At 35.6% G+C, this 144,179-nt stretch overlaps 7 protein-coding genes, 1 non-coding gene and 2 pseudogenes across 17 annotated transcripts; all 10 read right to left on the bottom strand.

Annotated features, from left to right (window-relative positions):
• Window positions 1–303: 303 nt before the first annotated feature.
• LOC120074011 (postsynaptic protein-like protein) lies at window positions 304–2,091 on the bottom strand. Its single transcript, XM_039026973.2, has 4 exons — window positions 1,766–2,091; window positions 1,505–1,622; window positions 691–782; window positions 304–587 (listed from the first exon to the last, which is right to left on the bottom strand). Exons 1-4 carry the CDS (start codon window positions 1,779–1,781, stop codon window positions 523–525), a joined length of 291 nt encoding a protein of 96 aa, XP_038882901.1. The 5' UTR covers window positions 1,782–2,091; the 3' UTR covers window positions 304–522.
• Window positions 2,092–45,727: 43,636 nt separating this feature from the next.
• On the bottom strand, window positions 45,728–47,328 carry LOC120073024 (polyubiquitin). The gene is made up of 2 exons (XM_039025591.2): window positions 47,277–47,328; window positions 45,728–47,013 (listed from the first exon to the last, which is right to left on the bottom strand). The coding sequence occupies exon 2, from the start codon at window positions 47,011–47,013 to the stop codon at window positions 45,868–45,870; it is 1,146 nt and encodes a 381-aa protein (XP_038881519.1). The 5' UTR covers window positions 47,277–47,328; the 3' UTR covers window positions 45,728–45,867.
• Window positions 47,329–52,972: 5,644 nt separating this feature from the next.
• On the bottom strand, window positions 52,973–56,784 carry LOC150037035 (uncharacterized; annotated as a pseudogene).
• An 18,572-nt stretch (window positions 56,785–75,356) lies between these two features.
• Window positions 75,357–76,519, bottom strand: LOC120073001 (ubiquitin domain-containing protein 7SL RNA1-like). The gene has a single exon (XM_039025551.2). The coding sequence runs from the start codon at window positions 76,216–76,218 to the stop codon at window positions 75,574–75,576; it is 645 nt and encodes a 214-aa protein (XP_038881479.1). The 5' UTR covers window positions 76,219–76,519; the 3' UTR covers window positions 75,357–75,573.
• A 1,112-nt stretch (window positions 76,520–77,631) lies between these two features.
• Window positions 77,632–85,836, bottom strand: TDP1 (tyrosyl-DNA phosphodiesterase-like protein). 3 transcript variants are annotated; one of them, XM_039025549.2, is made up of 17 exons: window positions 85,438–85,836; window positions 85,157–85,336; window positions 84,827–85,051; window positions 84,494–84,688; window positions 84,203–84,263; window positions 83,745–83,821; window positions 83,413–83,670; window positions 83,170–83,259; window positions 82,924–83,058; window positions 82,641–82,790; window positions 79,240–79,343; window positions 78,958–79,011; window positions 78,756–78,846; window positions 78,461–78,535; window positions 78,205–78,352; window positions 78,010–78,126; window positions 77,632–77,897 (listed from the first exon to the last, which is right to left on the bottom strand). In XM_039025549.2, exons 1-16 carry the CDS (start codon window positions 85,450–85,452, stop codon window positions 78,038–78,040), a joined length of 1,947 nt encoding a protein of 648 aa, XP_038881477.1. In that variant the 5' UTR covers window positions 85,453–85,836; the 3' UTR covers window positions 77,632–77,897; window positions 78,010–78,037. The 3 variants fall into 3 exon arrangements, with proteins under 3 accessions (XP_038881477.1, XP_038881476.1, XP_038881478.1); XM_039025548.2 differs by having other exon boundaries at window positions 77,992–78,126; window positions 85,438–85,824; XM_039025550.2 differs by lacking the exons at window positions 78,010–78,126; window positions 78,205–78,352; window positions 78,461–78,535 and having other exon boundaries at window positions 85,438–85,824.
• Window positions 85,451–88,870, bottom strand: LOC120073002 (uncharacterized). 2 transcript variants are annotated; one of them, XM_039025553.2, is made up of 5 exons: window positions 88,468–88,813; window positions 88,130–88,273; window positions 87,906–88,002; window positions 87,487–87,718; window positions 85,451–85,933 (listed from the first exon to the last, which is right to left on the bottom strand). In XM_039025553.2, the coding sequence occupies exons 1-5, from the start codon at window positions 88,492–88,494 to the stop codon at window positions 85,903–85,905; spliced, it is 531 nt and encodes a 176-aa protein (XP_038881481.1). In that variant the 5' UTR covers window positions 88,495–88,813; the 3' UTR covers window positions 85,451–85,902. The 2 variants fall into 2 exon arrangements, with proteins under 2 accessions (XP_038881481.1, XP_038881480.1); XM_039025552.2 differs by lacking the exon at window positions 85,451–85,933 and adding an exon at window positions 86,757–87,141 and having other exon boundaries at window positions 88,468–88,870.
• Window positions 88,871–93,465: 4,595 nt separating this feature from the next.
• Window positions 93,466–99,271, bottom strand: LOC120074079 (putative UDP-3-O-acylglucosamine N-acyltransferase 2, mitochondrial). Of its 7 annotated transcripts, XM_090312369.1 has the most exons (12): window positions 98,807–99,260; window positions 98,438–98,648; window positions 98,239–98,315; window positions 97,719–97,768; window positions 97,300–97,364; window positions 97,153–97,204; window positions 96,976–97,046; window positions 96,772–96,838; window positions 96,612–96,683; window positions 96,297–96,441; window positions 95,435–95,513; window positions 93,677–93,938 (listed from the first exon to the last, which is right to left on the bottom strand). In XM_090312369.1, exons 1-10 carry the CDS (start codon window positions 98,952–98,954, stop codon window positions 96,379–96,381), a joined length of 876 nt encoding a protein of 291 aa, XP_090168495.1. In that variant the 5' UTR covers window positions 98,955–99,260; the 3' UTR covers window positions 93,677–93,938; window positions 95,435–95,513; window positions 96,297–96,378. The 7 variants fall into 7 exon arrangements, with proteins under 7 accessions (XP_038882999.1, XP_038883000.1, XP_038882995.1 ...); XM_039027071.2 differs by lacking the exon at window positions 95,435–95,513 and having other exon boundaries at window positions 93,466–93,938; window positions 98,438–98,645; window positions 98,807–99,271; XM_039027072.2 differs by lacking the exon at window positions 95,435–95,513 and having other exon boundaries at window positions 93,466–93,938; window positions 96,948–97,046.
• A 7,728-nt stretch (window positions 99,272–106,999) lies between these two features.
• Window positions 107,000–110,151, bottom strand: LOC120072716 (cysteine-rich receptor-like protein kinase 26). Its single transcript, XM_039025180.2, has 7 exons — window positions 109,196–110,151; window positions 108,936–109,070; window positions 108,666–108,805; window positions 108,356–108,566; window positions 108,043–108,280; window positions 107,818–107,968; window positions 107,000–107,492 (listed from the first exon to the last, which is right to left on the bottom strand). The coding sequence occupies exons 1-7, from the start codon at window positions 110,004–110,006 to the stop codon at window positions 107,169–107,171; spliced, it is 2,010 nt and encodes a 669-aa protein (XP_038881108.1). The 5' UTR covers window positions 110,007–110,151; the 3' UTR covers window positions 107,000–107,168.
• Window positions 110,152–123,655: 13,504 nt separating this feature from the next.
• On the bottom strand, window positions 123,656–124,482 carry LOC150037034 (uncharacterized; annotated as a pseudogene).
• Window positions 124,483–126,057: 1,575 nt separating this feature from the next.
• Window positions 126,058–126,161, bottom strand: LOC120074800 (small nucleolar RNA R71). Its single transcript, XR_005481082.1, has one exon. It is a non-coding gene; the product is annotated as a small nucleolar RNA R71 (small nucleolar RNA).
• Between the last annotated feature and the right edge of the window lie 18,018 nt (window positions 126,162–144,179).

Raw genomic sequence — 144,179 nt, 5'->3', positions numbered from 1 at the left:
TTTTATAGACTCTACCACTACTTTTGAGAGATTTTTGGATACGGATCTTACTTGTGCTTATAATGGGTGTAAATCTGAACCTCCTTTTATTTCCTATTCTTTTATCCTTTTTCCTTTCCAATTTGAAAGATTTTTTGTAATCACCTTTAGGTGCTAGGTTTTCCCATTTCATTCTATCAATGAAATGTTTCTTTATCAAAAAAGAAAAAAGAATAGAAAGAAAAAAGATATATAGGCACTACTTATCTTTATTCAAGGAAAGAACAACAATCATATCAGGTGAAAAATTAGGGCATAACTGCATTGACAAGGAAAAGAAGTAGACCTTTATAATACGTAATTTATAAAACAAGCAAATGTTAATTCTGAGTAGAATTACACTTCAAGTCAGATCAGGAAATAGAAGGAACTATCAAGTCATTTACTATAGATCAATACCAGGACGAAAATTACATCAGGATCAAAGTACATGTTATTAACCCTTGATGAAGTTACAAATCGAATATCAATTCTGGCTTCTAATTACACATTGCTCTGTTTGTAAAACTTGGTGTCAAGTACTTGCTTCCCACACATAGCACAAACCCCTGCCAAAGATGACGCAGCAATGTCACACATAATTGCGTTGTAATAAAGTAACCGCGCATGCAGATATAAAAACAAAAATGAACTTCCATTTCCAATTCATACCTTTGCTGTAAGCACATGTGTGACAATACTTGGCATCCTGGTGTACCTGCTGTTTACAAATTATGCACTTGGTGTTTCCATAAGGAGTCCACCTACAGACAACAACATTCAGAATACTAAATACACTCGCAACCTTTACAAATATGAACTTAGTTGAGGGCTACGTTATTGCAAATAAATCATCACATAATGCAGGTTAGTTCAATGTATAGATGTCAGATGGTTTTTAATTTGAAACTCAATGAAAGTGATAGAGGAGAGATGGGTTGATCAGCTTGACATCAGTGATCTATTAGTCATATGGACGCTAAGAACAATATCATATATATAAGTTAATCTCTTTGATACAGGGATCTCATTCAATTAAGAACTAGGGACTATAATGTGTATGGTATGCATTACACAACATCCACTGGTTAGTTGACATCAAGGATTGATTAGTCATTCATATGCAAAGGATAATAATGTCATATATCTAGGTTAATCTCTTTGATACAAGATCACATTCAATTAGCACGTACAATAAGTAGACATTAATGCTCTTATCTCCAGAATTTATACAATCACATGAATGCGCTCCTATACAAAACATTCACTTAGTGCCTAGATTGAAGCCAGAGCATATTCCATTGTGTACACGAACTATGTAATATAAACCCTAATTCATAGTTCTGGGTTAATGTTTACACTGAAGCGTAAAACAGAACAAAAGGATTAACGTGAATCAGCGAAGAAAAAAAACCCTAGATATTGAAAAGAAAATGTCAACTTCATTGGTAAACTCATACGGAAGAAATTATTGAAAAGAACAAACCTTTTCTTCTTGGAGAGGAGCTTGTTTTCGTTAATTTTACGGCCACCGCTTTCTTGTGTGTTGCTTGCACCTTCTTTCCACTTGTCCGGCACTATCACCTTCGATAGCTTCTTTTCACCTACATCCTCAACACCCAACAACTCGGTCAAGAAAAAAAAATCAATAGAAGCCGCGAACTAATCGCGAAACTTCTCGATTGTAGTCGCAATTTGTAGTAAATCAGCAAAAGCTAATGATGCAAGAGGAGAGAGAGAGGCTTACACTTCTCGCAGACCATGGCTGAACTGCTCGGTTAGGCGATACTGAAACCGGATATACCAACGAATGAGATCAGAGCCCTAACTAGAGATCTATGGAGGAAGAGGAAGAGGAAGAGGAAGAGGAAGAGGATTCGACCAGAATTTCGTCAAAATTGTAAAAAGAAAATGGAAGGGTCGCAAATGGCAAGTCACAGATTCATAACCCCTTTCTTTGATCGCTTAAGCAAATCATCATCTTCATTTATTATCCGCTAATGTGGAGAAAGAAAAAAAGACAAAAAAAAAAAAGACAAAAAAATTAAGCCAACAAAAATGTAACTCAATGGCAAAGTGTTTGTACTAAATGTATCAAATATATTATATTAATTATATCATATATGATTAATTTAATTTAATTATATCACATATAATTAATTTCCTCAATTAATTTGAACAATTCAAATTAATCCAAAATGTTGAGTTACAAAATAACCAATCAACGCTATTCATTTCATTTTACAAGAATTGTAACATTTACAAAACGAGTCGTATTCGTAGTGTCACCAAGATAAGGTATCCAACCTTATCCATCTAGTACAAACCATTTAGGTTATCACTTAAACATGATCCACTTATATGTTTCTAAATACATGTTTAAGCTACAGAAGATAACATTGGATGTAAGTTTATTGGTTTTATGGGTCAATATTACTAAATTTCTAATAAAATATCTCAGATTTTATTAATAAATAAATCATTTGTATATTACAATTACAAACTATAGGACCCACAAAATTTAGGGCATCAACCCCAACACACATACAAGCATATAGTCCCTTGTTCTTTGTAGATACTTGAGGATTGTCTTGACTATCGTTCAGTGATCTAATCTTGGATTGAGTTGATATCTACTAACAATCTCTATTGTAAAGCAAATTTTAGGTCTGGTACATAACATTGCATACATAAGGCTGCCAACAGCCAATGCATTAAGAATCCATCTCATTTCTTTAACCTCTTGAAGAGTTTTAAGACACTGTTCCCTAGATAAGACAATTCTATACCTAAAAGGTAATAAACTCTTATTGGAATTGTGCATCAAATGTCTGACAAACATCTTGTCAATATACAATGTCTGGGACAAGACCAACATTTTATTCTTACGATCCCTAATAATTTGGATCCCTAGAACAAACTGCGTCTCATCCAAATCTTTCATTTGGAATTGGACGACTAACCATTTCTTTACATTTGTCAGTAGACCTATATCATTCCCAATGAGTAGAGTATCATCTACATACAACACAAGGAAAACTACCGAACTGTTGATGATTTTCTTGCAAATACAAGGTTGATCAACATTTTGATCAAAGCCATAAGATTTGTTTACAACATCAAATCTTATATTTCAAGATCGAGATGTTTGTTTCAATCCATAAATGGACCAATTAAGCTTGCAAACTTTTTGCTCTTGACCTTGCTCAATGAATCCCTCTGGTTGATTCATGTAGATGGTCTCTTCAAGATTACCATTCAAAAAGGTAGCCTTGACGTCCATTTGCTATGTGGATATAGACAAGAGAATTCAAATAGACTTTAACATGACAATAGATGAGAAAGTTCCTTCATAGTCCATTCTCTCAAATTGGTATAACTATTTGCCACTAGTCTAGCTTAAAAGTCTGTCTATCTACACCCATTTTTCTCTTATAGATCCATATGCAACCTATAGGTTTTACCCCATCAGGTTGATCTACGAGCTCCCATAAAAAATTAAGTACATAGACTCTATTTCTTACTTCATGGTCTTAATCCATTCATCCTTGTCAACATTTTCCATTGCTTTCTTATAAGACAATGGATCATTAACCTCACCATCAGATGTGATGTCTTGGGCTTCTGTTAAACCCATGTAGCAAATAGGTGGGTTCATAACCCTCCCACTACATTGAGGCAATCTCAACTCTTGAGATGAATGTGATTGACATCGACAACTCTTGTTAATGCACTAGCCTCTTCAACAACTCTTGTTGAAATCTTAGTAGTCTCATTAAAATTCTCACGTAATACTATTTTGCTTCGTGGTTTATGGTCCCTCATGTTGTATTCTTCCAAAATGGTGGCATTTATCGATACAAACACCTTATTCTCATTTAGATCAAAGATGTACCCACCTCTCATTTCCTTGGGGGTAGACTATAAATAGACATACTCTTGAACGAGGTTCCAACTTCTTGGGATTTGTCATTAGCCCGTGTCGGACATCCCCAAATCCTGAAGCGGCGTAAAGTACCTTTACAACATCTCCAAAGCTCAAAAGGTGTTTCAAAACCACCATTTGAGTGAACATTGTTCAAGATATAAACTGCAGTCTCCATTACATATCCCCAGAACGAGTTAGGAAATTGAGCATAGCTCATCATAAACCGAACCATGTCCAACAGGGTTCTATTTCTTCTTTTCCATACACCATTTTACTGATGTGTACCAAGAGCTGAGAGCTGAGACGTTATTTCATGTTCTATCATATAATCCTATAAGCTTAAGTCCATATACTCTCCACAACGATCAGATAGAAGTGTTTTTATCTTTTTACCTAACAAGTTTTCAACCTTAGTCCTATACTTCTTGAACTTTTCAAGTGTTTTGGACTTATGTTGCATTAGGTAAAGATATCCATATCTTGAATAGTCATCTATGAAAGAGATGAATATTCATACCTCCTCTTACTTTTACATTCATCAGACTATAAAGATCTGAATATATAAGCTCCAAGGTCTCTTTAGTTCTATAATCTTTTCTAGTAAAAGGTCGTTCCATCATTTTGCCTTCAAGACATGACTCACATATAGGTAAAGAGTTTTTTTCTAAGCCATTTAGAAGTCCACTTTTAACCAATCTTTCAATCTTATTGAGATTAAGTGACATAATTTTAGATGTCAAATGTGGGCTTTCTCTTTAGAAGAAATCCTTGGTCTCTTAGTAGTTGTTACTATTATGAAGATTTCAGTATTTAGGACATCCTTAGTAACTAATGACCTTAGTACATACAAGTTACTTTTCATTAAAATGAAGTCCATCTCCATTCCATTCTTAAAAATAAACACTTTATTTTCAAAGAATGAAAGAGAATACTTTTGTTCAATCAAATAAGAAACAAAAATTAAATTCCTTTTGATATTAGGAATAACATATACGTCATCTAATAACATATATTGTTTCTTGTTAAAAATAACTTGAGCTTACCTACGGCAACAACAAAAATGACCTCTCTAGGAATTAAATCCCTGATAGGAAGAATAGGCGTGGTTTTTGGCCCCTAAAATCAATTATCTAGATAGAATCATCATTCTCCACTAAACACATTTCCAAGACAAACACATCAAATTTACTGTTATCGGATTTCTTCTTTTTCTGGAGTGTAGTGGGATCAACTTCAGAACCTTTTCCATAAACTCCAAGCTTTATCTCATAAGCCAAACCTTTTTGATAAACTTCACTAGAGTTGGCAACAATTGCCTCTTTTATTAGTTCCTTGACATTCAATATGGACTGAAATTCATTTAGACAGCTGATATTACTGGTTTCGTTAAAATCAACCTCATTCTGCTTGAATTGTGAGGACTCTCGCTCAAACAATTCTTGCACTGATTGCATGATTTGAAGTGCAGTGACCATGCTCTCAAATCTTTTGGCTAAGGTATCAGGTGTGCTTACCAAAATTTAAACTCGGGCCTTATCATTGGCCTTTCTCCATTTTTCATATGCATCACGAATACTTCGTGTTGCTTAAGGGTTGGGACTGAAGGACATTCCTCAGTCAGGATGAAATCAAGGTCGTCAACCATAAAAATAATTTTAAGTGAATCTTTCCATGTCATATAATTAGTTTTGGTCAAATTTAAAGAGACTAACAATGAAAGAACTGAACTTGACATATTATTGAAATACAACAAATTGATTTATATTAGATTTTAGCACAACTCCTATAAATCCAATCAATTTAGCAAAACCTTAATGAACACCATTTAACATATAAATTTTGCAATGATACTTCAGTGATTCAGGACAAAAGCCACCGAGAGGTGGTTAGTCACCCCTTCACTATACTGCGACACTCTCAACCAATCATTACACCACAATATCTCTTATTCTTATAACAATTAGTCATCATTGATTTGGTCAAGAAATCATTGACTTGCCAATTTCTTGTAAGTGTAACCCTCCATTTTAGACCTAGTTCCACCCCAATGAGCCAACCAAAGGAAAAAGCCGATTGAGGCAAAAATTAAAGCGATCCTATCCATTTCTAAAGTTCGCCCTGATATTGACCTAATGAACAAATCATCCGAAGAGAAACACTCCCAGGGTGCTTTGAGACCGTGAAAGAAGGTTTCACGATGCAAACCAATGAAGGAAATCGTAGGACATATTGACACACATCCTTCTCCCATTTACTATAAATACTCTCTCCATTCACCTTGATATTGACTCATGCAAACACCATCCATAGGGGATCGCTCCTAGGGCACCTCAAGCCAAGCATGAGGCTCACGATGTGAACTTTAAGAGAGAACGTGAGTGGAAAAATGATGTATCATATACATTTTTTTCCTCCTACTGAGTATTTTAAAACCTAGGGTTTATTACTTAGGTAAATTCGACAAATTAATTTATCTAAATGAATTGTTAAATTGGCCCAATATAAATCTTATATTGAATAGTTAAACAATAATGATTCTTGTTTATTAAATACTTTAATAAACCTTAATCATTCATCGCATGCTTACAATATACTTGTCTAATTCACTTTTCAGGTCGGATCCTAGGTAGGGCTATTCCATTTCCGTAAACTTAAATACCCCAGCCTAGACAGAACCTTCCTTAGAGAAAGGTCCCTTATAGACAATTATGTTATAAGTTTAATCTTTTATTGATTCAATTTAATCTTGTTAAAAATAAAATAAAAGATTAAACATATTTTTAATCATATTAGAAATATTATTAACATAAGTCTAAGTGTAATCAATTTTAAACCATTTAAAATTAATTTGACCTATGTTTACATGCAACTCTAGATTGTAGATTTTAATTCTGATTTCATTAACCTATTACACTTATAATGATTAATGAAACAATTAAAACCTAAGTCATGCATCTAATGACATGAATAAATAATATAATAATTATGTTTCTAAAGTAGTGCCATGCTTCATGCATTTCCATTTTCAATACATAATATCACACTTATATTACAACTAATGAAAATAAATAACACATCTACCATATAATATAACGCTTATATTATACATCATACAAATATAGCTTTTATAATAAAGTATGATGTATGAACATACTACTATGCATGCAATCATACAATATAACTCTTATATTGAATATATGCATGAGCATGCTTAATTAAATCATGCAACTATATATTATAACTTTTATATTAAATATGTATGATTTTTTGTTTATCCTGTAGTAGGATTTTAATCTATGTGGTGTAGGTTATGTTATATAAGTAATTAAATCATACATTACATGCATAAAATAATAAATAACAACAATAGACCAAAATTGGCATCCTAAATAATTATTAAATTAATAAACTATTATATTAATTTAATTAAAAAATAATTAATAATAAATTCAAATAAATTCGAAGGAAAAAAAAACTGCAAGCAAAACTACCTCAGCCACAACTCGAACGCACGAACACAAATTGCCCGGCGCACATGGATGAACTTCAAAGTGTAACAACGCTCCACAACAGTGTCGTTACGCTGACTTTTTACTTGCCGCAGCATAACACTACGCTACCAGGAGCATAGTTATGTTGGGCTAAAAGTTAACAGAGTAACGTTACCCTCTTGACAGTGTAACTATTTTGAGGATTCTATGTTCCAATGTAAAAAGCAATGTAATTACACTGCCCATTACGCTCTAACACATAAGCAAAATTTTGCTTCGATCATCAGCTCGTTCTTGCTCCAATGGCCACCAAACTCTTCAGCAACTCAAAAACAACAAAGGACATGGACTTACAGCCTCGATATCAAAATTTAAATGCCCAAATTACTGGGCAATTATGACTTTAAACACTTTAAATCGGTAAATCTATGTCAATTTTGAAACATCCATGTGCAATAAACATGCATTCACAATGTAGTATACAAAATCCCACCAAAACTCTGCAATTAAGTTAGAAAAACGAAATTCAAAGACGATATGGCTCTGATACCAATTGAAGGGATTTTGGAATTCTCGCACAACGGAAGCAAACGAACACTTGTGCCTTTGCAATTTATTTTACAGAACTTAAGAAACAGAGCAAACGAAAACCACGGAATAAACATTCACTCTCAGCATGCTTCCGCAAATACAGAGAGGAAAAGGGAAGAAATTATATTAACCCTTGAAGATCTAATCTTCTTGCTTCCTCTCTCTGGTGAGATCATGATCAGTGAAAACTTCTCTGCTTCTCCTAAACTCAGTAACACAACAATACAACTTTGCTTCAAGAACACCATCACAAGGAGTCTTCCTTATTATCCTCAAAGAGAGAATCGAGAGGATTGAGCTTCCTTGTTAATTTTGGTGAGGGAATTTTGTGTTATTTTTAGAGAATTTTCTAGATGATTCAATTGAAAAAGATGAGAGGAAGAAGGTGATAATAAAGATGCAACCTCTGTGTTTCGAAAAAACACATTTTGTTCAAATAACCAACTATGTTGGTTATTAATATGTGAGATAGGGGAGTTATTAATTTTGAATTCAAAATTTAAAATTAAATTATATTAAACCAATTTAATATAATTAAATCCAAATTATATGTTATATCCCATAAACATTAACCTATAGTTTATTATATCACATGTAATATAATATATAGTTTATTTTCTCTCATGTAACCTATAGTATTAGTATGAATCATATCCATATCAATTTTAACTTATAGTTTCTATATATATGAATCGTATTCATATAGTTTAATATTTGAATTATATTCAAACCTCTCTCATCCAAGTATATACTTTTAATATAAATCATATTCATATTAATTTTAACCTATAGTTTTTATATGAATCATATTCATATCATCAATATTTGAATTATATTCAAATATTTAATTCTCTCAATAAAAATTTATATTATAATGTATCACATATATTATACTTTATGATAATGTATCAACATACATTATATTAACCGTATCTCATAAAATTAATTCTCTTTTAATTAATTTGAACAATTTCAATTAAACCAAAATTAGTTTGATTCTCATTAATCCTTGTTGAGCTAATAAGGGACCTTATGAACCTATAGACTGAAGCTCCAATGATATGAGATTGATTGATTAAACTCTTTAATTAAATTAATCAACATTCATTAACTGTCGGTCACTCCACTAAATACCTGAAGGAAATTAGACATGAGGATTTCTGTGAGCAGCGGAAGGATCGTTCTAAATTTCATTCGTATATGAACATCCATAATTACAATCAAGAAACAGAAACAACATGCTATGCAAACAACAAAAATTACATCATGCTTTTCTACAGATCAAGGGATAGAAATAACATACCTTTGAAGACTCATATTCAAGATCCCTTGATCACGAATGCTTGATAGCAACACAGCAATCACAAATGCTTGAACACTTCGACCGCTATACTGTACGATTGATAACTTGTAGAAATACAAGTTATTTATGTTGCCTTATCTAGATATTGTGGCCAAAAGAGAGAAAATATGCATCGATTATATTAAAATTAGCTAAGAAATACAATAATTATAAATTATCACAAATACGCCCATTAACACCATCAATATGGTAGAAAAGGATATTTCTATTCTTTTTTTTCAGGAAATCAAGTCACCGCTTGCGATCAAGGCTCAAAGAGAAACTGAACAACGCATATCCATCACATTATGCCCGTTAATCAATAATGAAGAGACGATTAATGCAATGATGGCGTATGCGACAGTCGATCCAGAGCTGAACTTCAACCGCACGTGGTAATAAAAACAACACCGCATGCAGACACACGATCGAAAGATGCAAATGAGCAACGCAAATGCGGAGGATTGCGACACGTGTATAACAAACCGTTGTGCACATTTGACGGACTGATTACATAACAGAAGGAATATTTATTCCATCATTTTCAGAATTTCCATAACAATAAAGTGAAATCCACAAGTCAGAGAGTCAAAGCTTTTCGCCTATAAATACCCTCGTAGAATTCAATGAAAATATATACTTGACATCGGGGATATTTGATACGAGTCTATTGAGAGAGAGGCTGAGCTGAGTGCTGATCGGAGAAGATCCAAGAAGAAAAGAGACAAGGCCAAGAGGTAAGTCTCAGTGCAAATCTGCCAAATCCCTGCCGTGAAGCTCTGTACTTAAATCCCTTCTATCGGTCGAGAAAGCCTGAGAGGGAAGCTCTTCCTTCCACATGATCCACATGCCGGCAAGAGATTTCTCCATCTAGATCTGTGTCAAGATGTTGGCACTCATCTGTATTTGTTTCTAACTCTTATTCATCAATTGTATTTCATTTTCTTAATCTCTTCATTCATAATCATGTATCAGAAGCGTGATTATATAGTTAAATGTCTTGATCATTTTCATCTCCATCTTTCTGTTTACCTTCGTTCCTCCACGAATCGTTTTCTCCACGATGTTTTCTTAATCCCTTGGTGATTAATATGAATTAAGCAAGTAATTTAATCTGTGCTAAAGGAATAAAGATGTTTAGCTAAAGCATGCTAGACGACATCTTCACCTGTGAGAGCAGAAGTGAAGATGCCATTTTGATCTGTTGAGAGAAGGTTGGAAGACTGCGTTAACTAAAGCGAGAAGTACTTCCAAAGATGGGAGCAACCTTACGTTCATTTCTGTTTCACCACAGAGATGTGGGAACGCGACCGATCACCGAAAGGTGTACGCCAAGGGAAAGTGGAACCGTCATTATATCTTTAACGCAATTAAAGAACTTGCGATGTTTATATTAATTAACCTTTCTCTTTCTGCTTCGCACATAAGCCTTGCCACCGCATAACACGCCCTTTGTATAATCTTCACAGTCAGCCTCAACTTCGATATCATGTATCATGTAACTTGTATCTTGTATCATCATAGCTTAGGTTTATTTTATCGCATTTTTATCGCTTATCTTTACTTTATCACATTTTTAAATACCTGTACACACAACTTTTACTAAATTGAAAAACCCCTGGTTGCATATATCACAAATGTAATGCATTTAACCTAAAATAATCCCTGTGTTCAACCTCAGATCACACCAAGAAACTTGCGGTAGAATTATACTTGGTTCCAACGCAAGGAAACTTGTGACAACACACAACATACTACAAGAACATACATTAATAACGCATATCTAGACGTAGTATCGCATAAAGTAAATAAAGTCATCATTCATCCATGCGTTGTATGACATAAGATCATAAGATTACAATACATTTTATGCCTAACAAGTTTATAGCTAAAAGATATATCATCTTTATGTCTTTACAAGTTTATGGCGTTGTTGTCGAGGAACTGACAACGGGGACATGGACATGTATCTTGCATTCTCTTGTATATCTTTATGTCTTTACAACGATCACAGAGACCACAAACTCAACGATCACCCAGATCACGAACACAATGAATGGCCTCCACAAAACCTCGACTAATGTCGAGTTGAGTATGACACCACTACAATGGCTACCTTGGTATTCTCGATGTGAGAATCCATAAGTGTAGGCTCTATGTGGACTTGGTTAGAGACATAGACTGGAGGAGAACAATCGTGTAAATGATTAAACAAGTGGGAGATGGTAGAGGTCTATCATATAGACGATGCTCAATCGTTTAATAAAAGCCATGTGATCGTTTAGCTAAAGCTGCACGATCGTTTAATGATGACATGCAGAAATGCATGTCATCATAGGCCTTTTACTTAGAATTATGAAGGTTGTTAGGTAGAATATGCGTCAATCATGATAGGAATTCACAAGAATATAAGTTTGCATCGATCAGCATAACGAATCTCAGCTAACCCGTTATTTTGCATTAATTGTGCGTTCGATGTTCCATTTTTGTAGCTAATGTAGGAAATGAATGCAAACGCGAAAACCGGACTATCGTATAGACGACCGCATGCGGAGAAACACTCTATCATTGATCAACGCTGGATGTTGCGGTAATCATCCGTATGCATCCATCACATGGGAGTTGCGCTCGTCAAGCGATTGCAGTCATCATGTAGAGTTGCGGTATTAAGTGAATGCGGCCATTGAATGATTGCGGCTACACAACAACGCATACTAATGGGATCAATGCAAGGTTGGTGGAACGGATGCATCAACGCATCTACCTCGAGAAAACCAAAGCTGATGCTGATATTTCACCTAACACGTCGTTAGTGGCAGAGGTTCAGAAAGGACTAACGCGCCGAACGTCAGATTCAAAGCAGTCCAATTAATGTTGTCGGCAACCCAAGCTCTATAAATAGAGGTCGATGAGCTGAAATTCAAATCATCCGGAGATTATCCCTCCATCTAGGGATTTTCCCTGTGATCCAGACAAACTACGTGAGAAGATGGCTGAGAGTTCTTCACCTCCTTCTTCCATTCCGAGTGACGACCGAAGCCTTCGACCGGAGCTAGATCTCGAGAGAGTCAGTTCCTCCGCCCATCCATGGCACCATTGGCAGCCTTGACACACATCCGCTGGAAACAAATCTCTGCTTCCAGCCGGTCATTTCCTTTTCCTTTCTTTTTTATATTGTATTGTATGACATCTTGGAATTAAAGAATTAATACAATGTGTTTTCAATGCATTTCTCTGTTTCCTTCAATTCCATCTCCATCTTCTTTGCTTAGCATCTTTACTTTCATTGCAACACTTAATGGGATTGCTTGGGTATTGCATACTTAGTCATATGGATTAAGGATATGAAGCATGTAGCAACCCACTGAGAAGTGTGCGTTGCGCGAGTATGTAAGTGATCTTATTTGCTTAGTGTGAAGCTGCTGCAACACCTGTCTATAGGCTAATGCATTGCTTGTCTATGAGTAAAGTCAACAACAATCAACTGCCCGAGAGGGTAAGTGGTTGGACGCATTAAGCAATGTATGCATTGTTCATTAGGGATAGTAACAATCTTGCATCAACCAAGTTCATGCGATTGTCTTGTATTATGTATGCTTCATTCGTCCATTAGGGATACTCGAGAGGGTAGTCTAAGGACAGGATCTAGGCTTGGGAAGGTGGTCAGAATCTAGGCTCAGGAGAGTCAGATTAGAACACATAATACAAGAGATAGGAGCTTAGGAATAAGCACTGTTTACTATTAACCCATTGCATGCATCCTAGAGATAGGATATGATTGTGTGTGGTCACCGTAGCGTTGTATGCAGTTTGCATCATCGCATAGAAAAAGAGTAGAGACTTAGGAATAAGATCTATGGACACTTTTGAATTCAACACATGAGCCCTAGACTTAGGAGCACTACATTTGCATTGAAAAATGATTTATCGTGCATGAGTGTAGCATGATCGCATTGACTTGCGTTGACTAGGGTTGCCCTTGCAATCATTCTTAAGAGTTGGAAAATGATTTGTCGTGCATGAATGTAGCATGATCGATTTGTCGTGCATGAGTGTAGCATGATCGCATTGATTTGTCATATCTCTATCTTTAAAGGTGGTCCTTGAAGGTGGTCATTCTTAAGAGCTGCCTTTGACTAGGGTTGCCCTTGTCGTATCTCTACCTTTCATGCATATTTTCATTGCGTTGTCTATTAGATAGGAGTAGAAGTAGGATTAACTTAGCAACACCCCTTCCATTCTTTTATTTGAACCGCTGCATGCACATCACTGCATTCATTTTGCTACAAGTCTCTGTGTTCAACCTTGGATTATCCGAGAAACTTGCACTCGTGTTATACTTAGCGTGAGTGTAAGAAAACTTATTGCAGGACGCATGGTCATCGCATACATTCGTTAACGCATTATCATTCCAACGCATGACCATCGACGCATGACTATCATCACATATTTTAGGAACATGCATTGCATATCGCGTCCAAGGGATTTTAGTTGTTAAATAAATTGACTTCTAATTTTCCATTACCTAATGGCCAGTTAAGTGTCTATCGTATAGAAACACTTCACGATCGTCTAGTCTCTTTTCATCTATCTTTAGTAAGTCTGATTTACTTGACAACAACCATGAGCAACTTTTGCAAATCATGCATTACTAAATTTAGGAAAACATTTTTTCTTTTATCTCATAGTTACCATGAAACCACCAATAACCTCCCATTTAATTGGTTATTAGAGAAAAAGAGATAATTATCCAATAATTATTATTATTATAAATACACATGATAACCAACTTACCCTAGTATATTTATAACCTATAGTTTTAACATTTCATCTCATGAAACATATAAGCCATAGCTCTTTTTCTATTTCATGGTCCTCAATATAAATCTCATTTACATTAACCCTCCACTTGATGTATCTCACACATCATACCGATCATATCATATATAATTGAATTACCTCTTGTCAATTTGAACATTTCAAATCAACACCAAGAACTGATCCTCATCTTGAATCCATTGAGCTACTAAGGGGACCTTATGGACCTGTAGCTTGAAGCTCCAATGGTACGTGAATAACTAACTAAACTCCTTAGTCACGGGATCCACCATCCATTAACTGCCAGGCACTTCGCTAAAGACCGACAATTAAACTCTCCTTACTACAGATATATTATGTGTCCATATCAACCAATCAACAATGCAATAACCCTTCACAGATCGCTCATAAGTACAGTTGGGCCAATAACCGTTATGCTCCTGTAGTTATATCTAACTTCTTAAGTACCACTGATCTCTCTAATGAACATAAGTCATAATCCTACTATAACTGAGTTGTTTCTTCCAAAGAGAAGTTGTGGTCACTATGTTCAAGCCCCAGAATCAGCCCTTAAGGGAGCAATCTATCTGCTTACCCCTGTTTTGGGAAGTAGTGATTTCATCTTGTGTAACTGAGTTCCCAAATCCCAAAAAAGGCAGGCATGTTGAGTTGCAATCTGGCCACTCTCACCCATACTAATTAAAGGACCACCTTCAAAGGCAGGAGTTCCCAAAACACTAAGGATTGAGGTCATGTCACCTATGGTCGTTTAGGTAAGATGTAAATCTCCAGTATCAACGACGTTATATATAGAGACTAATCATCTCGTGGTCTGGTCTTATACAAACTCTTTGTATAGGACACCCTCACTCGCATGACTCCATATGAATGGTCAGGATCTACCACCTGTAGTAGTTTACAACACTTGCAAACCTTTACAAAGCGGGTCGTATCCGTAGTGTCACCAGGATCAAGAATCCCTCCTTAATCCTTATACTACATACCTATTTAGGTTATCACTTAAGGCATGATCCATTTGTATATCTCATATACATGCTTAAGTTTACATATGATAACCATGGAGCTTTGTTTATTGGATATGAGTAAATGCTAGATAAAATAACTCTTATTTTATTCATAACAATGTGTATATATTACAAACTACAAGACTCCGGGAGAATTAGGACACCAATCCCAACAATCTCCCACTTGTTCTAATGCCTTGGGAGACTAATGTACAATTCAAGAGAAAAACATGTACAATATACAATAAACTAGGGTATACCCCAGTATCATCTCACACTTGCCTTAGACAAGATGTCGCATGTCCCGTAGACCCAAACTCTCCAGGTGACCCTCGAACAGTATAGCCGTGAGAGTCTTTGTAAAGGGATCAGCAAAGTTGTGCTCCAACGCGATCTTCGTGACTATCACATCACCGCAATACACAATCTCCCTGATCAAGTGGTATTTTCGCTCGATATGCTTGCTTCGACGATGACTTCAAGGTTCCTTCGAATTTTCCACAGCCCCACTGTTATCACAATAGAGAGTGATCGACAAATCCATATTTGGAACAACTTCCAAATCTGTAAGGAATTTTATCAGCCAAACAACCTTCGTAGCTGCTTCACAACTGGCTACATATTTGGCTTCCACAGTGGAGTCTGCGATGCATCCTTGTTTGATGCTTCAACACACTACAGCCCCTCCATTTAGAGTGAACACTGACCCCGATGTCAATTTGCGAGAATCTCTATCGGTCTGAAAGCCAGAGTCTGTGTTGAAGGATTGTATCAACAGTAGCGGAAGCACAAGGATCGTCTAAGCATTCAAATTCAGTAATTTTGGCAAAATATAAAGCATGCTCTTGTTGCAAACAAGTAAGTTTCAAGACATACCTCTTGTAGAACTTCTTCAAAGCTCTTTCACCAGCTGCTATCTTCTCCAAATCTTGTTGTAGACTACCTCAAGGTCTGCCCCACTATTCTCTTGGTGATCTAAATTGAGTTATGGGACTCAAAACAAGCTTGAATTAAGGGAAGAATGAGATATGCTCATTGTAGAAAACTAGCTGAAAAACCATTTCTTCAAACCAAAATTTCTCTCAAAATCTCTATAGATTGCATGCTCGATTTTCACTCCAATCTCTTCATTATATTACAGATCAAAATGTAAAGAAAAGAGTTGTGAGTTGCAGCTCATGCTTGGAGAAGTCAAGGCCAAGATAATGCCATTTATGTGAGCTACTTAGGTGATGGATAATGGAAAAACTTCTTATCCCATTTTGTATGTTTTGTTTTCTAATTTTCCAATTTTATCTAAAAATCAAAATTTGATTTTATAAAACCTATTTTGATTTTTAATGAAAATTTTAGTTAATCTCATAAATTAATTATTAAATAAAACTTAATTAATTTAATATTAAATATTAAATTAATTTTAACACATATCCATCTTTATATATTTAAATCATATTTAAATATATAAATTATCCTATTCTGTTTAGTACTCAAATTAAACATGTAATTATATCTCATATAATTACTAATTTCCTTAATTCTAATTTGAACGATTCAAATTAACTTATTATGCTATTCTAGAGCTAGTCCGTTACGAGCTAGCAGGGGGACCTCGCAGACCTATAGATCATGGGCTCCAACGATCTGAGATAAATTGGCTAAACTCATTAGACAAAATTAATCTCTATTTGTTAATTAATGGGTCACTCCACTAAAGCCCATAGTTGCACTCCCCTCACTGTAGATATATTATGTCCACATGATTTAACCATAATCAGCAAGTCGACCCTTCATGGGTTGTTCGTAATAACAACTGGATCAAATATCTGTTTTACCCCCGAGATTACGTCTTATTCCTCAAATCCCTACTGATCCTCTAATGAGGAACTAGTTTGTGATCCAATCACTAAACCAAACTCTTTCAGCCTAGTGAGAGAGTGGGGCCCCTTGTTCAAGACCTAGATTCAGTATTTGAGAGAACAACTTTTCTTCTATCCCTAAATTTGTTAGGCATGAACTTCGTCTTGCACCCTATGTCCCCCAGCTATCTATCCGGTCTTACCCCTAAAATGGGAGTCTTATTGAGCCGACACTGTTGAGCAATCCTCAACTATGCAAATCTAAGGGCAATCCCAAATAAACAAGAGTTCATAGTTAGCTCAGGATTAAGATCGAGTTATCTAGGTCATCTAGGTAAAATAGTCAGTCTTAAACAGTAAACAGCGTTATAATGTAAGAGTGACTTATTTCTTGGTCATGATTTTATACAAACTCATTGCATAGGATGCCCCCACTCCTCATGTCATAACATGTACGAATTAGGATCACATCGTGTGTAGCACTTTACAACTCTTTGTAACAACTACAGAGTAGGCCGCATCCAATGGTGTTACAAGAATAAGGTACCCAACCTTATTCATGTACCATAGATCATTTTGACTATTTACTTGAACCTGATCCACTCTTATATCTCTATATAAAGTTCAAGTACTCATACAATAATCATGGGTCTTAGTTTATTGGATTTAGACTTTCGTACAATTTATGAAATCAATAACAAGTATATCAATAACAAGTATATCTTCGGAGAATGAGGGACTACATGCATGTGTATCCTGTAAGGATCAAATTCTTATCTCCATACACGAGCATGTAGTCCCTCATTCTCCGAAGATACTTGAGGATCGTCTTGATAGTCGTCCAGTGATCAAATCCTAGATTGGACTGATACTGACTGACAATCCCTACTGCATAGCAAATATCAGGTCTGATACACAACGTTGAAGCTTCATATAGCTGAAGCATAGGGAATTCGTCTCATCTCCTCAACTTCTTGAGGTGTCTTAGGACATTGATCCTTAGAAAAAACGATTCCATGCCTGAAGGGTAACAAACCCCTCTTGGAATCCTACATCCTGTACCTGATCAACATTTGGTCGATGTACGATGCCTGAGACAAGGCTAACCACTTGTTCTTATGATCCGGAAGGATCTAGATCTCTAGAACATACTGTGCCTCACCCAAATCTTTCATTTGGAACTGGGCAGCTAGCCATTTCTTAATATCAGTCAGATACCCTAAATCATTCCCAATAAGTAGGATATCATCTGATGTAGGGTATCATCCACATATAGTATCAGGAAAACTACTGAGCTATTAATGATCTTCTTGTAGACACAAGGCTCATCAACGTTCTGATCATAGCCAAACGACTTGACCGCGGTGTCAAATCTAATTTCCATAATCGAGATGCTTGTTTTAACCCATAAATGGACCTATTAAGCTTGTAAACTCTTTGCTCTTGATCTGGAACTACGAACCCCTTTGGTTGAACCATGTAGATAGTCTCCTCAAGATTACCATTAAGAAAAGCGGTCTTGACGTCCATTTGCCATATCTCATAATCATAAAATGTGGCTATGGACGGGAGTATCCTAATAGACTTGAGCATGACAATAGGTGAGAAAGTTTCCTCATAGTCAACTAGTCAACTCTCTCGACCTGTGTATAACCCTTTGCCACGAGTCGAGCCTTAAAGGTTTGTACCTTTCCATCTACACCTCTTTTTCGCTTATAGATCCACTTACATCCTATAGGTCTTACCCCATTAGGTGGATCCACAAGCTCCTAGACGTTATTGAAGTACATAGACTCCATCTCCTGATTCATGGCTTTAATACATTCATCCTTGTCAATATCCTCCATTGCTTTCTTAAAAGACAATGGATCCTCAACCCCATCATTAGAAATGACGTTCTGGGCTTCAGTCAAACCCATGTAGCGATCCGATAAGTTTATAATGCTCCCATTATGTCGAGGCAGTCTCAACTCTTGAGTTGGTTGACTAGATGCACCAACCTCAACAACCCTTGTTGATCTGTTGGCCTATTCAAAAACTCTTGTTGAACCCTTAATAGTCTTAGTCTCACTAGAAATCTCATGTAAAACAACGCTTATGATCCCTTATGCAGTCTTCTTCCAAGAAGATAGCATTTGTGGAAACAAACACTTTGTTCCCACTTGGATAATAGAAGTATCCACCCCTCGTTTCCCCTGGGGTAGCCTACAAAGAGGCAAACTTTCGTACGCAGTTCCAACTTCTTCGAGTTAGTCATAAGCACATGTGTCGGACACCTCCAAATTCTGAAGTGGTGTAAACTACCTTTATGGCCTCTCCACAGCTTAAAAGGTGTTTCAGAAACACTTTTTGAGGGAACATTATTCAGAATATAGCATGCATCTCCATGCAAAACCCCAAAACGAGTCTGGAAGATGAGCATAACTCATCATCAACCAAACCATGTCCAACAAAGTCATGTTTCTCCTTTCTGATACATCATTCTGGTGAGGTGTACTTGGGGCCGAGAGTTGGGACGCAATCCCATGTTCTATCATATAGTTCTAGAATTGGAGGTTCATATACTCTCCATCACGATCAGATCATAGTGTTTTTATCTTCTTACCTAACAAGTTTTCAACTTCAGCCTTATACTCCTTGAACTTGTCAAGGGTTCAGACTTACGTTGCATTAGGTAAAGATACCCGTAACTTGAATAATCATCTATGAAAGAGATGAAATATTCATGTCCACCTCGAGCTATAACATTCATCGGACCACAGAGTTCTAAATGTACAATCTCCAAGGCTTCCTTGGCTCTGTAACCTTTTCCAGTAAAAGACCGTTTGGTCATCTTCCTTTCGAGGCATGATTCACACACTGACAATGAGTTTTCTTCTAAACTCTTTAGAAGTCCACTTTTCACCAACTGCTCAATCCTATTGAGGTTGATGTAACCTAACCTTAGATGCCAAAGATGAGCGTTTTCCTTAGGAGAAACCTTTGGTCTTTTAGTTGTTGTCATTGTACTGAACATTTTAGTATTAAATAAGGCTTTTATGACTAACGGCCTTAGTACATACAAGTTACTTTCCATTGAACCAAAACCAATCTCCATTCCATTCTTGAAAATAAACACTTTATTCTCAGAAAAAGAGATGACATACCCTTGTTCAATGAGACAAGAAACCGAGATTAAGTTCCTCTTAATATGAGGAACTACGAAAACATTATTCAGTAACAGATAACATTTCTTATCCAAAAATAACTTCAGTCTGCCTACAGCAACAGCTGAAACAACCTCACTAGTACCAACTCTAAGAGTCATCTCTCCCCATGGCAACGTTTGCCAGGAACTAAATCCTTGGTAAGAGGAACTGACGTGATTAGTAGCACCTGAATCCAGGATCCATGTAGAATCATCATTCTCTACCAAACATGTCTCCAAGACCAATAAATCATATTGACTGTCTTTAGACATCCTCCTCTTTTGGAGAGTAGAGGGATCAGTATCAGAACCTAAAGAAGCTCCAAGTTCCATATCAGAGAACACTTCTCTTTTATGAACTTCAACAGAGTTAACAACACTTGCTTCCTCTTCCTTGAGTTTAACTTGGGAACTGACACTACTGATTTTTTCATCCATCCCTTTGTGCTCAAAAAGTAAGAATTGACGTTCAGACAAATCTTGCAAAGAGTCTATGATCTCTCGTGCAATAACCATGTTCTTAACCCTTTTGGCCAAAACATCAGGTATGTTAGCCAATATATGAAGTCGGGCCAATAAATTAGCCTTCATCCACACCTCATATGTATTATGAACACTCCGCGATGCATCAAGGGTCGAGACTTGAGAACATTCCTCAACCATGAAAAATTCGAGGTCGTTTGCCACAAAATACATTTTACAAGACTCTTTCCATTGTATGTAATCGGTCAAACTACGGGCATTAAACAGAAATACAAACAAGTTGCTGAAAACAAAAACACATTTACCAATGTTAGGTTTTAAGTAAATATCTGTTGAAAAACAAACAACATCCAATAAGGTTTAACAAAACTAACATGAACCCTATGTGACATCTAGTTTCGCAATGACGCTTCAAAGGAAGACAAAAGCCGCCGAAGAGAGGTCAATTATCCCTCCTCTGAATTAAGAAATTCTCAACCAAACATTAATATTAGAACAACTTTTGCTCCTATAACGACTAGCCATCATTGATTTGGTCAAGAGATCATTAATTTACTTAACAATCTCCCGTAAGTGTGACCCGCCATTTTAGGCCCTAGAGATCCGCCACAAGCAGCTAATACGAAGGGAAAAAATCCGATTGGGGCAAAACCTAAAGCGATCCTATCCATTTTTGGAGTTTACCTTGATCTTGACCAACTGCACAAAACCCATCTGAAGAGGGATGCTCCTAGGGCGCCATCGAAGGACTACAGAATGATCTCACGGTGTGAACCAATGACAGAGACCGTAGGACGTGTTGGCACATACCCTTCACCCACTTACTATAAACACTCTCTTTGTCTACTTTGATATTGACTCATGCAAACACCATCCGAAGGGGGATGCTCCCAGGGCACCGCGAGGCCAAGCATGAATCTCACGACGTGAACATTCAGGAAGAAATGTGAGTGGAATCATTGACGTATCAGATACATCTCTTCCTCCCACTGAGTATTTTATAACCTGGGGTTTAGTTTACTTCGAAAAACACGGCTAAGGATTTTAACTAAGTGACTTTTTAGGTTTGCCCAAGAATAAATTTTACCTTGGATAGTTGAAACAACTTTTGATCATCATCCATTAAACTCTTTAACGAAATCTTTGACCAACTGTTGCATGCTTACAGAAAATATATCTAATTCACCTTTTCAGGTAGGTTCCCAGGTAGGGGTGTTCCGTTTCCGTCAGCTTAAGAACCTCAGCTAGACAGAACCCACCTTAGACAAAAGTTCCCTTATAGATATATTAAATACAATTTTAATCTTTTGTGCCAATCAATTTAATCCTATTAAACCGATTTAAAAAGATTAAACTAGGTTACTAATCCCATTAGAATCTTGAACTTAGGTATATCTCAATCCAATTTTAAAACCCTTTTAAAACATGAGTTCATCCTAAGTAAACATGCAACTATTTTTTATCGATTTTAGTTCTAATTTTTATTATAACACTTACAACAGAAAGAACTAAAACCAATTGCAATGCATAGCAAACACATACGAGACATTCATAACTTTAGCCTAAGTGTTGATGCGTTGTTTTATGAGGTGGAATTATGGATGAAATGTGATGATGAAAATGCGTTGAGCACTTAAGTTTCCTGGTAAATCTAGGGTCGAACTCAGGGACTTGGGAAAACAATATGCGGTAGTAATTTCCCAGAAAACTTTGTGGTAACTCAAATAGTTGTTTAGTGTTGTTGTTGCGATAATGAAAATAAACAAATGCGGCGAATTTGAGAAAAGTTTGATTATGTGATAGACTCACTGAGTATGCGGAAGAACGGGTTGAGAAGGTCTTTAGCTAGCGTTACCTGGAAATGCGTCAGACTATGCGATCATGCTACACTCATGCAACAACCAATCATTTTTCAATGCCAATGCGGTGCTTCTAAATCTACGACACATGTGTTGAATGCAAAAGTGTCCATAGAGTTTATTCCTAAGTCTCTACTCTTTTCCTATGCGATGATGCAAGATGCACACAAAGACAAGGTGACAACACACAATCATATTCTATCTCTAGGATGCATGCGATGTGTTAATAGCAGACAGTGCTTATTCCTAAGCTCCGCCTAGATTCTATCCTGACTTTTATAAGCCTAGATCCTATCCTTAGACTATGTAACCACCCGACCCCATAGGACTTAGGTAAGGCTGTTACTAAAATAAATGCATGCATAGAATTTAAAAACGGCGCTCAGTTATTTGAAATAAATGCTAATTAAATAAGAGAAGTTCAAAAGACGTTTATTAAATGCAATTGTTAAAACAGTTAATAAGGTACCTAAAATTCTTAAAGGCTAATCAAAGGCATATAAAAGAAATAATCCTTAGTAATAAATTTTAAACAGTAAAACCAAATAACAGATTTCAAGATGCGGAAGCGAAAAGGTCTAGTCCTAGTGACACGATCACGAATTCCGCTGCGCCATCATCGGTACATCTTTACCTTTTTCTGAAACATCAACATAAGAAAGAATGAGTATGAAATACTCAATAAGTAGCCCCACCACTGGGGTCAGGCTAGGCATCTATGTCCTCTAGATACCCGCATATGGCACATAAACACATGAAACAGACAAGAGACTGAGTCCTATCCTATTGTAGTTAAGTATACCCACAAAACTGGTGAATCTCGAAGAAAACACAAAACTGGTGAATCTCGGAGGAAACACAAAACTGGTGAAAGGAAACACGAAATGGTGAATTCTGAAGGAAAAACAAACTGGTGAATCTCGAAGGAAACACAAAACTGGTGAGCATCTAACTAATCAATGAGGATATTCACACAATCTCAACGTTCAAAGAATCAACACCGTACAATTCTAAAACATACATGAAATCCTTAGTACCATGGCTCCATCACATATACATAATCCTCAACAACATATTATACGACATTCATGTAAACCTTACATCATAATTCTACAACATACAAGTATGCCTCAACACCAGTAGATCAGACGTCGACATATGAAAACACACACCATCACATACTAACGATCAAGTGCTTAGGTGTGTATTTAAACAATTCAGAACTCATGCCAAAACATACTTTGATTCAGGTCATACTATCAATCAACATGCTAACAATTTACCATAACATGCACTCACCATGCTAGCATACAACTAAAGCCTGGCCCGTGGGCAGTTCCAATGGTAATATTACTTATATCAAATAAAGTCCAAAAGTTAAGTCAAGCGAACAAACTCCTTTCTAGCTTTCCACAACTTTTGAATGAGATCCTAGAACATGGACAAAAATTGATCTTAACCTTTAAGCCCAATTTTTAAACATTAAATCATTCCCAAATTACCAGCACAACTTACCCAAAAGTGGTTTGACCAAGATCATCTCAAAGTTCTAACACCAAAATTTTGTTGGAATCAAACTCAAGTCGTTCGCGTCTAAATTTAAAACTTCTCCAAAACTTGAATCTAAAGCCTAAAGTGTAGTTTGTTCCAAATTGTCTTCAGTCTCTCAAATAAATGCCTTAATCTAAGTAATTCAATAATAACGGTTAGAACCTCAAACAAATTCCAGCAACAATATTTTAATTCAATCCTTCCAAGGCTTAATATACTTACTAAAATGTTGCTTGGTCCAAAATTAGTTTCAAACTCAAATCCATTTACGAACCCAACTTAATCCTACGCAATGCCTGACAACACACTTCGACCTTAAAATTCCTTCAATTCTTGAATCTATGGCCCAAACATAATGGGTGTTAACAATTTTAGCCAAAACCAACTAAGTAACCAAAATATTCAAGAAAATTCTAAAAGACTCATATCTTACCCAAAACTTCACCACAAGCCAAAATCTGACAAATGGCAGTGAAGGGAGGTAGTGACCGATGGAGATCGACGGCTGGGCTGGTGGCGTGCGAATGGTCAGCAGCGAAACTAGACGAATCGAGCGGCGTGAGGACGAATCAGACAGTGGCGACTCAGATGGCTCCTTCGACTGGCGATATTGGTGCGGCACGCGGCGGTCAAAAGCTAGAGCGATAGTGGTGCGGGCGACTGGCTTGGCTCATGCGGTCTACGACCTTCGACGGCTGGTGGAGGCAGTTTGAACTGACGGTCTTCGACGGCTCAGACTGGCAGTGGCGAAACTCTCGTGGCTAGAGGCGACGAGCTGAAGGGCGCGTGAACGGTAGGAAAAGGGGGAAAGGGTTTCGGTGTGCGTGAGGAAGAAGACAAGTTTCCTTTTTATTTTATAAAATAATAATAATAATAATAATAACAACAACTAAAAAGAAAATAGTATAATTATATTTAAATCATTTCCTTATTCCACTTTATACTATTTAATTCCTTTCATTTTCAAAAGAAAATTAATTCCTGCCATTAATTTTCAAATTGAATTTCAAAATTGAATAATTTTCACGCAAACACTTAAATTTTCGCACTTATACTTGAAGTCCAAAATTAAAAAAAAAAAAAAACCCTCCAACTAATGAAAATTACTGAAATTCCAAATAATAAAGTTGTTGAAATTACATTATTACTAAAAAAATGTGTGGGGTGTTACATTCTTCCCTCCTCAAAGAACTTTTGTCCTCGAAAGTTCATTCTTAAAAAAAAAAAAAAAAAAAAAAACTCTGGGGGGTGTTACTTTCCCTCCTCAAGGAACTTTCGTCTTCAAAAGTTCATTCTTGAAAAAACTCCGAGTACTGGGCCTTCATCTCATCCTCTCGCTCCCAGGTAGCTTCCTTGAATTGGTGATTCTGCCACAAGACTTTCACAAAAGAAATTTCCCAGCGGCGCAATATTTTTACCTCTCTGGCGAGGATCTCTATAGCCTTCTCCTCGTAGCTCAAGTTGTCATTCAACTGTAAGGGCTCATAGTCAACTACATGGGACGGGTCTATCACATACTTCCTTAGCATCGGAACATGTAAGACATTATGAACTGAAGACAGTGCTGGGAGCAATGCCAAACGGTAAGCTACGGGGCCAACTTGCTCCAAGACCTCGAAAGGTCCAATGAATCTCGGACTCAACCTCCCCTTCCTGCCAAACCTCAGAATACCTTTCATGGGTGCCACTTTTAAGAACACTTTCACACCAGTCTCAAATTTCATGCCCTTACGTCTTACATCGGCATAGCTCTTCTGTCTGCTAGCTGTTTGCATACGAGCCCTAATCTTCTGTATTGCCTCATTTTTGGTCTGTACCAAATCAGATCCTAACAATTTCCTCTCTCCTACCTCATCCCAACACATAGGGGACCTACAACTCTTCCCATATAGGGCCTTAAATGGCAAAGTGCCAGTGGCAGTCTGATAGCTATTATTATATGCGAATTCCATTAAATGTAAGTAAGAATCCCAACTCCCTGAAAACTCTAGTGCACAAGCGCAGAACATATCTTTCAATATCTGGTTCAGACATTCTATTTGACCATCAGTCTATGGATGAAAATTATACCAAAATCCAATCGAGTACCCAATGCTAAATGGAGACTCATAAAAAAAAACTAGATGCAAAATGAGGGCCATCGTTTGACATAGCTAAAACTAGTACCAAAAGAGGTGTAACAACCCCTTCCATAAATAACTTTGAAACTTAAGATGTTGAAAATCAGCAACACTTCTACACGCCAGAGTTGAGAACTGTGAAAACGGTCATGAAGTTAAGAAAGTATTATATACTAAAAACATATATCTGAGCCTACCATGTCGCAGGGAAAACTTCATATGTGCAGTGAACAAACTGGTCATACTATATCATGTGTCATCTGAAGATATGTACTAGAACAAATCTAGTCAATTGAAAACTGCTTCTACTCTAGAAGCACCAACTATGATGCCTTTCCTAGGGTCTACATGTCTGAGAATAACTCTTTCTAATTAAGTCTCAATTCATGAGGCTCTATGCTGTCATGGGCTATAAAACTTGCTTGAGCCAATCCTCATATTATTCTTTAGCCTTAAAACAATCACATATCATTAGTTAGACCCTGTTGCGGATGAGTCTAAAATTCCCTCTGAAAAAATAAGGTTTTGAAGTCCTTAGATGCTAAAGCGTTAGTCAATTGATATGTATTTCCATAACCTCATAATAACCGTAATTGATCCTTGAAGTCATTTTTTTTAACGATAAAACCTTCTTGATTCATAAGTCCTAGCTTGGATTACTTGTACTCCCTAAAACTAGTTAACTCATTGCCCATGCAAAAGAATACATACTATCTAGTAATGCTCCAAACACACTTTTAGTAACTTCTTACTATTGCCAAGTCTATCCCTTATACTAATGCTTATATCGGAAGATCCAAGTTACTTACTTTTGTGCATATACCATTATTGTCTACCTCAAGTTGGATTATTTTCTTTTCTCAATCAACTTGATGGTCTTTCTAGTTCATGTTTCCAACTAACACACAAACTCAAAATCCCTTAAATCTTACTAATGTTCTCAATGATTTACCTCTTAACTAATGAAGCCTTAACATACCATGTCAATAGTTCTCGATCATCTACTGCTACTAGTAACTCCATTTTAGCTTATCCCTTCTCGACCTTCTATTTCGACAATAGATTCTTGTGTTAAAACAAAGTTCCATACCAAATCATCTATGTAAGCTATCTTTCCATCTAATACATATTGTCCCAAAGTCCCACATGATCATTAGATAGTTTTCTTTTACACAAAAACAAATACCTTGTAACCCTTCTTATCAAGCCTTCAAACCATACTTAACTAGGAGTTTCAAACACATTAAATTTCTTTCTCTTTCCAAAAGAGTAAACTTTCATGGATACTGTTCTCTCATTCACACTTATCTCTGATAAAACCACTAAACTCAAGACACCTCCTTTTTTTTCCACTTTCCATGTGGAACATAATCTCTTTACTAAGTTATATTTTACTTAACTCCTCCATAAATCTTATCTCTCTCACTAAGAATTTCCATCTTGTAGAATTCCTCTTTGCCAATTTGCATACATTTAAACTCCAAAAGACTTTTGTTTCTTCAAATCTTTCTAACTTGGATCTCCTTAACATAATAAGGCTCTGGGTTTAGTCTAGGTATACTAAAATAATCTTTCAACTTAAACAAATAACACCTTGCTTTAACCCCTTTAAGTCCAAGGTCATGTCCAACTATTTTAGCTTCCTTTAATGACATCTACCTAGCTAGATATTCCAAAAGAATTCTTTATATCATTACACATACTTTACCTAGTTCATCAAGTTGTAGTATTACCCAAATGATTATGACTTATGAATCCTTTCTAAAATTCTTCTCGAAATGTTGGGTTTTTAATATCTCAGAACCTTTAATAAATCCATACTCTTATTTTTCTCATTCTTATCCATAAAACAACTTTTAACCTTATATCTAAGTATGTGGCCTGTGAAGAAATTTATACTACCACCGATTGCACTATCCAACACAAAACATAACACTAGTCCTTGATCAATTCTTGTCTCGATAATTTTATCCTTTGGCATAAACATTTAAATATCTTCATTCCTAAATTGTCATAACTCTACATAGTTTCATCAATCTTAAGCATTGTTGAACTGAGGTATATATTTGTTCGTTTCTAACATAATTTCCATGAGATGAACTAGTGCCAAGTCACCCCATAATTTACTCTATTTTATTTTTCTCCTTTTGTAGTGCATACCTGATAATCCTCTTATAATAACTTCTAACGAGTCACTGACCGAGCATTAGAACATAACTGGTGCATTTAAGCTAAACAAATATTTTAATGCACAACTATCATAAAACTTGTAATTGATAAGACGTACCTGGCGATGACGAGGAATCCATTCATGGTCCACAGGGACAATCTAAACTTACATAGTAAGTAAGTCTATAGAACCCAAAACATGGGCTCTGATACCAAATGTAACGACATAACCCCCTAGGACTTAGGTAAGGCCGTTACTAAAATAAATGCATGCACAGAATTTAAAAAAGACGTTCAGTTATTTGAAATAAATGCTAATTAAATAAGAAAAGTTCAAAAGTCGTAAAACAGTTAATAGGGTACCTAAAATTCTTAAAGGCTAATCAAAGGCATATAAAAGAAATCATCCTTAGTAATAAATTTTAAACAGTAAAACCAAATAACAGATTTCAAGATACAGAAGCGAAAAGGTCTAGTCCCAGTGACACGACCACGAATTCCGTTGCGCCATCGCCAGTACATCTTTACCTATTCCAGAAACATCAACATAAGAAAGAATGAGTATGAAATACTCAGTAAGTAGTCCCACCACTGGGGTCAGGCTAGGCATTAATGTCCTCTAGATACCCGCATATGGCACATAAACACATGAAATAGACAAAAGATTGAGTTCTATCCTATTGTAGTTAAGTATGCCCACAAAACTGGTGAATCCCGAAGGAAACACAAAACTGGTGAATTCCGGAGGAAAGACAAAACTGGTGAATCCTGAAGGAAACACAAACTGGTGAATCCCAAAGGAAACACAAACTGGTGAATCCCGAAGGAAACACAAAACTTGTGAATCCCGAAGGAAACACAAAACGGGTGAATCCCGAAGGAAACACAAACGGGTGAATCCCGAAGGAAACACAAAACTGGTGAATCCCGAAGGAAACACAAAACTGGTGAGCATCTAACTAATCAATGAGGATATTCACACAGTCTTAACGTTCAAAGAATCAACATCGTTCAATTCTAAAACATACATGAAATCCTTGGTACCATGGCTCCATCACATACACATAATCCTCAACAACATATTATACAACATTCATGTAGATCTTACATCAAAATTCTACAACATACAAGTATGCCTCAACACCAGCAGATCAGACGTCGACATAAGAAAACACATACCATCACATACTAACGATCACGTGCTTAGGTGTGTATTTAAACAATTCAGTACTCGTGCCAGAACATACTTTGATTCAGGTCATATTATCAATCAACATGCTAACAATTTACCATAACATACACTCACCATGCTAGCATACAACTAAAGTCTGGCCCGTGGGTAGTTTCAGTGGTAAGATTACTTACCTCAAATAAAATCCAAAAGTTAAGTCAAGCGAACTTTCTAGCTTTCCACAACTTTGAATGAGATCCTAGAACATGGACAAAAATCGTTCTTAACCTTTAAGCCCAATTTTTAAACACTAAATCATTCCCAAATTACCAGCACAACTTACCCAAAAGTGGTTTGACCAAGATCATCTCAAAGTTCTAACACCAAAATTTTGTTGGAATCAAACTCAAGTCGTTCGCGTCTAAATTCAAAACTTCTCCAAAACTTGAATCTAAAGCCTAAAGTGTAGTTTGTTCCAAATTGTCTTCAGTCTCTCAAATAAATGCCTTAATCTAAGTAATTCAATAATAACGGTTAGAACCTCAAACAAATTCCAGCAACAATATTTTAATTCAATCCTTCCAAGGCTTAATATACTTACTAAAATGTTGCTTGGTCCAAAATTAGTTTCAAACTCAAATCCATTTGCGAACCCAACTTAATCCTGCGCAATGCCTGACAACACACTTCGACCTTAAAATTCCTTCAATGCTTGAATCTATGGCCCAAACATAATGGGTGTTAACAATTTTAGCCAAAACCAACTGAGTAACCAAAATCTTCAAGAAAATTCTAAAAGACTCATATCTTACCCAAAACTTCACCACAAGCCAAAATCCGACAAACAGCAGCGAAGGGAGGTAGTGACCGACGGAGATCGGCGACTGGGCTGGCAGCGTGCGAACGGCCAATAGCGAAACTAGATGGATCGAGCGGCGTGAGGGCGAAGCAGGCGGTGGCAACTCAGATGGCTCCTCCGGTTGGCGAGATTGGTGTGGCACGCGGCGGTCAAAAGCTGGAGCGGCGGCGGTGCGGGCGATTGGCTTGGCTCATGTGGTCTACGACTTTCGACAGCTGGTGGAGGCAGTTTGAACCGACAGTCTTCGACGACTCGAACTAGCAGCGGCGAAACTCTCATGGCTAGAGGCGGTGAGCTGAAGGGCGTGTGAACGGTAGGAAAAATTTGGGGGAAAGAGTTTCGATGTGCGTGAGGAAGAAGACAAGTTTCCTTTTTATTTTATAAAATAATAATAATAATAATAATAACAACAACTAAAAAGAAAATAGTATAATTATATTTAAATCATTTCCTTATTCCACTTTATACTATTTAATTCCTTTCATTTTCAAAAGAAAATTAATTCCTGCCATTAATTTTCAAATTGAATTTCAAAATTGAATAATTTTCACGCAAACACTTAAATTTTCGCACTTATACTTGAAGTCCAAAATTAAAAAAAAAAAAAAACCCTCCAACTAATGAAAATTACTGAAATTCCAAATAATAAAGTTGTTGAAATTACATTATTACTAAAAAAATGTGTGGGGTGTTACATTCTTCCCTCCTCAAAGAACTTTTGTCCTCGAAAGTTCATTTTTTAAAAAAAAAAAAAAAAAAAAAAAAACTCTGGGGGTGTTACTTCCCTCCTCAAAGAACTTTTGTCCTCGAAAGTTCATTCTTGAAAAAAGCTCCGAGTACTGGGCCTTCATCTCATCCTCTCGCTCCCAGGTAGCTTCCTTGAATTGGTGATTCTGCCACAGGACTTTTACAAAAGCAATTTCCCGGCAGCGCAATATTTTTTACCTCTCTGGCGAGGATCTCTATAGCCTTCTCCTCGTAGCTCAAGTTGTCATTCAACTGTAAGGGCTCGTAGTCAACTACATGGGATGGGTCTATCACATACTTCCTTAGCATCGAAACATGGAAGACATTATGAACTGAAGACAGTGCTGGGAGCAATGCCAAACGGTAAGCTACAGGGCCAACTCGCTCCAAGACCTTGAAAGGTCCAATGAATCTTGAACTCAACCTCCCCTTCCTGCCAAACCTCATAATACCTTTCATGGGTGCCACTTTTAAGAACACTTTCACACTAGTCTCAAATTTCAGGTCCTTACGTCTTACATCGGCATAACTCTTCTGTCTGCTCTGAGCTGTTTGCATCCGAGCCCTAATCTTCCGTATTGCCTCATTCGTAGTCTGCACCAAATCAGGTCTTAACAATTTCCTCTCTCCTACCTCATCCCAACACACAGGGGACCTGCAACTCTTCCCATATAGGGCCTCAAATGGCAAAGTGCCAGTGGCAGTCTGATAGCTATTATTATATGCGAATTCCATTAAATGTAAGTAAGAGTCCCAACTCCCTGAAAACTCTAGTGCACAAGCGCACAACATATCTTCCAATATATGGTTCAGACATTCTATTTGACCATCAGCCTATGGGTGAAAATTGTACCAAAATCCAATCGAGTACCTAATGCTAAATGGAGACTCATAAAAAAACTAGATGCAAAACGAGGGTCATCGTTTGACATAGTTAAAACTAGTACCAGAAGAGGTGTAACAACCCCTTCCATAAATAACTTTGAAACTTAAGATGTTGAAAATCAACAACACTTCTACACATCAGAGCTAAGAACTGTGAAAACGATCATGAAGTTAAAAAAGTATTATATACTAAAAACATATATCTGAACCTACCATGTCACAGGAAAAACTTCATATGTGCAGTGAAGAAACTTGTCATACTATATAATGCGTCATCTAAAGATACGTACCAGAATAAATCTAGTCAATTGAAAAATGCTTCTACTCTAGAAATGCTAACTATGATGTCTTTCTTAGGGTCTACATGTCTGAGAATAACTCTGTCTAATTAAGTCTCACATTCATGAGAAACTCATCATGAGGCTCTATGCTGTCATGGGCTATAAAACTTGCTTGAACCAATCCTCATATTATTCTTTAGCCTTAAAACAATCACATATCATTAGTTAGACCCTATTGCGGATGAGTCTAAAATTCCCTCTAAAAAATAAGGTTTTGAAGTCCTTAGATGCTAAAGCGTCAGTCAATTGATAACACATTTCCATAACCTCATAATAACCGTAATTGATCCTTGAAGTCATTTTTTTTAACGATAAAACCTTCTTGATTCATAAGTCCTAGCTTGGATTATTCGTACTCCTTAAAACTAGTTAACTCATTACCCATGCAAGAGAATACATACTATCTAGTAATGCTCCAAACCCACTTTTAGTAACTTCTTACTATCAACTCAACTTTATTGCCAAGTCTATCCCTTATACTAATGCTTATATCGGAAGATCCAAGTTACTTACTTTTGTGCATATACCATTATTGTCTACCTCCAGTTGGATTATTTTCTTTTCTCAATCAACTTGATGGTCTATCTAGTTCATGTTTCCAACTAACACACAAACTCAAAATCCCTTAAATCTTACTAATGCCCTCAATGATTTACCTCTTAACTAATGAAGCCTCAACATACCATGTCAATAGTTCTCGATCATCTACTGCTACGAGTAACTCCATTTTAGCTTATACCTTCTGACCTTCTATTTCGACAACAGATTCTTGTGTTAAAACAAAGTTCCATACCAAATCATCTATGTAAGCTATCTTTCCATCTAATACATATTGTCCCAAAGTCCCACATGATCATTAGATATTTTTCTTTTACACCAAAACAAATACCTTGTAACACCTCTTATCAAACCTTCAAACCATACTTAACTAGGGGTTTCGAACACATTAAATTTCTTTCTCTTTCCAAAAGAGTAAACTTTCTTGGATACTTTTCTCTCACTCACACTTCTCTCTGATAAAACCACTAAATTCAAGACACCTCCTTTTTTTTCACTTTCCATGTGGAACATAATCTCTTTACTAAATTATATTTTACTTAACTCCTCCATAAATCTTATCTCTCTTACTAAGAATTTCCATCTTGTAGAATTCCTCTTTGCCAATTTGCATACATTTAAACTCCAAAGGACTTTTGTTTCTTCAAATCTGTCTATCTTGGATCTCCTTAACACAATAAGGCTCTGGGTTTAGTCTAGGTATACTAAAATAATCCTTCAACCTAAACAAATAACACCTTGCTTTAACCCCTTTAAGTCCAAGGTCATGTCCAACTATTTTAGCTTCCTTTAATGACATCTACCTAGCTAGATATTCCAAAAGAATTCTTTATATTATTACACATACTTTACCTAGTTCATCAAGTTGTAGTATTACCCAAATGATTATGACTTATGAATTCTTTCTAAAATTCTTCTCGAAATGTTGGGTTTTTAATATCTCAGAACCTTTAATAAATCCATAGTCTCTTCTTTTTCTCATTCTTATCCATAAAACAACTTTTAACCTTATACTTAAGTATGTGGCCTGTGAAGAAATTTATATTACCACCGATTGCACTATCCAACACAAAACATAACACTAGTCCTTGATCAATTCTTGTCTCGATAATTTTATTCTTTGGCATAAACATTTAAATATCTTCATTCCTAAATTATCATAACTCTACATAGTTTCATCAATCTTAAGCATTGCTGAACTGAGGTATATATTTGTTCGTTTCTAACATAATTTCCATGAGATTAACTAGCGCCAAGTGACCCTATAATTTACTCTATTTTATTTTTCTCCTTTTGTAGTGTCGTACCTAATAATCCTCTTATAATAACTTCTAACGAGTTACTGACCAAGCATTAGAACATAACTGGTGCATTTAAGCTAAACAAATATTTTAATGCACAACTATCATAAAACTTGTAATTGATAAGGCGTAACTGGCGATGACGAGGAATCCGTTCATGGGCCACAGGGACAATCTAGACTTCCATAGTAAGTCAGTCTACAGAACCCAAAACATGGGCTCTGATACCAACTGTAATGACCCGACCCCCTAGGACTTAGGTAAGGCCTTTACTAAAATAAATGCATGTGCAGAATTTAAAAATGACGCTCAGTTATTTGAAATAAATGCTAATTAAATAAGAGATGTTCAAAAGACGTTTATTAAATGCAATTGTTAAAACAGTTAATAGGGTACCCAAAATTCTTAAAGGCTAATCAAAGGTATCTAAAAGAAATAATCCTTAATAAATTTTAAACAGTAAAACCAAACAACAGATTTCAAGATGCGGAAACGAAAAGGTCTAGTCCCAGTGACACGATCATGAATTCCGCTGTGCCATTGCCGGTACATCTTTACCTTTTCCTGAAACATCAACATAAGAAAGAATGAGTATGAAATACTCAGTAAGTAGCCCCACCACTGGGGTCAGGCTAGGCATCTATATGTCCTCTAGATACCCGCATATGGCACATAAACACATGAAACAGACAAGAGACTGAGTCCTATCCTATTGTAGTTAAGTATGCCCACAAAATTGGTGAATCCCGAAGGAAACACAAAATTGGTGAATCCTGGAGGAAACACAAAACTGGTGAATCCCGAAGGAAACACAAACTGGTGAATCCCAAAGAAAACACAAACTAGTGAATCCCGAAGGAAACACAAACTGGTGAATCCCGAAGGAAACACAAACTGGTGAATCCCGAAGGAAACACAAACTGGTGAATCCCGAAGGAAACACAAAACTGGTGAATCCCGAAGGAAACACAAACTGGTGAATCTCGAAGGAAACACAAAACTGATGAGCATCTAACTAATCAATGAGGATATTCACACAGTCTCAACGTTCAAAGAATCAACACCGTACAATTCTAAAACATACATGAAATCCTTGGTTCCATGGCTCCCCACATACACATAATCCTTAACAACATATTATACAACATTCATGTAAACCTTACATCATAATTCTACAACATACAAGTATGCCTCAACACCAGCAGATCAGACGTCGATATATGAAAACACACACCATCACATACTACGATCAAGTGCTTAAGTGTGTATTTAAACAATTCAGAACTCATGCCAGAACATACTTTGATTCGGGTCATACTATCAATCAACATGCTAACAATTTACCATAACATACACTCACCATGCTAGCATACAACTAAAGCCTGGCCCGTGGGCAGTTCCAGTGGTAAGATTACTTATATCAAATAAAGTCCAAAAGTTAAGTCAAGCGAACAAACTCCTTTCTAGCTTTCCACAACTTTTGAATGAGATCCTAGAACATGGAAAAAAATCAATCTTAACCTTTAAGCCCAATTTTTAAACATTAAATCATTCCCAAATTACCAGCACAACTTACCCAAAAGTGGTTTGACCAAGATCATCTCAAAGTTCTAACACCAAAATTTTGTTGGAATCAAACTCAAGTTGTTCGCGTCTAAATTCAAAATTTCTCCAAAACTTGAATCTAAAGCCTAAAGTGTAGTTTGTTCCAAATTGTCTTCAGTCTCTCAAATAAATGCCTTACTCTGAGTAATTCAATAATAACGGTTAGAACCTCAAACAAATTCTAGCAACAATATTTTAATTCAATCCTTCCAAGGCTTAATATACTTACTAAAATGTTGCTTGGTCCAAAATTAGTTTCAAACTCAAATCCGTTTGCGAACCCAACTTAATCCTGCGTAATGCCTGACAACACACTTCGATCTTAAAATTCCTTCAATGCTTGAATCTATGGCCCAAACATAATGGGTGTTAACAATTTTAGCCAAAACCAACTGAGTAACCAAAATCTTCAAGAAAATTCTAAAAGACTCATATCTTACCCAAAACTTCACCACAAGCCAAAATCCGACAAACAGCAGCGAAGGGAGGTAGTGACCGACGGAGATCGGCGACTGGGCTGGCAGCGTGCGAACGGCCAATAGCGAAACTAGATGGATCGAGCGGCGTGAGGGCGAAGCAGGCGGTGGCAACTCAGATGGCTCCTCCGGTTGGCGAGATTGGTGTGGCACGCGGCGGTCAAAAGCTGGAGCGGCGGCGGTGCGGGCGATTGGCTTGGCTCATGTGGTCTACGACTTTCGACAGCTGGTGGAGGCAGTTTGAACCGACAGTCTTCGACGACTCGAACTAGCAGCGGCGAAACTCTCATGGCTAGAGGCGGTGAGCTGAAGGGCGTGTGAACGGTAGGAAAAATTTGGGGGAAAGAGTTTCGATGTGCGTGAGGAAGAAGACAAGTTTCCTTTTTATTTTATAAAATAATAATAATAATAATAATAACTAAAAAGGAAATAGTATAATTATATTTAAATCATTTCCTTATTCCACTTTATACTATTTAATTCCTTTCCTTTTCAAAAGAAAATTAATTCCTGCCATTAATTTTCAAATTGAATTTCAAAATTGAATAATTTTTAACTTCTCATTATATTTCGTTACTTAACTTCTCATTTTATTTGACAGAGTCACCTTAATGTTCGTGGCGGGATATTTAAATGAATAAAGAATAAGACACTTCTGGAGGCTGCCCCAACGTGAGAGGATGAAGACACGTATAAGGAATACGTCGCCGATAAATTCGATGTCAAATGGGCAGATGTGGATTTCGTTTATACGGCGATGAATATAAGTGAGCACTAGATGGTCCTTGCAATGGACATTAACAGAGGCCACATATTCGTGTTCGATTCACTTCTGTCATACACATCAATGACAAAGCTGGTGAATTGGCTAGAGTCATTGACTGTCACAGTACCATCCCTACTTCATTACTATGATGTGGATTGTTCAAAGCCGGACCTATCCGCAGCCCGTTTGAAAATCTCGCGACCTATGAACATCGACATACAACACGGGTCACTTGATTGTGACATCTTTGCAATAAAATTACTAGAACACCTGGTGACTAGTGCTGATCCATCCATAATCACTCAGGAGAAGATGAGTGAATATAGGATGCAGTTAGCGTGTCAATTATGGGCGAACACTCCATATTTTTTTATGTGTATAGAACATGTATTTTTTATGTATGTAAAAACATTTGTTTTTTTATGTATGTAAAACATGTATTTTTTATGTACGTAAAACATGTATAATTGAACTACTGCTCTTTTCATTGTATCATTGTATCAATGGTATACATGTATAATTGAACATGTATTTTTTTATGTAAGTTCAAAGTTCAAAGTTCAATATCATAATTTTATCAGAACATGTATAATTGAGCTACTGCTCTTTTCATTGTATCAATGGTATGTAGAACATTATATCAAAGTTCAAGGTTCAAAGTTCAAACATTGAGAGAACAAGATTTTGAGAGAAAGCGAGATTGAGAGAGTATGAAGTTATTGTTTTTTGTTACAAGTATGAAGATTGAGAGAGTATGAAGATTGCTATTATAGAAATACTCCAACTTGTTATTGTTTTTTGTTTACAAGATGAAAGTACGAAGTATGAAGTATGAAGTGTTACAAGTATGCAGTATGATAAAGTATGAAGTATGTTACAAGTATGAAAAAGTATGAAGTATGTTATAAGTATGATGTATGAAAAACTGATCAATGGTATTTATAACAAATGAAATGTTATAAGTTAGTTATAAACTAAACTAGATGAGGGGTGCTTGTGTCACGGTCTCTGGCATTTTCAGCACGTCGCATGGTTGTAAGTGGTTCACTATAATTTTGACGGTTATGCCCATAATTCCCACATTGACCACATTTCATTTGTCTGCAAAATTCTCCTCTGGATGGTATTCTTCTCACTCTCTATCGCTCAACTTGTGCCACAAACTTCGGAGGAAGGATAATCTTTTCTACATATCCAGGAGGTCTCTTCCATTCAGATATGTGGCCAAGTGGATTTATAGGCCCCGCATACACAGTCATTAGAGAGTCCACTGTATAAAATCGACTGCAAAGACTTTGGATGGGTATATTTCGTTCCTTGGCAGCAACAATTGCATGCAAACACGGGATACCAAGTGAGTCGAATTCCTTACATGTGCATTCCTTCATGTGAAGATTGACAATACCGTCCAATCGATTATCTCACACGTGGAACCGATAACAATCAATAGGTTCAACCCGATATCGTCTGCCTTTATCGGCCTCACTTGCCAATCGAGTTTCACAGTAGTCAGAGTGCAATGTTGTTCGAGATGTCCAGTAAATCTTCCATTCATAGAACCATGATTGGAGCATTTCTCTAACATGTTCAATCAAGCATACTATGTGCAATAGGCGATACTCTTTAGTTAACGAATTGAAACACTATGCATTGTTGGATGTCATGTTATCATATCTTCGTTCTATTTGGTAAACCCGTGCCCACCTTTGAAGATCGATGTCTTCCAGATATTTTGTGATAGCACCATCTCGAAAATTAAGGAGTTCGTCCCATTTTGTTTGGAACTCTGTCATGCGAAATGCCCTTGCTGCATCTCTAAATATCCCAACAACTGTGCTATCCTTAAAGTTTGTAACAAGATTTTGTTCTATATGCCATGTGCACAATCCATGAAATGTCGTGGAAAAAATGCACGAATAGCATTGCTGATAGATACCGTCCGATCATAGACAAATACCAGATTATCGGGTTCTCCGATACTGCATTTCAAGTTTGACATAAACCATTTCCATGATCGATCGGTGTCATTGTCCACTATTACATATGATAGTGGGTATAATTGATTGTTCCCATCCATAGAAATCGTAACCAACATGGTGCCTTTGTATTTTCCTTTCAAGTGCGACTCATCAACAATAATACAAGGCCAACAGCTTACGAAACCTCTAATACAAGGCCTTAATGCCATAAGCATGTAATATGGAGTATGAGTATTCTAGAGTACCTCTAGCGAGATCATACGCTGCTTTCCTTCCACACCATGCTTTATCATAACTTATGTTCACGCCATAATCGCTCCTCATATCCTCAACGATATGACAAGGTTTATAAATATGTCTTATTCTCGTGAACTTATCTTTAATGAGCTGACTAACAACCATAGCAGTTGCTTGTCTATGGTCGTGATTCAGAATTCCAATGGAACATGTGTGCGAACTACAGTACTTTGTGATCTTGAATATATCAGACTCTTCCATTTTGACTACACGAAGACTCCACTTACACAATATATTTGACCGTAAACAGAGATTTGGTTAACTTTCTGACCTTAAATTCAAAAAAAAAATTGTTAATGGACAGAATAGATAATCTCATTTTCAAGTCCTTTTTGCTCAAAAATAGTTTACCATCTTCAACGTCCTCTGTCCCATATGAAGAGGTGCCAGACATAATCAACTTTTCCCTATGACTTGAAGACACAGATGGTGGAACCACTGAAGCTGCTGTAGAACGACGCACATCTCCATGATCACGATCCATTTCATTCAATCCTGTCGGTTGCTCATTCACATCCACTGAAGGATCACAACTGTGCTCTAGTTATCACAATCCATATATCGAATCTAGATGGTCTCTCATTACCAACAACTGAAGTACCGCCCAATTCTGAATTCAATCTTGCTCGATTAGTGCGGTCGTTGTCTAGTGATAATGTTGATGGTACAGGTTGGTAGACAATGGAATATCATCCTCTTCCTGACGAAACTGATATGATTCCTCGTATTGTCTGTCCACAGTCGTATCATCATAACTCACATTTCCAAACCCCATTCCAATATTTTCTTCCTGATTCGATTTCAACATTACAGCTAACTGAAGTTTACTAAGCTCTTCTCGCAAAAGAAGGAAGCGAACATCATCATCATTCCTTGTGTATTATGGAAGGGCTTCAAATTCAAGCTTATATTTAACTTTCAATAAAAGATCAAACTCTGAAGAACTGACATTTGTAATCCTATAAATGTGAGATTTAAGTTCTTCATACTTCAATGTATGAGGCAAAATGATTCATGTCAACTGTCCCCTAATATACGAACTTTCATTCTTATCCCAATCACCTCCATATCGAATAAGTAGCCACTTCTCTGTCATCCTACAAAGCAAGAGAACATTTTTCATAAGTTGTACAAGCAATTGAAGTATACTCTCGCTCTCTCTCTTAATCTCGCTCTTTCAATCTCACTCTCTCTCAAAATCTCGCTCTCGCTCTCTATCAAAATCTCGCTCTCTCTTGTAATTTCGCCCTCTCTTTATCTCACTCTTTCTTAATCTCGCTCTCTCTCTTACTCTTACTCTCTCTCTTACTCTTGCTCTTTCTTACTCTCTCCCAATACAAAATTTCGTAATGTTATCTTTCTAGAAATAACACAACAAAAATAATTAAATACACTCACAATAATGAAACACCTTTCTGAAAAACTTGTTCCGTTCTGAAAAAGTCTCGTCTTGGAAATCCTCGTTCAAAAAATCTCCGTTCAACAAAACACCGTCGAAAACCAGACAAGCAATCACCTTTGAAATGGAGTTTAGAGTTTAAAGAAATCATCATTGTATTGTGTTTAGGTATTATTGATTTGATTTGAAGTTTCTGTCGTGAAAATTGTCAAATCATTCGTACACTGACGAGCAATCACATCAAATTAGGAAATTTCAAGTGAGAGCAAGAGCGTTTAATCAGACGAGAGCGAGATTTATCTCGTAAGGCTAGTGTAAGGGCAATTTACGTAATTTTGTATGGTGATGATATAGCCAATTGACATTATTTTTTAAAAATTGGTCATTTGACATTTTGGACCCAAAAATTGGGTCATCCGTACAAATTTTCCAATTATAAAGCTTGTGCTTACATTTCTCAACAAGTTGCCAAAAAGTCAAAGGCTTCGGATTTTCACCTAAAGGGAGACCCAAGTAAGTAGACGGCCAACATGGCCTCTTACAACCAAAAGTGGTTAGCATCCACTCTAAATCATCATCAGCAATATTAATGCCAAACAACTTATTTTTAGAAATATTAACTTTAATCCAGAAGCCCTTTCAAATATACTAACGAGGTCAAAAAGATTCTGTGAAGCAATGCAGTCCACGATGGAAAAAAGTAAAGTATCATTGGCAAATTGAAGATGGTTCAAAGAGAAAGATGACAAACCAATGGGGTGTATAGCAATAAGTCCCCTGGAGAAGCTATGGTGCATAAGATGTCTTAGACAATCTGCAACCAAAATGAAGAGGAAAGATGAGAGAGGATCCCCTTATCGAATACCACGAGTAGGAATGACCTTACCACAAAGACGCCCATTAATAATTAGCATTAGAGATGCACTTTCTGATCCACTATCTCTAAAGAGAGGACCAAAGCCTTTGGCCTATAACACAACATGCAGAAACATCAAATCCACAGTATCAAAAGTCTTTTCAAGATCCAACCTAAGGATCACTTGTGTGAAGAGAACTAATCATCATTGAGCTCATTATCCATCAAGGAAGCATCCAAAATTTGTCTATTAGTTACAAAGGCAAGCTGATTTGCAACAATGGTATAAGGAAGGACAAACTTCAAGCGGTTCGATAACACCGGAGCAACAATTTTGTAAGCACAAGAGATAAGGCTAATAGGGTGATAATCAAAAATTGATTTTGAATAAACCTTTTTAGGGATTAAACATATGAAGATACGTTAAAAGAACTTGAAGAATTCAGTTGTAAAGCCATCAAGACCCAGAGATTTAGAAAAAACCAGAGAGGAAACAACACAAAAAATTTCCTCTCAGTGAAAGGTCGCTCTAGCTTGTGTATTGGAGATGGGAGACCAATCCACATTACTGAAGAGGTTCGAATAAAAATCCAAAAACTCGGACTCAATGTCCGTTGCAGATAACAAACTATGCCCATCTCTGGAAAGAATTTCAGCAATGGAATTTTTTCGCTTTCGAGCAACAATAATACGAATGAAAAAAACGAGTGTTCTCATCCCCTCTTTAAGCCATTTCGATTTATATCATTCATGCCAGTAAACATGCTCTTATGTGGTGAAGAGCTCAATTTGTTCACGGAGCTTGCACCTAGAAGAAACTTGTTCCAAAGTCAAGGGGTCGTGGTCCTCTAGGTTGTCAAGTTCCTTTAATTGAGACATAAGGGGAGGAACAATCGAAGCCTTTGGGCGTTCTGTCCTGTTCCAACGTCACAGAAAAAACTTTAGTACTTTTAATTTCAACATCAAACCATGGCCAAGGTGGGCAACACAGGGGTTATTGGACCACCAGTCCTCCACTATGGTTTTAAAGGAAGGAATCTGTAACCAAGTATTTTCAAAGCAGAATGGACATGGACCCCAAACAATATTACCTGAAGACAGGAGAAGAGAAAAATGGTAGTTCTGTCCAACCGTTTCAAAGACAAGGGACCAAACTTTTCAATACAACGATCAGTAGTTGGGAACCTATCCAATAGAGAGAGATACCAAGTACGACCCGAGCTGGACCAAGTAAACCGGCCATTACTAAGGGGAATATCATGCAACTGATAGTCCATTTTCCACTGGTCGAAAGCTCACATACTTGAGGAAACATAGTGGTCATGAGATTTTTCCCAAGTCCATGTAGTCATATTAAAATCACCAGCAATAACCCAACTATCGCCTCCTAAACTAACTAAGTTATCAAGCTATTGCCAGTAATCAGGTTTAAAAACACCATCAAAAGGACCATAAACAGAAGTAAGCCAAAAAGAAAATCCGTCGGCCAAGGAAAGATGCATAGATACAGTAAAAAGGCCATGGATAACCTCAAGAACAATGTAATCAGGTTCACTCCATAAAATAAGAATGTTTCAGATAAATCTAGGTGTTTTCCAGCCAATGAAAGAGGAGCTCCAAATAGATTTAATGAAAAAATAGTCAATTTTGTTAAGAACTTATTTGACAATTAGCTATTGTTTAGAGCTTTTCTGCTCTAGCAAATATAATGGATAAACCAGATCTGCTTGAAGACTTCTGGTGGCTTTGTTTTGGATGTGATGTGTGCCTTTCAGTTCTACAAGATTTCCTGGTTGTTTGAGTGTAGAAGTCATAAGCTTGTAAATGGCGACGTTCTATCAAAATCAGTGTGTTTAAAAAATTACGTGTTCTTCAACAGCTCATGTTTGCTAGGTGGAGTTATAGCCAAAGGAAGTTCTTTTGTAACTACTCTTTGTCTATGATCTTTTGCCATTGATAAGCTATTATAACCTTTTTGGGGATGTTTTCAACCTCTTGTCCTTAAGTTCTGCTTACTGTCTTCTCATTTTAATGGATCCTTGTTTCTTATCTTTAAAAAAAGGTATTTGCACAAATAACATAATATGAACTATATTTTTTCAAATTTGGCAAGAAGTTTAAAGTTGTAAAATAATGGCAACATCAAAACATCACTCCAATATAAAACATAATAAGAAAAACCTATTCCTTATTTACTTTAGGAAATAAAAAAGTTATTCCATTTTTAAAAGTACTTAACATGTTTCTGCTATACACTACAAATTTCTGTACAGAATTGTTACTTTTCACAAGATAAATTATTTTTACTTTATTTTTCTTTTCCAGAATGTTTTTCCTCTATGCAAAATGTGGAAATATTAGAAAAGAAACATTGCTTGATAATTTTTTTAGAAATAAACAATAGAGTGGTTATCGAATAAGCAAGATTTTAAAATGAGTAGGAGATGAACAAAGATGACAAAATCCTTCTTCAACGTAAAAACATTTCGTAAAGTTTGTTGTATATTAAATTATTTAATGGACATCATGTGTGTTTCCTTAACGATGTTTGTATGTACAAGATTGAAGATATTTTAATTGTTTTAAAATCGTTCTCAAACATGTACCCGTCACTCAAATTAGATAAACTAAGTAAATATTAAATTTGATTTTCACCTCGGCTGAACCAAAAGATTTTCTACCAAATAAAACCTCGTGATTTGAATAGGCATCCTTTATTTACTATTCGAAAGGGTCACAATCTTCCCACACACTTAACAAAAACAACTACAGAACACGGTGCAAACAACCCATATGAAAAGAACAATATAACCAACAGAGAGCAGCTATAACTATTAACACCCCAACACAATACAAAATACAAACATAATAACTGATATCAATCACCACAAAAAGAACAACTACTTATCCTTGCTGCCTGAAATGAATTTCTTTTCTGCACCTTCTACCATAAACATGGAGGTTTAACAGATTCCAGATTGGCCAACTCCTGAGATTATCTGGCTTTCTTCTACCGTACCTGCTGCATCAACAGTGCTTATGCCTTAAATTATTTATATTCAACTGATATTTTTTCGTAGATTTAAATTCTTAAATCATCACTCATTTCCCTCTGTTCTTTTTTGTCAACCAAACAAAACGGATACGAAAGTTCATAGTGAAGGAAGCATAATATAATTCATCAATCTCAGTCCACCCAATGCAGAAACAATATTTTCTGTCTCACCCAATGCAGAAACAATATAAGCTAACCGTTTGGATACCGTAATGTGTTTATATACTGTAATGTAATAAAAAAAAACCCATGTTTAAATTGAACGTTTGGAACCGATTCCTTAATTACTCACACATCCTAACACCCCTTATCCCACTTCTCAAACAACCCCTAAAAGTGAGCTCCTATCACAGTTAAGTGTAGAAAAAGATCTAATGGCTCTATAAAGTCAATAATATGCAACTGTTCCAAAAAAACCTCACACAAAGAAACGGAAGGGGCAAGGGGGCAAGGAATGTTAACCCTCAACATCAATTACAATTTCACTGATCAATTACAATTTTCACTGACCACCTTATAATAATGAGACTATCAAGCCAATCTGGAAATCTTAGGTTTCTATCAGTTCGTATAAAAATCATCCTTAGAAATTCCCATTATTGCATTTTTGTGTTGCAGCTTAAAATGTTACAGCACACTTTCATCTTCATCCCTCACAACAGTTAATCTTAGTCGTCAATAGTGCTGAAATACCAGTTCAATTACTCACCATCACTTCAGTTAGAAACGACTTAACGTCTTCAGAATTTGATATACAAGGAATTACCAGCATGAGCAGTTAAAAGGCATCCTCAGATTATGGAAACAGAGCATGCATGAAGTAGAACAAGAGTCGAGCCGAAAACTCAAAACTCAAAAGCATCAAACCGTCCCACATGAACACAAAGACAAACTGGAATGATCAGAAAGCCATGAAGACACACAATGCAATACACCATTCGGATGTTCATTACACTAGAAAGTAAAGTACAGATTCACATAAACAAAAACAACATTTCGAGAAATCAATTTTTATTTAACAGCAATAATAGGGCCTACAGGCCGCTGTTTCCAAGTACAGATCTTCAACCCATTAACATTCAGAAAGCATTCAAAGAAAGACAATCATCAAGACCCAACAACATCCACCACCATCTAGAAACCACCACGGAGACGCAGGACGAGGTGAAGGGTAGACTCCTTCTGAATGTTGTAATCAGCGAGAGTCCTTCCATCCTCTAGCTGCTTCCCAGCGAAGATCAGCCTCTGCTGATCCGGAGGAATGCCTTCCTTGTCCTGAATTTTAGCTTTCACATTATCAATCGTGTCAGAACTCTCCACCTCCAAGGTGATGGTCTTTCCGGTCAAGGTCTTCACAAAGATCTGCATCCCACCCCTAAGACGAAGCACCAAGTGCAAGGTTGACTCCTTCTGGATGTTATAATCAGCCAAAGTCCTTCCGTCTTCCAGCTGCTTTCCGGCGAAGATCAGCCTCTGCTGGTCAGGTGGGATTCCCTCCTTGTCTTGGATCTTAGCCTTGACGTTGTCAATGGTGTCCGAACTCTCAACCTCTAGGGTGATGGTCTTTCCGGTCAACGTCTTAACGAAAATCTGCATACCACCACGAAGACGCAACACAAGGTGGAGGGTGGATTCCTTCTGGATGTTATAATCGGCAAGGGTACGACCATCTTCTAGTTGCTTCCCGGCGAAGATAAGTCTTTGTTGGTCTGGGGGAATTCCCTCCTTGTCCTGGATCTTTGCCTTGACGTTATCGATGGTATCAGATGATTCAACCTCGAGGGTGATGGTTTTACCGGTCAGGGTCTTAACGAAAATTTGCATGCCACCACGAAGACGTAGGACAAGGTGAAGGGTAGACTCCTTCTGGATGTTATAGTCGGCCAAGGTACGCCCATCCTCGAGTTGCTTTCCGGCGAAGATTAGACGCTGCTGGTCTGGGGGAATGCCTTCTTTGTCCTGGATCTTGGCCTTTACGTTGTCGATGGTATCAGATGACTCGACCTCAAGGGTGATAGTCTTCCCGGTCAGGGTCTTCACAAAAATTTGCATGCCACCCCGAAGACGGAGGACCAGGTGGAGGGTTGACTCCTTCTGGATGTTATAGTCGGCCAAGGTACGACCATCCTCGAGCTGCTTTCCGGCGAAGATGAGACGCTGCTGATCCGGAGGAATTCCTTCCTTGTCCTGGATCTTGGCCTTGACGTTGTCGATCGTATCAGACGACTCAACCTCGAGGGTGATGGTCTTGCCGGTTAGGGTTTTAACGAAGATTTGCATCTGCAAGAGAAGGAAAACATAAAATTAAAACCTCCTTTCACGAAAATCACAAGAACCCTACAGTAGATCTAAACCAAAAACCCTAAATCAGAAGCCTCAAACATCCCAATCCTTATCCAACAAATATCATATCATTCAAACACTCAAATCGGGAGATAGGAAACATAAACGAAGAACCGTGATAAGAACAAAGATCCAGAAAACGCATCTAAATCACAACAAGTGCAGACTGAAAAAACGAAGAAAGAAAATCAAAGACGAACCTTGAAAGAATTGAATTTGATCGATACAAAGAACAATTAACGAAAACTGAATGAAAGGAAATGGAGCCGAAGAGCTGTATTTATAGCTGGACGAGAAGGGCAATTTCGCCAGTGCGGTAAAAATATAGTATGACGAAGGTCCAGTAGATGGATGACACGTGTAATGTAGGTGTCAAACAATTTAGGTAGGCTACAAAACAAGTTGGAAATAGTGGTGGAGGTAAACGGCCCTCTATGGGAAGCGATAAGAACGATGCCAAAGGGCAAAGACCATGCAATCTCTCCAATAATGCATTTCGAATATTTACTTCTTTTTTTTTTCCCTTTTTTTATTCAAAGGCGGGGTAGTTGAAAATATATATATAGATATTTATTGAATTGTAATTTATATCATTGATTTTATTTTAGGAAAAATTGAAATATGGAGTTTTTGTTTTAGAATATGTGATATTATTATACAACAACAAAGGGATCTCACAGCTCGAGATCAAGGCATCAAAGAAATAAAGTCATGACAACAAAACCAAACAAAGCTAACAAGATAAGACTAAAACTCCCAAACCACTAAGGAGAAAGCCAGAGAGAAGAAACCAAAACCCTATAAACTAGGGACAACAGCAAAACAAAAAACAACAGCAAGTTCATAAAGAAGAAACAACCATAAATGCACTAGATAAGACCAAGAAGATCAACTTGCCAAAAAGCAGCTTGAGCACGAACCATAGAGACCATAAGGTGAAACATAGTAGACACGGGCCTCGATTGACCTCCATGCAGCCGCCAATTATTACGCACCCCTTACTCGACCCCACTCGGTACAACCAACTCAACTCGACATCTCAACCCGCAACCCGACAAGACGAACTCAATTGACACAACACCAGACCACACTTCTCTCCCAAACCCACACTCAAAAAATAAATGATCCCGCGACTCCACACCTCCTCCACACAGAAGACACCCCCTGACAACACACCCCAACTCCTCAACCAATATCGCATACCCAGTCTGTCCCTCATAACTAACCACGCACAGAAGGAGTGACGTGGAATACCATCCCCGTCCACAAAATACCAGCCTAAGACACTTTAGGACAACGATGACGCAAACTCTCCCACACACTATCGATAGAAACCGACCACTAGCATCCGGCACCCAAACTCAATAATCCTCCCCCTCACCCTAGGCCCCACTGCCTGAATAAGATCTCAAATCTTAAGCAACTCCCAAGACACTGTAGGCCACCTCCAACCTCCCTCACCATCCATGAACTCCGACAACCGCACCTTCAAACTACTCCCTGCATCATAAACTACCGTAGACCCATATGAATCCAAAATCGCACCCTCCGGCAGCTAAGGATCCCACCAAACAAAACAAAATCGTCCATCGTCGACCATCAAAAGAACTAGATGCTTGAATCTATCTCTACTTCGCAAGATAACCCTCAAGCACCAAGACCTCTCAACCTCACTCTAAACAACCCACAAAGACTGCCCCATGCGAAATATAGAGTTTTTTTACCATTGCACTATCATATGATAATTTAATCCATCATTTCTTAATTCTTGTTTGTCCATTACAATTTACACTTCAAAACTTTTAATTTGATCCATGATGTATTTGTAAACTTGCGATTTTGATATTAATATCGATATTTAATTTTAAATGATAAACCAAAAACTTAAGTTATCATAATATTTTAATCATTTAATTCATATCAAAACTTCGTCGTGATTTCTAAATATTTTTAATTGTAATTAAAAATTTTCAATTTAATTTAAAATGTTCTTTTTAAACTTTTATTAATGTCACTTCAATAATAATAACAATAATATGTTTCTAATTTACAAATAAATATAAATATAAAATTTTAAAAAGTTAGAACTCATCAATTGAATTAAAATTCATGAGTGTAAAATTGTAACAAATCACATAATTGATTAAACTAAGAAACAAATCTATCATAATTTATCAATTTTTATAAATATTGAGAATTTATATAACATTCTTTTAAGGTTTCATTTGTTTTGTATTTGTTTGTAGTACAATAATTACAAAATCTATCCCTAAAATATGGTGAGAGTCGCAATTTATACCATTAAACTTTTTATTTTCAAAATTAAGCCCTCAAACTTATATGAATATTAAAATTAGTTAAATTGAATATGACTCACATAATCAAATAAATTATAACATTTGTATAAGTTTGAGGGTTCAAATATTATCATGTGTGGGTTCAATTTCTACTATTATGTCTAATTTCACGTAGAAATTTAGGAGCTTAATTTTTACAATTGAAAGTTTAATGGTATAATTGCAACTACTATTCCACTTTAAAGGTGGATTTTGTAATTTATAAAAAAAAATTATAAGATTTTTTGAACAACTATTTGGAAAAAAACAAAAAAACAAAAAAGCAAAAACAAAATGAAACATATTTGACACGGCTTTCACTTGATTCTTGACGCGGGCCCTAACACGCAGTGTTTCTATGGGCGGCTAATGACGTTCATTTGCAATTATCTTTTTTCGAAAATATTAGTACATCTTTAATTAACTTTCTCAACAGATTAATTAATTTTTTTTAATAAAACAAAATAATTAGCTAAGATTTTTTTTTTCTCTCAATCTTCAAATTTTATCGTGCCTCTTGGCATACCACAATATTAACACTATTTACCATTATATAAGTCTATTTAGTTGTTTGAAATTAATTGGAAAAACTTTTTTTTAGTTCTAAATTTGAGTAATGGATGCATTTGATTTGGTCCATAAATTTTCAATTTGTTCATTTTAGTCTCTATTTTATATGGACATATTGATAGATAAATAATCAGAAGACGTTCGAATTCTCCAATCTTATGCTACAAAAAAAAAAAAAAAAATATCAACCCCTTTAAAGAAAAAAAAATGTTTGCAAAACAACCAAGTTTCTTTAATTTGATTAAATTTAATAAAATAAAAGCAAGTGGTGTTTACTTCTTTGCAAACCTATGTTGAGGCCTTATCTTCTGGCAGACCACAGATTTGGACATACAATGAAGAGGCGGCGCGTGCGTGAATACAATTATTGATTAGACGTGTTACTTTCCTTTTTAATTAAGTTACATAATTGACACGTAATCTGATGCAATCATATTATTAAATAATGTAGGTCTCGTCTCATATAAAAATTACTTTTTATCAATTATGGAAAAGATTATTATAGGTAGGGATAATTAAACAATAATTCTATTTTGAGAGGATAAAGGGCTTGGTTGGGTTGTCCAACTACTCTACATATTTGGCGGTCCTTGTGTTGGTTTTACCCAACGTTCGAGATATTCGAGTAAAATATTGATCTCTCGATTGTATGAAAATATCGATGACTTTGATTGTTGATGAAAATTTTGAGAAAGATTATGAAAATTATTAGAGGTTGATGGAAATTATTATAACTAGTTAATGAAATTTTGATTGTGACTTAAGTAGATTATAATTAACTATTTTTAATCATATATTTTTTTTAAAGTAAGACAACATTTAGATATCTATTGTAAATGTTTGTGTAAATCACTACAAGAAAATAGCTTTTAGTGACGAATAAAATGTGTTGCTAAAAGCGAAAAAACACCACTAAAAGTATTAGCAACGCGTACAGGCGTGTCGTTGTGAATGTCGTAGTAGTTGCGTACTTAAAAATTTTAGTGACGTATTTTAGTACGCACCACTAAAACACGACTTTTACAGACGCTAAAGTGTTACTAAAAGCGTACTTTTAGTAACGCAACGCACAATTTGTTTCTATTTATTTTATATAGTGACGTGAAGAGTTTGTCTCTAAAAGTTAAGTTTTAGCGACGTATAAGACTACTGGTAAATGTGAATTTCTGGTTCTCTCATTACAAGCATCTTTTGCGACAGTGACAAGCGTCAGTAAAAAAACACGCTAAAAGTATTTTATTGAATAAAAAAATAATGCTCAATTTAATATGTGAACCTGTTACAAAATCTAAAATGTAATAATCTTTTAAACATTTTAAGAATTGATTAGTCATTTTAAATTAAAACAAAAAATTATAAATGAAGATGCACTCATTCCCAAACATCAAAACCCAACTTGATCACAAGTTTGGATGACAAAAATCCCAATGTAATATCAACCTATTTCAATCATTTCCTAAATAAGCTCAAAGTTATATCAATCAAAATTAGTGCCAACACTAGCTATCACAAGTTTACATAACATAAATCGCAATATAAAGTATATTTGAAGCACAAAAGATCAATTTGAAACAAAAATATAAAATATCCCCAAATTCATTGCATTTTCATTTAGATTGAACTTTGTGAAATCTCGTACTAGCTTGTCACCATCAAGACATAAAATCTGGCATATAAAAATTGAAATTTGTGAGCACATTAGAATAACAAATTGAAGTAGGGGGACATAATTACATTCAAAAAATATAATTTATTACAAATTATATGAAAACTTGCTCAATATTGCAAAAGTAAACAAACCTCATTAACATAGAAACTATTATAAAATGACCAGCAAAATAACTAGGGGAGGGGGGTTGAGTTGCCAACCTTATTAAGATTTCTTCAATTACGACTTGTTGTGATTCAACTACACTTTGCAAATGTGCAACTTGAGCATTTGTTTCTTTAGCATGCTGATAACTTGCATCATTCCTAGCATTTCTTGGTTTGGTCCCCAACCTTTTCCCTTCACATGCCCCGACCGTTTACCCAACACTTGTTCACAGATTTCTCTATCTTCAATCGGTGCATCTGCTTCTTCTGGAGTTGTTTTTAATGCCATCATATTATTTATAAGATAAATATGCCATAGCATTATTATGGTCTAAAATAAGAAAGAAAATATATAAACACAAATGTTTACTTACTTATTTATTTTTTGCCGCATTATTCACCCATCTCTTCTTTGCATTAGAATGACCGTACTTAACTAATTTAATATCACTTAACTCCTTACCAACTTCTAAGTGCCACCTCTACGAGTGAATGCAAGAGCAACTCAGGCTTTAGTATTTGCCTCAGAGATGCGCTTAAAGTCTTCTCTTTCCCATCGATCACATAAACGATTCCAATCTAAATCTCTTGCCACTCGTTTTTCGCAGTATTTTCGTACTTCAGCTAGAGAGTTATACTGTTTGTATGTTTTGTGTAAAGAATAATGGAACTCTCTATGTAGTACATTCATCTCATGTTCAAGATAATCTTGTACTACGAGGTAATCCAAATCCAAAATGAAGTAATTCTAACATTGAAGAACAAATCCTGTTAGTTTCCAATTTATCTAAAAGAAGTATTTTGTATTTTAAAAAATACAATTAACTAATTGACTTACCGAAAGTCCGTCTATTATCTCCCTCTTTACCTCTCTAGAGACATATGATCATTTATCATATTGAAGAGGTACTATTCCATGTACCTCTTTTCCAATGGTAAAATTCAACTTGGATGAGTCCTTACAAATAGGTTTCTAATCTTCAAGTTCAATTTTGATTGAAATGCGACCATTTTTTTTGACATACTTCTCAATAGCAACCCCTCTAGTTGCTCCTTAGCCTTTTGTTTGAGTCCCAAATCCTTCATAAGAAATATGAAATATTAGTATATTTAAGGTTATAAGAAATTTGAATATTTATGCATAGAAATTAACATACCTTGAACATTTGAATTTATCAAACCAACTTCTTGTTCGCTAATAGAATCTCATTATTGTTGTTTACTTGTGAGACATTTGAGGTGGACCTACTATGATTTCCAGGTTCAATACTTCTCGACGACATCCTGTAACATAACAATAAAAGAAAAAATAATCCAAGGTTCATATACATATAATGTAAGTTTAAGTAGTTATGTAAAACCTTACAAATAGTTTTCTGTGTCACTGTCATAATCTTCATCACATAGTGATGTGTTTGAATGTGTGCTCATTGACTCATCGCTAGAATGATTGAAATCAAAATCTTCTTCATTACTTTGTACAAGTAAATCTACTTGATCTTCAATAGTCAAAGGCTCAACATCTTCTCTATTAAATGTTTGTGAATCAAGATTATCTTCGACTCGAGGATAACATGTAGGTATGGTTACATCTACAGTTACCTTTATTTCATCACTTTCAAGTTTTGAAATATCCCACACATTTTTCTATTGAAATTATTGAACAACTTTCTAGTCTTTACCAAGTTTGTAATTATCTAAGTAGAATACTTGTACAACTTGACTTACAAGGATGAATGGCTCATCTTTGTACCATCGGTAATGAGTATTTATCGATGTAAAGCTATCAGCTATCTTAATTCGACCTTTTCGTGAACTGGTATCATACCATTCACACTTAAAAAAGTTAATTGCCTTCATACAAATGTATTGTAGACTTATTATTTCATGTAATTCACCATAGAAAATGATTTTTCGAGATTCATCATCACCAGTCACCGTAACTCCACTATTTTGCGTGGTCTAATGAATCAAACTACATTTTCTATATACCCATTATAAGATCGAGCAAAATCATTTGGACCACAAGCAAGAGCATACAAATCATCGGATATCATTTTATCACGATGTAACCTTTGGGCCTAATCATAAAAGACAATGTTTAGGTAAAATAGAGTTATCTAGCTTAGAGGTATTATCACGCTCAAGAGCGTATCTTTGTTTTGAACCATGTAGGGAATTGTAGTTATTGCCTCTTATGCAAATCAACATGTCCATTATTTAATTCAAGTACTCTCATATGCTCCCTATACTTTGTAAGTTAGTTTAATTTTTCCATTTATATTACAGATATAAAAATGAGTGTTATAAGCGTCATGTACTGAAGATAAGGTTCCACTTCATCACATTTGTTTAGAGTATACCAATGTGATTTCTCTAACTCATCAGAAGTTAATTGTCAAAATTGGCCACCACCTAACCATCGTATATGTCCAGCAAAAACTGATAATCCACTATTGCTCTTATCATCATCAATGTTATCATTATTCCGATCACTTCTATTAAACCTTGTTTCAATTCCATGTAAAGACATAGAACAAATGTTTAAAGATCCATTTATGATGTAAGTCTCAGCAATTGAACCTCCTGGTCGAGCTCTATTTCTAACATATTGTTTCAAATATCACAAACTCCTAATACATAATATCGAAAGCATATGTATTAAAAGCCTATAATTTAAACGTGAGATTTAAAGAATATAAGAGAATTTACATACTTTTCAATTGGATACATCCAACTATATCCAACAAGGCTAATAATTTTTGCTTCCTATGGCAAATGGACAACTAAATGGACCATTACGTCAAAAAATGCTGGTGGAAATATCTTTTCTAACTTACATAGGATGAGTATTATATTAGCTTGCATTTTTTCTAATTTTGGTATGCTCAAAGTTTTTTTACATAGACCATGGAAGAAATTAGACAACTCTGATATAGTTGTATAAATATCCTTGCATAGATATGACCGAATGCCAAGTGGGAGAAGTCTTTGTAATAAAACATGATGATAACGGTTAGAAATGCACGTTATTACAGCACAAATAAGTAAAACAATGAGGGAATGTGACAGTAAAAATATATAATATCATGTCCAAAAGCGTTAAACTGAGAAAATTGAGATCGCATGCGTCCATCACATAAAAGTAGCTAATTTACTTATTTTGTGCAGGAAAAATGCGTTGGCACAAATGAAATTGCGATCTAAGGAATTAGGCGCCGCGCGCATCGAAAGATTGCAATCGCAAAGTCATGCGATTGTATGCGATCGGAGAAGTTGCTCAAGAAGGTGGTCGCATAAAGACTGCGCATCAAGGTGACAGCATAATAAATCATGATGGGACGGAAAGCTGATGACGATCGAATCCAAATTTAGTTGACAAGTTGTTAACACCACACTGTAGCAAGTACACTAAACTTTCGGTGACCTTTAATCGGTGCATCAGAGCAGGAGATTTAATGACTGTTCATCATTACAATCATTAGAGATAAAAGCTGTTTCACCTTGAGTTCTATAAATATCGGAAGCCACCATTGTAAAAGGGGTTAACAAGTAGATGATATAGAAGATAAATAGCGTTAGTCTGTTCATAATCATTCTTATACTTAGAAGACAGAGACGGGCGAAAAGAAGAGGACGCCAAGAGATCATTCCCGGACAAGTCGAAAGACTGTCGGGAAGCGTTACAAAAGGAGAGAGGACCAACACATGTGAAAGCAAGGATATTCATCTGGGCAGAGTTGGAGTGAAAAGACAGTGTAAAAGGCCACGGGAAGCAAGACATTGCTACCGGGCTTCTTATCTTTACATTCTATTGTTATTCTGTATTCTGCATTTAATTTATAAACAATGGAAATCTCATTTCAACTTATGTTCAATCTCTCCATACTTCGCATGAGTAGCTAAATTTTCGAATGAGTACTTAGCCAGCATGACCTAAGATGTACACTTATGCGATCATTTTGTCTTATGTATGCGTCATTCACCCTTTAGAGATACTTGAGAGAGTAGTCTAAAGATAGAATCTAGACTTGAGAGAGTCAGATTAGAATCTAGGCTTGAGGGAGTCAGATTATAACTGCATAAGCAAGAGATAGAAACTTAGACATAAGTTCTTTTTGCTATTACGCGTCGCACGCACCTTAGAAATAGGATATGATAGTATGCGGTCACCTTGTGTATGTGTGCATCATTCATCATCACATAGACAAGAATAGAGGCTTAGACATAAGTCCTATCAACATTTTCGTATACATCGCATGCGGCCTAGAAATAGGAATTATGGCATTTTCATTGAGAGATGACATGTTGTTGTTTGTGTGTAGCATGATCCCATAACTTGTACGTAACCTTAGAAAGTGTTAGCTAAACCCCTTCTTAACCCTTTTATGACATACTCATTGTAACTCTCGATTTCATCAACTCTTTACTCGAACTCCGTCGCATAGGAAATCTACTTAACCAAAAACACCATCAACTTATTTATTTTCACCATCGCAAAGGAATCAAATTTACTGTTGCATGTTAATTCAGTAATCTCTGTGTTTGACCCTGGACTTACCAGGAAACCTAGTGAGATTTATACTTGAGTCTTATTAGAAAAACTTGCATGTGAAATGCATAACACATCACCGCAACTCATATCATAATCGCATCACCATTTACAACACATCACATGACAATCATGACTTTTTAAACCAGAGATTATTCCCTTATTCACATTTACACACCTGGATATATTGGAAGCAAAACCATCAAGAAACTTCACAAATTGCAAGAATGTACAAAAGTTTACTTTTTCAACAGTATTTAATGTGTAAAATGCATGAGGCTTGACACGTTTATTTTCGATTTCTTGTATGTGAAACCCCTTTTTTATATTCAAGTTAGCTAAATCCTCACGAGCTTTAATGGTGTCTTTAGTCTTCCATTCGATGTTCAATATAGTACCCACCAAATTATCACATATGTTTTTCTCAATATGCATCACATCAAGTTTATGACGTAGTTTAAGATTTTTCCAATAAGGAAGATAGAAAAAAATGCTTCTTTTAGTCCAATTGTGCTAGCTAATTATCCTTTTTCGTTTGTTATCACGTTTTGTGGGATTCTTACCGAGCATAGGAAACTTATTGAATTCAATTGATTTATAATATCTTGTCCAGATAATATATTCGGAGCTGCTCGCATTTCTTGTTTTCCATCATGTTGCTTATTTTTGCGCCAAGCCTGAGTTAAAGATAGATACCGACGATGTCCCATATAAAAAATTTTGCTCTTTAGTCCCATTAAGCTTGTATCAACATTGCAAACTGGACATGCTTTATAACTTATAGGTTGTAAATGGATCTACAAGAGGAAAATTGGTGTAGATGGAAAGGTACAGATCTTTAAAGCTAGACTTGTGGCAAAGGATTATACCCAGGTTGAGGGAGTGGACTATGAAGAAACTTTCTCACCTGTTGTCATGTTAAAGTCTATCAGGATTCTCTTGTCCATAGCCGCATATTATGACTATGAGATATGGAAAATGAACGTCAAGACTACCTTTCTGAATGGTAATCTTGAAGAGACCATCTACATGAATCAACCAAAAGGATTCATTGAACAAGATCAAAAGAAAATGGTTTGCAAGCTTAATTGGTCCATTTATGGACTGAAACAAGCATCTCGATCTTGGAATATAAGAGTTGATATTGCGATAAAATCTTATGGCTTTGATCAAAATATTGATGAGCCTTGTGTTTACAAGAAAATCATCAACAACTCAGTAGCTTTTTCGTGTTATATGTGGATGATATCCTACTCATTGGAAATGATGTAGGTTTTCTGACTGATGTAAAGAAATGGCTAGCCGCCCAATTCCAAATGAAATATTTGGGAGAGACACAATTTGTTCTAGGGATCCAGATTAAAAGGGATTGTAAGAACAAAAGGTTGGCCTTGTCTCAGGCATTGTATATTGACAAGATGTTTGTCAGATATTCGATGCACAATTCCAAGAAAGGCTTATTACCTTTCAGGCATGGAATTGTATTGTCTAAGGAACAGTGTCCTAAGACTCCACGAGAGGTTGAGGAAATGAGACGAATTCCCTATGTATCGGCTATTGGTAGCCTTATGTATGCAATGTTATGTACTAGACCTGATATTTCCTATACAATAGGGATTGTCAGTCGATATTAGTCCAATCCAGGATTAGATCACTAGATGTCAGTCAAAATGATCCTCAAGTATCTTCGGAGAACAAGGAACTATATGCTCGTGTATAGAGATAAGAATTTGATCCTTATAGAATATACAGACTTTGACTTTCAGATTGATCGGGATTCTCAGAAATCTACATCAGGGTCGGTGTTTACTCTGAATGGAGGAGCTATAGTATGGTGAAGCATCAAGCAAGGATGCATCACAGACTCCATTATGAAAGCCGAATACGTAGCTACTTGTGAAGTTGTGGCCGTTTGGCTGAAGAAGTTCCTTACAGATTTGGAATTTGTTCCAATTATGTCTTTGCTTGTCACACTTTATTGTGATAATCGTGGTGCTGTGGAAAATTCTAAGGAACCTAGGAGTCACCAAAGATGCAAGCACATAAAGCAGAAATATCATTTGATTCGGGAGATTGTGCATCGAGGTGACGCGGCTATCATGAAGATTGCTTCAGAGCACAACGTTGCTGATCCGTTTACAAAGGCTCTCACGACTAAAGTGTTCGAGGGTCATCTAGAAAGTTTGGGTCTACGGGATATGCGACATATTGTCTAGGGAAAATGAGAGATGTTATTGGGGTATAGTGTATGCCTTAGTTTATTATGATTTTGTACTTTATTTGTATTGTACATTAGGCTCTCTAAGCTTTAGGACAAGTAGGAGATTATTGGGATTGATGTCCTAAATCTCTTGTAATCTCGTAGTTTGTAAACTTTATACAAACATATTGTTGTTAATAAAATAAGCGTTATTTTATAAGCATATACTCAATCCAATAAACTAAGATCCGAGGTTATTTCATGTAATTTAAACAAGTATGTAGAGATATATAAGTAGATCTTATTTAAATAATAAACTAAATGGTTTGTAGTAGATGGATAAGTTTGGGTATCTTATCCTAGTGACACTACAGACACGACTCGCTTTGTAGGTATTACAAGTATTGTAAAATGCTACAAATAATCTGATCCTGATAATTCATGTGGATACATGTGAGCGGGGGTATCTTATACAAAGAGTTTGTATAAGATCGGACTACGAAATAATTAGTCCCTTTATATAACACCGTTAATAATAGAGACTTACATTTCACTAGGATGACCATAAGTGACATGACCTGAATCTTGAATGAGTTGTGAATTCTTGCTCATAAAGGCGATCTTTTGATTTTGTATGGGTGAGAGTAGCCAGATTTCCAACTCAACAAGACTACCATTTTGGGGTTTCGTCTGACGGGGAGCTGGGAATACAGCTATACGAGACGAAATTCACTCCTTCCTCGATGCAGGAGCAAGTAGATAAATTGCTCCCTTAAGGACTGATTCCAGGACTTGAACATAGTGGCCACACCCTCTCCTAGCTCGAGAGGGACTTGGTCATAATTGGACTATGACTTATTGTTCATTAGAGGGATCAATGGTACTTAAGGAGTTAGGTGTAACTATAGAGGCAAAACGGTATTTTTGGCCCAATTGTACTTACGAGCAATATGTGAAGGGTTATTGCACTGTTGATTGGTTATATCCAATGAACACAAAAATTTATCTATAGTGTGAAGAGTGCAGTTGTCGGTCTTTAGGGGAATGACTGGCAGTTAATAGATGTTGGGTAATTTAATTAATGAGTTTAATTAATTATCCGAGTACCGTTGGGGCTTTAATCTACAAGTCCATAAGGTCCCCTTTGTAGCTCAACAGGGATTTGCTTGAAAATTTTTTTTGATTTAATTTGAAGTTTTCAAATTAATTGAGGGAATTAATTATATATGATATAATCAATATAATGTATTTGATACATTATAATATAAGGTAATATGAGAGGAATTTGATTATGATTCAAATACTAATTATATGAATGAGATTCATATAAATATGATTTATATTAAATACCATAAATAAATTGAGAGGAATTAAATATTTGAATGATTCAAATATTAACTATATGATTGAGTTTCATATATATAAATATGATTTATATTAAATGTCATGTATTGTTGAGAGAAAATATATCTATAGGATATATTGTATTTGATACAATATGTAACTATAGATTATATGTTCTATGGGATATAACATATAGTTTATGTACATATAATAAGGTTGTTATTATATGTATAATTATTATTAATGTAATTTTATTAAATTAATGGAGGGATTTACGACTTCTTTTCCCACTAATTTCTTTTAGTCATATACGCGGAGTGAGTGAGAGAACATGAGTTGGTTAGATTCATCTTCTTCCTTGAAAACATTGAGAGAAAGAGTTTTCTCTGGAGAAAAAAAAAACTCATAGAGAAGAAAAGTTTTTCTCTTCCTTCTATTCTCTCCATCTCCTTCCCTCTTCCAAAGCCCTAAGGCAGAGCCCACAACTCCTGCCATTCTCAATCCCTAAAGAGAATACAGGAGGCTCCCGTTGGTGGTGTCCTGTTTGGAGAAGAAGGTCCATTCGTGACTTGTTCGAGGGATTCTTGAAGAAAGTGTTCTTCAAAGGTAAGGGTTTCTGAAACCCTAAGTTTTCCTTTATTTGTTGCATGCTATAATTTATGTAAATACATATCTTGTTCTTGTTTTACTGTAAAACTTAAATTCAACAAAAAATGGTCGATCTTGCTTCCGCTCAAGGATCTCTCCTCAGTTAGAGTTCCTTCACGTCTTGCACCCTATGTCCCCAGCTATCTTCCCGGTATTACCCCTAAAATGGGAGGCTTATTGAGTTGGCACTGTTGAGTCAACCCTTACCCATGCAAATCTAAAGATAATCCTGAATAATCAGGAGTTCATAGTTAGCTTAGAATTAAGGTCAAGTTATCTAAGTCATCGCTTTGAAATAGTTAGTTTTAAACAGTAAACAATGTTATAAAGTAAGAATGACTTAATTCTTGGTCTTACCTTATGCAAACTCATTGCATAGGATGCCCCCTCCTCATGTCAATACATGAACGAATCAGGATCACTTCATTTGTAGCAATTTACAACAAATTGTAACAACTACAGAGTCGACCACATCCGATAGTGTTACCAGAATAAGGTACCCAGTCTTGTTCGTGTGCTATAGACCATTTTGGCTATTTATTGAACTTGATCCACTTTATGTCTGAAGGAACTCTTATTCAAGGGAACCCATGAGAGGAAGCAAGATCTTTCCAAACCCATTGTGACAGAATTAAAGGCATTCACAAACATACAAACTAGTTATGCATCTTCTAAAAAATTACCACATGCTTTCATAATTAAATGCAAAAGAAACGAGAGACATACGTTTAAAGAACTCTTCTTCTATTGACAATAACCTCTCGTTGTCGCTTAGAAAGCATCTGTGAAGGGTCATCATACTCATGATTGGTTAGATCCACCATCTATTAACTGTCAAACATTCCACTAAAGACCAACAACTAAACTCTTCTTACCACAAATATATTTCTGTGTCCATCGGATATAACCAATCATGAGTACGATGACCCTTCACAAATGCTTATAAGTACAACTAGGCCAATTTATCGTTTCTCACTCTTTAAGTACTACTGATTCCTCTAATGAACAATACAACATAGTCCAACTATGTATGAACACCTCTCAGGCTGCCACATCGTTTAAGCCCTGGAATCAGCCCTTAAGGGAGTTATCTATCTACTTACCCCTACTTCGGGGAGGGAGTGAATTCCATCTTGTGTAGCTGAGTTCCCAGCTCCTAAAATCAGGCGGATCCCCAAAATGGTAGGTTTGAATCGACGACCTAGCCACTCGCACCCATACAAATCAAAATACCACCCTCAATGGTAGGAGTTCCTAACTCACTTAGAATTGAAGTCATATTACCTATGGTCATTCTAGTGAAGTGAAGTCTCATTCATGAACGATGTTATATAACGAGACGTTAACACTTCGTGGTCAGGTCTTATACAAACTCTTTGTATAGGACGCCCCCGCTCACATGTCCCTACACGAATGATCAAGATCAGACTATCTGTGACAAGTCACAACACTTGTGACCATTCCACAAAGCGGATCACATCCGTAACGTTACGAGGATAAGGTTTCCCTCCTATATCCATATACTACAGACCATTTTGGTTATCACTCAAGACATGATCCACTTGTATGTCACCATATACATGCTTAAGTTACATACAGATAACCAGAGATTTTATGTTTATTGGTTTGTGGTAAAGCAAATAAAACAGACAATTGAGCAAAATCAAGATGTGAAGTAAATATCATATATTATACAACACAAGCGTTCGTACAAACTGTTTACAAACTACAGGACACGAGACTTTAGGACATCAACCCCAAAAATCTCCCACTTGTCCTAAAGCAAAGTAGGGTGTACATAAAACTAGTACAAAACAATAAACTAGGGCATAAAATCCCAGTACAAGAAAATCTCCCATTTTCCCTAGTCCAACCGCGGGCAATCCTGTATATCCATGCTCCGTAGGTGACTCTCAAACACTGTAGCCATGAGAGCCTTCGTAAACGAGTCAACAACATTATGCTCCAAAGCGATCTTTGTGACGATCACGACTCCTCGATGCACTATCTCTCGGATCAAATGATACTTCTGCTCTATGTGTTTTTCGTGCCTGTGACTCCTAGGCTCCTTGGAGTTACCACTGCGCCACTATTATCACAATAGAGGATAATGAGCCTAGACATATCTGAAACAACTTCCAGTTCTATCAAGAACTTCCTGAGTCAGGCGACCTTCTTAGTAGCTTCGCAAACCGCTACGTACTCTGCCTTCATGGTGGAGTCGGCGATGCACCCCTGCTTAGTGCTTCACCACACTACAACTCTTCCGTTAAGAGTAAAGACTGACCTTGATGTGGACTTGCTCAGTCCTTATCAGTCTGAAAAGTCAGAATCTGTGTATTCGGTAAGGATCAAATCCCTAGATCCATACACGAGCATGCAGTCCCTCATTCTCCGAAGATACTTGAGAACGTTCTTCACTACGGTCTAGTGACCCTGGCCTGGGTTAGATTGATACCTACTGGCTATGCCCACAGCGTAGCAGATGTCTGGACGAGTACAGAGCATCGCGTACATCAAACTGGCAACAACATACGCATATGGGACCTATCTCATCTCCTCAATCTCTTGAGGCGTCTTAGGACACATGTCCTTAGACAAAGTGACTCCATGCCTGAACGGCAGTACACCCCTTATGAAGTCCTACATCGAGTACTTGAGCAACATCTTGTCAATGTACGGTGCCTGAGATAGTGTTAGCACTTTGTTCTTACGATCTCGAAAGATCTATATACCTAGAATAAATTGAGTCTCTCCCAAATCTTTCATTTAGAATTGGGTCGCTAGCCAGTTCTTAACTGCAGTCAGTAGACCTACATCATTCCCAATGGGTAGTATATCGTCTACATACAACACTAAGAAGACTACTAAAGTATTGATGATCTTCTTGTAGACACAAGATTCATCAACGTTTTGTTCAAAGCCATACGACTTGATTGTAGTATCAAACCGTATGTTCCAAGATCGAGACGCCTGTTTCAGGCCATAAATGGACCGATTCAGTTTGCAAACCTTTTGCTCTTGACCTTGGACTATGAATCCCTCAGATTGTACCATGTAAATGGTCTCCTCAAGATTGCCATTCAGAAAGGCCATCTTGATGTTCATTTGCCAGATTTCATAATTATAATAAGCTGCAATGGACAGAAGGATGCGGATCGACTTTACATGGCAACAGGCGAGAAAGTCTCCTCATAGTCGACTCCCTCTACCTGGGTATAACCCTTTGCCACAAGTCAAGCCTTAAAGGTCTGTACCTTCCCATCAGCACCCCGTTTGCGCTTGTAGATCCATTTACAACTTATAGATCTTACCCCATCAGGCTGATCTACAAGATCCCATACTGAGTTGAAGTACATCGACTTTATCTCGAGATCCATGGCCTTGACCCATTCATCCTGGTCAACATCCTCCATTACCTTCTGATAAGACAACAGATCCTCAATGTCGCCATCTGCTACCATAGCAAGGATTTTCGTGAAACCCAGATAGCGAACGGAGGGGTTCGCAACCCTCCCACTACGTTAAGGTTCCCTCAACTCTTGAGGTGGAACCGACCTACTAGATGAACTCCCATCAACAACTCTTGCTGATGTAGCAGACTCTTCAACAACTCTTGTTGAAGTCTTAGTAGTTTCATTGGAAAGCTCACGCAACATGACTTTACTTCGTGAACTATGCTCCCTTATATGATCCTCTTCTAGGAAAGTAGCGTTCGTTGAAATAAACACCTTATTTTCCGATGGATCATAAAAAAAACCCCTCGTGTACCTTTGAGGTAGCCTACAAAGAGGCATAACTTCGACCGTGGTTCCAACTTCTTGGGATTTTCCTCAAGCACATATGCAGGGCAACCCCAAATGCGGAAGTGACGTAAACTAGCTTTACACCCGTTCCACAACTCCAGAGGTATTATCGCAACACTCTTGGAGGGAACACAGTTGAGTATGTATACCGCAGTCTCCACTGCGAAACCCCAAAATGAGTCCGATAAGGAAGCATAACTCATCATCAAATGAACCATGTCGAACAAAGTTCTATTTCTCCTCTCCGCTACACCATTCTGCGGAGGTATACCCAGTGCTGAGAGTTAGAAAATGATTCCATGTTCTATCAAATAGTCATGAAATTCCGAGTCCAAAAACTCTTCACCTCGATCCGATCGAAGTGTTTTAATCCGTCTATCCAATGCATTTTCAACTTCAGCCTTGAACTCTTTGAACTTTTCAAAGGATTTAGACTTTTATTGCATAAGATAAACATACCCATACCTGGAGTAATCATCAGTAAAACTGATAAAATACTTATAGCCACCTGAGGCTCGCACATTCATAGGACCACAAAGGTCAGAATGTACTAACTCAAGAGGCTCTTTGGCTCTATAATCTTTTTTTAGTAAAAGGTCATTTAGTCATCTTACTCTCAAGGTAAGATTCACACACCGGTAAAGAATTTTCTTCTAACTCACTTAGAATTCTATTCTTCAACAATCTCTTAATCCTATTAAGATTGATGTGCTCTAAACGAAGATGCCAAAGATGGAAATTTTCCTTTGGAGAAATACGTCGATGTTTTGATTGAGTTACGACAGTTTTAAACAATCATGTGTTATGGAGTGAATTAATGGCTAACGAACTTAACACATATAAATTACTTTCCAGATTTGCTGTACAAATAGTAACACCATCTTTATGAATAAATACTTTATCCACATTAAAATGAATAGTGTATTTACATTGTAACAAGCACTTTACAGAAATAAGGTTCTTCTTAAGTTCAAGAACAATATATACATCATTCAAAACTAGAAACCTATTTTGTAAAGCTAATTGGAGCCCTCCTACTTCCACAGCTGAGACGACGTGCCCGATGTCTATTTGCATCATCATCTCACTAGCCTCAAACTGTCGCCAGGATCTAATCCCCTGAAAAAAAGAACAAACGTGATTAGTGGCGTCTGAATCAATTATCCAGGTAGAATCATCATTCTCCACTGAACAAGTTTCAAGTACAAGTAAATCATATTTACCTTTATCTGCCTTGGCCTTAGCCTTGGTAACCTTCCTTTCCTTCAGCCAGCGAGGACAGTTCCTTTTTCAATCGGTGGTGGACACCTTCTTAGGACGACAAGCGATGGGTTAGCAAGCTACTTCCCTTTTCCCTTACCACCATTCTTCTTCTTCCCCTTTCCAGAGTTAGAAGTAGAAGGTGTAAACTTTGTTCCTGAGGTCGAACCTTTATGGAACGTCCTAGAGGATGAAGCAACATTTGCCTCACTCTTCTTCCTCTCCTTAATTTTCAGTAAAGATTAATAAGTCTACAACTCGTTAAGAAAAGTTGTAAGGTTATATTTCACTTTGTTAAGAATCACATTACTAACAAAGTGCATGAAGCTTTTCGGCAAAGAATGCATGATTATGCTAACCTAGCTGTCCTCATCGATGGTAGACACATTCAACTACGTCACATTGAAGTGAACCATCATGTTAAGCGCATGTTCACGAACAGAAGTTTCCTTCTTCCATTTTGGAGTTGAATATATACTTAAGAGCCTCGTGCATGCTTTGTTCAAACGGTTGTCCAAATATTCCCCATAGGGACTTCATGATCTCACGTGCTGAGACCATAGACTCATGTTTCTTGGCCAGGACTTCAGAAAGACTTGTCAAGATATAGGCTCGGGCCTTTTTATTCGTTGTGTCCATCGCTCGTACGCCTCCTGAACATTTCAAGCGGCATTAGGAGCTGAAATAGGAGGACAGGCCTCCGTAAGAGCGAACATGAGATCCTTGATGATAAGAATCGTCATGAGCATGTGTTTCCATGTCGAAAAGTTATCGCCATTAAATTTTTCGGCGCTAAGCAAAGGTAACGTGGCTGTGGTTATTTTGAAAACTTATTGCTGAAAATACGAACAAAACTTTATTAGATTTTGCTAAAGCACATTAACCAATTAGTTTTGCAAAACAATTTTAAGTACCTTAAATGTAAGACTTTTATTTTACAATGATGCTCTAGAGAGGTCGGACAAACATCACTGGTGAGGTGATCAGATGCCCCTTCGCTAGGATGAGACATTCTCAACCATTAGGCAGAACCAACTCTTGGAACTGAACCTAACAGCCACCATTTATTCGGTCTAGAACTGTTAACCTTTAATAATTTTGCGTAAGTGTATCCCTTCGTTTTCAGTGCCAGAGTCCCGCCCTAATGAGCCCATTGTAGGGAAGAAGTAGATTAGGACAAGAGACTAAGTTACCTTATCCTCTTACAGGAGATCAAATAAAGAAACACGCAAAACTGCAATCCTTTAGGGGGACACTCCCAAGGTGTCTCAAGGCAATGTGCAGTAACTTTATTCAATCCAACAAGGGAGACCGAGGGATATGCTATCGCACTTCCTGCATTCACTTACTATAAACACTCTCTCCATCCACCTTGATATTGACCTACCTAAATACCATCCGTTAGGGGACTATATAAGAGAAACGTGAAATGTTTAAGTGAAACATCATATTCCCCAAGTACCTCCCACTGAATGTTCTACCTAAGGGTTCATTAACCTAGAAATCCGGCTACTAATTTTAGTCCAAGTCAACTTTTTAAAGTCTGCTTATAAACAACTTTTGTCTATGAAATATGAACAAGTTCAAGTAGTCTCATTTAAACACTTTAATGGACTGTCCTTAACTTGCATGCATGCATCAAATCTATCTAATTCACCTTTCTAGGTAAGTTCCTAGGTAGGGGTGTTACATTTCCGTCAACTTAAATACCCCAGCCTAGACAGAATCCGCCTTAGACAAAATGTCCCTTATAGATAGATTTGTTACACTTTAACATTTTTTAGTCAATTTAATCCTATTAAACTAATTAAAAGATTAAAGCCTTAGGATTGCTAATCATATTAGAACGGTGATCTTAGGTCTATGTCATCTAAGTTTTATACATTTTAAAATATGAATTAAACCTAAGTGAGCATGCATGTCTTTCTTATTGCTTTTTGTTTTAATTTCTCTTTAACTTTTAAAAAGAAACAACTAAAAAACCAATTTCGCATAACTAGGTGTTTATAACGCTTATAAAGTAACCTTGTGTCATGCTTCATGCAATGTCCGGTCATTACTATACATAACTTTTATATAAACGTGTAATAACCAAGCAAACGTGCTTTCCATTCACCCTTATACTATAACAATTATAATATAAAGATGATGCATGTCAATGCTTCTTATGCATGCATAAATATAACTCTTATATTATATGATGCATGAGCATGCTCTTACATAATTAAATCATGCTTCTCTAAATTATAACATTTATAATAAAGAGATGATGCATGACCAATGCATGACCTAAGGTGGGATTTACTATATGTGCATACCATATGACATAAAAAAACCATACATCGCATGTAATAAACTAAGGATTAATGGACTGGGATGATCATTTACAAAAAAATCGGAATGAAATAACTCTATCTATTACATTTTCCATCAAGCAAATCGGTTCACAAGCGAACCGGATCTTGAACCGCCAGGAGAAACCCATCGTTTAGTAAACGTTGAAGGTAGACAATCGCTCAACGCACAATAGACGATAGGCGCAAAAGCTAAATGATTGCTTAGACAACAACGAGGCTATGAAGCCTGATCGTCTAGACGATCACTTAAAGCGGCGAAAGGTAAACGATTTACCATGCGTTGTTAAGTGGTCGTTTAGTCAGTTACTAAGCGATGAAGCTTGCTGAGCTAAACGATCGTCTAGTGTGCGCACGCCTTAAACGATACGCGAGCATTCCATCGTCTACACGAACCGATACTCAGCGATCGCTTACCCATCGTCTACATGACCCAATCAATCCTTGATCGTCTTCTTCCTCGAAGAACAACAACCCTTGCTCCGATCTTCTTCATGAATGATTTAAGACTCAAACTTACTTTGAATTACAGACTCGATAACGATTAATAATGCCCAAAAACGCAGGGGGCTTTACAATCAACTGAAAATATAAAAGAATTAAATCAAACCAAGGCAAATATCATAGAAAACTCCATTAATCCCCACATCCACAACAGTTTAACAGTTAAACAGAGCAGATATGCACCAACTAAGAATGTATATGCAATTCGTTGCAACAATGAAATTAGAATATCAGATCAACCTAACTCTGATACCAACTGAAGGAACTCTTATCGAAGAGCATCCATGAGCGCGTTCAAATCTTTCCAATTTCATTGTGATTGAAATACAACACATACATTCTAACAGATAGTTATGCAATTTAATACTAATTAACAGCATGCTTTGATAAATAAAATACAAGGGATTGAGTTCACATACCACTTGAAGACTCTCTCTTCACTTTCAAACTCAACGTAGCGGAAGAACCTCTACGTTCTCTATTGCCTAGCAAAACAATCGACTACAACAACACGATCGTTTACATGAATGGCAGCAACTCGAACAAGCACGAGCAAGGTTGAGCGAGGACGACACCACCACTTAGAGCCCTTGGAATTCTCGGAGTGAGAATCCAAAGTGTGGTCTTTATTGAATTTGGTAGAGGTGGGAGGAATGGGCTGATCGTATAGACGATAAGCAAGTTGGAGAGAAGGCTATCGTATAACGGGTGCTCATCGTTTAGAGAAAGCTACAAGATCGTGTATGTTTTACTAAGCAATCGTCTAGTAATAGGTAAACGATTGTTTAGAAAACATGGCACGCTAGATGATTTTTAGAAAATCTAAGCGATCATTTAGAGAAAAGCGTGCGATCGTTTAGACGCGGGTATGCGATCATTTAAACGATTAAGCTCTATCGTATAGGCTCTCAGCTAAGCGATCAAGACGTTTTCACACCGATTGCGATTTTTTCGAACCTTTGCAAAATGAAACAAATTTTCATTTTATTCTTCTGTTACAATAAACGAATACTGAACTTTCCACTAACGTACGATCGAGGAGAAGATTTTGGCCAATTATCATATAATTAACTAATTTAATTAAATAAATGAATATAATCATATTATATTCTTATCCTATAGTTTGATATCATATATCTACTATAGTAATTTCTCCTCCACTTGATATAAATCATATTTATATCTAATATTTATATCTAATTTCCTCCAAAATAATGTATTTCATACATTTAGTCAATTATATCATATATAATTAACCAGTCCAATTATATCATATATAATCGAACTCCCTCTTGTCAATTTGAACATTTCAAACTGACCCAAAAACTGATTCTCAAATTTATCCAAGCTACCTAGGGGACCTTATAGACCTGTGGCTCGAAGCTCCAACGGTACGTGAACATTTCCTCTCGTCACCCACTGGTCCATTCCTATCCTTACCTGAAAAACATAAATTAAGAAAGGTTGAGTATAAAAATACTTGGTAAGTGATCCCATTACTGGGATCAGGCTATGTATCCATGAGTAGAGAATGATGGGCTCGTGGCTCAAACAACTACATCTGTTTTAGATGATGAAAAGAAACCAAAATACATACTGTCTTGCCTTGACTTGCATATCTAGTAGCCTGATGGCACACCGTCAAACATGGAAAAGTAACATGAACGTAAACTTGTCAATTCACCATGTCTAGCGGCCCGTAGGCACACCGTCAAACATGGAAAAATAACATGAACGTGAACCTATCGACTCACACATGTCTAGCGGCCTATAGGCACACTGTCAAACATGGAAAATAACATGAACGTAAACCTGACGACTCAATATGTCTAGCAGCCCGTAGACACACCATCAAATATGAAAAATAACATGAACGTGAACTTGTCGATTCATGCATGTCTAGCAGCCCGTAGGCACACTGTCAAACATGAAAAATAACATGAGTATGAACCTGTCGACTCACGCATGTCTAACGGCCCGTACGCACACCGTCAAACATGAAACTAGACCCGTAGGTCCTCTTAAATAAAACATGCATCACGGCGATACGGTAAACAACTCTATTGGTCTATTCATGCAGCACATACATAATTTCAGTACTGATTAGAAATTTGAACATGCTCGTAATACTCATAACTATCATACAACAAGTATATCACAACGAAAAAATCATACTTTTAAAGTCCATTAATTAACTTTATAAATCTAATCTAGGCCGCTTGGCATGAAGGCACCAGTAATAGTACCAGTTACCTCAACTTGGCCACAAAAGTCCATGCAAATAATTCCTTAAAACTTTTGGAAAACTTGAATAACCTAAAGTTGTGGCTTGATCCAAGACAAATTCCAAAACTCGATTCAATTAGCCAATCTGATCAAGAATTAAATCCAAAATTAATAACTTAATTTTTCCACTCTTACTCTCAATCCAAAAGAATAACCAACCAACAACTTACTCAAAACTTATCGATCTTTACCAATTTTCTGCAAAACGAAAAATGGTCTATAGCTTGATGGTCAATGCCTCACAACTTTCAAATCTTGATTCTAAGTTTCACACCAAAGAGAGGTTACTAATTTAACTCAAAATAAAATGGATGAATTTCACCTCCCAAATTATAAGGAAAATAAGTCTTACCCAAGGTTTTTCTCAAGATTCCGACAAAGATCGGGCAAGTGGTGGCTAATAGCACGTTGGCTCGTGGCTACCATAGATAGGCAGTAGGTGTTGCTGTCGGATGGCATAAATTGTTTAGGCTAGCAGTTGATAGTGAAGGTCTTGCATGAGGAGAGTTTGCGAGAGTGAGAGAAAGGAAATTTCTAGTTTTACAGATTTTATTCAGCAGGGATTATGAATAAACCAAAGCTTCAAACAACGATCCAAAATTTGAGCACAATCCAACGGTTCAAAATAATTTTGTGGAAGCTGTCGCTGAAAAACCGAATTGCTTTCTCCCAATTTTTGCCTCTTTTCACTCTCATTTAATTTCAAAAAAATCTCAATTCTTTTAATTTTTTTTTCAAATTTTGAAAAGATAAATAAAATATTTTATCACAATATCTCCAAAATCTCCAAAGATTCTATTAAATTAATAAATCAATTAAGTTTTAAAATTATCTTAATTTAGTTCCAAAAACCAAAATTAAATGGCATAAAATCCATCAATTTGATACAAATTAAATCATTCCAAATATTTAAATCAATTCAAAATTACATGAAATTAATTATCTCTTAATTTTTTTCTTTTTTTTAAGTTAGCCCTAAAATCCAAAATCAAAGGAAGCAAAATTCAATATTTTCAAAATAATCAATTCGAATATCTAATCAATTAAATTCAATTTAACCAATAAAAGTTTTTCAATTATTTTAATTTAATCCCAATTTTTCAAATGAAAGGGAAATTTAAACTCAATAATTTTAGATAATTAACTTAAATTTTCCTGAAATCCGGGATGTTACAATATTGTTGTTTATACATGAACAATGGTAGGTCATATTGGTATTTATAGTCTGGGTATATTGGTGCATCATCCTTTGTGGGAGATAATTCAGTTTATTTTAGATCCACATTTTTATATAAACTAATCTTTAATTAAACTAACGACGCAAATTTCTTTAGAATCTAGTTGTACGACTATTAGGGCTGGACACGAATACTCTTGAAATGTTGATTTGGATAAATTGTTCAACAATTTGGGAGAATTCCTTTCGAGATCGACTCTGTATGGGAGAAACCAATTTGCAACAATGCAACAAGGTTTAGCAATGCCATTGGTACCAACGTTTGGGAATCTTTTTCCATTCGTTATGGATCATGGAGAGTGGTACCAACAGAGACAAGAGAGCTTGTTAAAAATCGATTATTGGTAAGATGGTCATTTTATATTTTACAAATTATATATGCATCTGCAAAGATACTAATTAGTTTTTCTTTTCTTTCTTAATTCAGAACCATTTTATGTTAGACTTGTCCAACAAATTGGTCAATGATTTCATCAATGAACAGATGAAAAATTCATTCGAAGAGTATAGGGGGGAATTACACAAACACTATAAAAATATACAAGTCATGAAGAGGCACGAGCACACCCACCTGATCTTAAAACGACATAAAGGATCGACACTTTTTATGCAACAAGTTTGAATCCACCAACTGAAAAGTAATCATTTTTATATTTTATTTTTTTTTTGTTTACTTATATTTCAATTACTCATTTCCTCTTAATTTCTCATTTTCTTAGAAAGTGACAGAGACTAATCAAAGGAATCGGTCAGCCATAAAATATACTCATACAACTGGTTTTAAGACTTTCATTCGCATAAGAGAATCCACGGTAAAAATAAAAGTATTTCTATATTTGATTTCTAAGAAAGTGTGTTTAATATGTTGCGAATTATTTTACAGAAAGGACCCAACGGTCAAACAATGGACCTAATGGACTTATTTAAGCAAACACACTAATTAGTTCTAATTATTGATGTAGAGACTAATCAATGGACGTTTGTTAATCAAGCTGTGAATGATGCATATGTAAGTTTTTATTCTGCAATGTAACTTTATTCATATACAATTGTCTTACAATAATTAGTCCTAATTATTGAAGTAGAGTCAAATGGTTGAATTGAGAGAATCCTCCACCCAATAAGGGCCTGAACGAATATCGGATGAAGAAATATGCGAATAGGTGTTGGACACAAGAGTGGGCCTTGGTAGGACACCGAAGGGTCAAAAAGTGAAAAATAAATAAATAAATTATCGTCCCGTGCATCATCAAGAGTTAGAGTAGCAACAAGAAGAGATGAAATTAAAGGCAATTGGCTAGATTGGACGAACTAAAAGCAATAAGACAATCTGAGATGGAGGATATGAAAGCCTTACAGCTCATGAAAGATAAATCGAACTAGGTAAGAGCTCTTCGACTTTTGTAGTAAACTAATTAGAAAATAACAACATAAACATATAGATATGTGTTTCAGTTGGTTTGTATATTACAATTTAGAATAATTTTGAGGGGGGAGGGGAAGGGGGGAAGGTAAGTTAGTTTGTTTAAGTAAATATAGATATGTCTTGGTTTGTTTCAATTGTTATGAGTTGGTTGGTTTTAAGTACAAATATGTTTAAGTTTAAGTTGGTTTATTTAAGTAAATGTAGATATAAGTTTAAGTAAGTGTTTGTTTGTTTCAATTTTTACTTATGTTGGTTTGTATATTGGGATTGGGGGGTAAGTTGTTTTGTTTAAGTAAATATAGATATGTCTTGGTTTGAGATTGAAATATGCATATCTATATTTAAGTAGAAGTATGTTTAAGTTTAAGTTATGATTAAATTTGAGTTGGATTTTAAGTTTTATATTGAGTTTGAGATTGAAATATGCAAGTTTGAGTTGGTTTATTTAATTCATTAATGTTCTTAGTTGAGTTTTAAATTCTATATTCATTTTGAGATTGGTATATAATATATTGAACATTAAACTTATTTAAATTTGTATTTTGTAGGTATCGATTTTTGTTGAAGATGCATTATCTCCCAACAAGTGTTATTTAGGTTGTAGATGTTAATGTTATTTTGGATTTTCGAATTGTAGATTAAGGTTGTAGATGCATCTCCCACCATGTACTTTGTTATCATGTAATATTTTTTAGATTAAGAAATTGTGGATGTTATGGTTTGAATTAAGGAACCATGGATGTTATAGTAACTTTTGGATTAAGGTTGAAGATTCAAACATCTAAAAAAAGAAAATAAATAAACAGATTCAAATAGGTATGACATTTGGTTAAATATATAATTCGACGCTAAAAGATATCCCCTAATGGTCCTAGGGGTCGGGAAAAGAAATCCCGATGGTGGCTAGAGACCCTCTAACCGTCGAATGATATTTAATATCTCCCGATGGTGGCTTCACACCGTCAAGATTATAAATTTATATCATCGACCTTTCTCCATCGAGAAAATCTTTCTTGACGACCTTTTCAGCTTATGCCGACAACTTTCGCCATCGAGAAATACCCAAATTCTTATATTGAATGGTTTATAATACATAGTTTTTAAAATTACAAGTTTTGAATATCCAAAACAAAATTTTAAGACAAACATGGCAAACATCTAAGGCTAGTTGAGTCATGTATTGAAATTTCCTAATATTAGGATATACGTTATATTTATATATATTGAAACGGAAGTAAAATAACATTAAGAAGAAAGAAGTAACAAAAGAGTTACAATGAGGTGGTGCATCAGCACATCGAAAATAAAATAACCAACAAGGTGGCCTATAGCAGCCACTCCATTATTTTTAGATAACGTTTATTTTATTTATTTAATGCAACATAAATGTGCTCGTTGAAAGCGACCACATTAAAAGGGAAATCGAAACATCTTCCTAAAGTAATTCATTTAGGATAAATTGCAAAAACCACTTCCAATTATACTCAACTTGAGCCTTTAAAGTTTGAGTGTTAAAATTAGGTTACGTAGATTATTTGTGGGTCTAATTTTTACTATTATTATAAGTATGATGGTCCAATTGTAATAGTTTTTGTAATATTCAAATAAAATGTAGATGGTTATAAATACTTAGGTATTACATAAATGTCTAGTGAAATTTTCAGCAATTTAAAAGAAAAAAACTAAATATGCAATATTTGAATCCAAAGACCAAATATAAAAACTAAACCTAGAACCTGAAAAAAGGCAATTGTATTATAGTTTATCATAAAACCAACAACAACAAACACAGACACATGTTTTTCTAAATTAAATTTCAACTGAATCACAATAAAGTTGCAGAAAACTACCCACTACTTAATAGAATTTATTAAGATCAATAACAAAAAAGTCCAATCAATTAAGTAGGGTTTGTAAGCAGAATTCCTTTAACAACTCCTTGTTTCTATAACCCTATAATGGGTTTGAAGAATTAGAGGTTACTATTCTGTCTAAATAAAATTATAGAGATGAAGATTCCATTCATTAACATAATTGACAATTGATAACCAACTACAATAAACATTCAATTCCTGCATCCATCTGATGTGTATTATTTACAGATCTAAAAAGAAAAAGAAGAAGAAAAAGGAAAATTAGGGCTCGTGGTACCTGATGAATCAAGATCCACCAGTAACAGTGCCATTGAAGATCTCAATGGTATCGCCATGAGCCACACCATGCCAGCGAAAGGAACGGTCTTCATCCATAACGTCACGGTCATAAATGAAAAAGAAACCCTCTGGTGGCAGATGAAATTGCATTCTCTGCTGCAGCTTTTCCAACTCTTTCTTCAATTCCCCGACGTTGTCTGTTGGGTTCACTTCCATTGCTATCTTTGAATTCCCACTTTTCGGTTTCACCATCACTTTCAATTTGTTATAATTGTTGTTGTTTATGCTGCTGCTGTTATTATTATTATTATTTTTGGAGGAGGTGATCTCCTTTTGCGGCTGCGGCGGTTGATGAGGAGGAGGAGGATCAGGAAGAATATTATTCTGCTTCATGATGAGCCGTCCGATTTCGGATTGAGCGGATAATTCTGAATTAGCAACGACAAGTTGAATCCGGGAGTGTTGCAAGATTTCGCAGAATTCGACGTCGCGGTGGTCTTGGAGGATGCGGCCATTGAAGATTAGGGATTGTTTGGGAATGGGGATGCCATGGTATTTTTCAATCTTCTCTTTGATTTCTAATACGGTGTCGAAGAAACCAACTTCAATGCCGAACGTTTCTCCTTGCTCAGGAACGAATATCACGTCCATTATATCCGTCCGCCCACAGGGGATCCAGATTACATTACTACTAACAAAGGAATGCCCCTTTTTGTTGTAATAATTATTCTAATTAAGTCTTTGATTTCGAGGCAATTTAATGCACGTTACAGTAGTACTAAAGAAGAAGAAGAAGAAGAAGAATGGGATTTTGATCCATTCAGTGGACTGTAATGGTTATGGGTAAATTAAATGGTAATAATGGTGGTTTTATAACTGTGTAACCGTGATTCTTGTTCCAACTCACACTTCCTTCTAACTTTCTAATTCTATTTTTAGAAAAAACAAAAAAAAAAAACCCTAACTCTTATTTCTTCTATCAAATATTTCCCCTTTTTCTTTCCTTTTTTTTCGTCTTCAGGGTACTGAAGTTTAGATTTTTTAACCGAATGTAGACCGTCTCGTCTACTGGTTAAATATATAAATAATAGTAGTGGTTAACTCATTTACAAAAATAAAATTTTAATCTACTACTGATTTCCCCATATCAAATTTAGGATTTTTTATTTTTTCAAAGCACACATTTTTTATATATATGTACGGAAAAAACCTAATCAACTCGTATACCATTTTTTATGGGATAAGTTATGATTATACATTTTTTTAAAACAATTTAGTTCAATTCAACAAATCTGACATAGCACAGTGAACGCGATATTTGCACTTGCACAACTAATGAACTAAGGAAATAGTAGTTCAATTCCTATATCCTTAATTTAGCATTGAATTAAATCTAATGACGAATCAATTAAATAATACATGGTTTATACCTTTTTTTCTATAACAATTTAGTCGATATGCAGTTTTTGTCATTCAATTAAAAAATAATGTATCATGAAACCCAAGTATGGATATATATGAGAGAATTGGATGGATCCATATAAGTATGATGATAATTATTACCTATACAAGTAAAGAACACCCAAGTAAGAAAGTATATTTTGAAAAATTGAGCCTAAAATTTAACGAAATAGTATGATTTGTTCAACTCAGTTTTTCTGAATTTCTTTTTCTCTTTCATTCATATTCATAGTAAGTACACACACTGGAATGATACGGCCCAAAAAGATCAATAGATGCTCCAATTCTATCATTTATTTCATGAGAAGAATAAATATGGGGTCCTAAAAAATATCATAGCAATTAACATAAAATTCGTATTAGGTTCGATTCTCACATCCCAAATTGTCAAAAAGAATTTTTTTAAAAAAAACTTCTAATTTGTATTGATGCTGATTCTCAATAATATAATCCTTTTACATCTTAATAATTCGATAATAGGAAAGAAAAAATGAAACTTCAATTACTGCATCATCAATACTAAAAAAATAAAATCTGCCAAACCAATTACAAATGATATTATGTCTACTAACTAGTTAAAGAGGCATGAGATTACTTGTCATATTTCCATGGTAAGTTCCCATCAATCTGCCTTTGTATTATACATGTTTTTTTGGTTCAACCACATATACATTTTGGTCAATAGAAAAATATGCCTTACCCCTACTTTCTTAAAGATTCTAATAAACAGAATATTCTTTAATATGAAGAATAACTCAAAAAGTATTTTGTTCCCTAGGATGTAATGCAGCTGATACAAGAATATCATGAAGCCGAATGTCTTTTGTCTAATTAACAACTCTTCCTACTTCCAACTTTCCCGCCCTTTCCTAATAAGAGTGATGTAAATTAGTACTTTTAATCAGAGGATATAGTAGTAAGATAAAAACAAAAAACAAAAAACAAAAAACCGTCCACACGAACCCTAAGTTCAATAATTACTTGGAGAGGTAAGAGGATATCAAGAATCCTAAGAAGCATAAAGCTGAACTTGACGTGGCCAAACCGCACCATGGACATCTTTTTGGGTATACCGACGGTCCCAAGACCAGGGTACATCTGGTGGGATCAAAACAAGTCAGAATATGTAATTAAGTAAAGCAAGTTGCCACAATGAAGGAATGAGCGTTGCCTGACCTTGAGGGCCATATGGCTGAGGAGGGAGATCATAAGGTATAGGCAATTGAATTACTTCAGACAATGATTCTTTTTTCCTATTTTCTTGCCAAGCCAATGTCACCAGTTCTGTTTTTTCTTCTAAGTTTTCTGATGGTCTTGGCTTGTTCTAAAGGTAAGTTGAGTAAGAGGGGGGGAAAAAAACTTTCAATCTTCCCTTTTGAAGAATTTGCTATGTATTCCAAGTATTCATTCAAGGACCGGGTTTAGGAATTACCAGTGCTGAACCTCCACTCTTGGTACAAGAAAAACTATAATCATGTCTTTTTTGAGGAAGAAAGAGCACCCCAAGCTGAAAGTTTTTTTAAGACAAAAATATTTCATCCTCCGAAAATGACAATAATAAGATGAATGGATCAGTTGGGTTATCTATCAGTAATCATAGATAGATATTCAATGAATAAATGCAACGTTGAATCAACTGCACATACCCATGTTCATAAAAGAAATGGTAATAGATAAATTTAGTAATGTGCAACCAGATCCATCTCTCACATTTAAGAGATACTTACCTCGTAAGAACGAATCATTAGCTGAGAATTGTTCTTCTGAAGTGCTCCCCAGGCAGCTTTGCTGAGGTTAGATGACGTTAGCACTAACCAACTGTTAACAATAAACTCATTTAAGTCTCACGTCTTCAAATTTACTCCAAATTTCCAATTAAAATTAGCGAGTAAATAGAAGAAAACCAATTAGCTTGGCATGAAGTCTTACGCAAGTTTCTGACCATTATAACGAGCAAATGTCTTTATGTGCGGCATTGCATGACTGCAGCACAGAAAAGAACGAAGACAAGGATCAAATTCTCATGGCGTAGCTTCTGGGACAGGAAGATGGCCTTAAGAGGAATTAGTTTCTTTGAGTTGGTATTCATTAATATCATGAGGAAATGCTTTGAAAAATAAGCTAAAGTATCGGGAATATTTTTGCTGAAATGCTATTAAAAAAAATTATGAGTCTGTGACATATAATATATATAAAGAAAGACATGCTAACCATCGGCCGCTATGGTATGATTTCCATTTTGCCCAATACTTTTTCAAAAATCCCTTCTCCACATTTTTTAATGGACTGGGAATGGCATTTCCAGCAGCATACCCCTATCCAAGGGAAATGAAGTAGTTTGAGCAGAGAGTAAACTGAACATTGTGCTATAAAATGTACATCTTCCCAAAATAATTTGGAGATAAATGCCACATTAGTCATCCAACTCGGCTTGATTAAGAATTCAGAGAAAATATACAAATTCAATACTTTCTGGTCAAGTCTGAAAAATAAAAAACTTAGCAAAGAAAACAGGGGTCAGTTTGCAGGTTTACACTGGAATTTTAGAGAAGGAGCTGTCGGCCAATAATCAGGGAAAATGAATTCTAAAACTGCAGAATAAATTTACTTCTAGAAGTGGCATATGCCTCATGTTTGCTTTTTTTATGAATGTTGGATTGGCATTGATCTAGTCTCTTTTGCTTTCCCCTCTTTCCATTCTATCTTTTATAAGAAAATGGCCTCTATTCTATCTTAATTTGGGGGTCTTTCTTATAACTTTCATATAGGGAGAAAATTGTCTGATAGGAAAGCTACAACTATGACCTCTTCATTATCTTTTCGCATAGAGTTTGTGACTCAGATTCCAGTGATAGCCATACTTGGTTTCTTGAGTCTTCAAGTGAGCTTTCTTATAAGACAACGTTATTTGGACAGGATTAGAGGACACTATATCTCCTATGAGTCTCTTTTATCTCGTTTGCTCACTTGTCTTATCCACGGTAGCTTCCCCTTTTGGCAAGCTCAAAAAAATTTAGAACTCCAAAGTAGTACGATTGAGAAATATCCCAAAACAAAGAAGTTTAACCCTTGGGTGAAGTCTTTTTCAATCAGCAGGTGAGTTGAGGTTTTGAAGGGGTGAATAAACTTTTACCATTTCAGTTTATTTTTGTTTGGATGAATTTTCATTTTCGATCAAATTATATTTGAAATATAGAAAGAGGCAAGTTCTTATTTTGGAAATTCGTTTAAAGCCTCCCAACTCCAATATCTTTTAATTCGAGGAAGACGTAACTAGTGTCTTCCTTTGGCACCAAGGAGCTCCTAGTTGCTAGGAAAAACGATGTTTATATTCTCCCCGTGTGGTTAGCTATGAAGTTTAAGGCAGTAATTTAACAAAATTAATACTGTTTGATCAAGACAACTAATTTGAATGACTTTATATATATATATATTAGAAAAGAGAGAGAGGCTCGTAGAAGTTGTCTTTATCCAATGAAGGTGCAAAAAGGAGTCTGCTAATTCTGGCTGGGGAAAATGAAGAAGGATGAAACATTTTTCTAGGTTGGCCACTGACTGAGATTGAGGAACAGAAACGAAAATCTTTGCTCAATTGAGTGGAGGGGGGAAAAAGTACCCAGGGTTTGAGACAGATTTTTCAAAGATTTAATGGGAAAGGAAAACTGTAAAATGCAATCAAAAGACTATCAGTCCATGATATCTAGTTTCGCTCAAGGTTCGCTCAAGGGAAGCGTTGAAGTAAGCTATCAATGAATACTTGCTCTGAACTCCATCCATTCAAGCTAGATAAAGCAGTAATTATGCAAGCCAACCTGGTAGAAGTTGGTCTACTCAGTAAAAATGAAACCGGTCAAGAGCGGGGGGCCTCCATAAAATTTGAACCGTGAGATGACTTAGTGCTGGGGAAGTTGGATGTTACACATTGGAGGATGAATGAAATCAGAAAGTCATCAATGTCTTTATAAAATGGAGAAACATTGGAATCAATTGGCAATAAATGTGAAGGATATGTCAGAAGTTTAAGGAAAGGACAAGAAGTGAAAACTTTCATGGTATTTTTTTCGTGTAATGCAGCACTAGGGCCATGAGATCCTTAGTCCTTACATAAAAATAGAGAGTAAGAGTGTAATGACAGTCAAAAGAGTCCTCCAATGCATTTCACGTAGCCAGAGAGTGCACGAGGGAAATCGTGAAAGAGAGAGAGTTAAGTATGTCCTAGAGGAAAATAATTTGTACTGCAGTAGAGGGTAGCAGGAACCAGGGAAGGTAATCAGTTTGAAGTAGTAGTATATATGCCAGTAGTGAAGTAGGCAGTTTAATGGGCTTTTGTGGAGACCTCCAGACCTTCGCATTTCTTTTTCTTTCGTTCATTTTGTGAGTGAATCATTGAGTGGTATCAGTAATTAATTCAAGTTGTTCCCTTTTCCTAAACATTGCTAACTAGAAGACTTTCAGGATCAAGGGCCAGAAGGTAACTAAAGCATAACCATGAACGTCAGATTCAGATTAATACATTATTCAGATTAATACATACATTATACGACGGGGCTGTTTTCTCCATTTTTTGGAACATTGTAAGCTTAGTACCAAGCTTATATGCGGTGTCACATCTATAGCAAATTCTTTTGTAATTACCTCCTTTCGATACGACCTTTAGAGATTGGGGGGTGTTTTTGTAATTAGTTCTCCTTGGAAGGAAACTCTTTCCCCCTATCCCCCAGGTTGTCCTGTATTTTGTGTAATGCATATTTCTGGGTTTCTTAAAAAAAAAATTAAAAAAAAAAAAACCGGGGATACCCCTACCTAGCCCCCAAGTGGCAGCCTTCTAGGCCAAGTGTTTCAAATTTTGGAACATTGTTTAAACTATAGGTGGTCGAGAAACCTATGAAGCACATATACTTAATGTGAGGCAAAGAATCCGTATCACACGTATCAGATATCGATACTTAGATACGACACGCGATTTGACATATCTATTTTTACGTTTTTTTTTTTTAAAGAAAAAAGATAAGCAAATCATCTAATCTTTCCCAATCTAAAACTAGACAGGCTATTTAAAAATCTCACTACTCGAGTCCAAAACTAAAAGGAAAAAAAATGAAAATAAAAGACCAAACCCTAATAATCTAATCTTCACTTTCACATTTGAGTCCCACAAAGTCCATCAAAATATAATCCACTTGGATATCTTCAACAATTCAACAAAGAAGTTCTTTGTTTATCTTCATACTTCTCTCTCTGATCTTCTTCTTCTTCTTTGATCAATATGAGTAACTTTTCTATTACATTTTATTGACTATTGTACTTCAACATCTTAGATGTTACTTTTTGTATTGTATTTCAGTGTTTGTATTATATTTTGTACTATTTTCATTAATTTGTATGCTAAATTTATCTATATCCTAGATTTTTATTAAGAAAAAGAAAACGTATCTTCAACATATCAGTATTCTAGTTTTTTTAGAAATTGACGTATCGTCGTATTCTATCGTATCCATATCCGTGTCTGTGCTTCATAAAGAGGAACTATATTTCCTCAAACAAAGGGGAGGGGGCAAGAAAGAAAGAAAACATCATAGAAAGGTTTCAAATGATAACCAACTCAGCGGTACCTCTAGAGAGCATCTGACGTCTTCCACAGTAGGCCATACTATTAATGGTTCCCCAAGACCTAGAGGCGTTTTATCAGCTGAGGAACCTGATGACAGTGATGCTGCAAACTCGGCCATCCATTTCTCATCCAACGACCCAAGTGAAGAGAACTAGAAAATGGCACAAAAGATAGGCACATGAGCATAAAAATTATTTATTAAAATAAAGTCCAAAACCTGCAAAATCAACGGAGACCACATAGCACAAATCATTACAATTAGCTAATGAGGTTAGTGATTATACCTGGTATACGAGAGGAGATCTCTGAAACTCTTTATCAAAAATGCATTCCTGGAGAACAGAACGTAGCTTCATATGGCCCCACTTCTTTAAATAGCGACCCGTATGATATCCAGGCACAGAAGCGATCAATCTAACCTGAAATCAAGCACACTCCACAATATGATAGATTAGTCAAAAAGATATAAAAAAAACACCAAGAAAATACTAGATATGGAGGAGTACAAGCTTAGGTAATTGATCAAGTACCGCAGCATTACTATAATCAAACTTTCTGAAAAAAGATGGATTGATATTGAAGTTCCCACGAGCTGGAAAATTAGCAGGAAATTCTGGCCACTGCAAATGGTCAGAAGGAAAAAGAATAAGCATTTTAATTTTAAAAGGGATGATATGCTGAAGATTCATCCTACAGCAACTAAGCCTTATCTAAACGGTAGTAATCACACATCTAATTGTTTTCACACTTTTTCTTAACAACTCAACGTGTACCTTCAAAGCACTAAGATAATCAACCAAGTCATCTTCAAATGTGCATCCTCTTGTAGAGGAATTTTGATCTTTCCAGGGGAAATCTTGCATCCATAAACCTTGGCTTTTGTTGTTCCAATCAACATAGATTAGATTAGCAGTGTGTACAACCATTCTTATTCCTCGAGGATAGACAAGAAATATTGCTTTTGAATGGTGAGTCCCGAAAGATATAGGTAGTGGTGGTTTGTGCAAAATCCAATTAGCAGGCTTCTTCCTCTATGATCCATATAAACCAACTGTTAAATACTGCCAACATAAATGTAAACTTAGTTTGAATCAATGCACTATACCTTCATATTATCCAGTGTTCCATCACCCTCACCATGAATAACCAGCACGTGAGGGACTTTTGCAAGAGCGGGACATGCTGCACCAATATAAAAGGGGGAACACAAATACAATATGCAAAAACTTATGGTCTGGACATAACATAACTAAATGAATCACAACAAAGTCACGTAAATTGTCTGGCTTAAAATTAAATGCTTGTAAAACCAGAAGTAATAATGAAATACCATTGTTTAAAAAATAATAATAATAGATGATGACAATCAGATTCAGAAACTGTATAAATGATGAATAGCCGAATGCAATTAAAACATGAATATCATATTAGCCTAGCTAGTAAGCTATGTATATACTACTAAAATTACACTGAAGCAACTCCAAGAACCAGGAGGAAGTGGATGAATATGGAAACAACTAAAAAAATCCAAAAAAGTTCCAAGTGCGGGGGGGTTGAACTCACCAGGTATTAACCAATCAATATCCACCATGTAATTTGACAGGACGGCAAAGAGAATGTCTCCCTGAGAAATAAAAACCAAAATTCCAATGCAAACTAAAATTACGCATGTTAAAATCCTTACAATTTAAATATATCTTGAGGTACCCACCAGATATAGAATAAAACAATTTCATAACAGGTAAAATAACAAAATAGAGTATATGCAACTTGACAAAATATATCAATTAATTCAGTACTCGGTAGTTGACAGCTGCCACTTTTGAAATGGAAGATTAACATGCCTGTTATTACCTGTATAATATCAGTAATCCTCACACATGATGTATTAGCCCATGGTGGTAGGCCTTTAACACTCAAAAGTCTGAAAGTCATCGGCAATCTGTCGTCGGGAATGTGAAAATTGCGAATAGCTTCCACACTATTATCTTCCTTAGACTGCGAGAACCCAGATTGTAGATTCTCCCAAGGGCTTACCATTTCAACCCTCTACACAAGTGTATAATGACATCAAATAAAGAAGGGAACAATCTTCAAATCCAATCCAGCAACTGAATTTGAAAATTCCACAACGTGGCTGAAAATTATAATACAAAGAAGCAAACATTAACAACTTCTTGACTACACCTTAGCCTTTCTCTCAGAAATTTTATCGTCCGCCACTTGTCTAACTCTCTTCTGTCCCAAATCCTCATGACTGGGCCTTGTACTGAAACAATGAGATGCATACTTGAAAAGATAATGGCCTGGAATCAACTCTATAACATCCCCGTCCCGAATTACCACACTTTCACGAGGACCAAGTTTCTTTCTACCATCACCAGAATTAATAACAACTGGATTCGTACCTTCCTACAATTAGAACAAATAAATCTTCACGCAATTGCTCTACATGCAAACCTCTATCAAATTAGGTCAACAAAACTTCGGTAACGGGTGAGGGAAGTTGCAAGCTACCACGAGTAGTTTAGCAGAACCGTCAGTGGAAGTGGTAAGAGTGATGTGCTTGCGGCTGATCCTCTGATCAGAAACGAGAACGTTGCTACGGCCGACGGTATTTGGGCCCTCAGAGAGAGGTATTTTTAGCCCCAAATTGTCTTCCTCCAGATTTTTATCAAGCGGAACCAAATACCCAACCTTCTTCCCGCAGAAGAACACAGAAAAGTAATTAGAGAAAACAAATAATACAATATATGAGTAAGTGTAAATAAGCTGACTGTGAGCTGAAAAGTCAGGACCTGGAGGCGAGCCATTGCTGAGCAGAGAGGGCGTTTCAGAGTGAGAGGAGAAGAGCTTGATGAAGCCAAAGGCGAAATAAGCTGATGGTGGTGATGCTTAAGGAGAGAAGATTGAACGGAGAAGAGGAATACTGCAAAATCTGTGGGAATGACAATGAAAATGGCGGCTTAGCGGCGAGGAAAGGCGATGAACGACGGAGTTTGTTGTTGTTGGTGGCGATGCTGAAGCGGCGGGCAAGACAAGACACATGCCACGGCGGCCAGACTCTGATGAAATGCACCGTCTTGGGCCTGGGTCTGCTCTCTCCCTAATTTCTTTTTTTTTTTTTTTTAACTATCATTTTGCTCTCATTTTCATCTTATTTTGCTGTTCCCCAACTCCGATGTATTCATGTTGACGGTTGATTTCCATCTTATACTCTTGATTTTGATATATATGTATATTTTTTTTAAGTCGAATGAATCTTAAAATACACCGTCTTTATACTCCTTACTCCTATCACATATATAAAGAATAAATTAAAATATTTCAAAAACCAGGTTGGAAGAATTCATATGATAAATATAATTCTATGATTTTGTAATTGGAATCGAGGAAAGATCTTGGTGTGATTGTAATAATTTTTCGCATAACTAATTTTTTCTGATTTGTAGTTTTTCTCTAAGTTGAAATATTTCATGTAAATTATCGTATTCTCAATTTTACTGCTTACTTTTAATTTTTCTAATATATCAATCCTTAATCCATATATTACAAGTTATTCTTAATATCTATTTATTCGTATAATTGAAAATAGAGAATTCGAACTACAGATTTCGTAATTACGAACACATTCTATGTTAATTGAGTTATGCTTGATTTTGTTTAACACCTATTTATTCCTTGTAAAAGTTGACCCAAAATTATAATATATTTTCTTCAATACTATACAACAATATAATCAATTTCACCAAATTTGTATCAAATATACGTTTTAGAAATCGTTAAAGAGATGTGAAAATATTTTTTTTCTTTAAAAAATAGCAAAACTTATACAAGTAACAAAATATAATTTTAGCTAGCTGCTTCGATTTTTTCCCCTAACTTATAATTCTGCATTTTTTTGAAACAGTTACAATTTAAATAATTTTCCTCGATTTTCATTGGTTCGAATATATATATATATAATAAACACTAATTTACCATATGTTAAATCATGATTTGATAATAAGGTGAAATGCACATAGATAAATAGCTAATATTTTTTCTTAATTTAATATACAACAAAAATAAATATTATGAAGCCAATTACAATAATTACCAATAAAGTACCTTTGACTTTTTCATCAGATCTATAATCTATAGTTACGAGTAGAATAAAGAAAAATATACCGCAGAAGGGCCGAGTTGGTTCAGATTAATGCATATATATACACACTAATATAAAATGATCTCCTCTAATTAAGACTAATTTCAAACTAAACTTACTTTTCCCTACATTCTCTACGCCTGCCTGCAGGCTACAACTGCCCCTATTTGTTAATCCATCTCACAATTTCAACATATATTTACTGCACTAAACTGTACATATATCACCAAAAAAAAAAAATTGTCATCTAACAGTTTGGACTATCGATCTCTATGAATCTAACTCGTTTTCTTCTACTTTGAGCATCCCATATGAAAATGCCAAATATATCAGCAACATAGTTCCCACGCACGACCTGCACCCATTTCTAAACTTCTTTTAAAACTGTCTATTTTGATCGACTTTCAAATGTGTATTAGATGTTAACATTTTTCAACCTTGTATCAAAATCGACCTATTTACCATAATTTTTTGAATTCACATATCTACTAATTTAAGTAAGTTTCTATTAGAAATAAAATTCAATTTTCCATCTAATACATCACCTATAAATTAACTTTTAAAAATTGTCAATTCTTTTTTTTTATTAGATATCTAGCACAAAATTGGAAGTTGAAAACACTAAAATTGTAATTAAAATCTTTAATAAATGCATTGAATTACTAGAGTAAATAACTAAGAACAAAATAAATGAGCTTACAGTGTGGCGCAGAACAAGAAAATCTTCCTGGGGTCCAAGTACCAGCTGCAAGATTGTGGAGACCGCTTGAGGCTGTTTCTTCTAAAGCTCAGCCTTTCCGCGCCGCCGCTGCTGTGGGTCGTACTAATCACTATCTCATGGCTCAGTGCGCCGCCGCCACCGCCGTTTCCACCACCGCCCAATTCTTCTATGCCCACCACCGCCTGCTTTTCGAGCATGCTCGACCCTCCTCCTACCACACCGCGACATTGTTTCATGGGCAAAATTAATTAAATAACTAAAAGATTTAAAAAAAAAAAAAAAAGGAAAATCCCATTTTGGGTGCGGTCGGTTTATGAAAAATTCCAAATGTTAATGTTTCCTTTTGGTCTGTTGTTGAAACTTGCGAGTGTTGTGCACGTGTTTTGAAGTTACTTTACCTACTGGGGAGATGGACTCTCCTGCATCATCATCATCACCATGATCTTGCCCCATCTTATTTCCACCACGTATCATTCCTTTTCTGCTAAAATTCCTCTACAATTTCCACAAAAAAAAACAAAGAACAACCCATTAATTCTTTTCAGTAGCGTCTTTAATAAGTCGAAATTTCCACTTTTTTTTCCAGAGTATCGAACGGGAAAGACAAGAAAGAAAAACTCACTGTAATTCTTAAATTGTGAGAAATTTCCTTGTTGGAAAAATTGTCCATATCGACGATGAAGCTATCGGATTTTGTTTTGTACTGATCGGAAACCGCTGTTTTTTCTAACCCATTATTATTCACTTCGTCAGAACTTATTATAACCTGAGCGAAAGAATAAAAAACACGATTCAATTTACAAGTGGTTAAAAGTAAAGACCATTACAGAGGTTTCCGGGAAATTAAATTAAATATAAGCCCATGGGAAACGAGCAAAATTAAATTGATTATGACACAAAACCCAATGGAACAGTTGAAAAGCGTAAATTATTATTAGTTTAGAAAAAGAAGAAGCTTACTGGCTTTGGATTGTCCGCCAATTCCATTGAAGAAAGAAATTAAGGGAGATGAGTTTGAATTTACAGGAAGAGGTTGAACAACTGGCGCCGGGAAAGAAAGAGTTCAGAAAGATCCTTCTCGATCTTTCTTTCTCTCCTTGTAATTAAAGCGGTACAATCAACAGATACGAATATGGATTACAGTATAAAAGATCCGAGATCTGATTGATTTTGAATTTGAATTTGAATTTGAATTTGAGTGGACTGTGGAAGTTGCAGACGAACGATTCTTGTACTTAAGCGCGGAGGAAAGAAGCCGGGAAGAAGCGTCGAGGAGAAACAGAGGAAAAAGAAAACAGAATGACTTGGGAAATTTCAAGACTTTGCCTCTGCATTATTTATATATACATTAGGCGATTTGATTGCTAAATTTTCAAATTGTATATTTTTTTCGTGTTTAAGGGTAACTATTTTTTATTTTTATTTTGTAATTATATGAAATTTTAAATTCAAAAATATGTTTAAACATCCTTTTTAGAGAAAAGATGTAACTTTTTAAAAATTCTCTGTTTAATTTAAAATAATAATAATAAATTACTGCATTAATCTTTTATACCTATTTTTAAACACAGTTATATTTTGAAAATTTTGAGATCAAATGAACATATTCTAAAAAAATTATAGACTAAAAAAGTAAATTTTAAAAATTCATTGGTCAAACACATATTCTTTAAAATTTTATAACTAAAAAGGTAATATTTCTTTTTTCTTTTCTTTTTTAGGAAAAACATGTGCTAAACTAGAATTTCTTTTAACAGGTACAAAAAGTAAAATTTAAAACTTGAACAGGGTCGATAAAATAAATCAACAATAAATTAATATATCATTTGATAAAATTGTTTACTACAAAATAAATTTTAGAGCAAATTACTTTTTGTCTCTAAATTTTGAAAAATAGATGTATCATGGTACTTAAATTTTCAAAATGTATAATTTTAGTCTCTGAATTTTTTAGAATGAATTCATTTGACTATTAAATTTTCAAAAAGTATCTTTTTAGTCCCAAAATTTTCATAATAGGTTTAAACGATCCCTAATTTTTTTTAATTTTCGTTTTATTAAATTTCGAATCATAAAAATATGGTTAAAAATAATTTTAGAAAGAAGCGGTATTTTCTTTTAAATAACTTTCTAATTTAAAATAATAACAATAATAAATTATTGTAGGACCTTTTAAATTTGTTTCTTAAAAAAAAAAATTGCACGACTAAAAAAATACATTTTAAAATCTTAAGCCCAAATAAACCTATCGTAAAAAAAACTCGAGAACTAAAAAGATATGTTTTATAAATTTATGGACCAAATATACATATTCTTCTAAACTTAAGGATTTAAAAGGTAATTTTTTCCTAAAATCTAAGAAGGGTGTGGAGTCTACAAAATTAATGAACAATAAATTAATATATTGATTACCATATAATAAAATCTCAGTATTATGTGAGGTCCATAAAATTAATATTTCATTTGACAATATTGATTGTCACAAAATAAAATTTAAGAATATGTAAGATCTACAAACTAAATAAATAATAAATTGTGTCAAATTATGAAAAGAATATATGTATAAGATTAGTAGTATAAATTTTCCCAAGCTTCATCTTTTAATTGAGATGTTAACTCATGAGCTATTATGTTTAATTTTCAAAATTCAATGATTGGATAGAAAATAAGACATTGCTCATCCTTATAAAATTTTCAACTATACACTTGAATTGAATTTGGAGCATATAGGCTAATCTTCATGTTTAGTTTTATTTTTCCAATTTAGTCTCTAATATTTAATATATTTATTTAATTCCTTATGCTTTTCATAATTTTTAATACAGTCTAATATTAATAATGATAAACTTAAATGTTAGCAAAGATTTAGAAGGAAAAAAAAAATAATGTAGGAATTCTTTTCCCACAAATTTTAAATTTCGTTAAAAATTAAATTTATTGGCTTGGTTTTTAAAATCATTAGTGAAAAGTAGATAATAAAAGAAGAAATTTAGAAATGGAAGTATTATCCATAGGTTTAATTTTCAAAAATAAAATGGTTACCAAACGGGTCCAAACTTTTAAAAATTTGTTTTTGTTTTTGGAAATTGGTTAAGAATTCTAATTAAAGATGCAAATTATTATAAAAAATGAGAAGAAAATATACTTAATTTTTAAAAATTAAAAAAATGGAAAGGTGTGTCATATGTGAACCCCATTTGGCCATTCCACAAAAAGAAAAAAGAAATAAATAAAGAGATGAGAAATCGTTTGTATAAAATGGACCATAAATAGTTGGCGTTGCAATAATTGTTGAAGCGAAGTTTAGGAAAAATACGAAAGCATATGCAATGCCAACAAATTCCGACTTGAAATAATCTGTCTTAATTCTCCTTCCTTTCTTTAGTTTCAATCATAAGTTGGGATATTTAACAACCTTATCCTATACAAGTAACCCAATCTACCTTACCAAACATTATCAAATATTAAGGTTCCGTTTTGCTAACTATTTTAATTCTATATCATCTATATTTCTTACCATGATTAACATTTTTCTTAAGTACAACGGTCGAATTCCTAACCAAATTCAAAAAACAAAAATAACTTTTTTAAAACTATTTTTTTTTAGTTCTCAAAATTTAGTTTGGTTTTTTAAACCATTAATGGAAAGTAGATAACAAGAAACTTAATTTTCAAAAATAAAATAGTAATCAAATGGAATCTAAAAATTTCGATTATACAATATTCTTTCCACGTTGAAACTCTATCTTCATCCTTTCTAAATACAAGTCAAAATTATAATTTTATTATTTAAACATTATATTTAAAAAATGTTAAATACATAAACGATCGAGAATTTAAATTTTTAACCATTTTAGTTGAAGGTAGAATAATACTTACTAATTGAGTTCAGATCAAATTTATAATAAACTAATTTTGTTTCACAACATGTCATATAGTATCGACTATGGAGTGACACGTGTATATCTTGAATTAGGTTATAAATGCAAAATAAAATAAAGTAAGTCCATGCGGCTGTGTCAGTTGGGGACTTAGAAATAACAGGTGTATTTTTATTTCGATGCCCATGAGTTGGGTTAGGGAGATTTTTTGGAAAAATAATAAACAAATATATTTTTTTTAAAAGGTCGGCCTTGCCTTAACTTGTTTTTGGCTCAAAACAATAGTGTTTTAGTTGAATTAAGCTCTTACTTTTGTTTTAAAATTGATTAAAGTATTAATTTATTATTTTATACTATTAAGATATTAATAAATATTAACCAGAAAATGACATAATAGATCTTTTTAGGCACACAATCATCTTATACATTTAAAATTTTATTTAACAAAAAACAAATAAATAACAACCTAAATAGCATAGATACATATAATCGTGCGTATTTTATCTTTAAAATGAGATAATTTTGATTTGACTTTTAAATTGGTAATTTAAATCATGTGGGTTTGGATATTTTTTTTTTTTTTTTTATTCTTTAAGATATTCAAATAGTATTCTTTTTAATTCTTTTTCTTTTATTTTGTTTTTATTCTTGACAATTTTATTTTCTTTTACCTTTTAGAATTTGACGTTGATATAGATTTTTTTTCTCCATAACGTTGGTGAAGTACCTACAATATTGATATTTTGTAACTTAAACATGACATAAATTTATAGAAATCTTTTGTTTTCTTTCAAAATATCATTATTATCAAAATGAGAGTTTAACTCAACTAATATATGCTACTTGTAAAGAGGTATGTAGTTCAAATTCTCTCACTTTCTATTATATTAAGAAAAATAAATCATTATATATATATATGTAAATCCATTATATCACGATAAAAAAATATATTTTCATTTGTCAAACCTTTCACTTTCAGTATGATTATTGCTAAGAATACAAATTAGATGGAGATTAGAGTCTAATTTGAATGATATATATATATATAGTGGACCAAAGTAAAAAGTAAAATCACGTCATTCCCAACCACCACTCACCACCCCAACTAAAAAAACCAACACTTGTCATTTCTCAAAGGAATTTAGGATAAGATATAAGGGAGAACAAACAGTCATTTGAGCCGGACTTGGATGGATTCTGGTGAGTATTGTGGAATAATCTGCGGAATAAGTGGAGCTCAGCTGGAACTAATTCCCATTCAATTTTAAAACTATACTATATGATTATATTACAAGTTCAAAATATGACATTTATACTTTATAATATATGTAAGCATAATGGGCTTCATGTTTGTGGTCAATTAATATATATATGGCAATTTGAATAAAGTCTAGACTCCACATTCTTGATTGATGAAATAGCACTTGCTTTCTGTTCAGACGGCTTGGTTTGGTCCTTATTAATGAAATAACTATTTTATTGATGTTTTTGAAAGGCAAGGAACAGAGAGTGAAAAAAAAAAGGGTAATTAATTATATTTCCGAGTCGGGGTTTATTCTGGTAGATGGATGAAACAGGCTTGGAATATGAATCACTGAGTTGTGCAGACTCCAGAAAATCAATGTTGACATGGTTAGTAGGGAATGCACAGATTTGACTTTTGAATTAGTGTTCGTTTTAGATATTCTTTAACAGGTTGATATCGTTGAAAAGCTTGAAATTATTTTTGCGGTCGTTTTTTCATTTTAATTGCAAATGCCAACAAATGTCTAGAAAACGATCACAATATCTATTCCACTCTCAACCGTGGAAGAGAAAAATTGTTCATACTCTATTGTCATCTCAGACTAAAAGATTAGAAGTTTAAATCTCCACTCAAACTATAAAAAAAGAGGTGATTCACATGACAAAAGTATCAATCAATGGTCCAAATACAAAATTATTAGAAACCTAATTGGAACTTAATGATGAAATCAATCAGCCATCAAAATACATCAACTCATTTGTAATCCAATATTTTTAAATTTATGATTTGTAAACTTAAGAAATAGCATGAAGAAACTCACAAGTCATATAGTTAAAAGAATACTGCAAGATTGGCATAAACTTGATTTGCTCCGACAGTCAATTGGCCTCTCGTATTTCTGAAAAATAAAAGAACACGGGTTCCTTAAATTAAATTACTGCGACCAATTTGAAATTAATCTGATGAACCTTTGGCTTGTTTTGAAGGTCCCACGTATAGGTCACAAATTCGGCTGCACAAACAAACTAAAGAAATACCAAGGTTGGATGATAATGATCTTTCGATCTTATTAAAGCCTATAACAAATGTTGAGTTCTCTTGAATTTTCTTTCCCTTCAGTTGGGTTTGGTTCTTTTGGCGGCATAAACGGGTCTTGCACTGATATTTAATCTATCATTCATTAAATTAGTCAAAGTCAAGCATACATCAACCAACTTGATTCAACGGCATCCATCCATCCATCCATCGGTCCGTCTTCTGTTCATCTCGGTATAGTCAATCCAAATCCAGTGGCTAATACCAACCTGCACATAAACAGAGCAAATTAATCACATCGTCTAATCTCATTCTACATCTGTAAATAAGATCAAAATACAACGTGCAATCATGGATGTAGTGTCACATGACACTTCCTTTTCCATGGCATATTATGCTGTATATTTATGGCCCCAAGTTCAGGGCTTTCTGTATCAAACTCAAAGCCATTTGCTTGACATGGTGGATTCGAAAGTTTTGGTTGATTTTCTCGTGCAGTTGGCTTCTGTGATTTGCAAATGGGCAAGGATTGGGTCTGAGGGCAGGGTTTGAGCAGAGGCCATGGTTATGAACATAACTGTTCAAAACATCCATAAAGCACCCACACACTAGCTGCAGCATTGTTGAGGATGTACTTTCATGATTGTTTCGTCAGGGTGGAAAACTGAAGTAACATCCATGCTCCCTACCAATTAGGCAATTACACACATGCACAGATGAACACATGTTCATGTTTCGACCCTACAACTTGAAATATTGGGATAACAACAATTTGATATGGCATTAAAACTTGAATAATGTTATTTCCTCTTTGTTTCTTATTAACAGTCAACGTGTTGAGTCTTGTAAGTTGAATTAACGTTTGAATCCATGCATGATGGAGATTATCCAAACTGCATGAACTGATTGAGTCAAGTGTTCATTTGTTTGACCGTGCTTTTATATGTGTGTCAAGAGTTTAGAGTATAATTAGGAAAGTTGGTTTGCATGTCTCTGCATGCAGGGTTGTGATGGGTCAGTGTTGTTGAGTCTTCTATCCATAGATTGAAAGAGACTCACTTCCCAATCTGAGTCTTCGTGGGTTTCATATAACTGACAAAGTTAAGACTGCATTGGAAAGAGATTGTCTTGGGGAGGTCAGCTGTGCTGATGTCCTTTCTCTAGTAGCCAGGGATGTGGTTGTCACAGGGTTTTTTTTTGGAGAACAAATTGGGGTTGGGAGATTTGAACCAATGACCTCTTAGTCTGCAAGACATACAACTGCTAGTTGAGTTCAGCTCTTGTTGGAGGATGTAGTTGTCACTATAGGAAGCAGGAAAACTATACTTTTCCAATTTCTTTGTTTTTTGTTTTTTGTGTAGAAAGATATAAGACACCAAAATAAGTATATTAGTATAGTATTAGTAAAGGGTATAAGTAGATTGGAAGTTAGTCACTGCGTGCCGTTATAAATAGGAGGGTGTGTGAGTGATGGAGGCTATTTTGTGGAGTGATCTAGGGCTTGGGTGTGTACACTCAAGAGGAGGTTCCAAATGTCATTATCTTGTAGTTATTCCATTACATCTCAATATATTACAGATCTTGATTCCAGTTAGAGAGTATCCACAGAAGATTGAATGATTGATGATGACAGATCCACGAACCTCGGTGGGAAGTTGAAATTTACGGAGAGATGGAAGAGCTCTACAGTAGAAGCTCTCATGAATCTAATCCTACCTACAGAAAATTTGTAACCCATGAACCTCTTTGGAATTAGTATGTTTACCTGTTATTTTGAATTGTGCAAGAAAATCTGTAATTGGTGTGGGTGGTTCTTCTAGTATGTTCCAGTTGTGAAAATTCTTCTGCAATATTCTTTGCAGATACAACGTTATGTTATGTAATCGGTATTGGTATGGGTCCATTAATGAACTCATTTAAGCAAGCATTACTAACTACGAACTTAGCTAGTACTTAGTAGACTGCCAAATGACGAAGGTAATATGAGTTCCACAAACTAAACCATAAGAAATGAAAAGGCACAAAACACTTCGAACTGAATAATTGAGTAGGGTTGAGACCAAGTTGCAATAACTAAAAAATGAATAAGAAAAATTTTAGGTTAAAATACCATTTTGGTCCGAAGTTTGTTCAATTTTAGGATCTTAAATTTAGTCCTCAATGCTCGTTTATTGTTGATTTTTTAAAAAACTTTTTGTTATCTATTAGCAGTTTTACTATAAATTTTGAAAATATATTCACATATTATATTTCTTTGCATGAAAATTGTTATTATTATTTAACCAATTTTGATAAAAATGAACTTTGAGGGACTAAATTTAAGATTTATTCAAAGTAGAGGGACTAAAATTGAACAAATTTCAAAGCCTCTGTTTTCATATATTGAAAAAAGGGTGGAATAAATCAGTGCATCTAATAAGGTGTTCCCAGCCAATGAAAAGGCTTTTGCCTTTGAATCTTTATATAATACACACAGAGCATGCTTAATAATTGAGCATGTAGAAGCTGAGTAATAATCTAATCAATAGCAAAGGGTATTCTTTTAAGGGTAAGAAACAAAAAGCACAATAATCATCAACTAAGTGGTCAGTTAAGTATCTAAAAATGCTAGTCATAGCAGCACTTACTTCCACTCTTGCATGACGTATAACTCCAAACTCATATGATATCAGTCAATAACAGATGAAAGAAGCTTGAAGTTTTCTAGTTTCATTTCTTCCTCGATGCCTGAGAATGCTTAGCGACTTGCCTTCTCCATGCAGAAATTGGTATCTACAGGGAAAAAGAATTGGACAAATGGTTCAAACATTGATGGGTTTTGTAGTTACATGTGATGACAGTCAATATCAACTCATAACCTATAAGTTTAATTCACTATTCTTGAACCCTCAAAAAGAAAATATAGTACATATGCAAATATAAAACCAATATATAATCCTTACAGCAGGAAAGCCACCATAATCCCCAGGTTCCTTGATGTCTTTGGTGACACAACTCAGGGCAGCAAGCCGGACCTGCAGACTTCTACCAGTTAGACACCTCAATCTAAGATCCGTTTGGTGTTTTCATAGTAAATAGTAAATCCAACTTGAAGAGACTTACTTTTGATCCAACTGATACGTGATCACGGATAGCTACTCTCCCTCCCAACGTTACATAATCCCCTATCCTGAAAGAAATGAGTCACCCAAAGTCAATGTTGGAAGAATTGTTACCATAAAAGAAGCTCTCATAAAAGTTTGAATCTAAATTGAATAGGCAATATAAGAAATCACGACAGAGTCCAGGAGAAGCAAAAAAATGTACGTCACGGAGCCTGCAATTCCCACTTGTCCACAAAGCATGCAGCAATCTCCAATGATTACATTATGACCGATCTAAATAGCCAGGAAGAGTTTGATAGTCACTATGATGATTTTGACTATGAATTATTGATGTGCGTGCGTGGGTGGATGTGTGGTGGCCGGTGGGGGAGGAAAAAACCTGAACCAAATTGTCAATTTTTGTGTTATTGCCTATGACAGTATCTCTCCAGCTGCATAGACAGACCACTATATTAGCATGTCAACTTAGCCTACTCCCAAAAGCAATGTCGGTCAAGGAAATATAACCAGCCCGTTACATTAGTACCTTCCTCTGTCAATGCATGTATTGGAACCAATCTCTACATTCGTTCCTATCTTGACATTCAGCATCTAAGAAAAAAGAGAAGAAAATATATGACAACAATTTCAGTTGCTAATGTAAAAGGAACTTGATATTGGCAACATCTTTATTGCTTCTACCAAACATGAATATCCATCCTGATACCAAAGATGTAGTAGTAAAAATCCCAAAATCATAACTAATTATCAAGTATAAGAGATTTGAGACTCGAAAAGCACAAGCTAAGTCTTTCAAATCAAGTAATTCGCTAATTCATGACTGAGTGTTGTGGAAACTAGTAGCTGATGGAGAACTAGCACAATAGATTTGTTAAAACTCTCTATTCTTAAATTGTTCAATAAAAGAATGGAGAAATAATGGAAATAGAGGTTTATGACACAAACTTGAGGTTTCTTTTTCATAGTCCCGTGCTCATTCACAAAAAATCCAAATCCTGCAAGGAGAAAATATTGGAATTAGCATCTTGATTTGATGATTTATCTTGGAAGTGCAACATTCATTTGATGAATAAAGATGGCTTAAAGATCACAACTACTGCAGTCTGCAGTTAAACATTCCAGGGAGGACACTGACTTGGAATTTTAACATATAGGCATCAGTGCTAGCTAGTTATAAGCAAATACACATATAATCTCAAGAGTTTCAGACATTAGTAGCTAACGTGTTTCAATGGATATTTTCCCTTGTGTGGCTAGAACCCTAATTGACCTCTATACTATTAGGCATTAGATCATGAAATTTTATCCATAAAATTTGGTGGGACTGAGATTTGAGTATTTGGGTTAGTAAGTTAAGTCTCTCCCAGCTACTTTCGAAATTAACATGAATTCCAATGCCTTCTTCATGATGGTTAGTCTAATTCCCATGAATTCCATCAATTGAGTTTATGAAAATCAGCCTTACCATCTTGACCAATGCATACTCCATTGTGGATAACGCAAAAATCACCTACGGTGCAATTACTAAGTGCAACATTGAACCTAGATATCGCAAAGTAATTCCATTACAAAAGAGAATCAAAATAGCAGAACGCAGGTGTAGAATTCATAATTTGAAAATTATGGAAAGCTTTGTTTGAATCCCGTCAAAGACGATAACAAACCCGATCTTTGTTGATTGACCAATTGTAACAGCATGTCCAATAACAGATCCTGATCCAATATGCACACTTGCGCCAACGACAGATTTCGCGTGAACCACGGCACCGACCTCGATAACTGCTGTTGGTTCAATGCAAGCGGAGTGGTGGAAAGTCCCACCCCCATTGTGCCATGTCCGAAATCCGAGGCAATTTACTGCAGCATCACCTTCTACTTTGCAAACAACAAAAAGCGAAGTTTAATCGTGAACTCTTCTGAAGTTGCAACCGATAAACTACAGTTGACAAGTTTTAACATATTTGCTAAAAGATTTAAAAGAATGCACAAAACTGAAATGCAAGAGCTGGAGATTGGAGAAGAAAAAACCTTACCAGAGGTGACGGAGAAGTGGGAAAAACTACAAAGGCTACCGATCTGAGAAGGAAATCGAGTTCGAAAATTAGAAGCGGAACGGGTGAGTGAAGTAGACAAGCACCGAGCAACATCGGTAGAAGCTAAGCGTCTAACAAGGATTTCCATAGCCGACAAAAACAGAGGAAGTATCAGTAGTTACTCCGGGAAAGAAAGCCTTCGACGATGAAGTGCGTGCTAGTTAAGTTCTTCCAAAGGGACAGTCACGCTCCAAAGTGCTCTCTTCTCCGGCGATCTCAATTTCAAAGCCATATTATAGGCCATTCACTTCTATACACAGAGTTATATAAGAAACAATACACTGAATAAACGAGAATAAAAATCTAACAGGGAGAAAGATGCAAAAAGGAGAGATGAGATATCCGCACAGAACAATAACTTGCAAAAAAAAAAAAAAAAAAGCTCAACTAATATAAATTTGAATTAGGCTTTAATTACCAAAGAATTTAGAAGTAAAGGACCAAGTAGAAGTATAAAGGGTAACCAAATTCCATAAAAAGTAGATTGACAAAAATAGGTTTCTTAATCATGTACTCGATACACGATTACACTTGAATCTTGACTGATTACACCTCAATCGTGTATCTGGTACACGATTAGCCATAAATAATACACGAGTGCCTGTTGATCTGGCACGCGCAACAGCGTTGACTGAGGTAATCGTATACCAGGTACACGATTATCTTAAGTTGTGTACCGGGTACACGATTTCCTTCTCCATTAAACCGTCGCGACTCTTCTTCTTCCTCCATCCGAAACATTCTTCCTCCAAAACTTCGATCTTCCTCCGTCGAAACATCATCCGAAAACCTCCGCTTTGCCTTATTTTCTCTTGTTGTTGCCACCGTGAGTCGATCTACCAAAGGATTTTCTTCATCTTTGACTGAGGTAAAGTTTTTTCTTTAATTTTTTTCTAGTATATGTATTTGTTTATAAAAATGAGGATTAAGTTCGAAAATGTATAATTTATGGATCCATGATTTAAATGTATAATCTTCATATATATATATATATATATATATATCATTTTGTTTGCATTTTGGCTAAAGCTAATGTGTAGTTTATGGATCCATTATTTATTTTTGATATATGTTGAACTTAAAAATTAGATTTTGTTGGACTAGATGATTATGTTCTATTTGTTGGGCTGTTTTTTTTTTTTTAATGATTAATTTGTTGGATGATTATGTATTTATTGGGTTGAACCTAGAAATATATTTATATTTTTATAAAAATAAAGATTGCTTCATATATATATATATATATTATTTTTTTTGCATTTGGGCTGGATTAAATGTATGATTCATGTATATACTATTTTGTTTTTATTTGGGCTAATTTAAATTTATAGTTTATGAATCTTAGATTTGGCTCATTTAAATGTATAGTTTATGGATCTTAGATTTGGGCTAATTTAAATGTATAGTTTATGGATTTTAGATTTGGGTTAATTTAAATGTATAGTTTATGGATTTTAGATTTGGGTTGATTTAAATCTATAATATTTAGATCTTAGATGTTGAACTTAGAAATTAGATTTTATTGGGTTGACATATTAACATATATATATATATATATATATATATATATATTTGTCAACTATAACTGTTGAAAAAATCATAATAAATATGTCGATGCGTCTTGAAGAATAAGTTATTCTTGAACGTGAAAATGATAGAGACAGTGATATTGATGTTGAAGTTGATGAATTATTTGGAAACGGTAGTAGTGGGGAACATAATCTTGAGTTGATACCGATATGTTCACCCAAATAGATTGGGAAATTATAAATTCAACATGTGAACTAGGGTTACTTTGGAGGAAAGGAGTATAGGTGTAGATAATTGTAGTTCAATAAAGAAAGCAATGTTGTTTAATACTAAAGAAGATTTACAGCTTACTGTAGAAAAATATTGTGTGACAGACACTACAACAATTTTGGGCTTTAATGTCGGTTGAAAAAAGTAAAATTGGATGTATAATGTCGGTTTTATTTTTTTTTTTTAAAAAAGCAGATCTTTAATGTCGGTTTTAAACCAACATTGTAGGGGTACCTTTAATGTTGGTTTTAAACCGACATTAAAGACCCGCTTAATTTTTCCCTCTTCACTCTCCCCCTATTTTCCTTTTCCTCTCATTCTTACACTTCCCTCTTCAGACCCTCTTCTTTCTTACTTCTCTCTTCCAAACTCTTGCCATTCGTCCGTCGATCATGTGGGTGAAGAGTCTGTTGTGGTGTAGATCTGGCTTCCATGTAGGTTTGTTCGCCATGTAACCCGTGCCGCCGTGACCAGTGCCCGGATCTGTTGCTCGTTCTGTCGAAGCTCCACAGCCAACCCGGATCTGATCGTGGGTGAAGCTCGTTCTGTCGAAGCGCCATAGCTCGGTCTGTTGCTCCCTTCAGTTATTTTTCTGTGACTTATACTCTCGTTTTGATAAATAAGCACCCAAACTTGATACGCTAATCATGTGTCTCCAAATCTGAAGTTCATATTCCCACGTGGTGTGTTATCAAAGATCAGAAATGATAGAACTAGTAACAACTAGTGAAGAAGTAGGCTGGCATAGAAGTTTGTTATCAGAGATTCCCCCTATGGGAAAAGTCGGTACCAACCATATTGATCCATTTCAATAGTACTATAGCAATTGCAAAAGTTAAAAACCATTTTTATAACGAAAAGAGAAGACACATACGTTGTAAGTATAATACCATTAAAGAGTTTCTCACTTCTGATGTCGTTAAAGTGGATCATATACGAACTGATGAAAATTTGGCTTCCTTTGATGAAAAGACTGACCAGAGAGAAGGTTTTCAAGACCTCAAAAAGGATGAGACTCATGCCTATAAAAAATTGACTTGCTATGAGGAAAACCCAACCAGTAGACTAGAGATCCCAAGAAATAGGTTCAACGGGTAATAATTGGTCATAAGTGATATTTAGTGAACCATGTTAAAATGAACCAAAAGTTTCATTTCTATGACTTAGAGTCTGAGCATGATATCCTAGAGCGTAAGAAAGATTGAACTCAGTTCTTAATGATATCTATACTCAAGTGGGGTACCTAGCTATAGGAGTATTCTTGATAGACTCGTCTATGTGAATGTGGAAGTGGGGGTCGCTTCCTATGGAGTCTTTTTTTTAAGCAAACTCTCTAGAGTGTTTAGTAAACTAGGATACACATTCTAGGTCTTAAAGCTCGAGCATTCGAACTACACCCTAATGACACTGCGTGTGAGATGTTGTTAGAGATAGAGTTCAAAATCAAGGGTTGCTCTAGTATACTCTGAATCATCTACACTACGTAAAGGTTCAAGTCTCAAGACACCTTTACTTATGCACAATGTTGTATGGACTAAAACTGCTCGATGGAAAATATTTTTCTTATGTTTTTAAATTTTCAAGTTGAGGATTGTTGGTGAAATTGAGTTGTTAAGGAAAATGGCTTTTGAGAATCCCACATTGGTTATGTTAAGGATTGAACTCTACTTTTTATACTCCCATGTTGGACCTTAGGTTTGGGCCCAGGGGTACCCATATTTTGGAGGGAGTGAGAAGATATACCAATGTGGGTATGGTGGAAATCCTATACGTGCACCGCCGCCGTCCGTCTGGACGAGGCGAGGCACACGTGTGTGTATGACTATTTTTTAATAAAAAAATTTATTTTGTTTGTTATAACTATTATTTTTATTATAAAAAATTCTTAAATGGAGTTGGTCTTCAGTTGTTGCCATGTCGCTCACATCATTCCGCGTGCACGTTCGGTGGCCAACCGCACTTCCCTCTCTGACAGTTGAGTTTCAAGCATTATAAAAGGCGTAACCTTTCAAGCGTTTCAAACACATCATTTTTTTCATTCTCCCAACGTTCTCAATTACTCCCTCTCTTCCGTTTTTCTGAGCAATCTAGTCTGAAGTGTGAGTTTTCGTCAGTAACGGTGTATTTTCGACCGAGACCTCTTTTTTTTTTTTGCTGTTTTATCCTGGGGACAACGTGGCAGTATTAGTGACTTGCTTGCACACTTGGGCAGAGCCGTGAAACATCTTAAAGAGAGTGAGATCCGTGACTCAGTCCGTAACGAGCTTCTATTTTGCAGGTTTCTTTCTTTGCCCAACTGCCGTATTCTGGCCGTTTGCTTGTTCGTTGTTGTCCTATTCATCATCTGAGGGTTCCAGTTTCCAAAAACTTCTTGTGTTATGTATTCATTTATTGTTCATTAATGTTGTTATTTAAACTATTCCAAATTTGTGGCACAAAATTTAAGTGACAAATGATTTTTTTTTTCTTTCAAACAAGAAAAAAAGAGTATTTTTTTTTTTTTTTTTTTTTTTTATAGATGATCTTGATTAGATTTAGGGATAATTGTTTAAAATGGTAAAACTGTTTAATTTATTCACAAATATAACAAAATGTCGTCGTCTTGTGATAGCGACATTTTGCTATATTTATAAATAGTTGGCTCATTTTCCTTTATTTGAAAAGAACCTTGTATTTATGATATTTCAAAGCTTGATTAAGAAAAAATGGGGGACTAGGGAAAAAAACTAGAATCGCTATCGTGATAGATGTAGCTTTTTGTCAATTGGGCTACATTATTTTTCTTACTAAACATTAGCTTTGGCATGGTTGAACTGGTATGAAATTTGAACCATTGATAAAAATATTGTTGAACTCAGTAAATAAATAAATAAATAAACTTTCCAAGTCTCACCTTCCAAAAAAAAAAAAAAAAAAAAAAAAAATTCTTAGCAAGCCTCACTCAATTGCATCTATTTTAATAGGCCTCCAAATTATAAATGGCATCGAATTAGACTTTAAACTCTCAATTTTGTATTTGATAGGTTGGTGACTTTCCAATATAATCTCTAATATTGTTAGTTTTTTTTTATTATTAAAAAAATCAAGGATCTATTAGATAAATAATAAACAGTATCATGTAGATGAGAAAAGGAAATAAAAAGAAAACTAAATATTGAAAAAAGAAAATAAAGTTTCGTCATAGAAATGTTATTAAATGAAAAAAAATCCTTAATAAAAGTAAGAGGATTAAAGGCAAAGGAAAAGAAGAACCATATATAATATATAGAGCAATATTTAGGTATAGTCTATACTGCACCTAAATAATATGTTCTCCATCTTTCTACATATAAAAAATAATTATTTTTTTTAAAGAAAAACTTACGATGTAGCCGTTTTTAATTGGATAAAGCAAGAATTGTACCTATATTTTTTTTCCTAATAATCCATTGACATGGTCCACGTGGTTTGGGTTGAAAATGGCTGCAACCAACTGAATCACAACTCTTACTACTATTCCATAGAACAATAAGTACATTGTAATGAACCAATCAAATACTAATCTATAGTTTGTCTAAAAAAAACAAATTTCAAAATAACACATTTTACCAAAAAATGGATGAAGATCTAGCGAGGATAGAGCTCATAATTGAAGCTTCATTAGATAAAGATTGGAGGGGTATGCTTTCAAAATGATTAGCCACCTCATTCATTTCCAACCATTGGTTTATCTTTGATTCTGTGTTGGATTCATCAATGTTATTATGCATGAAGAATGTTGTTTCCAAAGTTATAGGAAGAGTGAGAGAAACTACTAAGCATTAGAATCATTGTAGTCTTCGTTGAACGATCTACTACATCCTCTTGAACACACAATAATCTAATATGAATGCATATTGACATTTCAACACTTGAACCAATACTAAGGGTTGAATTTATGACATTTTTAATCATTCCAACCTTCTAATTTTTCAATGCCTAAAACATACAACAATCAGTTTATTGCGAGGTTTGAAAGGTAATAAGATTGTGAATTTTACAATGAAAGAAATTTGATAAAGACATTAACTTAGAACAATATAAGATTATATTATACAATATTTTTATATCAAATCTGCTAAGGTCGTTTGTTTTACATGAGTGTAGATAACCAGAATAATTAGGTGCTTGAAATTATAGATGTTCGAAATTACAAATGTTTGGAATCTTTAGATAACTAAGTTTGTCGTTTTGTCGAAATGTTTTTGAAAATATATGGAAATATTTGGACAATTGTATCTTTTTATTTATTATTTTTTTTTTTTAGTATTTCTACCCAGGAATATCTAAAATTTACATCATGTTCTAAAAATGCTCTAACGATTATTCCTTAATTTATAATTAATTTAACATAAGTTGAACTTATATAACATATTTGTTTTTTATTTGAATTTTTTTAAATTAATATATTTTTGTTATTTTATTTGTTATTTTTTTCTACGGAATAATACAAATTAATTTAAGATGTTTGTAAAATAAATATTAATTTAAATTTAAAATTGAATAATCTTTAAAAAAAAATTAAAAAAGCCACAATAAAATCAAAGAAAGTGATGAATTACATAGTTGACAATATTTATTTTAATTATAAAATGAAAATAAAGAAGAGTGACATTTTTGTATATATGAAAAAAAAGGGTTTAAAAGGTAAAGGGGATCCCATCAACACGAAAATCTCGAAAAACTCATGTTTCAAGAACGCATCTAAAACTCTTGAGATGCCCTCTGTAAGGGCATCCTTGAATGTCTGTGAATTTCTAGATGCTTAAGCATCTTACATTAACGCAAAACAAAGTGGTAATTTACCACTCCATGAAAATCTTAGATTCTCATGAAACAAACGACCCCTTAATGTTATCAACAACGTCAAAAGTGTCGATATGTTAAAAGAAGATTTCAAGAAGTGAATTATATACTTACAAAGCTTGAGAGATCTTCTCTCTTTTCTCCATTGCAAAAACAACTATTTTTCTTGCCACTCACGATTTTAAGAATTAAAATACCAAAGCTAAAGATGAACTAGTCAAGACTGGCACTTGGTACAAACTCATATCTGAGAAGACTTTCAGTTCATTTTTGTGAGTTATTTGCAAAGCCTCTTCACTGTGTTACGTTGTCCATTAGCTAGCTTACCCTGAAAATAAAAACTTCAATCTCTAGTTAGAATTTATATCAATTTACACCTTAAGCTCTATTCCTTAATCCATTCCATACCTAGTAAACAACACTAAATCCACCATGTCTGAGCTTGTTCTCACTTGAGAAATAGTTTGTTGCAATTTTAATGGTTCAAAATCAAATTGAATGGTCTCCATGTTGCTAATTTCCTCAGTGGTATCCCCCATAACATATGTACAAATATACCCTATAGTAGATAAAAAAAATCACCCGACAATGTATTCCAAACAACATCCAAAAATCCTTCAACAATTTTTTTTTATAAAGTAAGCCATGATCGTTCATTCCCAATAAATATTTCATAACAAAATCGATGACATGTTAATAGATATCATAGGCTACTAATCACATTAGCATACTCATTTTGATTTTATTACATCACTTTCATTTTTAATTGGAAGTAAGTGAACACTTAAACCAAATGGAACATACACGTGCTTACAACCATAATAATTATACTTTTTAAGTATGTTTTGGATATAATGTGATTAGTCAAGAAGAAATCTATTCAGAGTTTTTCGTTATTTTCATACCCATAATAAAATTCTCACTGAAATCTTTTATATGGAGTTGACTGCTCAACAAATTTTTTGTTTCATTTATAACAAATATATTTGAACTAGAGATCAATAAATCATCAACATATAAACTAATAATAACATGAAAATTTTTTCATGATTTATAATCAATGCTTTTATCACATTCATTTAGTTTATAATCAATATTTAACGTGCAATAATAAAAATTTTCATGTCATTACTTTGGAGGTCATTTTAAGTAATGTAATGATTTAATAAGCTTACACACTTTATTTATTGCCTCTATAAAACCTTTAAGTTGGTCCATATAAATTTAATTTTTCTAAACATTTAGAAAATCTGTTTTTACATCAATTTGATGAATACTTGTATAAAAAATTGCTGCACTTGAAATTAACAATATAATGAATGTGATTCTCATAACCGGAGAGAATGAATAAAAAAAGTTTAATTCTTTCTTTTGTTTAGAATTGTTAGCAACAAGTCTAACTTTACATTTAAGTTATTTATGTAGATTGTTCAAGAAGCTTCTAGATAGTTAGTGTTATTTTCTATTTTAACTAACTACTCATTAAATGACATAAATCAAAATCAAATCTGAGAGGAAATAATAGATTATATTCAACCATATTTTCTCACACCCGTTAATGATCCATTAAACAATAAAAATACAAACAAATAACTTATCTAATGTCGAATCTATAGTTTCTCAAAATAAATAACAACTTTCGAAATAGCATATGTTTCCTGTATTCTTGGGGAACAATCTAACGAGGATGGAGCTTTGTAATTGAAATATCATTAAGAGTTGAACTTCCAGAATTACTAGTTCCATCTAACTTTAACATTGTGTTGGATTCATAGGTGCTATTACTATGTCTGAAGAATGGAGGTTTAGAAGGTATAGGGAGAGTGAGAGAAGAACTACTTAACATCAAAAATATCGAAGCCATTGTTGGCCGATTTGCTACATTTTCTTGAATACACAATAGTCCAATGTGAATGCATCTAATCATTTCAGTTCTTGAACCAATCAAGAGTGTTGAATCTATGACATTTGTAATTGTTCCAGCCCTCCAATTTTTCCAAGCCTACAAGAAAATCCCACGATGGTTATAGTTATTGTCATTGATTTTTTAAAATAAGAATCGAGGATAGTTAGTTATATTGGTGATCTTATAAATTATGGTATATTGCATTTAAAGTTCAAATTGAACAATATCAAACAAATATATTGAAGTCTGGGGATGAAGCTATGTTACCAAATGGGTTAGAGATAACAAGATTGCAAAAACAGACTAATTTAAACAATAAATAAACAAACCATTTTTTAATATCAAAATCTTCTAATACTATTGGTAGCTGATTTAAGTGTCGTTACATATAGAAATTTTAAGAAGTATATTATATACTTACAAAGCTGGAGAGATCTTCAACGTTTTCTCCATTGCGAAAGCAATTGTTTTTCTGACCACTCAAAATCTCAAGAATCAAAATGCCAAAGCTAAAAACATCTGATTTCACTGAAAATTGTCCATGTATAACATACTCTGGAGCCATGTAGCCGCTGCAAAAATAATAACAATAGATAATAAACTATTCCACAATATTTTAAAGGAAAATAAACATATTTGAACTTACTAAGTTCCCACAATTCTACTTGTATTGCCTTGAGTTTCATCTACTTCAAACAATCTTGCCAAACCAAAATCTGCAATCTTTGGATTCATTTCTTCATCCAACAAAATATTGCTAGCTTTGAGATCACGATGTATGATTCGAAGACGAGAATCTTCATGAAGGTAAAGAAGCCCTCGTGCAATGCCATTTATGATTTTGAATCGTCTTTCCCATATTAATAGAGTTCGCTTCCCAAAATCTACAATGTCATCGATATATGAAAGCTATGGCTTTTCCATTTTTTGTAGACCAAAGAAAAGAACAACTATTATACCAAATATGAAGTTGTCAAGGCTGCCATTTGGTACAAACTCATATATGAGAAGTCTTTCGCTTCCATGCAAGCAAAATCCCAATAGCCTAACCAAGTTCCGATGTTGAAGGTTGACTACCAAAAGGACTTCATTTTTGAATTCAACATCTCCTTGTTGTGAATTATGTGCAAGCCTCTTCACTGCAATTTGTTGTCCATTAGGTAGCTTACCCTAAAAATATAAAGAGTCAACTTTTAGTAAGAATGTCACTCAAAACTTTATACTTTAAACTCCAATTCATTGCTATTCTTTAGCTAATTCATTTTATACCATGTAAACAGCTCCAAATCCACCCTGTCCTAGCTTGTTTTCACTTGAGAAGGCATTTGTTGCAATTTTAATAGTATCAAAATCAAATCGAATTGTCTCCACACTGCTAATTTCATTGGTGCCATCTCCGAGAGCAATACCTAAAGAGTAGATTAAGGCTTGAACATCAAATTCAATTGTAGGATTAAAGCCACAAGCATTCTTGAAAAAGCCACACTATCATAGCAAAACTGTCATCTAAAAGAAACAGAGGAATTATAAACCACTCACTTCCAAACTTTTCTAATGGCCTTCTGTTCTTTGCCTTCCTTATTCTCAAAATGATACAAATGGCAACAATGAAAATGATGGCTGAAGCGATGGACACCATAACGATTATAACTGTTCTATTATTGCTATTATTTCCTGCAAAATAAAGCTGTGCAATTTATGATAGTTTTTCTTAAGCATATTGTCATTGCAAACAAAACAAAACAATTTGTTAAAATGGTGAAAGATGTGTGTGTTTATGTGCGTATGAACGTTGATACCTGGTGCCGGAGGCAGAGTCGGCGGCAGAGGTGGAGGTGGGGATGGCGGTGGCGAGGGAGGTGGCAGGGGCGGAGGAGGGGTGTAGAAAAGATAGATCTCATATCTCAGAAAACAACTTACCGCAAATATTCTCGCTCCTATTTTCCCAGTCGGAATATTTCTATTAAGCTGTCCAAAGCAATTAGTGCAATCCATAAAGGACAGATCCGGAGTACACTGGACAAGTCCATATATCCTATTCTCTTCTATGCTCGGTCCTTCGGTGTCTCCCACTGCGAATTTCAGTGTAGAACTTCCAGACGAAGCTTGATTTTGCAGTCTTGCTAACAGATTCCTCAGTGCTTGGCTGAACCCATCAACATTCGATGAATTCCCAGTGTTGAAATCTCTGGAAAGCACTTGAACGTTTGCAACTCCAAATATTGAATCGTTTGAGTAACGAAGCATACAATCGTTGTACCATCCGATAGCCTCCTTCTGGTTGGGACAAGTCTGTACAATCTTTAGAGCGGAGTCATTTAAGCAGTTCTTGCATTGCTCCACAGTCCAGTCGCCTCGGCAAAGGGCGATAGCGTTGACCTTGTCGGGTTGCTGTCCGGCTGAGAAATTGTAAAACCCGTAATCTATTTGGGAGTTGGAGAGGATGGAGGAAAGTAGGGTGTCAAGATTTCGCTTGAAGAAGCTGTTTCTGCTGTAGTTGCCGATGTTTGAACATGAGTGTGCAATGAACTCCTGTTGGGAAATAGTGGTAGAAACCATGAATAAGTGAATGACGCAAAGGAATAAGAGGCTTTTTGAAGTTTCCATCATCTCAATTCTCAATTTTCGTTTTGTAAAGTGAACAATGTCTCTTGAAAACCCATCTTATAATCTGAAGCAACCAACAATACAGTTGACGCGTCCAGTAAGTCGTCGCTTTTAATTTTCTCAATGCCGCCTTTAGGTCTATTGGTCCACATTTTTGAATTTTTGGTAAAGTAAATCTCAGTCTACCTACCACTCAAACCCATTTGTTAAAGCTCCGTTCCCTAATAATTTTATTTTTTATTTTTGTTTTATTAAAAGTTAGTGAATAGACATTATTTTCACTTTTAATTTTTTTATTTTCTTATCTACTTTTTATTATTAATTTTAAAAACCAAGCCAAATTTTGAGAATCCATAAAAAAGTATATTTCAATTTTTTTTATTTTTTTTTTTTGAAATTTAGCTAAATTTGATAGTGGAAAAATCGAGAGGAACAATATAATTAATAAATTTAAAAAGAAAGTCAAGGGAAGAAAAAAATCAAGAAAAAGGCCACAAATTCGTTAAAGGAAGATGAAATTTGTGAAAGGAGAAGATGAAAACGGTGGAATGAAGGAAAAAAGTGGGACTTTTTATGCTAAAACGTGGGGGAAAACGCCAAATTTAAACAGACGCATTCTGACCGCGCGCATCAGAGTGAGTTGACAACTCACTCTGACGCACGTGTTGTACCAAAATGAGTCTATTGCCGGTTTAATTTTTTTTTTTTAAATGTGACGTACGGGGAAAAAATAATAAAATATTTCCAAATGCGTCTCTCGAATGGTGCACATCCAAATATGAAATGGTCAAGGCTAGCATCTTGTACGAACTCATATATGAGAAAACTGAAGCCATCAGGTATAGCCCAACTAAGTTTCGATGTTAAGCTTGATCACCAAAATGAATTTGCTTGCTTTTGAATTCAACACATCTCTTTGTGCGACCTTTTTAAATATAAAAAATATTTAAAAGTATTTACAATTTATAACAAAAAAATTTCAAAAGTACAAAACACTTTTGGAACTTTTTGCTACAAAGTGTGAATATTTTTTGGAATTCTATATTTATAAGAATTTCCCTCTCTTTTTTGTGAATTATTTTTGTTGATGCCAAATTTGGCTAGGGAAAAATGCATCGATCTTCACATGACATCAACGGTAAATTTGTAATTTAGAGAAGAGATTACCTGCAAAACAAAAAAAAAAGGGCTCTGATGCCTAAGTCAACAAGAGAATTTTAGAATAGAGAAGAAACTAGAAATTCTCAGTTATCTCATATTTGGGATGTGCACGGTTCAGTTCAATTCGATTTTAGACAAAACCATGGACTGAATTGAACATATTGGTTTCTAGTCTATTAGAACTGGCAAAATCGAAAGTATCTCAGTTTTAGTTTTAAAACAAAAGCTAGGAAAGAACACATGGAGGAATGAGAAGAGAAAAGACAAGTGATAAAAGGACACATCGGAGAATGGGAAGAGAAAAGATAAGTGATAGACTTGGGAAATATGAAGGGACACATTGGAGATAGGAAGATAAAAAAATTAATTAATTTAAATACAATATATTATTACTATTATTATTTTCGTTCGGTTTAGTATTTCCAAACTTTTAAGATTTTGAACTGCGAACCAAACCAAATGGTACGATTTTTTGTACTGTTGAGCCGAGAAACAAATTTTTTCAAAGAAAAATGAACCAAACCAGCCGATTCAAATCGATTGGTTGGTTTAGCTCAGTTTTTGCACACCCTAACTCATATGGAGCCATAGGGTATATTTATAGGGGGAATAAGATAGAGTTTACCTTTTCCCTTTATGATAAGGTTCATATGGATCTTTCCTAATCTTAATAAGTTAAGACTAAATATGAATAGATAAATCCATTTTATCTACTATTTCTCTTTTCTTATCTTACTAGAAATCTACATCGAGCAAAACGTGTGTGGGCCTTATTTGTGCCGAGGCCGACCGACCCAACATTCTTGCTAAGCACGCTAAGTTTAAATCCCTCTAAGGCCTTGCTTGTGCTAGAACTTTTGGCATTTTTGGCTCTCATTAGGAGCTCGACCTCTGCCCAAACCGAGGCTGACTAGGCCTGAATTTTTCTTAAGCCTACTCTTTCATCCCTCTCTTGCTCTCCTTTGACACTTTTTGCCAATCCATCCATAACATTAACCCCCACTCCCAAGTTAAGATTCTGATTTTTCTAGCTATTCACCACGAGTTTTAATTTTAAGAACCTATCTTGGGAGTATAATCTCCCTTTCAACTTCCATGCTAACCCATCAAGAAACTTAATTCGAACTTTTTAGGGGATGTTGGGCCTATCGAGCCAAATCCTCTTGAGGTCCAACTGATTTTCTAGTATTATTCCCCACCTTGTTGGCTGAGTTATGGTTACTTCACCCATCATTTTCCTCGATGGGTTGTCACTTTTGCTTATCTTTATTAATCATGTAGCTTGACGATTAGTCTTGTAGCTTCTTTGCTTATCTCCAGTAGCTTGATCATTTAGTCTCGTAGCTTCTTTGCTTTATCGCACCTTAGTGAGGTTAATCTATCAATATTTTGTGACAAATTTTAATCCTGTTGGCATTATTGTCTTAAATATCTTGTTCTCGTAGCTTTTAAAATTGTATAAATAAATTGTTATTAAAAAAATAAATGTTATTTTGTTTGTGCATTAACTCAATTCAATAACCTAAGATCTAAGACATATAGGTGGATCATATTTAAGAAATAACCTAAATGGAAGGTTGGGTGCCTTATCCTGGTGACACCATGGAGGTTGGGAATGGTCGAAACTCGCAGTTCATAAATGCTATTAACATATTCTATTTATCAATAAAAATGTTGTTGAGTTTTTTATTTAATAAATTACTATTTATATTGCATCCTTCTATGAAAATCCAATAAACGAATCCATGTCTATAACATGAATACTTTAACTTTATGTGGTAATATAAAAATAGATCAAGTTTTAGTATGTAGTTAAAATGGTCTATAAGTATACGGATGAGATTGGGTACCTCATCCTAGTGACACTATTGGATGCGGTCCATTTTGTATAGTGATACAAATAATGTAATCCAAAAATCATTCATGTAGAGACATATGAGTGGGGGCATCCTGTGCAATGAGTTTACATAAGACCAGACCTCAAAATAGTCACCTTTCTTTATAACAACAATTTACTATTAAAACCGACTATCTCAAGTTCAATGACCTAGGGTAACTCGATCTTAATCCTGAGCTAACTATGAACTCTTGTTTATTCGGGATTATCCTTTGATCTGCATAGGTGAGAGTAGTCCAACAACATTGCTCAATAAGCTTTATATTTTGGGGATAGGACCGGATAGATAGCTGGGGACATGGCTTTGCAATATGAAATTCACTCCTACCCAATTTAGGGTTAGCAAATGGGTTGTTATCTTAAGTGCTGATGTCTTATCTTGAACAACGGGGCCTCACCCTCTCATGGAAGAGAGGGTTATGATTTATAAGTTGGACTATAAATCAACTATTCAATGGAGGATCAGTGGGAGCTTAAGGAGCAAGATGTATTTATAGGGGTAAAACGATAATCTTTGACACAACTGTAAATACGAATGACCTGTGAAGGATTGGCTTACCGATTATGGTTATAATGGACAAAAATATATCTACAGTGAGAATAGTGCAACTATCGAGCTATAGTGGAATGTCTTAATAGTTAACGAATAGTAATTAATTCGATTTAAAGAGTTTGACCAATTAATTACAAGTCGTTAGAGCTCATGATCTGTAGATCCATAAGATCCCTTTAGTAGCTCGTAATTTAGATTAGTAAATTGAGTAATCTTGATAAGATTTGAAATTATTGTTTAGAATTTAAAATGTTCAAATTCAATTAGGGTTTCTATTTATTGTATTCAATACAATTGAAATGTTTAATTTTATCGAAATTAAACGAAATTGGAGATACGATTAATGTTTAAAATATGATTTAAATATTAATTGTATAATATTAATTTCATTATGATAGAATTATTTTTTTATTAATTTAATATTAGGTATTAAATTAACAAAATTAATTACAAATGTTTATTGATTAGTTTTATTTAAAAATTAATTAATTGAATTAATTTTTATAAAACTAATAAATCAAATTAAATAAGTTTAATTTAGAAATTGATTTTGGAAATCATTTTATGAAAAACCATTTTGAAAATCAAAACTCAAAGTGGAGATTTCCAAAAGTTGGAAATCTTCACTATGGTGTAAGGTACCTTATTCATTCAATTCCATTTTCTCCATGACGTAGGAGCTGACCTTCATGCAAGCTTTGTATTTGCATGATGAAAACTCTATAAATTGAAGTGCTAAGCTGAATAATTGATTCATGCTTACAAGACTTCCTTGAAGAACCCTGCAAAAATCAATTACCCTCTAAACCCTCTTCACATCTTATCACTACTACAAACTTTAATATTGACTATGGTCATATAACCATGGTTTATTAGATTAGACCACGATTTTGTGACTGTGGTCTACTCCATCATAGTCTATAGTATAGATTATGGTTAACGTTAACTGTGGTCTATATTATAGACCACGCATAACGTTAGCCATGGTTTATATGACCATAGACCACGACCGACATTAGACATGGTTTATAATATAGACCACAGTTCATGTTAACCATAGTTTATATTACATACCACGATGAATGTCAACCATAGCCCATTTGGACATAGACAACAACTGACGTTAGCTGTAGTCTATAGTAAATACCACAGCTGGCATTAGGCATGGTCTATATTATAGACCACAGTTAATGTTAGTCATGGTTTATAGTAAATACCACAGCTGACGAAAAATGTTAAACGTGGTTTATATTATAGACCATAGTTAACCTTAGCCGTGGTTTATAGTTTTATACACCACGGTTCACATTAATCATTTAACCATGAATTTTATTGATAAACCACACAAATATCAACAAAGATCTATATTATTCACCATTGTTAATGCAGATCGACAACATATGGCATTTCATGTAGCTTTTTAACAATAGGCTTCACTTGAAGTGTACTATAGTTTATACAATAATGGACCACAGTCATGTTGCAAATATTTCTTTTTCAAATTATAATCAAATGTAATACATATTAATTTAGTCATAAATTAAAATTACTGGACATGTGGCAACTGTTATGCGCTACTCCGACTTCTAACTAAACAAATTTAGCAATGGAAGTTTAATTATAAGGGTTGGTAGAGATGCGGCAACTATTAACGCATAATAAGGTGACTTCATTACATTTGGTCACTAGAGTAATTTCAGCTCACCACACTAACGCACCGCACACCACTCGGTGGCCAGCCGCATGCTTATATCTCTATAATGCATTTATACGTCGAGCATAAGATTCTTCCTATCTCTAGGAACAATGCTTACTTTGCTTTAGTGTATTCCACTACTTACCCCCTCGAGCAGTTGGTTGTAGCTAATCAACTCATAGACAAGCATTGCGAAAGCCTCACACCAAGCAAAGAGGATTAACTCATTATACCTATGCAACGCACACCTCGCGGTGGTTTGCTACATGCGTCATATCTCTAGGCCACATGACTGAGTATGCGACTTGTCTTCGATACTTAACTAAACAATGAATGTAAACAATGATAAAGAAGGAGAAGATGATGAAGATGGTACTGAAGGAACTAAGAGATTCATTGATTATAAAATGTATTAATGTCTTAAGCCAAGATGTAATACAATATAGAGCTAAGAGGAGAGGTGGAGGGCTAGATGTAAGCAATCTCTTGCTTTTCATCCGAAATGCATCAAGGTTTCTAGTGGTGCCATGGATGGATGGTGGAGAGGTCTCTCTCAAGCTCTTTCTCCGGCCAATCGTCACTTGGAAGGGGTTGTGGAGGTGAATAACCCTAAAAAAATGTCTTGTTCATGCTCTCATCTGTGATCACAAGAATCTGCCTAAGGCAGAAACTCGGATGGTTTGAAGTTAAGCTCTAAGGCTCTATTTATAGAGTTCAAACGTCGACAGCTCTGATACCCCCATTCTGACTCATTGCTACCTTTATCGCGATATGGGAAATTTCAGCATCACCTTATCTTGTTGATACTCCCAAGGTATGCGGTCATGCTTGTTTCTTCTGAAGTGTCAATGCATTCCACCTACCTTGTGATTAGCCTTCTATCACGATTATCATTCTGTGGACGCAGCATTCCATGCGACGAACTAGTCTTCATGAAGATCAACGCATGCGGGCAACCTCGCGGTGGTGTGGGATCAACGCATGCGATCAATTCCTTCAATAGCTGCAAAAATAGACACTTTGATACAGAATAACGCATGATATAGGTTAGTGAGGATTTTCGATGTTGGTCGACGCAAGCTCACTTTACCATATGAATTCTTGGTATTATTGACACATATTCTGCTTATTAGCCCTCATAATTCTAAGTAAACGACTACAATAGCTTGTATTTCTATAAGCTATCACACCCCCAAATTTAGAATCATGTTTGTCCTCAAGCATGTCTTATACTTAGGAAATTCAAAACTTACCCTCTGACTTTTCCTTTGCGTTGACCAGCTTTTCAAAATACAATTCACTTGCACCTCTAACCTTGGCAGCAACATTCTCCTCAAATTTAGCTATTTCTTCTAAGAGATATTTTCTATGTTTAATTCTGGCAAGCCTTTGCTAAAAAACTTCTTACTCATTTCAGACAACTTTGCATTTAGCTTTTTACAATGCGTTCGTTTAATACGATTCAAAGCTTTACGATTCATTATTGAATTGGAGCATTGAACCTGGTTATGCTCTTCGTTTTGGTTTTCTCCTTCGGGTGTCATGCGGGCATCCAACTTCGGTTGCGTGCCAAATTCAACTCAACTCTTGTCCTAGCTTATTTGGGTAGTGCCATACAGAGGAGTTGTTATTATGCATTGATTCTAGTCACCTACTTTAGTTTTGGCTTACCTGCACGGGTGTCATGCAAAGTATCCAACTACGGGTAAGTACCTTTCACAACTTTAACTCTTATCAGCTTGGGTCTCCCCCTTGTGCTAACAGTGGAGCTTCTTTTTTTTTTTTTTTTTTGAATAATCATCGCAATGTTTAGAATGGACACATTTGTTTGGACCACTGCCACCCCTAAATTTAGAGAGTGACAGGGTCCTTGCCAAAAAGCTAAAAACAAACTCGTTTAGGAATGCAGTAAAAGATGTTTGAGCAAAGGTTTGCACATAATAAAACTTAAGACTATCAAACCTTGAAGAAGTTACTAAAGTGAGGTGAGCCTTGCGACGTTTAGTTAGTGGATATAGTGAATTATAAGTATCATCATGGATGTTAATCTATCAACGCAAAAGAAAGTAAGACGAAAGAGAATTTCATAAGGATAATGCATAAAAGATAACAATAAAAGAAACCTACGAACAGAATATCAATTTTGTCAATACTTAGAACTCATGCAGAGGAAATAACCATGCGTTGAATGATGAAAAGGATTCTTCTTTTGAAACAACACACCGAGAGGAAATTATTATCACACCCACAAAGAGCAAACGCACACCACATCAAAGAAAGCAGCTGCAAATCCAAAATGACAATAATCAAATAAATAAACTAAAGTTAACTAGGAGAGTAAAGTAAAGATAGAGTAGAATACGTCCTTGGAGAAATTGGAGTGAAGCCACCACAAGGAGTCTTCCATGTAGAAGATTGAACTCGACTGCTTAGGTCAAAGAACTCGTTGTCCTGACCATTAGACCTTCCAGATTTGTCGGCCGCATGTTGGTTAGCATGCTCCTAAAACTACTTCCAACTCGTGCAGCAGATAGCCTTTCGATCTCAGGGTCAATATTGATGTTTGATGCATCACCTTCACTCAAATATCGTTTGTAACTTGGTCGCAATACAATATGCCCAAGACTAAAAGTGGTGCCTGTGAAAACCCAAAACTTAACAAATTATTAGTTGCCAAGTCCTCAACAACGGTGCCAAAAACTTGTTCGAAGGAAAATGGGAGAGGAAAAATGCACTCGTCTTTTGTTATGCATTAATCTCTATGCATCGATGGTCATGCGTTGGACTGGAGAATATGCAATATGCGTTAAGCGTGTATGTGATGACCATGCGTTTCTGTCACAAGTTTTCTTGATTTCTCGTCAAGTATATCGGGAACACAAGTTTCTTGGGATGATCCAAGGTCAAACAAAGAAACTTGTAACTAAATAGTGTTTGTGAAGTAATGTGTTTGAGACAATGAATAAAAGTAAAAAGACAAAAGTTAATGGATTGTGCACTACTTCTACTCCTAACTAAACAGATTGAGCAATGAAAGTTTAACTATGAGAGTTGGTAGAGATACGAAAACTGTTAACGCATAATAAGGTGACTTCATTATGTTTGGTCGCTAAAGTAATCCCAGCTCACCACATTAACGCATTGCATACCTCTCGGTGACTAACCACATGCTTATATCTCTATAATGCATGTTTGCATCGAGCATAAGATCCTTCCTATCTCTAGGAACAATGCTTACTTTGCTTTGGTGTATTCCACCACTTACCCTCTCTGGCATTGGTTGTAGCTAATCAGCTCATAGACAAGCATTGTGACAACCTCACACCAAGCAAAGAGGATTAACTCACTATACTCGTGCAACGCACACCTCTCGGTGGTTTGCTACATGTGTCATATCTCTAGGTCGCATGACTAAGTATGCCACTTGTCTTTGATACTTAACTAAACAATGAATGTAAATGATGATAAAGAATGAGAAGATGATGAAGATGGTGCTGAAGGAACTAAGAGATGCATTGAGTACAAAATGTGTTAATGTCTTAAGGCAAGATGTAATACAATACAGAGAAAAGAGGAGAGGTGGAGGGCTAGATGTAAGCAATCTCTTACTTTTAATCCAAAATGTGTCCGGACTGCTGGTGGTGCCATGGATGGATGGATGGTGGAGAAGTCTCTCTCGAGCTCTTTCTCCGACAAAACTCCGATCATCACTCGGAAGGGGCTGTGGAGGTGAAGAACGCTCAAAGAATGTCTTGCTCATGCTCTCATTTGTGATCATAAGGATCTGTCTAAGGTAGAAACTCGAATGGTTTGAAGTTAAGCTCCAAGGTTCTTTTTATAGAGTTCAAACGCCGATAGCTCTGATACCCCATTCTGACTCATTATTACCTTTGTCACGATATGGGAAATGTCAGAATCATCTTATCTTATTGATACTCCCAAGGTATGCGTTCATGTTTGTTTCTCCTAAAGTGTCAACGCATTCCACCTACCTTGCGATCAGCCTTCTATCATGATTATTATTCTATGGACGCAACATTTCATGCGACGAACTAGTCTTCATGAAGATCAACGCATGCGAGCAACCTCGCGACGGTCTGGGATCAATACATGCGATCAATTCCTTCAATAGCTGCAAAAACAGACACTTTGATGCAGAATAATGCATGATATAGGGTTTGTAAGGATTTTCGATACTGGTCGACGCAAGCTCACTTTTCCATATGAATTCTTGGTATTATTGACGCATATTCTGCTTATTAACTCTTATAATTCAAGTAAAAGGCTACAATAGCTTGTATTTCTAGAAGTTATTAGTTTTACATCAAGTAACCTTGATGTTAATACACGAGCACGTTTTTCTAGTCTTAAAGACAAATAATGGTACTGTAGGCTCGGGTTTACAAATAAAAATTTGTCTACTACATTGAATTGGAACAATAATTTAATAAATACCTGCAGAAAAATATTCATATTAGTTAAAAAAAAACATAGACTAATCTTTTAACCATATACTCATATAAATATATTCTCATTAATTTAAAAAATTAAATTTACCCCATATAAAGTATGATACTGTTAACTGCAATTTCGACCATTGTGCAGAAATGAAAGATATCTTCATCCATAATAAAAAAAATCCAACCCCACTCCAAAATACATCTTTTGACAATTGCACCTTATTTGAACCACCAGAAATCTCTTATTTTGCATACTTAAATAATGGTCTTAATGATTCTGGTAAGGTTGATAATTCAATGTCAAACGATATACTTTTCTCTTTGGGATGAGACAACTATCACATAAAAAAGAAAAAAAAAAATCCTATATGTAATGTTAACTTCTTCTAACATCAAAATAATTAAGTTTAAATATTTACCTTAACAACCTTTGCATAGATAACAAACTCACAAGACCATGCAACTTCGTATCAAACTGCATCTTCGACTCGTACAATCTTGTCGTCAATTGGATATGGTAACAAACGGTTTTCCATGTTGCCAATTCTATACTAACTTTGACAATATCTTCTCCAATTGGCGTGCCATGTAGTATTTCATTTGGATCGTTTGTCTCGTACATAAAACCCGATGGTACACTTATCTATCACTATTTACAGCTAATTCACATGGTTTTCTCTATACATGAAAAATATTCATTAGAAATATACATATAATATATTAAAATAATAATTTATAAATATACCTTTATCAAATGACTTTTTTCTTGTGTTGCTTCATTCTTAATTGGTTGTGAGGAAATACATCTTTCAGATATGTGGGTTTGTGTTTTGGACTTTTGATTATCTTTAAACATCTTGAGTTGGTCCTCTACTATTCTCAATTTTTCTTCAAGGATTGAGTTCACTTCTTTCAAATGATGACATGGTTTTTCGGCTTCAGTCTTCTCAACAATTAGACGTTGGTGTTCATCAAAACTTACATTATTGGCAAGATTTTGGAAATAAGCACTTGGTAAAATGTACTCCCCCAAAGCTCTCACTCGTCCACTATGTTCATCTGTCCATAAAGCTTGAGTTAACACATCATTTGATGATGGAATTACATTCTTTTTGTAGACGATTGTGAAATTGTTTCCTAATATATATATATATATATATATATATATATACTAATATCTAATTATATCATTACGAACACAATAATATCAATACTTACAATTTTTTTTTGTCGTTTTTGCAGTTTCATCATTTAAGAATTCTCCTTTCTTGTTTTTTTGAGCTAATATCCAGAAATCTGATCTATCCATGTTTTCTACATTTTCTCCTTTTTTCTACAATAAATAACTAGCATTAGCTTATGTATGAACATATTAAAGGAAAAAAATTATATCACTCTTACCAATTCTTCAATCATATTTGCATAAACTTTACGTGACATTTGATGGCCATAAGCATATTTTGATCTTCTTTCACATTGTTTTTCACATTCATCCTACAAATTCTCATATACTTGATAATATAAATAAAATCATCATAACTGAATGAAGTAAAATGTTATATATTGTCAAAAGAAAGAAAATTATACCTGAAACTCTTCGCTTAATCTGGAACTAACAAAACTATCCAATCTTTTTGACGGATGAAGGAATAAAGTTTTGGTGGATGTTTAAGACATTCCAAATTATTGATATTTGGATAGATATAATTTCATGACAATTTATATTTGAATTGACGCTATTTTTTAGATGTTGAAGTCAAAATTTTTCTCTTGAGATGCCATCCAAAACAAAAGTCGCATGGAAAAGATGATATATATACAACCTCATTAGACATTATACACTAATTAAATAAATAATATTTATTTATCTTAATATGAAATTACATTACCTGGATCAATTCAAAAACTTTATTCTTCAGTTCCAGTAGAACGCAATGCCAATCTTTAAATGTAACGGGGATGTGATTATGTACAAAAGACCCTATTTGGCTTTGTATTTGTGTTGCATTTTCTCCAATGGGTTGTCCTTTAGCATTAGATTCAACAACTAAACATTTACCAATTGAACGAATATGAATCAACTTGTGCATAACAATTGGTCCTCTCGTTTTTCTTTTTGAAGGCACATCATTAGACTGAAGTGATAAATGAACTTTATCAATATCATCATTAGTTTGTGCCATGATGATCTACGAAATTAGAAACATAAAAAAATGAAAAAAAAAACATTTGTACATTCTACAATAATGCATAAGATATAATAAAAATCAAGAAATTAATAGTTAAGTACCTTCATTTAAATCATTATTCATAATCCATATTCCATTACAATCAGTTCGAAGATATGATATCTCATCATCATCAACATCATCAAATGAATCAATAATAGAAAGGAAAGAATTTGAAAACTCATCTGTAGGTAGTATTGTTTCTCCTAATTCATCATTGTCATCAAAATCATCATATTCCTTTGAAGAAGTTATAACTACTACAGACCATTTTGAATCAATAGGGTATTCTACATAAAAAACTTGTTTAGCTTGGGCAGCCATAATAAAAGTATCACACTTATGCCCAATTCGATTTAGATTAACCAAGGTAAATCCAAGATCGTCGACTTTTACACCATGTTTACTTTCAACCCAATCACATAAAATGAAGTATAAAATAAGCTCAAGCATACAAAATAAATCTTCAACAACTTTATACATTTTCTTTACAGTTTGTTATGTAACTACTTGTATCAGCTAAAAAGTATACATATACATCATTTACATTTGTAGTACAATCTTTTCAAAAGCTTACAAGAAAAGTTACAAGATCTATAAAGAAAGTATGACTTAGCTCTTGAAATAAAAGTTCTTTTCCTCCCCGTGGATGTAGGCACTCATTTGCTGAACCACGTATATCTCCGTGTAGATCTTCTTCTCTTCTTTCTCTTTATCATATTGCATGTTCTTCTTCTTCTTCATTTACACGGCAAAACTCATGCAAACAATCAGGAAGAAAAAGGGTTAGAGAGTTTCTGCAAACAAAGGAGAGAACGAGAGAGAGAAAGAAAATAATTTGTTTTGTTAATTTTTTTTTTCCCATCAGAACAAAGTGGTGTCTCTTCCATCAGGTACGAGTAAGTGGATTTTTCCATGTGTTGTACATCAGCTGAAAGATCGTGGAGCAATCAGGGCCAAGTTATCTACCTATCAAAATACTTGGGGCAAATTAACCAGGCTTTTGATCATGGATTGGATCAGCTTAAGGCCAACTTCATCATTTGGGCTTTTATTCAAGAAATTCAAGTGTGCAGGCCCAACATAAAACACACTGGAATAGAAAATATGTTATAATTTAACTCCCAAATCTCCTTTATAATCCCATAAAATGACATATCAGTAGCAATCAGATTCTTATCTTTAACACTAGAGATTTGCATCGTTCTAGCAACTAACATAACTCCACTATTTTTAACAAAGTGCATATCTTCTCGACTCTTTGTATGATAGTGAACTCATTAATTGTATAACTTTCATATGTAGTTACTTCAACATGAGGACCATGTGCAAGCCACCTCACAACATTTGAAATGTGATTTTTATTACTTTCTAACTCGAAAGCAACCTGAAAGAATTACATATATGCAATATATTTTTAATAGTGATTTATTTTTAAATTATAAAGGAGTTTTTGTTGTAATATATGTGCAAATATCGTTTCGTTTATCCATGTGATGAATGTTTTATGATGTTCTTCTTGGAGCCATTTCGAATTTTTGGCCTTTGATGAATTTTTAGTCTTCAATGTGAGCATATGTCAACTGCAATAAAGTGTACACATATTATCAATTGCTCAAGAAAAAGTATAGAATATTTAAAGTAGAATATAATTCACTCACTCGATATAAGGCAATAAGTCAGACGTATTTTCCAATACATAACGATGAGCCTGCTCCAACAATTCTTTTTCAGGATTAAGAAACAATCTATGCCCTATTGGTTTTCCAACATTTGGCATTTTATTTTGTTTGTATTCTCTAAAACCAATTGGTTCTACTCCTGATAAAAAAAATCAGCGCAAAAGTCTATAGCTTCTTCCACAATATAGCTTTCAGTCATACACCCTTCAGGTCGATGTCTGTTTTTAATATATCCTTTCAATACATTCATATAATGTTCAAAAGGATACATCCATCATAAATACACAGGCCCGCATAATTTAACTTCTCTAACAAGATGAACTATGAGATGAACCATTATCGTAAAAAATGATGGACGAAAATATTTCTCCAGCAAACATAATGTATTAACAATATCATTTTGTAATGCATTCAACTGAGGTGCTGAGAAGACTTTGTTCCATATTTTGTTGAAAAATAAACACAACCGAGTGATTGCATATCTCACTAGCTTTGGCGGAACTGAACGTATAGCAATAGGTATTAATTGCTGCATAAGTACATGACAATCATGAGTTTTAAGTCCCACGAGCTTCAAGTCTTAAAGTGATATAAGATTTCTGATATTAAAAGAGTAACCTTTTGGAAATTTAAATTCACTTAGTGTTTTGCACACTAGACGTTTTTCCTCTCTCAATAATGTGTAACATGCAGGAGGAATGTAAGTACTCTTTTGTCCAACTTTAGGTGCTAGTTCTGGCCGAATACCTAAATCAACTAAATCCCTTCTTGTTGCTAACCCAACTTTTGTTTTTCCAGGCATATCAAGGAGTGTGCCTATAATATTCATACACACATTTTTTTCAATATGCATAACATCTAAACAATGTCTGACATAAAGTTTTTTCCAATATTCAAGGTCAAAGAATATTGACCTTTTATTCCAATATGTTTTAAACATCTTAATTGAATTTTGTGGGACATTTTTCTTCCCATTTTGATATAAAACATCACGTGTTTTGCTAAAAAATTCTTCTCCATTACTCGGTTGAGGTGCAACACCAAATTCTTGAAATCCATTGAACGCCTTTTTTTGTTTTCTGTATGGATGAATCGATCTAAGAATTGTCGATGTCCAAGGTAGGACATTTTTTCCATGCTTTAAATAAATTGATCATGTATTTTCAACACATATTAGACATACATAATAATCTTTTGTGCTACAACCACTCAAAATTCCATAAGCGGGAAAATCATTAATTGTCCACAATAGTATTGCCTTTACGATAAATACTTCATCACGATAAGAATCATAACATTCAACTCCTTTTTTCAAAGCAATTTCAAATCATCGATTAGTGGAGCCGAAAAGATATCAATGTCATTACCCGATTGTTTTGGTCCAGAAATCAACATAGTTATCATCATAAACTTTCTTCTCACACATAACCATGGTGGGAATAGGCCAACACTATACTTACTACTCATGCCTCTATGTGGATTCATCTCATCTGTTGATAAAGCAAGACATAAGTTTCATGATTCCTTACCATTCTTCAACTCAAAAAGGATACAATGAAAGTGGAAGAGAAGTAAGGGGTTAGGATATATCCATAGTAATTAGAACTTATTTTTCCAATTTATTTTATACAATACACTCCTAGCTCGAATCACAATAGCAACGAACAAGTTTTTGGCGCCGTTGCCGGGGATTCAAAAACAAAACTAACCAGAAATTTTGCTTGTATCTTTTGTAGGAACACTTTAGCCGAAGGAGTATTACGAGCTAAGTCTAAGCTTGTGAACGTTTATGAGCAGGGAGAGCACTCCTGAACTTATATACGACCCCGAAGTTGAAAGGACCTTTCGACGTAGGAACCGATCTAATCGTCGTCGTAGGTTGAGGAAACAACTTCTCAGACAACAAAATAGGCAACAAGAAATGGCAGACGAACAGGCAAATCAGAACTTAGCTCAACAACTAACTCATGCTGTGCAAAACCCGATCCTAATGGCAAACAGTAGTACGCATCCCATGAGGGAGTATGCGTTTTCTGTATTGTATGATTTCTCACCAGGAATCATATACCCAACGCCAGATGGGACGAGATTCGAGATGAAGTTTATAATGCTTCAAATGCTCCAAACTGCTGGACAATTTGGGGGTGGTCGTGGAGAAGATCCTCACGCCCACATGAAACGTTTCCTGGAAACATGTAACTCTTTTATGATTCCTGGAATCACCCCAGAAACGATCAGGCTATCTTTGTTCCCCTATTCTTTGCGTGATGATGCAAAACAATGGGTAAGTTCACTAGAGCCTGGTGAAATCACAACCTGGGGGAAGTTGGTGGAGAAATTCATGCAAAAATACTTCCCACCCACCACCAACGCAAGGAAACATCGAGAGATTATGAACTTTGAGCAAGAAGAAGCTGAAACCTTAAGCACCGCATGGGAGCGTTTTAAGGGATTGGTCAAAAATTGCCTGAACCATGGATTACCACTAACTATCCAGATGGAGAATTTTTATGGTGGATTGTACAGAGCATCGCAGATGGCAGCTGACGTAGCTGCAGCTAGTGGAATTATGGATAAATATTATACTGAAGCTAAGGAGATATTAGACCGCTTTGCTAAGCACAACATGGAATGGGTGGACCTCAGAATGTTAATTCTATCGATTCCAACGCAATAGCCACACTCTCTGCATAAATGGCTACTATGATAAAAATTTTGCAGAACATATCACAAGGGAACGCATCAAATCAGCAGAAGGTGAATCAGGTAGAAGCATTCGTGCAACCCATGGTTAGCTGTGTGGGCTGTGGAGATCCCCATTCCTATGTTGATTGCCCACAAAATCCGCAGTCAGTATGCTTCATTAAAAACAACCTATTTTCAAATACATATAATCCCGGATAGAGGAACCATCCAAATTTTTCTTGGACAGGAAATCGACAAGAGCACCACCCAGGGGTGAACCAGCAGCAAAGGCAAGGACCGCCGCCTGCATTCCAAGCAATGCATCAGTCATACCAACAGTCCTTTAATAGAGAAGGTCAAGCGTCGAGCTCAACATCTCTGCTTGAAAACCTATTAAAGGAATACGTCGCCCAGAATGATGCGTTGCTGAAAAGCCAGACGTCACCTATAAGAAAACCTGGAGATACAGGTGGGGTAGATAGCAAGTGAGTTGAAGAATAGGTAGCCTGGAGTTTTGCCTAGCAATACTGAAACTCCTGGGAATAACAATGGAAAGGAGCAATGTCACGTGGTGACATTGCGAAGTGGCAAAGCTATTGAAGAAAGAACCACGAATCCAAGAAACAACAGTCCTTCAAAAGAACGTAACACACATTCAATGGCATTAGAAGATCAAGAAGAAAGAATGCCTGAAACCACAAGCCATTTAGAGCCAAGCACATCTAACGTAAGAAAACCTGCGGTGCCGCTAAACGCACCATTCCCTAGACGCTTGATGAAGAAGAATGATGAACAAAAATTTAAGCATTTTCTTGAACTCCTGAGGCAATTGCATATAAATATTCTACTTGTAGAAGCCCTGGAGAAAATGCCAAAATATGTCAAATTTTTTAAGGATATTTTGACGACGAAAAGGAGAGTCAGCGAGACAGAGGTAATTGCGCTAACGCAGGAATGCAATGCGTTAGTAAGAAACAGTCTACCCAAGAAACAGAAGGACCCTGGGAGCTTCACAGTCCTGTGCTCGATCGGAGGGTTGGATATGGGACATGCATTGTGCGATTTGGGAGCAAGCATTAATCTTATGCCACTCTCAATCTTCAAGAAATTGGGAATTAGTGAAGCACAACCCACTTCTGTTACTCTTCAACTCGCTGACAGAACGATCAAGTACCCTGAAGGAAAGATTGAAGACGTTCTGGTAAAAGTTGACAACTTCATATTCCCAGTGGATTTTATCATCTTGGACTATGAAGTAGATAGGGATGTGCCAATTATCCTTGGACGCCCCTTTCTAGCCACTGGGAAAGTTTTAATAGACATGCATAAGGGAGAATTGACTATACGCGTAGACAATCAAGAGGTGAAGTTTAATGTGTTAAATGCATTAAAGTTCCCGGATAGTGAAGATTGTCAACTGAACAGAATAGAGTTGCCTGAAGAAGAAGTGACCCAAGTGTGCGAGGTCCTCGCGTTGGAGGAAAACATGAAAGAACTAGAGCCGCCAAGTCTGAGTGAACGACGGACGAAATCAACGCATCCATCACTAGAGGAACCACCAAAACTTGAGTTGAAACCGTTACCTAGTAACCTTAAATACGCTTTCCTTGGAACAAATAAAATTTACCTATAATTATTTTTGTGAATCTTACTGAGCCTAACAAACATTCTCTTTTGTAGATGCTGCAAAAGCACATGCGTGCAATAGGTTGGACGCTAGCGGACATCCGTGGCATCAGCTCATCTTATTGCATGCATAAAATCAGGCTGGAAGAAGGGAAGTCGGGATCGATTGAGACTCATTGAAGGCTGAACCTCATAATGAAGGAAGTGGTCAAGAAAGAAATCCTAAAATGGTTGGACACAAGAGTGATCTATCCTATATCCGATAGCAGCTAGGTAAGCCCAGTCTAATGCGTTCCCAAGAAAGGGGGAACAACTATGATAGTCAATAGCAATAATGAACTCATTCCTTTGAGGACTGTCACAGGCTGGTGCATCTGTATGGACTATAGGAAGCTCAACGCGGCAACCAAGAAAGTCCACTTCCCCCTTCATTTCATTGACCAAATGCTTGACAGACTGGCTGGAAAATAATTTTATTGTTTCCTTGATGGATACTCTGGTTATAACCAGATTTTGATTGACCCAGAAGATCGGGAAAAGATAACATTCACCTGTCCTTTTGGAACGTTCGCGTTCAGACGCATGCCCTTTGGGCTATGCAACGCACCTGGAACATTCCAAAGGTGTATGATAGCAATCTTCTTTGACTTCTTGGAAAAGACCGTTGAAGTCTTCATGGACGATTTTTCAGTCTTTAGAGACTCATTCTAATCATGCTTAGATAATTTGGAGGCCGTCCAAGCTCAATGCAAGGAAACAAATCTTATGCTGAATTGAGAAAAATGTCACTTCATGGTGACTGAAGGAATTGTATTAGGCCATAAAATATCTAAAGCTGGGTTGGAAGTTAATGAAGCCAAGATAGATGTCATAGCTAAACTTCCACCACCATCAAATATGAAAGCTCTACAAAGTTTTCTAAGACATGTTGGCTTTTACTGAAGGTTCGTTAGAGGATTTTCTCAAATTACATGACCTCTGAGCGCATTATTAGAAGCGAACCGGCCCTACGATTTCAATGACGACTGCTGCGATGCGTTTGAAACATTGAAATATGTGTTGACTATAGCTCCGGTATTAATAGCATCGGATTGGACGCAACGTTTGATTCTCATGTGCGATGCAAGTGATTTACAGTGGGCACAATGTTGGGGCAGAAGAAAGGAAATTTGATACATCCCATCTCTTACGCGTCCAAGACACTGAATGACTCTCAGGAACACTACACAACAACAGAAAAAGAAATGTTGGCTGTAGTGTTTGGCATCGAGAAGTTTAGATCTTATTTAGTTGGTGCGTCAGCAACCATCTACACAGATCACTCAGCCATAAAGTTTCTGATGATTAAAAAGGACGCAAAACCAAGATTAATATGATGGGTGCTACTATTACAGGAATTTGACATTGATATTCAGGATAGAAAGGAGACTAAGAATCAGGTGGCTGACCACCTGTCCAGATTAGAAAATCAGGAAATGCAAGAACAAGAAAATGAAATCAAAGATTCATTTCCTGATGAAAGCTTGTTCGGAGTTGAAGAAAGGGAACCTTGGTACGCAGATATAATTAATTACTTAACTACCAAGCAATTCCTTGGGAACTTCAACTCTCAGCAAAAGAAACGATTAGTACACGACAACAAATTTTATTTTTGGGATGAACCGTTTCTCTATAAACAAGGCCTCGACTCCATAATGCGTCGATGCATTCCAGAGGAAGAGACACAACGCATTTTGGTTGAGTTTCATCACTCTCCTTACGGAGGGCATTTTGGTGGGCAAAGAACCACTGCAAAGATTCTTCAAAGTGGATACTTCTGGCCCACCCTCTTCAAAGACGTGAAGGAGTATGTTCGTAAGTGTGACCCTTGCCAACGCACCGGGAATACCTCATCAAGGGACGTAATGCCCTTGAACAATATTCTTGAAGTTTAATTATTTGATGTTTGGGGTATTGATTTTATGGGACCTTTTCTCCTGTCTTACGGTCAACAATATGTCCTGCTTGCAGTAGATTACGTATCAAAGTTGGTAGAAGCAGTAGCTTGTGCCAGAAATGATGCGTTGACTATTTCTAAGTTTCTTACCAGGAACATTTTCACACACTTTGGAACGCCAAGAGCCCTGATAAGTGACGAAGGTACGCATTTTATTAATCACATCATTTCTAAATTACATACCAAATATAATGTTAGGCACAAGAACGCTATCGCATACCACCCACAGACAAACGATCAAGCTGAGGTATCAAATCGGGAAATAAAATCTATACTGGAGAAAGTTGTCAACGCATCGCGGAAAGACTGGGCACAGAGGCTGGATGAAGCGCTCTGGGCCTACAGGACTACCTACAAGACCCCTATAGGTATGTCTTCATACTCTTTAGTATTTGGAAAAGCTTGTCACTTACCCCAAGAGTTGGAGCACAAAGCTTTTTGGGCAGTAAAGAAGCTAAATTTGAACTTGGACACCGCGGGCGATCAACGCAATCTCCAGCTCAATGAGCTTGAGGAATGGCGGTTGAACGCATAAGAGAACAACAAGCAGGAGAAGACAAAACGTTGGCACGACCAATGCATTAGTAAGAAAGAGTTTGTTGTTGGCCAAAAATTTTTATTGTTCAATTCACGATTGCATTTGTTCCCAGGAAAGTTAAAGTCAAGGTGGTCAGGACCATTCATTGTCAAAACAATCTTTCCCCACGGAGCAATACAATTAACGCGGGATGATGGCATAAACGCGTTCAAAGTAAATGGCCAAAGAGTGAAGCCATACTTTGAAGATGGCATAGAACGAAAAAAGTCATCTCTCGTACTACGCGAAGCCAACTGAGGCTCGCATCAAAACATCCCTGCATTCGCATCGACACATATTCCAGGGATGCTTCCTCTTTCCATATTCCTTTTGCATTTTGTATTTTATTGCTGTGTTTGAGTTTACTTTGTTTGTTTGTCTTTGAGTTTTTAGATTGATTGTTGAATGTTATTACCTTCGTAGTTAGAAATTTATTTGTTTTAAATAAAAAACAAAGTTGTGTATAATCGAGATAGGAATAAACGGATGTGTTAGAACTTAAGTCTAACGCATGGCCCAAGTCGAAAGGACGCGTCTCGAAAATGCAAAGCACTTGAGTGCTTGGAAACCCAATACACGTCCTTTTGACTTCGCATTAAATGTGAATGTCGGGCGCTGCCTGACGTCACCCCTCTCTCTCCCCAGCTTATAAAAGTCGAGACCCTTCATTTTCTTCTTCCTTCATTTCCCTCGAGCTCTCTATGAAAAAAAAATCCCTAGCGCCCTCGCTTCCTTCATCGTTGTTCGAGCATTTCTTCGATCACACCTCTTCAACAAAGATGTCTTCAGCGTCCGATAGTCAGAATCAATTAATGAGCTTTGGAGACGTCTCGCCGGTAAGCTCTTTTTCTTCCTCGTCTGTTTCAACATCGCCTCCCTCAAGCCCTCGACAGACCTCAAAAATCACCGTCCCTACCAAACCTTTGCACAGCGGGCCATCTTGCACCTCCCAGCGACTGTCTCAGTCAAAACCCACCAAGGCCACCACAAACCCTTCTTCTAAGACCACCCAACAGCCCAAAACCACCCAAAAACCAAAACCTAAAACCCCTTCAAAACTAAGGCAGCATCCTTCGTCATCCATGGCTACCAAGAAACCGTATACCAAGCCCACCCCACCACTATTCATTCTAAATATCACTCCGGTGGGTGCGACGCATAACCCCATCCCAGCCTACCTTCATAACGCACCATCGCCAGTCGTGCGTCCACCTCCTCCACTGTCCATATAACCCTTAGCCATCATCTACCTAGTTGAAGTAGATGCGTCCAGCCAACCACCGCGTTCACCCATCATCATCTCACCCCCTGGGTTGCCACATACCCCATCTAGCACCCCACCATTCACTCCACCAAGGCCCAGCTTTGACAATCTTGCGTCAGAGCGAAACCTCAAAGAACTAGTGGAATTGGCTCGAAGGGATGAACAAGAAGTGTTTGGAGCAATCTTGGCAAGTCTGAATCAAGGCCAAGAAGAACAAATGATGCATTCCGACCCACCCAACGCATCACTTGAAATAGACGAAGCGGAACGTTATGCAATGATGCTCGAAGTAGAGTTAGAAGAAGAAGATGAAGATGATGAAGAAAGGGAAGTTGGCCCAAACACGTCACAATCTCGTCAAACCTACGCGAATGAAGAGCCCTAAAAAATAAAGAGGGTGATGAGAAAAAGAAAATTAATCTTGGAGGAAGAGGATGAGCAGTCTGCATCCGGTCCTAAGGATGCAACACATGGAAGCTGCTCAAGGCACAACACGTTAGAGAAGGAATTGGAAAATTATCAGCCCACAAGGCAAGGGCGAAGGAAGTCTGCTCTCCAAAGGGAATTGGAGAACAAATTAAGAGAGCTGGCGCAGGAAGCCAAGGCATGAGGCGGGCAAGCGCAAGGTGATAACTTGTAGAAGTACAAGTTATTTATGCCACCTTATATAGATATTGCGGCCAAAAGTTAGTATTTATGCACCAATTGTATGAAAATTAGCCTAGTATTGCAATAATTATAAATGTTTGCGATTACACCCATTAACAACAAAAAGATGGAAGACTAGCCGAACTTTACTTTGTTTTGCAGGAGACCAAGTCACCGCTTGCGCTCAAGGCTCACGAGAGACTAATCAACGCATCTCTGTCATATTGCGCCCGTCAATCAACAATGAAGAGACGATTACCGCAATGGCAGCGCAATGCGACAGTCGATCCGAGGGCTGTGCTTCAACTGCATGCGGTAATAAAAACAGACACCGCATGCGAACCTATGATCAAAAGATGCAGCTGAGTAACGCAAGAGCGGAAGATTGAGACACGTGTACAACTAACGATTGTGCAGAATTGACGATCTAATTGCATAACAGAAGGAATAATATCCCTCCATTTTCGGAATTACCATAACCATGAGTGGGGACCACAAGGCCGGAGTCAAAGATCTGCACCTATAAATACCCCATTGATTTCAGAGAAAAGGTATGCTACTTGATACAGGGCTAAGTGCTGCTAGATTGTAGAGAAAAGGTTGAGCTGAGTGCTTGAGTGAAGAAATTCGGGAAGAAGACAAGATAAGGCCGAGAGGTGAATCTCAGGTCCAACCTGTCAAACACCCGATCGGAAGCTCTGTGCAAAGATCCCTGCTACCGGTAGAGCAAGCTTGAGAGAGAAGCTCTTCCTACCATCAAATCCATCCTATCTGGCAAGCAGATCTCTATCGACTCAGTGCCAAGACATTGGCACTTGTTTGTATCTGTTCTATCTCCCTTTCATTGTGTATTTCATGTTTTCTTTATCTCTTCATTCACCCACCATGTATCAAATGCTTAGTAAAAATATTAAATGTTTCGATAAATTCCATTTACCATTCTCTATCTATTTTCCTTCACCCTCCAATCAGTTTCTTCATGATGTCTCTTAACCCCATGATGAGCAATATGAATCACTAAGAACTTAATCTGTATTAAAGATATGAAATACGTTTAACTAAAGATGCTAGACGGCATCTTCACCTGTGAGAGCAGAAGTGAAGGTGTCATTCTGATCTATCAAGAGAAGGTCAGAAGAATGCGTTAACTAAAGCGAGTAGTACTTCCAGACATGGAAGCAACCTTGCGTTCATTATGTTAATCTTTGTTTCACCACAGACATGTGGGAGCACGGCCGATCACTGAGAGGTGTACGCTAAGAGAAGAGCCGAACAGTATTTGTATCTTCAATCCAATTAAGAACTTGCGTTGTTCGTATTATTTGTCTTTCTCTTTCTATTCTGTTCATAAGACTTGTCGTCGCATCCCATGTCTTTGCATAACTTTCACAGCCAGCCTTAATCCCAACATCTTGTACATGAAGTCTGTATCTTGTATCATCTAGCTTAGGTTTACTATATTTTTATGTTTTTATTGCATCTTTACTACTTTCCTTTATTTTATTGCAATTTATACTTATACAAACTCATTTTTAAAGATTGAAAACTTGGTCGCATATATCATGAATGTATCGCAATAACCTAAACTAGTCCTCGGTTCGACCTCGAATCACACCGAGAAACTTATGGTGGAATTACACTTGGTTCCATCATAAGGAAACTTTTGACAACGCATGGCATACTACATGAACATCCATAATTAATGCATAACTAGAAGTAGTATCGCATCATTGTGAGCAATTTATATCATCAATCCAAACATGTTACACAAGGTAACCGACGTGTTACCTAAAAAGATCACGGGAAGGAAGTGCCAGTTCAGTGATATTCTTGCAGAGAAAGGCTTCTTTCCCGAACGCAACCCATTACCAGCATACATAATTGAAACCATAGAAGCAATGGGTTGAAGTCAGCTATGTGTTGGGCACACAAGAATTTGGCCCAACCTTGTCCGCCAGTTTTACAGCAGTGAGTTCGACATGGAGAAAAGAACAACATTTGTTGATGGGGTATTGGTGCACTTCTCAGCCGATAAGATCAATGACGTGTTAAATATCACGAGTAATCTGGACGCAAAAGGTAACCGCATCTTGGAACAACCAACGTCGAGCCAACTTGAAGATGCGTTAACAGTGGTAGCCAAACCTGGAAGTAAATGGCAAACATCAAGGAATGGAGCAAAGATGCTAGCTTCCAGGAACTTGAAGCCAAGCGCGAATTTATGGTATTATCTGATTAAGAGAAGCATCATGCCTACAACGCATGATGAAACATTGTCAAAAGAACGTGTCTTGGCTACCTACTGCATCATGCAGTGCATCCTTTTAGATGTAGGGAGAATAATAAGGGATCAGATCAAAGCCATCAAGACCAAACCACGAAGACAACTTTATTTTCCATGGCTGATCTGCACACTGTGTGAACGCGGGGGCATCCCTCTAGAGGATGATTATGAAGAGATCGACAGTCTGATGAACATTAAGTTAATCAGGTGTTTACTTCGCGGTTCGCCACATTAGCCTGCCTTACCTCGCAAAGAAGTGGCAGCCAGACCTCGATCATCAAAACAAGCCCCCAAAAGAAGACGCGTCCGGATAATTGAACACAGCGATGAAGCTTCAGAGAATGAAGAGTACGAAGCAGAGCTTGCACTTACGGATGAAGAAGTGCGACCAAACCTAAACCTCACTTTCCAAAACTCACCAGTGGCCCCGCGAGAAGGGAGTCTTGATCCAACGCACCAAGAACCTACTGATGTAGATCAAGACATCCCTTGTCCCCTTCCTTCGCCCTCAACAATTCCAATTCCCAATTTTGTGCCTCCTCCAACCATATTTGAACCAACTGGGTTAGGATCGAATAACGCAGGAAATTTTGAAGACCCAATTAAAAGAAGTGAAGAGCCAGCACCACCTCAACACAGCACTGACATTAAAGAGTTAAAAACTTTAATCAGTGATCAACTCAGACCATGGCCACGTCTATTGAAGGTCTTCAACAACAAAACAGGGTTCTAAGGGACTATTTAAGGCAACAAACAAGAAGAATGGAAGACCAATTTATTTATACAACGCAGTACATTAATCAGGTCTTGGTTGGAATGTTTGCCCTGCCTTCGCTACCTGCTCATCTTAGAAACCTTTTGCGCTTTATGGATGAAGACCTTGCAGAAGAACACAGGGATGACGCGCTAGCACAATAAAGTTTTGGGGTGTTGGTTATTTTGTATTTTGATTTATTTCATGATCTTTTGTATTTGTTTGACTTGTTTGTTTATTTCATGTTATCTTATGAAAATGAATGAAAAATTTCTATCATTTTTTCCTTACATTTGACCTTAGCATACTTTTTTTTGTTCTTTAGCTATTTTTTAGTCTTGTGCTTTGTCTTATCTCAATGATATCAACAATATGAAATCTATAGTATAGAGTAGGCGTTAGGAAAATCAACAAAGCATGAACTTCTTTAAAAAGACTACATGTTTTCTTTATAACGCATGCAAGCTCTAAATCAAAACTCCTTTTGGAACTCTCAAAGCCTTTTCGAAATTTTGTTTCTCTTTTAGCAATGAGGATTTAGCTCATCTCCAAATCTGGGGATGAGGGAAATCTGAGTTAAGACGCATTAATCGAGTACATCAAAAAGAAAGGAAACAAAATAGAAAAATGTTAAACGCAACTCCTCTGTCACTCCTCCAAAAGAAAACCTCAAAGTGGCATGAGTTAAAGTTGGAACAGGCACTTAGTCGTAGTTGGATGCTCACATGACACCTGTGGGGGCAAGCCAAAACGAAGTTAAGTCTCCTAGACCAATGCGTCCCATAAAACTCCTCTATCTAGTCTAAAGAAGTTGTATCTTGAAACGCATGAATATTAGATATGAGTTTAGTTGTGAAAGGTTCTCACCCGTAGTTGGATGCTCGCATGACACCCGTGGGGGCAAGCCAAAACGAAAGTGGGATACCTAGAAGAACGCGTGGGTAATTGAAAATTCATATTTTTTTTCTTTTTATCCGGCATCTATTTTAAAAAGAGCATCTAACGCATTGCTGGTTTAGAAAAAAAGGGGAATGTTTTGAGAAACGAAAGGAGTTATTGATAAAAGGCTTACTACACCTGAAACTAAACATTATTCCTTTTAGAAAAAAGTCAATCTGCGTTACAAACTCTTGTCTCAAGCTTATAATTGAATATGATGAGAGACGAACTCTGCACACTAAAGACAAGGGAGATAACAAAGAATTATTTATGGAATGCTTGAGGACAAGCATTGTTCAAATTTGGGGGTGGTGATAACTTGTAGAAATACAAGTTATTTTGGCTCTTAAGTTGGAACAGCTAAGGTTTTTAATGATAAATTCTCCTCATTTTTAGAAGAAACGCATGAAATTACTCGAACATTAGCAAACTCGTGCAAAAGAATGTTTATTACAAAAATACTGCGGCACTAACGCATTATATTACAGGATTTCAACAAGAGGCTAACACATGATTAAGAAGTGTCGCAGGAAAAGTTCTAACGCATGGGCCATGCGTCGAAGGGATTCAACGCAAAGAAGATTCATTGATTCTGGTTTTTTGTGTCAAATCAACACTTGCAAGCATGGGCACCTGCAGCAGGAGGCATCTGAAAAGCTTATGAGTGTCAGGCGGCTGACCAGGGCATGGACTTTAATGCTACCCATCATCAAGCTGGAAATGACCAATGCCTATAAATAGAAGAAATCCCTCCAGAGTTTGAAGTTCAGAAATTTCAAGTTCTCACTCTCAGTATTAGCTTAGTTATAGTGTTAGATCTTTAGAGTTGTGCTGTGGTGCCAAGAAGAGCAGAAGGGAAGAGAATCGCCATCACCGCCGATCAAGGAGCGGAGGAAGCTGAGCTTGAAAGAGACACTTCGTCCAATTCTTATACAAGTGATTATACACAACTAGAATTGAGCCAAAGAGATACTAGAGATTGTACTCTGCGGCTTGACTCAGTTCCTTTCATCTCATTTATCGTTTTCGTCTTTCATCTGATTAAGTATTGCTTTTGTACAATCTGCTTCTTTATAAATTCATATATTTGATCTATCTCAATTTGCCATTGTTTATTTCTTGTTTATGTTGGATGCATCTCTACTTCATGCAAAATTTCATTTCAAAAGCTTAAGCCATCTTGATCAATTGGTAAAAGCATCTTTAGCTTAGACTATTCGAGAGAATAAATAAGCCCGCATCAAATAGAACGCCTAGTACATCTAGAGATAGACTTACTGGTGTTTATTGCATCCTGTGTTTGACGCATGCATCCTAGAGATAGGTTTTGTATGTTATTCGCATTGAAAAGTGTCGAATAGAGTCTAACGCATAAACCAAGATAAACAAATCATCTCATTCATCCCATTCTAGTTCGTGTACACTCATCTTAGATCGACACATACCACTTGCACTAAAATCCATTTCCACACGACCCATCATTCTCTCTTAACTCTTTTGTAACTTCTTGCACAAGCACAACACCTTAGCATAAATAACACATTTCTTCATACATTTAGGAAATCCCTACAACAGGTACAACGCAAGGTCTGCGTTAGCTTAATCTGAATCCTTGAGTTCAACCCTGGACTTACCAGGAACCTAAATTAGATTTATACTTAGGTCTGGTTTAGGAAAACTTGAATGTCAATAGAGGAGTGTCGTGCGTTCTGTTGCACATCTCTAACACATCAACGCGTTACGAATACATAAACGCATCAAAGCATCAACGCATCATTCATAATTAGAACTTATTTTTCCAATCTATTTTATACAATACACTCCTAGCTCGAATCACGATAGCAACGAACACTCCACATATTGGACATTTATTCATGTTCATATATTCTTTTCTATATAGACAACAATCATTAGGGCATGCATGAATCTTCTCATATTCCATTCCTAATGCACATAATATCTTCTTTGCTTCATACATTGATCGAGGAAATGCATTATTCTCTTGTAACATCTAATTTATAAGACATAACAAATCTGAAAAACTTACATTGCTCCACTCATACTTAACTTTTAAGTTGTACAACTTCACTAATTCCGATAATTTAGTAAAGTTTCTACAACCATCATATAGAGGCTTCTCAACATTGTCAAATAAAATTTCAAAACTTTCTGTGGAATTAGAAAAATCTTCTTACGCTGCCTGTACCATTTCAATTGTCTCATTAATTATAAATTTTTCATCTTTTCTTAATGAGTTGAGATTCTTTGCGCTATCCTCATATGACTGAGGAAGCTCTTTACCATGCCAAAACCATGTAGAATAACTCAGGTCCATTCCATTTACAATCAAATGATTTCTAATTTCTTTTCCATCATGCATATCAATATTTCCACATTTTAGACATGGGCAACGAATTCTAGCTGGATCATTTTTATTACTTAAAGCAAATTCTACAAACTTTTTCACACCTAACTCATATTCCTTTGAAAATCTATTTTTTCTCATCCATGATTTATCCATGTCAAAAGAAATATGCAGTATATGCCAAAAACTTATTATAAAATAATTCAAATATTTACATTATTATAATTCTATCAAAATATATATTATAGTCATATCGATGACAACAAAGGCTAAATAAAGAATTGATCAAATCAAAATAGAGTCTTCAGATGATAATATATTGACTAATTACATGGATTATATATATATTTCAAACATCATACGTACGTACGAAAAATAGTTATGGAATCAGAACGTTAGCCATGTCTCAAATATCTTATATAGACAAGATGTTGTCTAGGATTAAGATGCAGGATTCCAAAAGAAGTCTTTTACTTTTTAGGAGTGGAATATATTTGTCAAAGGAACAATTTCCTAAGACACTTCAAGAAGTTGAGGATATGAGACGGGTTCCCTATGCATCAGCAGTCAGAAGTCTGATATATACAATACTATGTACTCGTCTAGACATATGCTTTACAGTAAGGATTGTCAGTAGGTATCAGTCTAATCCTGGTTATGAACATTGGACTGCTATTAAGAATGAGGACAATATTGTTGATCCGTTTACAAAGGCCCTCCCGGCTAAGATTTTCAAGGGTCACCTAAAAAGTTTAGGACTACGTGTAGAATAAATAGGGCAAGTGGAAGAAATTGTGGGTATGAGATGCCCTATGTATTTTGTTTTCTCTCACAACACTCAACTTTGTTGTAACCCACTAGGATTTTTAGTCCAAGTGGGAGTTTGTTGGGTTGTATGTCTTAAAACTCATAATTTTGTAAACAGTAAACATATATGAAGTTTATTCAGACAAGTGTTGTTGATTGTCCAATAACTCTAAATCCAATAAACTACGAACCATTGGCTATTGTCATGAATACTTGGACTTTATGTGGAGACATAAACTTGATCAAGTTCGAGTAAAAGAGCCTAAACCGTCTATAGTACTTGGATTAGGTTGGGTACCTATTTCTGGAGATACTAAATACGGCCTGCTTTATGATTGTTACAAATGTTGTAAAGTGTCATAAACGAAGTGATCAGTTCGTTTATGTAGAGACATGTGAGGGGGGGTGTTGTACACGATGAGATTGTGTAAGACAGACCAAGAAATAATCACTATTACGTATTAACATCGTTTACTGTTAATACTGATTAATTTCACTTCTTAATGACTTAGATAACTTGATCGGAATCCTGAGCTATCTATGAAATCCTATTTATTCGCGATTGTCCCTTGATCTGCATAGGTGAGGGTAAACCCAACGTCGCTGCTCAATATGCCTCCTATTCCAGGGATAAGACTGGATAGATGGTTGGGGACATAGAATTTGCAAGATGGAATTCACTCCTACCCATTTTAGAGATAGTAGAAAGGTTGCTCCCTTAAAGGTTAATCCCGAGCCTTGAACAAGGGGCCCCATCCTCTCGTTGACCTGAGAGGGAATGGATTTAGTGATTATGATCCTAAGTCAATTGTTCATTAGAGGGACAGTGGTACTTAAGGAGAAAAGATGTAACTCGGGAGTATTTTGATATTTGAGCTAGCTGAGGTTATGAACAACCTGTGAAGGATCAACTTATTGATGATGGTTATATCAGATGGACACAAAATATATCCACAGTGAGGAGAGTGCAACTACAGGCTATAGTGGACAGACCTGTTAGTTAACAAATGTTGGTTAACTAGGTTAAAGAGTTTGACCGGTTAGTCTCGGATCGTTGGAGCCTATGATTTGTAGGTTAAATTGAAAAACTAGGTGAAGTAAGAATTTGAAATGTTCAAATTCATGTTTTAGGGGAAATTGTATTTTATATGAGATATAATTTTATTAATTAATTATTTTTTAGAGTATACTTGATCATTAGTATGAAAGTGTTTTCTAAAACTTGATTAATGTGATTAATCAAAGGTAGGTGTCAAAGACAATTTAGTATGTGATATTAAATTTGTTTACGTTCTTATTTATTTAATTGAAATTGTTTTAATTAAATAATTTCCAAAATTTGAAAATTGTATTTCTTTTTTTAATAAAAAAATTAGTTAGTGGAAAAATCCAATTGTTGAATTTTTCCACTAACTAAGTGGACTTTGAAGTGGCATTTCCCAAGCTTGACACCTAGAGATTATATGCTAATGGAGTTCGAGGTGGAAGACATGCAAAATGTGTGTTTTCTCTACAAAAGGCTTTGTTTTTTAATTTTGCAAGACTAATGCTTCCTCAACTTTTGATCTAAAATCTTCCACCTCATTTCTCTTTACTCTCCTTCTTTCTACAGTGAAATTCCCTTATTTTAACTACTATAATGGTTCCACAACCATGTTCTTCAACCGGAGAATAGCGGGATTTACCATTGCTGGTATCGATCGAGCTCGGAAGAGTAAGATTGTGGTGGAGTCTTTAAAGGTTGTATTTTTTATTCCTTTTGCATGCTTATTCTTGTTTTTATTGCAATTAGAATGTTGTCGATTTTATCGCTTCCGCTGTGCATGCGTTCTTTATGTTCCATCAATTTCATCATACCTAGCTTTCTTACAACTAGCACTAAGACTTTCCTTTTATCAAGCTGAGATATGAGGCTCGCTACTAATATCTCTTATTATGTCTTCCTTTCTCTAAGTGCAACGCAATCGACTATTGTCAATGACTTGTTTTGTGTATCAAAATTGAACATCTTTCCGAAATGGACTAGCCGGGCAAAGACCAAGAAGAAAAGGATTCCAGGAATAACTTAGGTAAAGTAGGTTCAACTAACTACAATGCCTGACGAACGCGTTTTAAGGCCTATCACACACCTACTCTTAACCTAACATAGCGTGTGGCACCATCATCATAGCTATTAAGTATGTTTTAGAGCTTAGAGATTTATATGATATACTTTGGGAACAAGGATCTTATTAGGAATATACATATACATCTATGCTTAATGTTTTCTTTGGCTTTCCATCCTTTTGTAAGAATTGTAGATGCCTCTTTTTAAGTATTCACTTCGCAAGCCTCTCTCTTTTTTCTTCATGGGATATTTTCGATTCTACCAATCTTATTAGAAGGAAGAACCTGAAGGAAATCAAACACGAGGATTTGCATGAGCAGCAGAAGGATCATTCCAAATTACAATCGTATATGAACTTTACAATTACAATCACAAACGAAAACATACGGTTATGCGAAATACACAGAAATTACAGCATACTACACAAAGGATCAAGGACAAGAGCAACACACTTTTGTAGACTCATCTTCAAGCTTCTTGATCATGAACGCTCGATCACAGCAACATAGCAACACACGAACGCTCATCCAACACGACGGTTACAATGCACAAACACCGCACGCTCAAACTAAGCGATCGCCAAGGTCACGAACACCCCGAACACCACGAACAGCCTCCACAGAATCTCGACAGTGTTGAGTTGAGTATGACACCAACAAGAAGGTTGCCTTGGTATCCTCGATGTGAGAATCTAGAGGGTGGGCTTTGTGTGAACTTGGTTTGAGGCAGATAAACGGAGGAATCACAATCATATAAATGACTGAGCAAGTGGGAGATGGAAGAACCTATCGTATAGGTCGATGCCCAATCGTCTAGGAAAAGCTAGGATCGTCTAGCAAAAGCTATGTGATCGTTTAGCTCGTCGCTTAGATGAGTGTCTATCGCCTAAGAACACTCAACAATCGTTTAGCTAACTCCAAGCTATCGCTTAGTAAATTTAATTTACTTGAAAACTCTCTGTGAGTATTTTCCAAGATTGGAAATCTCAAATTCACTTCTTACTAAAATTAGGAAAATATTTTTCTTTTTATCTCACGGTTACCATGAAACCACCAGTAACCTCCCACTTAATTAGTTATTAGAGAAAAAGAAATAATTATCCAATAAATATTATAAATATAAATGATAACTAACTTATCATAATATATTTATAACCTATAGTTTTAATATTTCATCTCATGAAAAATATAAACCATAGATCTTTTTCTATTTCATGGCACTTAATGTAAATCTCATTTATATTAATCCTCAACTTGATGTATCTCATACACTATACCGATTATATCATATATAATCGAACTACCTCTTGCCAATCTGAACATTTCAAATCAATACCAAGAATTGATCCTCACCTTGAATCCATTGAGCTACCAAGGGGACCTTATGGACCTGTAGCTCGAAGCTCCAACGGTACGTGAATAACTGACTAAACTCTTTAGTCACGGGATCCACCATCCATTAACTGGCAAGCACTTTACTAAAGACTGACAGCTGAACTCTCCTTACCACAGATATATTATGTGTCCATCTTAACCAATCAACAGTGCGACAACCCTTCACAGATCGCTCGTAAGTATAACTCGGCCAATAATCGTTATGCCCCTGTAGTTACATCTAACTCCTTAAGTACCACTGAATCTTCTAATGAATATAAGTCATAGTCCTACTATGTCTGAGTTCTCTCTTCCAAAGAGAAGCAATGGCCACTATGTACAAACCTCAGAATTACCCCTTAAGGGAGCAAACTCTCTGCTTACCCCTGCTTCGAGGAAGGAGTGGATTTCATCTTGTGTATTGAGTTCCCAGCTCCCAAATCAGACAAGTCCCCAAAAAGGTAGGCATGTTGAGTTGGCAATCTGGCCACTCTCACCCATACTAATCAAAGGACCGCCCTCAATGGCAGGAGTTCCTAAAACACTCAGGATTGAGGTCATGTCACCTATGTTCATTTAGGTGAGATGTAAGTCTCTAGTATCAACGGCGTTATATACAGAGTCTAGTCATCTCATGGTTCGGTCTTATACAAACTCTTTGTATAGGACATCCCTGCTTGCATGTCTTTACATGAATGGTCAGGATTCACCATCTGTAGTAATTTACAACACTTGCAAACCTCTACAAAGCGGATCGTATCCGTAGTGTCACCAGGATCATGTATCCCACCTTAATCCTTATACTACAAACCTAGTTAGGTTATCACTTAAGGCATGATCCACTTGTATATCACATATACATGCTTAAGTTTACATAAGATAACCATGAAGCTCTATTTATTGGATATGAGTAAATGCCAGAATAAAATAACAGTTATTTTATTTATAGAATAATGTGTATAATTACAAACAACGAGACTCCAGGAGAATTAGGACACCAATCCCAACAGAACCTCGGGCTGAAAAAAAAAGTATACTCTTTCTCTTTAATAGAAATAATAGGTACAAATGAGA

Source organism: Benincasa hispida, chromosome 3, assembly GCF_027475165.1.
Source record: "Benincasa hispida cultivar pf3 chromosome 3, pf3_genome.v1.1, whole genome shotgun sequence".
Lineage (NCBI taxonomy): Eukaryota > Viridiplantae > Streptophyta > Magnoliopsida > Cucurbitales > Cucurbitaceae > Benincasa > Benincasa hispida.
The sequence above is the reverse complement of the archived record's forward strand: the minus strand, read 5'-3'. Positions and strand labels throughout refer to the sequence as shown.

Excerpts from the sequence above, each read along its gene's own strand:
- LOC120072716 (XM_039025180.2), bottom strand. The coding sequence starts at position 110,006 with ATGATGGAAACTTCAAAAAGCCTCTTATTCCTTTGCGTCATTCACTTA. Across the intron at positions 108,281-108,355 it reads CCTTGACAACTTCATATTTG|ATTTTGGGAAGCGAACTCTA; the intron begins GTATAATAGTTG and ends ATGACATTGTAG. Across the intron at positions 107,493-107,817 it reads TTGAAGATCTCTCCAGCTTT|GCTTGGAAAAATTGGAGGGC; the intron begins GTAAGTATATAA and ends ATTTTCTTGTAG.
- TDP1 (XM_039025549.2), bottom strand. Across the intron at positions 85,052-85,156 it reads GTTCTGCTAAACTACTCGTG|GAAGGTACGAATCCAGTTGT; the intron begins GTAGCTTGCAAC and ends TTCTAATTGTAG. Across the intron at positions 83,671-83,744 it reads GAACACTGGATAATATGAAG|AGGAAGAAGCCTGCTAATTG; the intron begins GTATAGTGCATT and ends TATGGATCATAG.
- LOC120074011 (XM_039026973.2), bottom strand. Across the intron at positions 783-1,504 it reads CTCCTCTCCAAGAAGAAAAG|GTGGACTCCTTATGGAAACA; the intron begins GTTTGTTCTTTT and ends TGTTGTCTGTAG. Across the intron at positions 588-690 it reads CACATGTGCTTACAGCAAAG|GGGTTTGTGCTATGTGTGGG; the intron begins GTATGAATTGGA and ends CATCTTTGGCAG.
- LOC120074079 (XM_039027067.2), bottom strand. The coding sequence starts at position 98,954 with ATGGAAATCCTTGTTAGACGCTTAGCTTCTACCGATGTTGCTCGGTGC. Across the intron at positions 97,365-97,718 it reads CTATGAAAAAGAAACCTCAA|ATGCTGAATGTCAAGATAGG; the intron begins GTTTGTGTCATA and ends CTTTTTTCTTAG. Across the intron at positions 96,684-96,771 it reads ACGTATCAGTTGGATCAAAA|GTCCGGCTTGCTGCCCTGAG; the intron begins GTAAGTCTCTTC and ends AGAAGTCTGCAG.
- LOC120073024 (XM_039025591.2), bottom strand. The coding sequence starts at position 47,013 with ATGCAAATCTTCGTTAAAACCCTAACCGGCAAGACCATCACCCTCGAG.
- LOC120073001 (XM_039025551.2), bottom strand. The coding sequence starts at position 76,218 with ATGGACGTGATATTCGTTCCTGAGCAAGGAGAAACGTTCGGCATTGAA.
- LOC120073002 (XM_039025552.2), bottom strand. The coding sequence starts at position 88,494 with ATGGAATTGGCGGACAATCCAAAGCCA. Across the intron at positions 88,003-88,129 it reads CTCACAATTTAAGAATTACA|AGGAATTTTAGCAGAAAAGG; the intron begins GTGAGTTTTTCT and ends TGGAAATTGTAG. Across the intron at positions 87,719-87,905 it reads AGAGTCCATCTCCCCAGTAG|GAGGAGGGTCGAGCATGCTC; the intron begins GTAAAGTAACTT and ends GCGGTGTGGTAG.